The sequence below is a fragment of the Alosa alosa genome, chromosome 21 (genome assembly GCF_017589495.1).
Source record: "Alosa alosa isolate M-15738 ecotype Scorff River chromosome 21, AALO_Geno_1.1, whole genome shotgun sequence".
Taxonomy (NCBI): domain Eukaryota; kingdom Metazoa; phylum Chordata; class Actinopteri; order Clupeiformes; family Clupeidae; genus Alosa; species Alosa alosa.
This window is the reverse complement of record NC_063209.1, coordinates 7147787-7279679: the sequence shown is the minus strand read 5'-3', so window position 1 is coordinate 7279679 and position 131893 is coordinate 7147787. Positions and strand designations below refer to the sequence as shown.

At 43.0% G+C, this 131893-nt stretch overlaps 8 protein-coding genes and 4 long non-coding RNA genes across 17 annotated transcripts; 4 read left to right on the top strand and 8 right to left on the bottom strand.

Moving 5' to 3' along the window:
* Window positions 1-15075: 15075 nt before the first annotated feature.
* Window positions 15076-20520, bottom strand: LOC125286531. 3 transcript variants are annotated; one of them, XM_048231697.1, is made up of 5 exons: window positions 20445-20520; window positions 18066-18134; window positions 16464-17579; window positions 16019-16187; window positions 15076-15698 (listed from the first exon to the last, which is right to left on the bottom strand). In XM_048231697.1, exons 3-5 carry the CDS (start codon window positions 17353-17355, stop codon window positions 15566-15568), a joined length of 1194 nt encoding a protein of 397 aa, XP_048087654.1. In that variant the 5' UTR covers window positions 17356-17579; window positions 18066-18134; window positions 20445-20520; the 3' UTR covers window positions 15076-15565. The 3 variants fall into 3 exon arrangements, 2 of the variants coding, with proteins under 2 accessions (XP_048087654.1, XP_048087655.1); XM_048231698.1 differs by having other exon boundaries at window positions 20337-20503; XR_007192195.1 differs by lacking the exon at window positions 20445-20520 and having other exon boundaries at window positions 18066-19685.
* Window positions 20027-21817, top strand: LOC125286532. The gene is made up of 4 exons (XR_007192196.1): window positions 20027-20048; window positions 21279-21371; window positions 21462-21538; window positions 21643-21817. It is a non-coding gene; the product is annotated as an uncharacterized LOC125286532 (long non-coding RNA).
* Window positions 21818-22291: 474 nt separating this feature from the next.
* LOC125286798 lies at window positions 22292-24354 on the bottom strand. Its single transcript, XR_007192245.1, has 5 exons — window positions 24230-24354; window positions 24055-24080; window positions 23108-23146; window positions 22861-22921; window positions 22292-22717 (listed from the first exon to the last, which is right to left on the bottom strand). It is a non-coding gene; the product is annotated as an uncharacterized LOC125286798 (long non-coding RNA).
* A 13283-nt stretch (window positions 24355-37637) lies between these two features.
* On the bottom strand, window positions 37638-51486 carry vimr2 (vimentin-related 2). Its single transcript, XM_048230893.1, has 10 exons — window positions 51359-51486; window positions 50453-50594; window positions 49990-50148; window positions 49719-49838; window positions 47498-47593; window positions 45227-45367; window positions 44104-44241; window positions 41064-41174; window positions 40819-40943; window positions 37638-38199 (listed from the first exon to the last, which is right to left on the bottom strand). Exons 1-10 carry the CDS (start codon window positions 51457-51459, stop codon window positions 38157-38159), a joined length of 1176 nt encoding a protein of 391 aa, XP_048086850.1. The 5' UTR covers window positions 51460-51486; the 3' UTR covers window positions 37638-38156.
* Window positions 51487-52415: 929 nt separating this feature from the next.
* Window positions 52416-77246, bottom strand: ocrl (OCRL inositol polyphosphate-5-phosphatase). The gene is given in 24 exon segments (XM_048232136.1): window positions 52416-55476; window positions 55722-55833; window positions 56141-56268; window positions 57048-57132; window positions 57885-58004; window positions 61072-61307; window positions 61890-62055; window positions 63362-63472; window positions 63716-63851; window positions 64720-64829; window positions 65254-65365; window positions 66752-66933; window positions 67158-67274; window positions 67807-67921; window positions 68368-68469; window positions 69504-69659; window positions 69851-70033; window positions 70035-70125; window positions 70454-70645; window positions 72152-72265; window positions 72809-72847; window positions 73085-73176; window positions 75783-75862; window positions 76475-77246. Coding segments are annotated over 24 exon segments (2949 nt in total). The 5' UTR covers window positions 76520-77246; the 3' UTR covers window positions 52416-55351.
* Window positions 77247-82456: 5210 nt separating this feature from the next.
* On the top strand, window positions 82457-83641 carry LOC125286704. Its single transcript, XR_007192226.1, has 3 exons — window positions 82457-82485; window positions 82577-82710; window positions 82795-83641. It is a non-coding gene; the product is annotated as an uncharacterized LOC125286704 (long non-coding RNA).
* A 4401-nt stretch (window positions 83642-88042) lies between these two features.
* Window positions 88043-95652, bottom strand: si:ch73-335m24.2 (protein eva-1 homolog C). 2 transcript variants are annotated; one of them, XM_048230680.1, is made up of 7 exons: window positions 95450-95652; window positions 93212-93417; window positions 92702-92825; window positions 92265-92417; window positions 91764-91919; window positions 89076-89219; window positions 88043-88750 (listed from the first exon to the last, which is right to left on the bottom strand). In XM_048230680.1, the coding sequence occupies exons 1-7, from the start codon at window positions 95565-95567 to the stop codon at window positions 88374-88376; spliced, it is 1278 nt and encodes a 425-aa protein (XP_048086637.1). In that variant the 5' UTR covers window positions 95568-95652; the 3' UTR covers window positions 88043-88373. The 2 variants fall into 2 exon arrangements, with proteins under 2 accessions (XP_048086637.1, XP_048086636.1); XM_048230679.1 differs by lacking the exon at window positions 89076-89219 and having other exon boundaries at window positions 91776-91919; window positions 95450-95647.
* A 3275-nt stretch (window positions 95653-98927) lies between these two features.
* On the top strand, window positions 98928-103677 carry clic2 (chloride intracellular channel 2). The gene is made up of 6 exons (XM_048230899.1): window positions 98928-99238; window positions 100705-100814; window positions 101593-101718; window positions 101853-101953; window positions 102180-102361; window positions 102742-103677. The coding sequence occupies exons 1-6, from the start codon at window positions 99185-99187 to the stop codon at window positions 102901-102903; spliced, it is 735 nt and encodes a 244-aa protein (XP_048086856.1). The 5' UTR covers window positions 98928-99184; the 3' UTR covers window positions 102904-103677.
* A 309-nt stretch (window positions 103678-103986) lies between these two features.
* On the bottom strand, window positions 103987-106081 carry urp1 (urotensin-related peptide 1). Its single transcript, XM_048230900.1, has 5 exons — window positions 105808-106081; window positions 104854-104976; window positions 104724-104764; window positions 104487-104592; window positions 103987-104189 (listed from the first exon to the last, which is right to left on the bottom strand). The coding sequence occupies exons 1-5, from the start codon at window positions 105908-105910 to the stop codon at window positions 104158-104160; spliced, it is 405 nt and encodes a 134-aa protein (XP_048086857.1). The 5' UTR covers window positions 105911-106081; the 3' UTR covers window positions 103987-104157.
* A 1320-nt stretch (window positions 106082-107401) lies between these two features.
* Window positions 107402-108400, top strand: LOC125286134. Its single transcript, XR_007192128.1, has 3 exons — window positions 107402-107458; window positions 107646-107719; window positions 108343-108400. It is a non-coding gene; the product is annotated as an uncharacterized LOC125286134 (long non-coding RNA).
* A 1114-nt stretch (window positions 108401-109514) lies between these two features.
* slc24a6a (solute carrier family 24 member 6a) lies at window positions 109515-128122 on the bottom strand. 2 transcript variants are annotated; one of them, XM_048230894.1, is made up of 17 exons: window positions 127567-128122; window positions 125461-125565; window positions 123301-123377; window positions 122876-122950; window positions 122562-122646; window positions 122142-122245; window positions 121914-121988; window positions 121800-121825; window positions 118192-118245; window positions 117781-117923; window positions 117187-117350; window positions 115710-115977; window positions 113212-113378; window positions 112729-112843; window positions 111810-111922; window positions 111590-111655; window positions 109515-111444 (listed from the first exon to the last, which is right to left on the bottom strand). In XM_048230894.1, the coding sequence occupies exons 1-17, from the start codon at window positions 127673-127675 to the stop codon at window positions 111334-111336; spliced, it is 1857 nt and encodes a 618-aa protein (XP_048086851.1). In that variant the 5' UTR covers window positions 127676-128122; the 3' UTR covers window positions 109515-111333. The 2 variants fall into 2 exon arrangements, with proteins under 2 accessions (XP_048086851.1, XP_048086852.1); XM_048230895.1 differs by having other exon boundaries at window positions 117268-117350; window positions 127567-128120.
* Window positions 128123-128210: 88 nt separating this feature from the next.
* On the bottom strand, window positions 128211-131807 carry zdhhc24 (zinc finger DHHC-type containing 24). 2 transcript variants are annotated; one of them, XM_048230898.1, is made up of 4 exons: window positions 131155-131806; window positions 130853-131054; window positions 129995-130272; window positions 128211-129044 (listed from the first exon to the last, which is right to left on the bottom strand). In XM_048230898.1, the coding sequence occupies exons 2-4, from the start codon at window positions 130951-130953 to the stop codon at window positions 128749-128751; spliced, it is 675 nt and encodes a 224-aa protein (XP_048086855.1). In that variant the 5' UTR covers window positions 130954-131054; window positions 131155-131806; the 3' UTR covers window positions 128211-128748. The 2 variants fall into 2 exon arrangements, with proteins under 2 accessions (XP_048086855.1, XP_048086854.1); XM_048230897.1 differs by having other exon boundaries at window positions 130853-131807.
* Window positions 131808-131893: the final 86 nt, after the last annotated feature.

Below are 131893 nucleotides of genomic sequence, written 5' to 3'. Positions count from 1 at the left end.
TAAATGAGGAGATATTTGCTGAATGTCACAAAAAGTGTTACAGAAATTGCTTGGCATCGCTTATTCAATGGCTCTCTACCGAAAACACCTGTAGTTTTGGAGGAGGAACGAAAGCACTCGTTTGATAAATCAGCCAGTAGGCTAGGCCTAGTAGACAAATAACTTTTAGAAATAATCTGTACTGCAAAAACGAATGTTGGTGGGTATTTAAACTATCTAGCGGGTGTTTTAACAGCTGCAAGAAATAGAAGCTTCATGGTCTTTATGTTCTGGTTCGTAAATTATTTTCAGTTGCCCTATAACTTTTCTCTCCAAACTCTTCACTGCACTGTAGGCAATTAACTGACAGTATGATAGGCTATTTATTTTCTGTAGGCTACAATAAACACATTTTTTTTTTCAACTTTTGCAATATTACGCACTTGGCTACTGAACGCAAATCAGCAGGAGAGAGAATGCACGTAGCCTATGCAGCGTGTAGTGCAATGTGTAGGCTATTTGGTTACCAACTAACACTGTTAGCCAATTCACTAACTAAAACAGTGCCATCATATACAACGTTTTATTACACAACAAATACAGAAAGGATGGAGGCAGCAAAAGTAGAGGAGTCATTTCAGATGGGGCAAGAACAAGGTGAATTTGTATGCTTGTCAAAACGTAGTCCTACCCTGCATTAGAGGAGCTGATCATCATACCAAGCACACTCGCTGTTTAAAGTCATACACCACGGTAAACTAAAACTAAAATGTTACAAAGGTGGCAAAAATAATATAGGGTATTATTAGCCATGACATTACTAGGCTATGAATCGTTTTTTTGGGGTTTACAAACTTATTCAAAATCATCCCCCCCTCTGGTTTTTACACAAATTGCACCCTGGTCATAACTACATCTCTGACGTTTATAACAAACAAAACCGTTTCAAATCGGGAGAAAATTGAGCAAGTTATGGTTATTTAAAAAGTATGCACCATTGAAACACAATAGACCTCTCCGGAATAAGTCCCGCCTCCGAAACATCCGTATCCACCCAACTTCCGGTCATCAAATGTCTATGGGAAATAACATGGCGTTTTGAAATGTCGTACCTGTCAAACTCTGTAGGTGACAAAGTAGAAAAAGCTGGTGGGCCGATTGGCCTACACACTTCTGCCGTCTAGTTTCCACTGGATTTTTTGATTGTCGGTGCCGTTAAAGTAGTAAACGATTATTAATGCTAACCGGGAGCTAGTTCCGATGTATGCGGGACGGAGGAGGGCGTAAGATCTTGCTCACAACCAGTCACAACCTAACGTGATGGTCATTTTCACGTGTGATTCACGTGTGATTTCAGTGGTCTATAAAAGTAAATCGTTTGCAAGGTTCGGCCTCTTTTCAACACGACTTAACTTTGGTTTGACTGTGCTGAGAGTTTGTTGGCTGTTATTGAGATATTTGAAAAGGATAGAAATCGCCGACAAAGACACTAAAGATTTGGCGAGATGAGATTTTTTTTTTCCACGAAAAACAGATAATGATAAGCAGAATAGGAATCAGAGTCGTATTGAATCGATAGCTTTATTTTGCATGACCTTTATCAGAACAGTAACATTTTCAGAATGTATTAACAACCTATCAAACATGATGATTTCACGCAGAGTTAGTGCCACCTCCGTAGACAGGCTCTGGTGCCACAAACTCCATTTCGGTGAAGACAAACTATGAAACATTGCCGTTGCTTTGCAACCTTCTCTGGGGGAGTCGCGGCGTCCGAAGCGTGCGTTAACTTAGTGCTTCTTACTGATATATTTCTACTTTAACGGCACCGACAATCAAAAAATCCAGTGGAAACTAGATGGCAGAAGTGTGTAGGCCAATCGGCTCACCATTATTTTCTACTTCGCCACCTACAGATGTTTGACAGGTATATTTCGAAACGCCATGTTATTTCCCATAGACATTCGACGCCCGGAAGTTGGGTGGACACGGCTGTTTCGGAGGCGGGACTTCGGAATTCCGGAGAGGTCTATGTTATAGAGTGGCGAAGTCCCGCCCCTTCCGTTTGCCTCCATCTTTCAAAAAAATTTGAACGGCAGTCTATGGCGAAAAAGAAATTATTTTCTGGTCCCGGTTGACTTGTGCCTTGAATTAACCATATGAAGACATTTTAAAGACAGTTTTTCATGTAAAGACATTTGCAGTTTGTTTCGTAACTATTGAATTACAACATTGTGAAAGATCGTAATTCCAACGACTACAAACCCATCAGTCGCGCTAGTGACGTTAGCTCATTCACAGCCACACTAGATTGTACAAGCATACCAGCAACAGGTCTTAATTGGGCTTTCCTTGCCGAAGAAAATACCATGAGTCAGAGGATTAAACACATCAGGTAAGTTGTATTCGTCCATAGACTGTACATTACATACTGTTAAGTGACATAGCAGGCAGCAAGATGCAACCGTTAACTAGCATAACAGCTCTTATCGTTTCATTACGTTGGTGACGTACATCGTTCGAGACGTAGATGTAGTCGAGATGTAGTCCACTGAGTGGATTCGCACAAAACCAACATAACTTTTGAAGTCTATCGAACAACAGTACTTTCTTGACGTGAAAAATTATCTTTTAAATTCACACACATCATATGTGAAATTCGTGGCACAATTCAAACTGGACCAAAAAATAATTGTTATCTCTCCATTAACTCCCGTTCATAATTTTTTGAAAGATAGGTCCCATGGACCGGAAGTAGAAGGGGCGGGACTTCGCCACTCTATGAGTGAGTGAGCTGACTGTGGCAAGATGGCCTCCAGGTGCAGATGTCGACCTCCATTGGCCAGCAGCGCGGACGTGACATCTAGCCTTTATTATGTATATCCATGTAGGTATATAACTAGACTGTGTGATTAAGTCCCGCCCGCCATACAAATGAATGGCGGAGGCTAGGCTAGTAAATCCGGCCAATTCATAGTCAACGCCATATTGAACACTGGGGTTCGGATAAAGCGCCAGTCGGCTCTGATCATGCGGCATGTCCCAAAGCTGGAAATGATGCATGGACCAACGTCAATTTTTATTGGTTATTCTGTAAAAAGAGAGTCATCCTCCAGTTTAGAGGGTCATGATAATGCACATACCTTGCTTGCCACGTAACAAGAAGAAGAAAAAGTTGCTTGGGTACGCGCGTGGAGTCACCCGTTTGGCTGTAGCCACCAGATAGGTACCCGCCCACCAACATGTACGTGCATGAGAGCCATGGATCACAGAGCTGGTGCCATACTTGAAAATGGCGTATGCTAACATGTCGAAGCTAATCTGCATCTGCACCTGTGTATATCTATGGCCAGAGTAACCTTCTTCTTCTTCAGTGAGATTTTTTGCCAGTTTGCAAACGGAGTGCATTACCACCATCTGTTGCAGTGGCGCCGGCAAGCGTAATCCTATACGCACTATGCGTACAATTTTTTCACGGCTTTATTTGTGAAATCATTCAATATTAGTCTACAACAATAAATAAATAAATTAAAAAAACTTGCGTGACAACTAGCCTATATTTATTGACTCATGTACAATCTGAATATTGGCATTATTCCGAATAAAACCGGAATATGGTGTGCATGGAAACCATAGACTATAAAATATGAAAACGTAGCATTGTCATGACATCATAACGATTGGCCTGTGGCGGTTTTCGGGCATGGCTTTGGATGGGTCAATTCTGGCGCTTAAAAACACAACGTTCCATTCATTCATAGGATAATAGCCTAAATCATTCAGTCATGAAAAGAAAACAACAGCAGCAGCTTATTATTTTTCAGGCGTTTAACCGTAACATTAAAAGACGTACGCCTACTGTTCTTAGCAGTGATGCTGATGCTGACACTGACCGCAGTGAGAGATTCTACTCTACGGTCACGGTCTACACATGTTTAAAATGTTAGCAAATTGTTTGCTTTCCTCTGTAGGATTATTTTAAAAAAAAAATAAAGCCCTGTTTGGAACAGGGATTCAGTTAATGCGTAGAGCAGGTTCTCAACCTTTTTGGGGTTAAGGCATGTCATGACAAGTCGGGTTGGTGCGGGTGTTAGAAGTCCTTGACTGCGTAGGCCTATCATCTAAAAGTTTGGGACAACCAAAACAGCAGTGCAATGTAGCCTATTTAGAGTGTTGTGAGCAAATCCTTATTGTTAGTAGGTTACCATAATTGTGTTTTCCTCTATCGCAAATCGCGACATAAACTTGGTTTATTTTTTCTTCCCTTTTTCGCGGGTTGGGCAGTGAAGTTATAATGCGCATAAGGTATGTTCACCTAATTTGAGCCAGAGCCACTGCTCTGTAAAGGTATTCCTGTCCTTCCCAAACTGCGTTAAAATAGTGTGTTTAGCAACCAGAATTAAAAAAAAAAAAATCCCGGGGGAGAAATCTCCCTCATCCCAGAACTTTTAACACCCCTATATCCCACGTAGCCTACAGTCAGTGTTGTAAAAGTTAGACGCTTCATGCGGTAGGCTATTTGATAATGGATGACATGGGTAGATTGACGTGATTAAGAGGGGCTTTCTGTTCCAGTTTATGTAAAGTTTTTTCTTAGACTCAATAAGGAGAGGCCTACACGTTAGGCTAGCCTACAGTTACCAAAAGCGCAAATTTTGTAAATAAGATCGGGTATCTTTTTTTTTTTTTTTTGGTACTGGGTCACGTATGGTGCATATAGGCCTACTATTAGGGTAGGAAGGTGGGGTTCACCTGAGGTCTTCATAATCAATCTCTTGCTCCTTGTCTTCTTCACCATCTCCATCCATCTCCTTGACTGTTTCCTCCAGAATGTCAGTGAGTGAAGTGGGGAGGATAGGTCCACAAGACCACACTGGTACCTGAATCGGGAGAAAGCGGCATGGGATGTTCCTTTTCTGGTGGACCTAATACAAACTGAATGGGGTTTAACGTTACATGAGACGGATATTGAGAAGGCGTATCGACTAGGCCCACTCCAGGAAAACGCACGCAATCCACGAGGCATAATATTTCGGGTCCAGCACTTCCAAACAAAGTTACACATCCTGAAAGCCGCCAATTCAAGCAGAGCAAACCAGGCAAATGATGAGACGGTGCCAAAGGCCAATAAATACAGAATCATCTCCGACATATCTGTACAACTAAGGAAGAAACGAGATGCATTCTGGCCTCTGAGAGAAAAATTACACGCGCTAAATATTACAACTAAAAAGAGGCATCCAGCTGTTATGTTAGTCTTGATTGGAGATGAAGAACTAAGATTCCCTACTGTATGCGAAGCAAAACGCGAAATGTGCAAACGGTATCCATCGATTAACCTAGGAGATGGGACCGCCTAAGGTCATGAGGCAGCTAAAGTGAGCGAAAAGAAGGGGTTGAACTGAACTTTTCTTTTTTCTTCTTCTACCCTTCTCCCCCTTTGAAGCTGGAAACCCTATTGGAGAACAAAAACTATCTTCTTTCATTGGTAAACATTGGTATTGTATCTCAATTTTCCCCCCCCACCTGGAATACCCAGAGGACTGAACTGATGTCTAATTTTAGTTATAATAAGAACTGTTAATATGTTCCCCTACATTTTTATTATTTCCCTTCTCTCCCTCCCTTCTAGTTTTCTTTCCTGTCGTTTTATTTGAACAGAAACCCTGCTCTTTGTCTCACTCTCTCTTGGTCATGTAGGTGCGTGTGTGTGTGTGTGTGTGTGTGGGGGGCCCAGTGTGTACATGGGTGTGTATGTATGAGTATGAGCCATGGTGTGTGTGTGTGTGAGTATGAGCCGTTGTGTGTGTGTGTGTGTGTGTGTGTGTGGGGGGGGTTGGCCCAGTGTGTACATGGGTGTGTATGTATGAGTATGAGCCATGGTGTGTGTGTGTGAGTATGAGCCGTTGTGTGTGTGTGTGTGTGTGTGTGTGTGTGGGGGGGGGTGGCCCAGTGCGTACATGTGTGTGTATATGTATGAGTAGCCGTGGTGAGTGGATGTATGTGTGAGGGTGGGGGGGGGGGTGTATGAGCATTGTGTGTATGTGTGGATGGGAAACATGTTTACTGAGTGAGTGGGAAGGGGAGGGGCGGGAGGTGTGGAGAGTGGAAAGGAAAGTTAGAGCTGCGGGGGGAGTACTTGCTTTTTGTTTGTCTGTATAAACCCAAATGTGCTATCGTATAAGTAAGGTACCAGGAACATTAAGTCGATACCAGAATGATGTACATTTCTTTTTTTGTGACTCTGTTGATTGTACTTCTGCCAAGTAAGGTCCAGGGAAATAAGCTTTAGGTTGATTTGCTATAATTAATATGTACATTAATTTGGATTATAGAATGTAGAGATCATGGCCCGACGCAAAGGAGGGGGTAATTTAAACCTTAGTAAAGTATGCTCTTTAAGGATGGAGCGTTAGGAGGGTATGGATTTAAGGGTTGTAAGGGGACAGGGGGGGTAGAGTAATAAATGTCTGTGTGTTTGAGCATGAATGGATGTTTATGTGTGTGTCTTTTAATTTATGTGTGTAATTTTCCGCCTTTTTAATTTAGGTTGGGTTCAATTGATAGTAGCTAGGGGAGCATTACCAAGTAAATTCAATAGACTATTACTCTATGGCTCATAAGAATATTGCTCAAAACTTTCCGAATACAATACAAATTGCAACTTGGAATGTAAACGGGTTACAGGAAGGTACAAAAAAGCATAAGGTCCTATACCACTTAGGGAAATTATCCTCTGACATTGTCTTTCTTCAAGAGCTCCATTTTAAAACAGGCCAGATAGAGTATCTTAAGAGGCATTGGGTTGGGGAAGCCTTTGAAGCAACACTTCCAGGAGCAGAGGGGTGGGCATTTTAATAAACAAAAGGCCATCTTTCAAATTAATCTCACAACATCCAGATAAATATGGCCGATACTTAGTAGTTAGGTGCGAATTGTTCGGAGAGATTTATACTCTTATCAATATATATAAACCTCCTATCTCTGATATGTCTTTTCTGAGCAAGATACAGACTGTCTTGGATAGTGCACCAACCGGGGTTATCATATTCGGAGGAGATCTGAACAATATCTTTAGCTCAAAGGACAGTTCAACAACAACTAGAAAGGTACAAGCACCAAATAAACTTCTTAATTTCTTATCTATTAATGATCTTCAGGACGTATGGAGGACATTACATCCTAATACAATAGATTACACACACTTCTCACATGCACAAAATAGCTATAGTCGAATTGATTATTTGTTTATTTCGGGGACTGAATTAGACAGAGTGGTAACAAGTAAAATCCATGATATTGTAATATCTGATCATGCTATAGTGACATGTGTGCTGTCCCCAAAAGAAAACATAATGTTTCACAGGATCTGGAGAATGAACAGGAAGTATTTAATGGACACTGACTTTCTGAAATATGTCAATAACCACATAGATCTATTTATAGAAATGAATGTAAAAAGTGGGGATCCCCAGGACAGACCGGGTATGAACATAGTTTGGGATACTTTTAAGGCATACCTAAGAGGAATTATGATCGGTTATGCGTCAAAAAAGAAAGCAGAATTTGATAAGGAATTAGATAAAGTGAGAGAAGAGATTAAATTACTCCAGAGAGCACATAAGACCCAAACAAATAGTAAAATTGATAAAGAACTACATGAAGCTAAATTAAAACTGGACAGCCTATTAATTAAGAAAGCAGAGGACTTCAAGCTTAATTCTAAAAAAAATTATTATATAGCTGCCAACAAATCAGGCAAACATTTGACCTCTTTAATAAAGAAAGTTTTAAAAAGACAGCCTATAGTTCTAAGAGATGAAACCTCAAACAAAGCCCACACGAGTAATCAGGCCATAAATAATGAATTTAGATCATTTTATGAAAAATTATATACGTCAGAAATAAAAGACCAGGACTCTCTTCCTTTTTTAAATTCAATAAACCTCAAACGTCTTTCTCCTGAGCAAATCGAAAATCTTAACAAGGATATAACCAACATAGAAATACAATCTGCCTTAAAAAACTTTCCACTTAAAAAAGCTCCGGGAATGGACAGCTTTCCTATAGAATTTTATACCAAATTCTGGCCTAAATTTCATTCCTTATTCACAGAAGTAGTTATCGCAGCGCAAAAAAACAATAGCCTCCCTGAAACAATGTACCAAGCGATTATATCGGTCATACCAAAAACACCGTCTGATTATAGGCCAATAAGCTTAATAAACTGTGACAAGAAGATCATTACTAAAATCTTGAATAATAGACTGGTACTAATTCTACCAAGCTTAATCCATTATGACCAAGCTGGTTTTATACAGCATAGGGATTTAAGAACTAATACCAGAACATGCATCTCCCTCACTCAATATGCAAAGAAACACAAAAAAGATTTAACTTTAATGGCTATTGACGCGGAAAAGGCCTTTGATAGACTAGAATGGTCTTACTTGTTTAGGGTGTTGGACGTATACAACTTTCCAGTAAAATTCAGGAATATGATTAGAACCCTGTACAAGTCTCCTAAAGCATATGTACATACAAATGGAATTCTATCAGAACCTTTTTCATTAACTAGAGGCACTGCCCAAGGATGTCCTCTCTCACCATCATTGTTCGCATTGGCAATTGAACCCTTGGCTCAAAAAATTAGAGACAAAAGAGATAAGAGGTATTGAGATAGGTAAAAAACAGTTTAAGATAAGCTTATTTGCGGATGATCTATTACTATATTTAAGCAATGCAATCACCTCAGTTCCACACGTAATGAAAATAATTACAAACTTTTCAGAGATCTCAGGCTATAAAATGAACATGGCAAAAACGGAGCTGTTGGCAATAGATTCTTCCAAAAAGGACTTGGAAAAATTCACAAAATTTCGGATACAGAAAAAATATATAAAATATCTTGGAACTTATATCAGCCATGACAAGACCCAGCTGTATAAAGATAACTATCTTCCACTTGTGAAAGACTTTAAGAAAGATGTTAGGAAGTGGCAAAATTTGAAGATTAATTTAATAGGAAGAATAAACCTCTTCAAGATGATGTGGCTACCGAAATTCTTATTTAAATTTCAAAATATTCCTATAATGCCTCCTAAAACCTTTTTTAAAGAGGTAAATTCGATAATTTCTTCGTTCATTTGGTCAAATAAGGCATGTAGATTGAAAAGGAAAGTTTTGTATCACCCAAGAGCAGAAGGGGGTCTTAATCTCCCTAACTTAGAGTTTTATCATGTAGCAGCTCAGACATTTTATATTGATCGTATAATAAACTAGATGTACCGCATAGCGGTACAAAATATGACCACCGCTCAGTCCTGTACATCCGTTCCACGAAAATAAATCACACTTCAATTTGTCTCCATATTTTACTCCATCCCCCACTCTTGAAACTTTTGTGTATGCTTGTTTGGCATGCCTGAGTGTGTGTGTGCGGCTGCACAGAAAGTAGCCTACTGGTGCTGAAAAGGTGAATAGATTGTAGAATAGCCAAAGAAGATGTAGCATTGTTATAAAACCTTTAAAATCTCTAAACAATAACAAGTAGGGCAGTTAATCAAAGTTCATCCATTGCAACTGGATTGATGAAAGGTCACTTACACCTGTAGGCTACATTGTATTTGGGAAAAGCAAAAGGTATCAGCATAATGTTATTTATTTATTTATTTATTTATTTATTTATTTTTTGTGTATTTATAAACAAAAACATCTCTGTCAGTTCCATGCCGTTTTCAACAGCTATCAAAAACAAAGGTCATTTTTGGATGGATGGATTTTTTGTGAATGTTCCTTTTCTACAAAAGATTTTAGTCATCTTTAGTTCATGTAATACTTTATTGTCAATGCACAAATTAAGTAACAGTAGTCTGAAACGTTATTGTTAATGCACAAATTAAGTAACAGTAGCCTAGTCTGAAACGAAATGCTGTTTTACATCTAACCAGTTGTGCAAATAACTGACATGTCCAAATGGGCCTTGATGAAATGCGTCGCTAGACTGTTCATACACATTTTAACGGGCCAAAGTTGAAGAGCTTTTGTCCGTTATTGTTCGTGCAAATATAGGCTGATTCATGTTCCCTTGCATTGTGTAACTGAGGTCCATGGCTAGTCTGGCTTTCATCAGACCAAGCTCAATCTTTTAAGAAATCAAAAATAAATAGCGGGCAGATCAGGCTGGGTTCACCCAGCCTAGTCCATAGGCACCCGATATTGTTTAATTTTCCGATTGAGATATACACGCTCTGGCTATTCTAAATGCAAAAATGCATCAGGGAGTTATGACAAAACGGTAACTAACAAACTAGATCCTAGTAGAAAGCTGTTAGCTTCCCTAAGCTACAGGTAGGATTATAAGGTAGGCCTATTTACAACATAAATTGTCAATAGGCTATGCTGGCACACAAATAAAATCTCCTTTGAAAACCAATGGCTTACGCCTTACAGTATCAAGCGGACTTAAACTGTCATATCGTGGCGAAAAGTTGTAATAACATTCACGCATCTCCATGAGTCAAGGAAAGCCTTGAATGAAGTAGCCACTTCTAAATGGGACCCACTACACAGTAGCTTAAGGTGTGTTGCTAAAGCAGCCATAATGAAATTAAGGTGTCATTGTTTGGATACTTCACACACACGTGCTTTTTAATTTCACAAGACTACAACTACCAAGCTGTAATCAAAGCACATCGATTCCCCTCTCACACCATGCACGCAAAACAAAATAAACAGGCGTCTCAGTCTCACGATGTCTAGGCAAAACTGTATCAGACCGGGTGTAACGTTGGTAAATCTTCCATTGCACAGAATGATTTTGTAGCACGTGCAATAAATGACAGTCGAAAGATACAAACAGTGCTGCTATCAATTTGCTTGGTATAACCGCATTTATAGTTTTCTACAAATGCAATCAATCAAATGCCTCCATCACTCAACCAACGCTAACGGTAACATTACCTAGGTCCTTATTGATATTACAAGATTAACGCATTCTGCAGTAAAACCAAGCATGTCCGATATACATCCTCAGATTTATTTCAGCTTCAAGAAGAAATGGGAATTACACTTCATGTGAACATCGTCCTATCCTTATTAGATGTTCGCTGCAGTAAATTACAGTCCTTGTAGGAAGCGTCCATTGTTTTTTCCAACCCACTTTTAACTTCCAACAAAATTATGTCTCACTGCAACGATGCGCCATCTAGTGGACAAACGACTACTTCTCGCCAATACTGAAACTGCAGTCATGATGATGATGATGAATATTTATTTTGGCTTTCTTTTAATCCTACTGAATTTGTAATTATGTATCGGACGTTCTAATACCGATAGTATGTGGGTGCCTGTGTGTGTGCATGTGTATATGTGTGCACCGCCATTTACAGGCCAATGAGTGTACAGTCACTAAATGTACACATAACCTAATTTTTTTAGACCCCCCCATGGATGAAATTCTACGAAATTTGGCATACCCCCAGAGAATGCCAGGGTATCAATGACCAAAAATTCAGGGAGTAGATGACGGGAAAAATTCTTGAATTGTGTGCATGTGTGCGTGTACAAATTTATGTTTATGTGTGTGGGTGTGTGTGTGTGTGTGTATGTGCGTGCTTGTGTGTTTGCCTGCGTATGTGTGTTTGTGCATGTGCATGTGCATGCATGCGCATACATATGTCTACTGTGTGAGTATGTGTCATAATTATGATTACTGTAAATGTATGTGTGTGCGTGTGTATCTGTTTATGCACATGTGTGCACATGGAATGGGTTAACATGACCCCTGGAGGCAAACATACGGAAAAAATTGGTCATCCTAGGCCCTACAGTTCTCAAGATATTCACAGAGAACTGTGTCTGCCCCACCCTCTTTTGGGGGGTCCAGTCCAGCGGGGGCTACAGATCAAAACGAAGAATGACGGTTCCATGCTATCCATGTGGGGGTACATGCCCACCAAGTTTAAATGTACCCCGGTCTTTCAGTGTCCCGGGAATCCTTGTTGGTGTACGTCACTAAATGTACACATAAATTATTTTATTGTAAGGCCCCCCATGAACAAAAGTGTCATAATGATCCTACACTTTTAATTTTGTGCAGTTTTGACCTTATCAGCCAGAGATATTGTGATGAAAACACCAAATTTTTTGCTTTTTAATTTTTAACTAGGTGGCGCTATACATGAAATAAGTGGTAATGGGATGGGTTGACATGCCCCCTTAAGACCAACATACATAAAAAAGGTGGACCTCCTAGGCCCTACGGTTCTCGAGATATTCACAGAAAACTGTCTCCGGCCACCTACAGGCCAGTTGGTGTATAGTAACATAAATTAATTTATTGTGTGGCCCCCCATGAACGGAATTCCACGAAACTTGGCGTGCATACAGAGGGTGTCATAATGATCCTACACTTCCAATTTCGTGCAGTTTTGACTATGTTAGGTCACAGATACCTTCAATTACAACACCTCATTTTTACTTTTTGTGTTTAACTAGGTGGCTATACATGAAATGAGTGGTTATGGAATGGGTTGACATGGCCCCTTGAGATCAACATACAAAAAAAAAATGGTCCTCCTAAACCCTACGGTTTTCGAGATATTCACAGAAAACTGTGTCTGCCCTACCCTCCATGTGGGGTTACATGCCCACCAAGTTTCGTGTACCCCGGTCTTTCAGTGTCCCGGGACTCATTGACGGAAATTTGGGCATGCGAAAAAGAAAAAAAACAAAAACATTATTATGACCGCTTCGCTGCGCGGCGGTCATAATAATGACAAGGATATATTATACGAGAGATAAAATAAGCAAGTTTGATAACACATCATCAGATAGATGTTTAAAATGTAACCTGTATGGTGATTCCCTCCTGCATGCCTTTGGGTACTGTAAAGGAATTAAGAAGGTGTGGGAGAGCATAGAGATTTGGTTATCTAAGTATACCAACAGAAAAATCTTATTTTCTCCAAGAATGTGTATTTTTCAGGATATAGAGGGAATAAGATATCCTACTAGCTGGCAGACACTTTTTTCCTCTCTTATCTTTAAAAAACTAATATTGCAAAATTGGAAAAATAAGGAAGCTCCTTCAATAGATAACTGGAAGGCCTTAATGAAGTATTACCTGTGTATTGAAAGATCAATGTCAGAGGACACAAATAAAAAGACACAATTTGATAGCCAATGGAGCCAAATTTATAATGCCCTCTAAAATGTATCTTTAGAACCCCTCTATTTATGTTTTTGTTGTTGTTGTCGCCGTTGTTGTTGTTGTTGTTGTTGTGGGTGAGTGAATGTGGACCATGTGTGGGGTGTATGGGTTAATAGGGGTGGTGGGGTGGGGGAAGGGAGGTGGGTTGGTAGGATTGGGTCGGCATAATCAATAATAAATACTAAAAAGTATTGAAGGAAGCATATTGTGTAAAAGTAGAGATGAAATACTGTTTTGATGAAATTCTGAAACTGTTCCTTTTTTTCATCGAGTTTGTTTTTACCTTTTTTGATGTACTTCCTGGTACCTAATTATGAAGACTCACAGAAATTAATAATAAAAAAAAGCTTTTCAGCAGAAACACAGGACCCGTCAAAACTAATCGTGATTTCACTCGTCCATATATTTTTAAAAGAGGTAAATGGTTTTACAATATTTTAGTCAAGCTTTAGTTGGTTTAGTTATCCTAACTGAACGTATGCAAAATGGAAAGTAGCCCAATGTATTAACTTTGATTTGCTGTGATGCATACTGGACAATAGATACACGTTGTATAGGCCTATATTAAATGATTGTTTAAAATAGTCTACGTTTGAAAAAAATATTTGAGGGAATCGGGGGGAGCCAGTTTAGTAGCCTATGTTTTTGGCAAGTAGCCTACTTGCCAGGTGAAAAACAGTCATCCTCAGCCAGTAGGCTATAGCACAACCAGACCCTTACAAAAAAATAACTGGATTACTTCAAGTGCCAAAATACAGATGTCTGAGCATCAAAACCGCAGTTTTGGAGGAAATATTTGCCGTTCTTATGCAAGAAATGCAGTATTTTGGAGAGCAAAAAACTGCATTGTACAGTATATTAGGCTACTGCACTTTACTGCAGAAATGCAGTATTTTGGACATGAACATACTAGGCCTACTGCACTATAACCTACTGTACTATAACTGCACTGTACTTTGAAAAAACTGCAGTTGTTTTTTGTAATGGGATATGTACAGTAAGCATCAAAAGCAAACAGCCCAGACCAGCTGTGAAGGTGATTTACACACAATTATGTTTCTTTCCCCTAGCTTTTTATGGGGAAAACACTATATTTGCTAACTTCCGTAGACATCCAAAATGGGGTGGGATGATTGTATTGGGAGCACTGGTGTCAGATGTGACTGTAATAAAAATGGTTACATTTTGGGCCTCACACTGTAAAAAAAATTCCGTTGTTTTTACAAAAAAAAACTGGCAGCTGTGGTTGCCAGAATCATTTTGTAAAAAATACAGTACAAATGTAAACAACTTTACAGAAGAACTTGTAATTTTTACTGGTATTCAATGTACAATAACCGATAATTAAATGTAAATTTTTCTGGTATTCAATGTACAATGAACAATACATAAATGTTAATTTTACTGATATTCAATGTGCAATAAACAGTGAATTCATCTAAATCTTACCAGGATTCAATATACAATATGCAATTTTAGGATGTTAAATTTACAAGTTGTTCTGTAATGTTTACATTTGTACTGTATTTTTTACAGGATTATTCTGGCAACCACAGCTGCCAGTTTTCTTCTGTAAAAACAACGGAATTTGTACTGTATTTTTTACGGGATTATTCTGGTAACCACAGCTGCTAGTTTCTTCCTTAAAAACACATACAAATATATTTTACTGTCTTACAGTTTTTAAAGTCAAATAAACACCTAAATACTAAATAAACTATGTATTGCTCAGTGAAAAATGTAAACTGTTTTAGACATTACAATTAGCTTGACCCCCTCTTAGATGAAAATGTAACCCTGTGTACACAGCTTAAGCATTTATAAATGGAAAAGCAATGTATACCTCAAGAACTGTACTGACAAAACACAAACAAACAAATAACTTGCCTCTCCAAGAATTTATTAACCTCAAACCTCATATTCTATCAAATACTGGCACTGAGGATTAACTAGGGCAATGCTACAGCTGCTGAAACAATCAAACAAGTGTACAAGTGACACCCTTGTGAAAAACAATCAATTAAACAAGTGTACAAGTGACACCCTCTTTGCTCTGAAGGTCCCCAGGCAATGCTACAGCTGCTGGGGGTAAAAAAAAAACTATGAAACAAGTGTACATATTGTGTACTCCTCAAAACAAAAAAAGTGTTATTTTCTAACGTACATAATCATCAATACGTACACACGTACACTAATGTACAGAAACAAATACGTACACACGTACACAAACAATCAATACACCCCCATCCCCTGCCTTTGAGGCTGAAAGTGTCTGTGTACTGAAATAAGTACTGAAATAGAACTAACATGGACCCTTGACTTAAAACTACAGTTCCAGGGTTACACAACATAAACAAAATCTTCTGCTGATGCTTACTGTGCATCACGCCACTCGTGATCTGAAAGATCTTGAATCAATGTGATGACTCGGGGGTTCACATGAAGACGGGATGTTTTTGACTTCTCTACTTTAGTGCCCTTCTCAGGGTTAATGGAGAAAAAGCACCTGTGGAAACAAGACAAACAACTATTAATTATTAATAGTTACACTATTGACTACTAATGGCCAGGGGGCTAATCATTTTGGATGTCTCATTTTTGCTCTTTTTTGTTCAAACTCATTGTATCAATAAAATACCCTAATCAAACTTAGTGAACATTTTCTATGTAGTGTATGTTTCCAATATAACAAACATGCGTTGTTAATGGCCATTTTCATGGAGAAATCAAGAGCTTTGTCTAATTTCATAAGGGGAGCGAATAATTCTGACCTTGACTGTAAAGTGAAAATGTTAGATAAACCTAATCAAAACCAAAAAGACACACCTCTGCAGAAACTCCAGTGTTGATGCCAGGCATGCTGGGTAATGTATGTTGAAGCAATAGTAGCTCCCAAACATCAGGCATATGGCAGAAACGAAGGAGGGGATGCTGTCCTGTACAATGTTTCGATCCACACTCAACATGAAGCGCTTTGCAGAATAACAGGATCGTCCTAAGAAAAAATTAACATAAGGGGGACATAATTCAAACTTAATTAAAACAAGACACAAATCAATTTGAGCATTATGTTCAGAAATCAGTGTGTGCAAGGTGTGGGACAGACATATTGGGCCTTTCAAAATCCACTTCGAATAACTTTAAGAGGTTACTGTATCAAAAAACATTGTGCAAGATAAATCTGTGCCAAAACAGAAAAGCAAGAAAGGAAAGGAATAAAGGATAACAGAATGAGAGAGAATGAAAGAAAGATCAATATATTTTAACTTACCACAAACAACAATCGTCGGAGTCAAGGGAAGCTGGTCCATCTGTACTTCCCCTGCCAGGCATGTGTCCTCGACATAAAAGAACATGGCATCTTCCTTTTCATCAAAGTAGGACAGCAGAAGCAACATCATGTCTTTGAGGTCTTCAGAACACCCACTCTGCTCTCCCCTCATCACTTGATACTTTGTTACTGCCTGCAGGAACTTTCTGCTCTTGTGCATACAAACTGTGTTCATGTAGTTGAGGAGCCTTTTCCCCTTCAGCTCCAGATTACGCAAGAAAACTTCTTTCAGCCCAATTCCGGTTAGTTCCTGAAAGTGGACTGCCATACCCAGGTCATCAAACAAAAACGGCCACTCATCAAGGAGGTTCTTGATATTTTGCCCCTGGTTGACTTTTTTGCGCTGCGTGTAAAAGGTCAACTTCATCAGACGTTTGACCTCGTCTGGATTAACATCAGGTTGCTGAGACATCATCTTCAGTTTTTCTTCATGTTCTTGCTGGCTCTCTGGGGTCTCTCCAAGGGGGAGGAATTTTAAATTCCAGTTAGTGCATCCATAGGTGTCTTGGACTGCTGCTCTCTGCTCTACAGGGACTTCGTCTGTGCCATCAGAATCATTGTGATGCTTCCTTTTTCTTATTTTTGGGGTTGTAGATCGCCTCACATTCTCGATCCTATTTTGAAGCTGTTTTACAAGAGAATGGTAGCCTGTCCCAATCACATCTCCCTCTATTACATCTTGCAAAGACTTTATATATGTATATGTATATATATGTATATATATGTATTTTGCCACCATCTTTTTTGCAACTTCTGTGGCGCTCTTTTTATTAATGCAAGACCTATTTTGCATCATCTCAGAGACCACGATTCGGACCATTTCCCGCCTCATTCGTGGATTTGGTCGTTTCCCTCTTTCAAGTGACTGTAAAAGTTCTTCTGGGAACTTATCCCACGGTATCAAAAAAGTATCCACCCAGTCTATATTAGGGCTTTGGCAGTTGTTGGAAGAGGTTGATGATGAACTTCTGGGTGAAGTAGACTCCAAGGACACAGGAGGTCCTTCCGGAGCAACAGCAGATGAGCTGTCCGTTTTGTCCGTTTCAGGAGTAAGCCCTGCAAGCACACACATCAGCCAATTACAAAAAAAACGTTAACGATAACACTTCTCTAGGAAGACAACACTCAATGAAGATGACACACATGAAATTGTAACTTTTTTTTTTTTACATTTTTAACCCATGAACTTGAGATTTTACCAAACAATGAAAGATATGTATTTTAACCTTTTTAACCTTCTATATTATATTCTATATTCAACCTTAATAAATTCCAGTTCTGGATAGCTTGACCAGAAAGCTTGGACCCCTCAGAGTTGACAGCAGATGGCTTTGTGAGAGCATCCGATCCCTTGTACTTCAACTGCTTGATGCGTCGGTTCAACAGTGAATATGTAAACCATTTTTTTCCTTTGATGAAGTACTTCAAGTACAGTGCAACATCATAGGATAAGACACCTTCAAATATGTCATGGCCTAAACAAGGTGGGAGACCAGGCTGGCAAACATGAAATGACTCAAGAGCATTGAAAACAGAGTTTACCTTTATGCCTCTACTGCTTTGTCCGTCTTCAGCTTGTAGCAGTGCAGAATTGTACCTTTCAGGAGTGCGCTGTGGACCACAAACATTTGGATCATTCTCAAACCCGGTTCTTGAGATTTCACAGTATCTGCAAAAGTACTCAGAACGGCTAAAATTTTCAGTGAACCCACCAATACTATGTGACCCCAAATTATCTCCTGCAATACAATATAGACCCCCTTTGACTGTTTCACCACCAACAGTTATTCCATTTTTCTCAAGATGTTTTAAATCCTCTAGCATCTCTGAGAAGACTTTAGCAATTCCAAACTGTTTCAGGTCATTCTCTACACACAATAACACAAGGGACATGTGATCGGTATTGGACCGCACATGTGCAGGCAAATTTGCCACAGAAAGATAGACGGCAAGAACTTTGTGTTTTTTCCTAGCTGAGCCAAGGGGATTTACAACTTCGAAGGCATCCTGATAGAGAATAAGCTTGAGGCATCCTGGATTTTCAATGAAAAACTGGTTGGACTTAAAGTTTTGACCATCACGTATGTCACAAAAGTCTTCTGACTGTGTATCACAAGACTGTTGTAACACTGAATTCTTCCATAGATCTGATTCTAGTAAGCTGTGTAAAGTTTGTGTTACAGGTACGTAGTAAGCAAACCTCTCTGTCATATTTTCATCATTTCCTAATTTGACTTTTTTAGGCTCTATGTATTTAAACATTTTATGGAAAGTCTGAGCCCTCGAGTACGTTGTTCGCAGCGGCCCCTGATGACAGGCAGAAAACAGGTCTGAATCCTTCACACAATCAGAGATTTTAGCAATAGCATCATCAGTTAGGCACGTGTCATTTTTCAAAAGTGCCTGCAGTTTACTTAAAGTGTAATCCTGTCCCAAATCATGCACATTTTGAATCTCTTCAACGATTGTCTGTATAGTTGAAGCTGGAAGAAGGAGCTGCCCTTGCAATTTTAGGTAGAATAAACAGACATTCCTAAGAAAAGTGTCTTTGAAATCCTGTGGCAAATCACTGCTTTCATTTGTTGTAGCATCATTTGAGCTCTGGGGATCTTCACATGCACTGACAGAGGGCTGGGAAAAATTTTCCCGGTACTTCTCACTTATACTATCCACTGAACACATTCTGTGTTTTCGTGACATATGAGCAGTAAATGACGATTTAACAGTGAATGTATTTTCACAACCTGTTACTGGGCATGACACAGGTCGCCCCTCCGCTATATGCTCTTTTAAGTGGGAGATAAGCTCTTTGACTGTGTGAAATTGACACTCACACAGCGAAATAGCACACCTAAAATCTCTAAAAATGGCCCCAGCAGTAACAGAGGGAGTAGGTATGTTGTGAACTCGATAGAAATGACTTTTAAAAGTAGCATAGGCACTAAAAGTCCGCTTGCAGTCTGTGCTAACACATTTGAAAAACGCATGGGGCTCGTTCCTGTGGATTTTACAATGCAGCACATAACCCCTCAAGGTTTGTAATGTTTTGCTGCAGAAATGGCAAGTTAACATTTTTCCTAACCTTCCAAAACCACCACTTCACAACAGCATGAAACGAGCGTGAATTCAATATAAAGTAGCTGCTGCTAGGCTAGGACCTAGAAGCTATCGTAACACCCCCAATTATCACCACTTTTGTTCAGAAATTCTAAAACAACGATGTTTTTTAACACTTCAAAATAACATTTACTAAATGAACCTTACATTTTTCAGTAGCCATAGATGTGTAGATTTGAACAAAATCTGGTTTGGTTCTTAACGGGAGCATTTACTGCCTGAAATATCCGATTTTGTTTACCACGCCGAGTTATAGTGCTGGCCTGATGGGTCGCCTATTTACACCGTTTCAACGGCACATGGACGGTTAGACCGAGAATTCTCGTCGTGAAATTAAAATTCCACTGGAGCTCCAAACGGTTGTGTACACGCAGCCTTACAACACTGTTTACAGCTCCTCGAGTCACGGTAAAATGTCATTTTTGGTACATAGCTAATTTAGATACACCTATGTTGTGCGTGGTTGCGTTTCTATAGGAGTCTGCTGTCTTGGTTTGTATAGAAATGGATATTAAGTGACACATACACGCAAGACGGTGGAAATACGGGACCGGTGGAAATAGGGGGAGTTACGATACATGTAAAACCACCACTTCAGCTTATGTTAGCTGGCTAGTTCTACACGTCAAATTTCAGCTCCCACATGGCAACAACTAAATGGAAAAAAGCGAAATGCAAGAGTTCAGTAAACCCTACCTTACGTTATTACTACGACTGACAATTTCTCTCACAGACATTAAGCTATTTATTTTTTCTTATCGCCCACGTCATGCATTAAAAGTTTAAGAATCAGATTCAGTTTACCTGAACAACAGGCTTTCACAGACTGGGCGCGCGCAGTCAGCTCAGCAGCAGCCTTCAGCCGTTAGGTCAGTGGTCGTCATGGTAACAGCGATATCAGAAACAAACAAACTAGTTCTGCTCGTTCTTCTCAGCAGTGAGTGGACGAGGAATGAGCACAGCTAGTTCGAATTTAAAACACAGCCGTTTGTTTTTGCGGGAATGTCAAATTTAAAATGAAAGGCATCAAAAGCATTTAAAATTAAATCACAATGACACAATCCTGTATTTTAAAAAAAAAAAACAGAGCAATGTAATGGTAGTTAGCTGGTACTAGCTGAGCAGCAGTCATGGGTAAACACTTCTCAACACCCAAGTAGCTGCTGGCCAGTGCTCAAACTCAAGGAGCCTGGGCCGTTCTCGGTTGACAATCCATGGAATAGTGTGTCATTTTGAAACCAAGTTGAGCCACCAGCTATGGTGACATGACAGGCTACACCCTGAATTTGTAATAAAATGTAATATGGTTGGCATAGCCTAAACAAACTGTAGCCTAGCGAGCCTACTGACAAAATGTTTTATTCTAACACTGCTATGATGTTATTTTAACTATATCACATGTTCTTTTGTATTACAGTTTATCTGTGTTTAAACTACAGTAATTTGTAAATTCTCCAAAAAAATATGATATTTTCAACATATTCTTACTGTCAAATCAACAGTTGCATTTGAGTCGGAGATTAACAACATATTAATGTAAATTACACACTATTTCATTGTTTTTGTATTTACAGTTTTTTTATGTCATGATTTTACATAAATTCACAGTTAATTCTACGGACATTTTTTACAGTGCAGATTTCAGGTAGGAGGGCCCCTTAGCAGGATTTTGCTTAGGGCCCCATGGAGGTCTGAACCGGCACTGGTCTCATTTGGTAAACCATGGTTCCGGTGGGCCCTTTTCTAATTTATCACACACACAGCAGTTTCACTATGATATTTCTATTATCGTAAAAAATTTTTAATAATATTTTCCCTTAGGGAGTATGAATGTCATCTATGTCATCTTTGCAGCCTCACCATGTCCCAGATTCCTTGAGCTCCTTCAGGGAACCGAGGTAACAAAACCAGACGTTTGTGTGTGTGTGTGTGTGTGTGTAGGTGCCTGTAAGTGACCCTTAAAGTGACCCTTACAGTATGTACTGTATCTTCTACATACTAGTATGGAAATGAGAGGAGGCATCGCTGCATGGTGTGGGAGCTGCACAGCTGACGAGTGCAAAACGCTGCAGAAGCATCTGTGGATGCGAACTCCCCTCCATCCTGATCAGATGATGGAGAAGTAAATCCTGGACATTTATTTTAAAAATCCAACCATCCCAGCACACTCTATTCAACTGTATGTACTACATTAAATCTTACATTTTATGTTATGCATTTTTAGATTCTGTATGTGTATCTGTGTGTGTGTGTGTATCTGTGTTTGTGTGTGTATATATGTGTGTGTGTTATGAACAGAGAATTGTTGAAAATCATGACATGACCACTCAGGTTGAGGTACAGTAATGGGCAGCCGTGGCCTACTGGTTAGTGCTTCAGACTTGTAACCGGAGGATTGTCGGTTTGAACCCCGACCATTAGGAACGGCTGAAGTGCCCTTGAGCAAGGCACCTAACCCCTCACTGCTCCCCGAGCACCACTGTAGCATGCAGCTCACTGCGTCGGGATTAGTGTGTGCTTCACCTCACTGTGTGCTGAGTGTGTTTCACTAATTCACGGATTGGGATAAATGCAGAGACCAAATTTCCCTCACGAGATCAAAAGAGTATACATACTTATTCTTAGGTTAATGCTCCTGATATTTTATTTAACTTTATTACATAAACACTTGATACTGCAAGTTCACAGCTATAAGTGGACATATCATCATGGTTTTTTATCTTTGCCATCAATGTATGTGTCACCAAATTTTTGAGCTTCTCCTACAAAGGTTGCTCCAAATCCTGCTTTCACTCCTATTTTACCTGCTTCTTTAATAGCAGTTGCTCCTTTAAATCCTGCACCAACTCCTCCAGCAGCACCTCCAAGAATTGCTCCTTTAACTGCCTGTTTAAATATGTTTTCAACTGAACCATTGGGTCCTTCATGGATTGCTCCACTAACTGCTCCTACGCCTCCTCCAGCAACTGCTCCACCAAGTGTTCCACCAATTGTTTGTTTGGCAGCTTTTACTACTGCTGTACCTGCAGCTTTTAACATACGCTTTGCAAGTGGGTGCTCCTTATAGGCCAGATCCTCTGGAGTGGGATATGAGATGAGAACAAGCAGTGGGTGAATACGGGCTCCATACTCTTTTAATACAAATCAAGGTATTCAATAACCAAAATTGTGTTTTGTATATTGTGTGAAAGGTCATACTGTGTGCATATTTCTCTCTCACCTGCTGGGCCTTCATTATCTGCAGATGTTTGCCCAACAAACTGACCAACCACCAGAAAAATCTGAAAAGCGACAGTGCAATGAACATGGTTATATAAACATACATTAATGTGCACAATTTGGCTGTGTTTTGTAGGTACCATGGTTTCATTGTATCCTTAAAACCATTTGGCTCTTAGTCATGTGAAGGTGAGACACAAGCAAATCTTTAAGGAAATAAATCATAGATATAGCTATTCTAGACTTACCACAATGACCAGAGCAAGTTTTTGAGCCATGCTTTTTCACTAAATAGAGAAACAAAACAAAAAATTACAAAACAATTGTGCAAGACAAATGAAAGCACTAGATAAACAGCCATGATGCCCCTCTTACTTGCATTTCAAGCAAATGTCCAAGTGTCTATACCCAGATCATTTACACTGATCAATGCCTTGAGTTGGTGTGGGTGTATTCATCATTAGTTCATGGGTTTGGGCCAAGGCTTTGAATATGTTCACGGAGAGAAAACCAGAAACAAATATAGACACAAGCGGCAATGGCAGGCCGAGCACCTGTGGTGCGGTGCGGGTGCTCGGGCCCTAAATAGTGTGCTAATTTTTACTAAACTGTGCGCTCATACAAAATTAAAATGCAAGCACAATTTAGTAAAACAAGCCCACAATTTAGTAGGATGAGTGAATGACTTAGTAAAACAAGCCCACAATTTAGTAAGATAAGTGAATGACTTAGTAAAATGAGCATAGAATTTACAAATAAATAATATTTTATTGAGATTGAGAAGGAAAAAAGAATGAATTGGAAAGAAAACAAAATTTAACTTAAGGCCTGTTCACACCAAGAACGATAACGATAACGATAACCATAATGATAAAAGCATTGAACAACGATAAACAAAGTATCTCCTTGTGTTAATGAATGTGACGGCTAAAATTCGATGGGTTCTGATTGGCTATTAGCTTTTTATCGTTCTAAAAATCGCTCTGAAAGTAATCCCCAACGATATCATTCTTCATGTCGTTATCATTATAGTTTATGTGTGAACATTCATAATAATGAGAACGATATTTGTTTATAGTTGTTGTTATCGTTCTTGGTGTGAATGGGCCTTTAACCTAAATTACACTGGCTGAGACAATAGAAGGACTATTTCTCAGGAGATTAAATTATGATGTTCAACTGAGCTGGAACCTACCCAGTCCACAGTAGAAGATGTAAGTTCTACAGTGGAAAAAAACACCTGGTTTCAGTATGTTTCAGTGTTAAAAAAACACGTGTGCCTCATTTGAATCCCTATGGACAAGTCTCAGTAAAATATATATTATATAAAAATGTAAACTAGCCAAAGTCTAGCAGACTCAAATACAGACCTGAAGATAGATGGGTTGAGACTCCAGAGGAGGTCTGTCTGATATGTGATTGGTCAACAGGTTGGTCCGTCAGTGGGCTGCTGGATCAGCGGGCTGTCTCTGATAGCAGTCTGTAAGGTGATGCGTCTCAGATGAAGGTCTCGGATGTCTGAGCTCAACAGAAAAGAAATGGCCATCTTTATAGAAGGCCCAGTGGCCACACCTTCTCCAGTGCAGGAGGATTCCACGTGGTCATGGATAGATAGATACTTTATTTATACCCAAGGGGAAATTCAAGGTCTCAGTAGCATACAAACATCACACACAACATGCACTTACAGCAGAAAGGGTAAATATAATATATAACAAAAAACTGCACTGTACAATAGAGACAGTAGAAGATAAGAGAAACTAACAAAACTAAATACTAAATATACTATATAAATTCAATTTTAAAAATCCAGTGTGCTTGAGGATGATCAAGCATGAGATGCTTGCAGTGACAGGGCCAGGACTGGCCTGTAGTTCTGTGTGCATGGTAAGGTGCTCAAGAGAGTGAGTGTCATGGTGAAGGTGCAAAAAGCAGTCCAACAGTAGTCCAACAGTGCAAGAATAAGGTCTGGAGACCAGCATAAATAATATGGACAAATAAGAGAGTAATGTATAATGTAGACAAGGTAATATAAAAACTATGTCAATGCAAGAATAGGTTGAGGTAATAGGGTTACAGCCATTCAGTATTGTAGCAGAAGCCATTGGTCATGTGTGCTACTATAGCATAAAAAAGCCACCAGGCTTCTGTATTCATCCTCCTGCCCATCCCTGACACACCCCACAATTGCAGTATCATCTGAAAACTTCTGCATGTGGCATGACTCCGTATTGTAGCAGAAGTCAGATATGTACAGGGTGAACAGTACTGGAGAGAGCACAGTTCCCTGTGGAGCTCTGGTGCTGCTGATCACAGTGTCAGTGAGACAGTCCTTCAATCTAACAAACTGTGGCCGCTCGGTCAGGTAATCTGTAATCCAGGATACCATAAGTGACCAGGAGCTCCGGACATATCACCAGGGCTACAGGATTCTAATGGGCAGGGGGCCACACTTTCAGGTGCAAGATTTGTATGGGCAGATGGAGTTGATGAGAAGAAAATGTGGCTAGTGAACTGATAAGGCCATCTCTGGGATCATTTGATCATGAAAATGATCTCACACACACACACAGAAACACACGCAGTCAGTTTCATATGACCTGACTTACTTCACACATTTTGCCATCTGCCATATGCCAGGATATGTTGGGGAAGCCATACAATAGTCTGTCTCATTGCAATTCTCTCCTTCAGGCTAGCCAATGAATTGGTTCCCTGACTCATGCCCACGTATAACAAGACAATACTTGTAAGTGTATAAATTATAAATGTCCCGGTTAGAAATATAACTTTGATGTTACTATGAGACTTTGTAGTTTAACTAATTAACTTTCCCAATACAAACCATGACACTGCATTACTGTGAGACTTGGTGGTTTTACTAGATAAAAATCAGGCTGTCAGTTAGCGCCAACCTGTTGAGTACATTCAAATTACAACCGTCTCCTCACTTGCTCTGGCTGTCTGTCAGGTTAGGCTGAACCATGGCCGTGCAGAGACCTTTGAAGGGGAAGGTGCTCAAATTGAAAAATGGGCACATGGAGAAGAACTTTATATGTGAACATAATTGACAGTTCAATGTGTTAAATGATGGCGACCCAAAATTACAACAAACTACTCATACTCAAATCAGACTATATCATTGTGCCCCAAATCTATACATATGTGTGAGTGTGTGTGTGTGGGAGAGAGAGAGAGTGAGAGAGAGAGAGATCAGAGATCCACCTCCATTAGTGGCTTTCTTTCTGCTTTTGCCTCCTGTCTTTATGAGGCATCTTGCACTGCAGAATTCAACATCATGATTTCTAAAAGAAAACAAACACAACATAACTGTGTAAATGGCAACCTGAACTGACATTAATCCATTAATTATTTTAATCAGCTTTATATATGTAGCTCAGATGTTGCTTTGAATCAGAATTATAGGGTTGTTTTTGGCAAAAGCTGATATAACATGCTTAAAGATTCCTTTCTCAAAATATAGGGCTGGGGCCTTATTACAGAAACTTCCTAACGGTCAAATCCTATCTTATCTCAACTTGGGATGGCATTTAGGATTTCTGGCATTACAAAAACATGTTTCTTCCCTACATTTAGGACAACATCTAGGAAGGATTTCCTAGGAATTCTTTATCAAGGTGTCATAATGTAGGAACCACCGATCCAAAGGGAACAGTCAAAAGATGCAATGTCATTAGTCCACCTGTCTCTCAGCTCCTTTTCTTCATGGAGATACTAGTCTGGCTACTCTCAGTGTATCCACATTTCCCTCAGCCACCAGGGCAGTGGGCAAAACATTGTCCAGACGGGATGCCACTACAGTTTTGATATCAAAAGGGGCAGTGGTGGAACTAGAAGCAATAAAACCGTAGTAGTAATGCCAGCCCAACAGCAAAGAGTTGCAGCCGAAATAATGAGTACATCTATACAGCAAAGCTAAATTCATTGTTTCCTTATCAACAGTGTGCTTTATTATCAGTTTGTAAAAGTTACTGGACAAGTATAAGTAATGTAGGCTAAGGAATTCCTGATCAATGTGATCAATTTGGTTGACTTCCTCATGAAGTCAAAGGGTCTGGTCATTCAAGTCTAAGACAATTCATTTGTCTCTGGAACAGAAAAAATGTATATGCAAAATGTGGGCAACCAACTACAATTAAGAAACCTTAATCTCATCGGGGAACGTCATGGCAGTTGAAACAGTATTTGGATATGACAGCATAGCCAGCAGCTAGACCAACAGATACCCTGTCTCTGCTGAATTACTTAAGCTAAGCAGGTGTGGGCCTGGTTAGTACTTGGATGGGAGACCTCCTGGTAGTTGCTGCTGGAAGTGGGGTTGGTGGGCAGCTAGTAGGTGGCAATTTCCCTCTGGCCAGAAATCAAATCCCACTGCCCTAGTGCAGTGACAGGGACACTGGGCTGTAGGAGATCAATATAACTTTGATTCTCTGAACACGAGTCATCGTCTAGTTGGATATCGGCCTCAATGTGCATTCTGCTGTTGAACCCTAAACAATAACTCTGGGTAGAATCCATTTGAAACTGGGTGCCCAAATGGAAAGAGCTTCATTCCAACATGGTTGGGAGTGGGCTAATGCCTTTACAAGAGTGACCTTGGTTCAAATACAATTTCAGTGCAGTTTTAGAAGGGAGTTGTTATACCAACTGACAGAGGCATGTCTGGCCTTATACACATTTGGACTCCAGGCACTTGCTGAAAGCTGGCTGAAAAGGGTCCTGACTGTGTGGGGTCACTTTACAGATGCAGACAGACTCATTTGCCAAACCATGGGTCTGGTGGGCCCTTTTCTAATTTATCTCACACACACACACACACACACACAGCAATTTCACTATGAAATATCAGTTATCATAGACATGTTTCAATAATCTTTTCTCTCAGGGAGTATGAATCTGCATTTACTGTATGCCATATTTTCAGTCTCACCCTGTCCTGTCCTGGAGTTCCTTTAGGGAACCAAGGTAACAAAAGGTAACCATGACGTTTCAAAAGGTTTGTGTGTGGGTATTTCCTGAGGGAGTGAAACTGGAGACTAATTCTGGTTATCTAATGTGATAGACATTGAATGAGCACTCAAACCTTATTACTACATTACTACCCCCCAATTGTTGGCTATGCCTCTTTATTTGATCACACAATTAAGAAATATTTTAATCTGGAACATGTTTAGTTTTTTTCGGAGAGCGGTTTTAAAGTCTACCATTCATTTGTGCCGCAAATGATCAGACGTGTGACAGACGCATGGGCATAGCCTGTAACTTCGCTGCTCCGCGGACTCGCAATCTCATCGGATCGAGGCCCTAACGCTGCAGATAATAGACAGAGAAAGGCAAGCCTATGCTCAGGGCGCAGAACACAGTTGCATGTCCAGTATAGCCATGGTCTGGTGAATATAGCCTACCGAATGCAGATGGCTACAAGCTCACGCTTTGCCTGGTCTAGACTAGTTTCAAAGATTTAGAAGCGGGGCACTTAGCGCTGTAGCCTGACGCAGTCATACCAAAGTCCTTTTAGGCACTCCCTCCACTCGGCGGCCATTTGACAACGCTTTTTGGGCACTCGTCGGGCATCCATTTCGGCATGCGCAAGGCTTCACGACACCAATCTTGCTCCAGCGGCGAGATCACAACACATGATTGGCACGATGTCTTCACAACACACCACATGATTGGCTCAATGTATTCAAATGTCGACGTTTTGCTGAGGAATGGGTGGGATGTGCGTAGACAACGGCCATATTGCCGTGACAAACTAGCCCCATGCATTTCTATGGAGTATTTTTTGAGTGCTGTGTCTCCACATTAGAACGTCTCTGGTCATACTCAATTCTAGTCAGAATATGAGTCTGATTGTTTGGAAGTTTCAGCTCTGTGCTGCATTTGCCACGCCCATTTTCCTTTGACACTCATTTCCCCATTCAGTTCACTGCAGCTCCAAATTAGCCCAATCAGACACAGACTTTGTTCAAGCCACATGGAGGAATCCTTGTTTGTGCTGCTGCAAATGCCTTGTCTCCTGCCTTGTGTGCGTTTTTTAAACTATACTATACCACACACACACACACACACACACACACACCTACTCCTGCTCCTATCCAGACAGTCATACACACACAACCATAACCCAACAACCATAATGTAGCATCAATAAAAAAGGAATTGTGGAATTAAAACCCACAATGGACCCACAATGGCTGCCTTGCACTACTCAACTTGCAGACTTTGCAACTTGTTGTTGTTGTCCTGTTGTCCTGAAAACACTTCTGAACACACTTCTGCTGCTCTTACATAACTTGCACCACTATGCCACTTGCATACTTAGGTCAAACAGAACTACCTCAGCCATTTATTGGCCTGACTTTTGCACTATTATATTGACTGTCTACTGTATGCACAATTGCACAATTTCAACTCAAATTTTTCTGCTCTTATTTTCTTCATTGTATGTGCCTTCTTATTTTTACTTTTTATATTGTTTACTTGAATGTTATGTTTGTCTGTGGACCTAATTGGTAAAATATGTCTTGTCTCCACCGTGGGATAGTAGGAAACGTAATTTCGATCTCTTTGTATGTCTTGACATGTGAAGAAATTGACAATAAAGCAGACTTTGACTTTGACTAAAAGTGACTGGACTGAACTGTTCTCACCGACACCTCCACTGGTATTAAGCCAGCCACCTACACCTCCCTCTCAAACCTCCTTTTCACTGATACTGCTCCATTGGGACATAATTATGGGGCGTGTTTCAACCGATACGGGGGAATGCCTCTACACTTAATTGGATAGACCTAACCAATCAGAGCAACGAAATAGCTTACCGTGAGGTGTAGGAAGAAAACACACAAACCATCCTTCTTCTCCACAAATGCCTTAACATTCTTTTCTGGTCTTTTGTAAAAGTTAGTGCCGTCAATAGCCTACAACACTCATTAGCGAAATCTAAGAGATACATAGTAGGCTATTAGGAAAAAACTGATAGCCTATATTCCTTCCGTTTTTAAAAATAATTTTGTTGAACTCTGATATGCTACAAACATGTTAAACAACTGGGAAAGGCTGTCGCAAATCCCTCGAACAGGTAGTCAATCAGAAGTTGTGTTTCGCGTGTTGTGTTCGGATAAGGTAGAGGCTTTTACCGTTTAGTCTGTGCATCGGGGCAGCCAAGGTCTACGACGATGCAAACTTTAGTGATCAGGCGCGCCTGCAGGTGTACGGCCGTAAGCACTGTGCATACCATCAGGCAACTCAACAACGAGAGAGAAGAGAGAGAATTTCCCCTGTGTGTGTATTCACATCAAGTTAGCCCACCATAACTTCACAACTAGGCAGTTCCCATTAACTGCTCGACAAGCTATTTACAATTTCCTGTAAAGTAAAGTTTGTAAACACATTATCAAAATCTCTTTAATGCACACACCTTTTGTTTGAGCAGGAGAGAGAATAATAGCCCAACACAAAATTAGCAATTAACCAGCAACCAAGTTGTGGGCTAGGTTACTTGTTAATTTCTTTTACTAGGCTAGATGGTTGCCTGTTATCAGCACACAGTGTTAAGCTAATTCACTAACTCAAGACTTCAAGGCTATCATGGATATAAAACATTTTGTGTAAACAACAAAAGGATGGAGGCAAGGAAGCTAGAGGAGTTATTTCTAGCACTAGAGGAGTATTTAGAGGAGTATGAACAAGGTAGGCAAAATTGGTATGCTTGTCAAAACGTTAGCATTACATCTGGATTATAGTGAATAATGTTTACTGATGTTAAAGCGATGAATAAACTGCACACGAAGGTGGGGGTCTCTCTAGATGGGTGTGCGTACCATAGCATTCATTCCTGCTGGCGCGCCTGATAGTGATTGCTGTTGTCGCGGTAAGCTTATGCTCCTTCTGGAACTTGCTATGTTGCTTGATTTTCTGTATTAAATGCAGCCTGTAGCCTAGGCTACTTCGGCAAACCCAGACCAGTTGTGGCATCGGTTTCGCTTTGAATACGCAACAGTGTAGCAGCGAGAGGGAGAGTGTGGGCTATTTAATTCGTAGCATGACAGGCGAACTCCCAATGTGAGTGCACTCTACAGTACGGACCAGTGGCATCTTGTTATTATTATTTTCCCCAGCAATCAGTACAAATAATCATTGGTAAATACAAAAATTAATCAAGATAGATTTGGCCAAAAGTGGGCCCGGGTGGGTTGGGTGCCATTGCGAACTTAGGGGGGGGGTCGCCCGGAGCGACCCCCCCCTAAGTTCGCAATGGCACCCAGGCTAGAAGCTGTATCTTTGGTAGCAACCCAGCCCCCTGGTGAAACAAACTTGTCAAAGACAATAAAAACTGATCATAAAATGTTACGTAAAAAGGAACGATAGTGTTGTAGAAATGTAGCAAGTACAGATAATTGCTGCAAAATGTAACAAAGTAAAAAGTATGCACTATAGATTCTACTTAAGTAAAGCATACGTGAAAATTTAGTATACGTGGAAAATTTAGTAAAGTATATGTGGAAAATTTACTTAAGTACAGTAACAAAGTATTTGTACTTCGTTACATTCCACCGCTGGATTTTAAACGCCCTGTCCTGCGCAGCCTCAAGCAGGACGCTCATTTGTCCTCCTTTTAGGAGTCGAGTTGCACTGAGCCTCTACAACAGGGGTCTCAAACACCCGGCCCGCGGGCCAAATCCGGCCCGCGTCCTGCCCAATTCCGGCCCGCGACGTATGACAAAATAATAATGTAATCCGGCACTTGAGGCTATTAATTCGCGACAAACAACGATACTGATTAAAATAGACGATAGATCCAGGTACGGTGACAAATCTCATTTGTAGGCCTACTCTGCTCCACTATGTGCAAGACATCCAGAGCTTGATTCCAACCCAAAATCGCTGCGCAAAGTTTTCAGGAAATACTTGTATTACACGCGAGAAACACAAAGACGTGCATATATGACGCGGAAGCGATGCAGGCCATAGTGTTGCAGAAATTGAAGCAGAAATAGGCCTACACCAAATGTTGAAAAACGTTCACGTGTGATGAAGTCTTAGGTAAGCTATGTTATTCACCTATTCTAATTCTGAAGGAGAATATCCTTTTGGAGATTATGATCGATCGCCTATGACAGTGATAGTCACGCGGTCGCCTGTGAATGGAGGTGCGTGTATACAACGGTGTCCACTAAGCATACCATGCTTGTTTCGACCCTCTGCCCAACATAGCTTGGAGGTTGCAGTGGTAATCGTGATAGTGTCCGTAATGGATGTGGTACAGACAGCAGGGCTAGTAGAAATAGGGCTCTAAAGAACTACAAAGTCACCCGCAATATGATCTCGAACTTCTGGGTACTGCAGATTACCCGCGATAGGAACTGTTTGACCAGAATACTTTATTGTAGGCCTATATTGTAGTAATCTATTACTAAACCACACCATCTTAGGTGTTTTCCTGTTAATTTGTTATGTGGGTAATATGAAAAAAGGTGCTTGCCATCCAGTGACAAATTACATGGGTAAATGTACCCCCTTCATAAACTTTTGTTTTACTCAAAGATTTTTACATTTAGAGTAGGACTTTATCTCTGACCACTTTCAAGCCATGGCCTTTTGACATTTTGATATAAAAATCCAATGGTGTTGGCAATGGCTTTCTTAACCCTGATGCCTAGTTTGCCAGGTTTAAAAAAGTTATGAGAGGAAATATTTTTATTTGGTGTGAAACACACACACATACCTGTTTTTATGTTTTTCATTTATTTTATAATTTGTATTAATATTTATTTTATCATTATTTTATTTATAAGCTAAGGTTGCTAGCACAGGTGTCTAAAACTAGATAAAAACACTTGCACTTTCTGTTTGCAGTTTTGTGTGGTATTTGAAAAAAAGAACATTGCATTTTCAGAAATAGCCGGCCCTCCAATCAGATGACGTTGGCAGAATTGGCCCCTGCTCTACAATCTTAGCTCGGACGCAGCATAACGTTTCTCAAACTGTAGAGCGAAGACTGCTGGTCAAATTATGCCTGCTTCTGTAACTCATCTGATTATTTGCTGCACAATTTATCAAAGAACAGCGAACTACAGAAAAAGAAAACAAACGTTTTCGCAATCAGAACGTTAAGTTGACGTGTTTGCATCTCCCCAGCGTGTGTTCCTAGCCTAGCCTGTACCTAACAGGGAAGTGAATACCGGTACTCTGATCTGTCTGCAACTTGCTTTCCCAGTCAGTACTTGCTTAAACCGGCATTGGTTCCAGCAGCCATGAGATCAGTGAATAAAAGCGGTCAGCCTGACTCATCTGATGATGTGGAAGATGATGGATGGCTCAGACAGAGCATGTAGGAGTGAGGGCGTGACCCGCCTCAATACTCTCCATCTCTGGATTTGAGCTAGCCAATTACGTCCATTTTGCTGACAAGGTGTGAATGAGGAGTGCAACAGGATGTGAACGTAGACATCAGCTTATGGACATAAACCAGCCAAATCTCTTGGTTCCTGTAGATTCAGCACATGTGATGCTGATTAAGTGAACAAATGAGATAAAGGGGTAACCCTTATGAGCTTTAGCTGAGACCGCCTTCCTGATTAGAAGTGGGAAACCCGCCCTTTCAAAGGTGTGTTCTTTCAGCATTCTTTTCAAGTCTACACTCTTCAAGAGCTGCAAAATGTCCATTTTCAATAATTGTCCATTGTCTCAGTGGTTTCGGGGGTGCTGTTCTTGTGCAGCCCATCCTAAAAAAATAATCTCTAAAAGTTTATCTCACACACAAATTTTGGATATGCTGCAAAACAGCTACAGTAGTGCCCAACCTGAGTTACATTCCTCAGCTATCTTTCACCACTACTGAAATAGGATAAATAAAGAAATAAGTTCTCTATTGCCAAGTCATTTTTAAAACTCACGATGCATCACGCAAAAGAGTTGTTACCTGTCACAGGAGTGAGAGTTCACTTTGTGGTGTGCTTTTGGGACATGTGTGGTATGAAGTGGTCAAGACCTGCCACGACTGTCAGCACCTTCTCAGTTACACACCTCGAAACCCACGAGGATCCTGCAACAGACGCATGGACATTTCTCTCATTCTACTCGACATGCATAGTAGATTCAGGTTAGGAAAATACTCTCCAGGAACTTATAATGATTTCATTAAGGCACCTATGAACTGTGGACTAAGAAAACCTTTCGTTTTTACTTAATGTTTGGTTCTGCTCAAGTTTAGGAGTGGGGAACCTGAAAATAATGAAATTTTACGTTCTTCTGGTTTCCATGCTGAGAGGAAATGAGAGGCCACGCAACAGAGTTCCCCATATGAGGATGGAAATGTTAGAGGGAGAGGGGGAGGGAGAGTGACAGAGAGAGAGAGAGAGAAAACCAAATGAATGAGAGAATGGAGATGCCCACTTCCCTTTGCCCTCAAGCCTTGCCATTCTTCCCCAGGGGCCAGGGGCCCCTGCATTTATTATTTGTTCCCTCCTAGTTAAGGAAATACTTTCTCAATGGGCTCTCTATTTTGTATATTTTTACAGTCTCTATTTTCTTCCGTGATTCCACCCCCCTCCCTTTCCCCTTGTTTATTTGCTGTATAAATACTAGCTTGGTCCCAAGCCTCCAGACACATCATTGAGGAACTTTTAAAAAATGACTCTTCTCTTCATGGAGGACATTGTTTATTTAACCAGTTGCTCAGGTTGAGGATGACAGCCGGGGCGGGACAACCCATCCATAGGTGAAAGCTGAATTGAATCATTCGAGACCGCCTGTTCGCCATTACCTCAATGGCTTAATCGAATTCCTCGGCCCCCAAAACCGAAGATGTGGGTGTGCTGGTAGATGTAGATCTGTTGGCCCAATAGAGCTCATTAAATTGGTCACAGATATCGCAGTGTGTCAGCTCTCTGCCTGGTGGGGAGGACTGCAGCTCGACATTTCCGAATGTCAAATCTAATAGGACGTTTTAATGAGACTCAGGACAAGTGGTTCGCATCAGGGTTAATTTCTTTTTTTTTTTTTTACGCATGGTACTCGAACTGCAACTCAGAATCAGATCAAAGTGTGATTTCCAACTCTCTGCGTGTCTCTTATATCTCTGCGTTGCCACCGGGAAAGGTGAAGTCTGTGCACTCCAGGCTCAGATGTTTCCATGATTGGAATCACATGCATGAGAGCTTTGATGCCAGTTCGAAAACCAACAACGTCAAGATAAGACTTGGCTCTTTTTTTCCCCCCTTCCTTTGTTGTTCCACGGGTGTGAACGTATTCTCCGCCCCTCCCTCCCCCTATTCAAATACTCATCAAGGGCAGTGGGATTAAAAGGCCAGCTATGCCGGCGACCGATGACCCGATCCGACCCGATTTTTTGGGGGGCTTTGATGACTTTGTGTGCCTCCCCGCCAAAAAATTACCCCGGTCTGTAGACAGGGGCTGGAGGGGGTTTGCAGAAGGGGTCTGAGGCTGGAGGGGGGTTTCAGCCGCCCCCTAGTCTCCTAAAAAGTCAGTCGCAGGCTCCAGGGGTTAACAGCTATTACACTGAGCTGTCAAATGCAAACAGAAGGGACCAAGGCTCCTGCATAACAAACAGCAGCACTGTGAAACACGCTTAAGCTCTTTAATCAACATTAATAAGCTATTATATCAGTGATTTGGCAAACCACAGGGCAGCCATTTCCATTTCAATGAGGGTCTGCTCGTTGATGATGACACACACACGCACACACACAAATATATGAAAATGTAAATGAGTTGGTAATTGTTGCTTGTGCATTAGGGATTTTACCATAATGTGAAACTTTTTTTTTTCCTTGTCAAGCCATTAGTGCCATCAGTGAGCAAATGTATTATTCTTTTCTCAATTTGGGATAATCTTCTGAATGGCAAAACAAATAAGTGAGGGAATAAATTAGGGCAGAGAGAGAGAGAGAGAGAGAGAGAGAGAGGGCGACAGAGAAACACAAACGGAGGGAGAAAGACAAACTGAGACGGACAGAAATGTAGACAAACCAGAGGAGAGAAGGGGAGGAGGAGGAGGAGGAGGAGGAGGGAGGAAGAGAGAGGGGAGGGGGCAGAGAGGGGGAGAGAGAACTCAACCCCTCGGCCCATAAATCTTGCCAAGCGCCAGACCTGACCTCTGGGCCTCCCTGCACCTCAGAAGGACTCTGCTTCCTCCTCTGTTCCCCATGGCCAACTGGCTGAGAGGGCCAGATATCAAGCATCAGCCCTGTGGACTTGCCTTGAAGGATATGGGAACCTAGAAGAGTGTGTGTGTGTACGTGTGCGTGTGTGTGTGTGTGTGTGTAGCCGGGGGTTACAGAGAGAGCCACCGAGGTGAGATTGGAGCACTGGGAGGGAGGGAGGGGGTCGGGGGGTCTGGTGCATAAGTCACATAGGTCTGGTCTCTCGGCTGGCCGGCCGGCTGGCTTCTTTCTGTGCGGCTGTGTGAGCATGATTGAGCGCCTGCCTGCTGGAGAACATAAGAAGCCCCACAGACATGGCCGCTTCCTCCTCCTCCTCCTCTTCCTCCTCCTCCAGCTGCTCTGCTTCACGTCCACCGAATTAAAAGAGTCACTTCAGCAACCCGGCAAAACCCCTGACCACCGCTCACCCCCACACATCCCCTCACAGACAGACCACTAGTCCGACTGTTGCGTTTAGATTAAACAGCAGTTCACTGGCTCAGGACGGTGGTGGTGACGGTGGTGGTGGTGGTGGTGGTGAGAGGTCTGCCCGTATAGGATAATCTTATCTGATCCTTTATTAGCGGCCTGTTTCATCTCGGCCTCATGGCTAACAGGCCTTTAATAGCCACATTCATAGCGGTGAGCGCGGCTCAGACGGGAGGTTGACCGTGAAAAACGAGTGAAACGGAATGGTCAAGAGGCACGTAAGGCCACGGCGAGGCCGCTGCTTAACACGCAGAGGGGCCGAGCTAAGAGGGGTTTAGCTCAGGGCACTCAGGGGAGTGGAAGGACATGGCGGTTCATCTGAGGAACCGAGAACGTCTTACTAGAATGTCTTACTAGAACTGGGACAAGGGGGAGAGACCGGTGCCAACCCCTCCGGGGAATCTCAGACTGCTTTATCAGCTTAAGGCCTATTTGAATCGCTCAGATCTGGCTCAATTGAGGTCTCTCTAAATATAACTAGCAAAGGTGTCTTAAGTATACAAAGGAGATGATAATTGTCTTTAAAATAAAGTTGGGAATCTATTTGGGTATCTACGGGGAAAGCCACACTAATCTGCTAAATGAGAGTGCAGTCAACCATAAAGACCTTGGAGAACTTCACAGACACAAATGAAATGACAGACAAACTTAGTGAAAACATGCAAAAGGCCCAGGTTTAATCAAAGTCTTTTTTCTGCCATTTTTCCATATCATGCACACACATAGCAAACAAACAGATATTCTTACTCAGTGACTGAGACTACACACACAAGTGCCACCCAACAAGCAGAACCACCAGTGACTATTGTGTGCAAGTCTGGCGTGTGTATACATGTGTGTGTGTGCGTGTGCTTGTGTGTGTGAGTGTGTGAGAGAGAGGAAAAAAAGAGAGAGAGACAAAGAAGCTAAAGAATGTAACCCACTAGTTGTTATGGCTGGTGTGCGATCTGTAACCCAGAGGCCATGTTATCTGAGGGCGAGAGCTGCTGACTTAGCTGTCGGACAGTGCGAAGGTCAGAGGTTAAGAGCGAGCAATCAGGCGGAGTTGGAGTGAGGGGTGATGAGTGTCAGAGGGTGGATGACACCCACCCAGCCACACACAACACACACACACACACACACACACACACACACACACACACACACACACACACACATACACACACACACACACACACACATTCCCACCCACGTACAGCACAATCAGAGTCTTCTCTCAGGGCATGGGGTCACCTGACAGTGACCTGTTATCAATGGCCCAGTGTGGGGCTTCCCGATGCCATTTATCTGTCAAGACGCTTCTACATCTGGCCAAAAGATTGCGTGTGTGTATACGTGTACGTGTGTGTGTGTGTGTGTGTGTGTGTGTTGGTGGGCTTTGTTCTACTAAGGTTCATCTTAATGGCTGCAATATGTCTGCCTTTTTTATTGATGTCCATTTTTTTCCCCACTTAGTCTGCATCGCATGGGAGAGAGAGAGAGAGAGAGAGAGAGAGTGTGTGTGTGTGTGTGTGTGTGTGTGTGTGTGTGTATGTTTTCCTCCCTCCTTCTGTCACTTCCTCCCCTCGGTCCCCTCTCCTCCATCAGGACCTCGCTCATCCCTCGCTCCGGCGTCCCTTTACAGGCAGAACAAGCGCTCCTCTTCCTCCTCCACCAGGCCCCTGGGAACGACAGAACCACAGAGGTGAGCAGGAAGGAGGAGGAGGAAGAGACAGACAGAAACATCAACAGAGTGTGAGAGAGAGACAAAACACAGCCTTTCAATCTCAGCTGTATTTCAGAGAGGCACTACCGGTCGGGAGGCACAGAGGTAGCAAATAACCCTCCAGGCTCCTATGCCAAGAGATAGGCTGTCTTAAGGGGAGGAATATCAGTGGTGCCTGGTGTCTGTGTGTCTGTGAGACACTGTATTAGGATGTACAAGTGTGTATATGTTTATAAGGGTGTGGGTGTGTGTATGGGGTGTGTATGTGGGCTGTGTGTGTGTGTGTGTGAGTGAGTGAGTGTGTGCATGTGTGTGTGTAAAGTATATGTGTGTGTGTGTGTGTGTGTAAGAAATCTGCATGCTGTATGTGTGTAAAGGATGTGCATGTGTGTGGGTACGTGTGTGATTCTCAGTGGCCTGCTGCCACGTCGTCATTAGGCTCTGTGGTGCAGACAGCCCTCCCAAGCCCAGAGACAGTAAACAACCCTGCCGTTCATTCCTTATTCATGGTTTTAATCACGGATGGCAAAGCAACGGTAATCTGCTAAAAGAGAGAGTGTGAGTGTGTGTGTGTGTGTGTGTGTGTGTGTGTGTGTGTGTGTGTGTGTGTGTCAAGTGGGGTGTAGGGAGTAAAAGTAGTTCCAGACTGTCTGCACCAGAGCATGACTTTGAAAACCGGCTGTTCAGGGACGGCAGCATCGGAGCGGGCGACAGAGCAAAGCTGCCTGAAAGGTCGGAGGGGTTGACAAGGAGCAACCTGGCACGGCCACTGTACCGACGACGACACGCGGAAAAAATAGAGACGGTATAAACAAGCAGGTAGACAGGATGGAGCAGTAGGAAAACAACAAAACAAGGTGAAAACAACAAAGAACTGGGTCATTCCATGTCTCTAACTGCACTCCGGAGCTTAAACTGGTAGAGAGGGACACCAGCACTGCCAATGTCATATGTCCTCTTCCTAACCACTGACAAGGTCATATGTCCTCTTCCTAACCACTGACAAGGTCATGTGTCCTCTTCCTAACCACTGACAAATATTTGTTTCTGTGCTTTTAGCTACAATACCAACGGAACTAAATAAATCTAAATAAAGACAAATGTGAAAAAAAATAACCTTCTCCAAGTGATGAGTGTCCACGTCCAGACCTTGACTGAGGGAAGGCAGGAAACAGATAGTCGTTTGCTGTGAGGTCATCCTAGCAGAGCAGGAATGTTCTAGTTCCCTCAGCAGGGGCTCAGACAGACGCTGTGGCATCCTAGTGCTGCACAGCTTTTTTAATGAAGCATTGTTTAGACGCGGACGTGCGAGTGTGTGTGTGTGTGTGTGGGGGGGGGGGGGGGGGGGGGCGCAGGGGACCTGGATGGCGGATGGGCGGCTTCCTGTGAGCGGCTGAGCACCTCCGCTGGGCCTTCCGGCAAGTGGCCGTCGTCTGCGGACGGCGTTCGAGCCGAGCGCATAGGTATGACAGAAGGGGTTGGAGGGAGGGGTCTAGAAGGGCCCACATGCGTCATATTGCATACCAGCCTGGCAGATGGTGAACGTTCCCCAAACATTACTAGGTAAAAAGACGTCTTCAAGGACACAGGAAATGGCATCATGGTTTCTCTGACTGCCGAGGAGAGGAAGAAAAAAAAAATAGAAGCGGGATCTGTTTCCTGTCTTGACCCTGGCTGGCCTCAGAGCGTTAGAGACTTTATTCTTAGGAATGTCTTAATCTGTGTGGAGGGGGGACTGGGGATTACCCTTTCAAACACACACACACACACAGACACACACACACACACAAACAGACACACACAAACCTCACTGCAGATCAACCCTTCCTGATTCACACAAGGGCAAGATTGGTACTATTATGATATCCGTCAGCTCAGCTCATCTTTCAATTAAAATACACACCCAGGTTGTGGGAGTGATGACCAAATTTATGAACAGCAAGTAATCCTTTAATTTACAGACTTTTTTTCATACAGGTGAAGCGGTTCCTCAATCTTAAAATGGCTGCAATAAGATCTGTAACCATAGCAACATTATTAGCTGTTCCCTACTGTCAGTGCAGAAGCTCAGTGTCACCGTAAAATGTCAGAGTTGTCAGAGACCTCTGAGGAAGTCCAAACCAAAGATCCTTTATCAACCGTCTCTGTCCAAACTGATTTCTATCAGCAGGAGAAGCCCATAAACTATGTATGGGAGAGAGGAGTCACTCTACACACCCCAGTCACGCAATGCAGGGTGGTGTAACCTCTTCAGACAGAGCACTGACTGCACTTCTCAGCCATGCTACTCAACTACACCAAACACATCCCACTCTCCTTCCAGTGGCAAAATATCTACTGTGGAGTGACATGTTGTCTACAGCCTTGACTTATTTAATAATGTATTGCATACATCTGTATATCATGCACTACACCTGACTATATTGACTAGGTCTTATTTGAAGCAAACTGTATTAGTTTTGTATAGAGTTGTAAATGATTTCTATGGGGTCCACTATGTGGACACAATGTTATGAGTCACAATTTCATGTATGTTTTTTTCTGGTTGGCTCCTATCTGTCTCCCAGTGGCGTACCTGTAGGCAGCAATCTCAATGTCCAGGGCCATCTTTTGGCTCAGGAGCTCCTCGTAGTCACTGCAGTGCTCCCTCATCTGGGCCTCAAGGTCAGCCTGAGAGTCCTTCAGGTCGGCCACGCAGTTCTGGAAAGTCAGGTGCAGATAGGTGAGGAACTAACCCAGCGGGCGCACCCAAAAGTGGGACAGATTTGGAAAGGCCAGAGGGGGTAAGTGGAGAGGTGTGTGGAGCTTCTTACTGCTCACCTCCATGTCTTCGATCTCCTGCAGGTAAGCCTCTTTCCTGGCCTCGATCTCGGCCTCCAGCCCCTCGTTCTGCCTCTCCAGTTCGGCAAGCTCATTCTGCAGCTCAGCAATCTATAAACAAACAGGAATCGACCTAAAACACGTCACGCAGAAGACGACAAGCACAGACGAAGCAGACACATTTTGGGCTCTAATTTAAATAGTGGGAAAATGAACTAAAGCATTATAATATGATATAACATGTCATTAAATACCATAAGCAGGATCTTAAACACAGAAGTGGGTGGATCAATGATATCTTTGGTTCATTTTCAAGACTCTTTGCTCATTACACAACTTTGCATTATGCCTGTTATCTAAATTAGGGCCCTTGATTAGAACTCAAAAATGATTGTTACTATGCAAGGGAGTGTTCTACTTCAAAAGCATATTAGTGAGTTCACTTTAAATATAATACATATACATCACATATGCATACAGTATACACCACGTCGCCACCCCAGACATAGTAGTCTGTTGACAGGAGGACAGTCCTCCCCTGACGACAGGTCCAGACAGTAAGTGTCCAGCATTGGCGTGCGCACTGCCCCTGCTGTGAGTAATTACAGCAATCAGGCAGCTTAAACAAGAGCCTGTCAGAGACGGATGGCTGTGGCCGCTGCTGTTTGTCTTTCAGGTAGATCACAGGAGCCTCACAGCGACTTCATTAGCCAGGCGATGATGGCACCCAGACCTGAGTCCATTACCCAGAACCAACACATGACTGACTGAAAATTCACTTACGTAGGTGGTGGATGTCTGGAACCTGCAGGTGTTGCATTTCTATATAATAGGAAACTATCTCAATGGCTGTCTGATCCAGTTATGATAAAGGAGGTCTGCTGTCGTCTAGTTTTAGGAGGCATAATTTGTGTGATTATTTCTTTGTGAGGATGTGATGATATACTGTCGGCTCTCGGTGAAACTGATACACCACTGATGTTCACAAAGTGACAGCCGAGATCCAGCTGAAGAAGTGTCTGAAGAAGTGATTAGTGATCTGAAGAAGTGATTAGTGATCTGAAGAAGTGATTAGTGATCAGTGATCTGAAGAAGTGATTAGTGATCAGTGATCTGAAGAAGTGATTAGTGATGTCTAGCTCCTCCCTGGTGCGATTAATTCATCTGGACAGGTAGGCAGGCCCGAGGAGGCGTCAGTGGGCAGAGGCTAGTCATGTTGCCACACCAGTGGCACCGAGGCCACCCATGCTGCCTTCACCATGGACTGCTGAATTAGCCAAAGCTGTATGACAGCGAGAAACTAGATCTTCGTCATCCATCATGAACAAAGAGTGAGAGGGAGTAATGAGGGACATGGGGATGTAGGACAGAGAGCAAGATGGAGGTAGAGAACAGAAAGAAGTGATGAAGGAAGAGAAGAGAAAGAAGTGATGGAGGTAGAGAAGAGAAAGAAGTTATGGAGGTAGAGAAGAGAAAGAAGTGATGAAGGTAGAGAAGAGAAAGAAGTGGTAGATCATGTGGTAGAAAGGCAGTCAGGTGGTTACAAGTGGATGCCAAGAAAGTTCAGTAGTCAAATGAACAAGAGACTTGAAAGAAGACTGAAGACATAAGAGCGACAGACAGAGATGGAGATGGAGGAGGAGAGAAAGAGAGGGATAGAGAGAGAGAGAGAGGGAGAAGGTAAGAGGGCAGACACAGAGCAGATCTGGGCTGTCCATCAGTGGTGCTCGCGTGCTCCACATTAGGAAAGGGGATCTGGTGTTATGAAAGTGCGGCTGCGGTTTGCGGAGGAGCTGTTTATTTAAAGAGAGGGGGCACGACCACAGCCACCATAATTAGAACCAAACCACTCCCATCTGTTATTGGAAATGGAGAGGTGTCAGCTGTGGTCAAGCGATGATTCCCTCCTCATAAAGAATGTAAACTCAGGTTACGACTTTTTTTTCCCCCTCCCCAGCTCTCGACTCAATCCGCCTTAATCGTTTTAGAGGGTTTCTCGTAAAAAGGGATTCTTGGTGAAACCTCCTTGTCCGCGTCAGCTTGTTCTAGGAGTACTGTGAGCAAAGAAAAGCTCGAGTTGGAGAAGTGCACTGAAAAACAAGAGTTCAGAAGTAGGAGAAGGAGAGGCAGGAGAGTGGGAGAGAGAGAGAGAGAGAGAGAGAGCGCGGATGACAGGTGAGCTTTATTACCGTGTCTCAGTGAGGTTTGGCATCTCAAGTGAGACTCACTGTGAAGGAATGTGTGAAGTTTATGAAGTCGAAAGTGGGGGATAGGGGAGAAAAGAAAGAGATGGAGAGAGTGAGAGAAAAACAGAGGGAGAGAGAGAGAGCATGTGAGTTAGACTGCAAAAGGCATAGTTGATAATGGTAGGCAGCGAGGGAGATAAATGCTGCAGAGCAGACACATCAGCACCCTCATATCTCACTGCCCATATCTCTCCGTGCAAACAGTGGAGATGGAGGGAGGCAAGGAGATACGGAGTGAGGGAAAGAGAGAGAGCAGAGAGAGAAAGAGAGAGAGAGAGATAGGGAGAGATCGACACATGCACCCGGCAACCCACACCTAAACAGTCGGGTCTGCGGGACTTTGTCCGATCCATTTACCGAGCTGTCAGAGGCAGAGCGGGTCTCTGTGCCCTACAGAAGGCTGAAGTGCAGGAGATTGAACAATTGCCCCATTACACCCAATTTAGGCGCTGACGTCTGACGAACTAAACTGCGGTAAAACCATTTTGGACGCGCTTCTCCTCGGAGACGTCATCTGTGTGATTATTATCGCTGAGAAGAGGGGAGAGAAGGGAAGGAAGGAAGACAGCAAATCTCCAGAGAGAGAGAGAGAGATGGTTCCGTCAGTTGGCAGTATTAGTGAAGGAGACTGGCAGGTGTGTGTGAGAGGAAGAGAAGAAGACAGAGAGAGGAGCCTGGTGGGATTAAGAGGGAGGGGAGAGGAGGGGGAAGATGGATGGATGGAGGGAGAGAGAGAGAGAGAGAGATGGAGAGAGAGAGAGTGTTAAGAGCAAAGCCGTGGCCCAGTCACTCACCAGTGCCTTGAGGGCATCCACGTCCGTCACCTTGGAGACGTCTTTCACTCTAGCCCCTGCTGCTTTGGCCCCGGTGGCCCCGTTTCCATTTCCTCCTTCTCCTCCCGCAGTGATGGCCGCTCTCGGGCCGCACTCAAACTGAGAGGACATCAGGAGAGGACGTGCACACAGTGTGGGAGGTACAAACACACACAACGACACACAAACAACACAAACACAAACAACACAAACACAACAATACACACACACACACACACACACACACATATATCAGTTTAAGGCTTGCAAAAGAAGACCCACTTACACAGTATCAAAGAACAGGGTACACACACACATGACTAAATGAATAAATGAGAGATACACAACAGACACCAATTGCCATGGGCACCAAGCACACACAAGCACACTACCACAAACACACACACCAATACACCTACAACACACTCAGTCCCAACGGAGGAGGGCCTGCTTTTTCCACTCCCCTGCCACAGAGGATCCTGGGAAGGCCGCCAAGCGTTCTGATTGCGGCCATGACCTCGGCCTGGGAGCGGCTGGTCCCGGGTCACAAGGATCCTGGAGAGGTCACGTGGGTCAAAGTGCCGGTGCTAGGGGCTGACCTCTGCAGCGCAGGCTCTGTGGAGCAGGACGGCCCAAGGACAATGGTGCTCTGTGACTGGGAGCAGAAACAGCCCACGGCCAGCACAGGGGGGGATGGAGGGGGGACCCGCTGCTAACCTCACCGTACCAACACACACACGTGCATACACACACACACACACACACACACACACATGTGCTCAAATGCACATATATACAGATCAACTCACACACAAACACAGACATACCCTCCATGTCCCCACATATACATACACCCCTGGGGAACCACAGGGTCATGGGGGGTGTGCAGGTTGGCATATTTGTGGCTGTGTTTGCACATTTGTGTGTGTGTGCAGTTGTGGGTCTGTGTGACTGTATATTTATATAGAGCACTTGGCAGGGTTACTGAGGGCCCTGCATAGACCTCCTGATGACCAAAACATCCTGGTGGGTTCTGTGTGTTAGAGACTGGAGCATCTGTGTTTATATATATATATATATGTGTGTGTGTGTGTGTAACCCATACCTGCAGGCTCTCTGCCAGCTGACTGTAGTACTCCTTGATATCCATGATAGCAGGAGTGATGTCGAGGTCTGGGAATTCCAAGGAGACGACGGCATCTTCACCAGGCGCTCCTTTTGCTGGCTCAGTCAGAATCTCCAGCCTCTGCCAACCACACACACCCCACATCACACACGTCAGACCCACTGTCACTTATACTGATTCACGTCCTTAAGCTATCTGGCTTAACACACTAACAAGCCTCATAAAATAGAGCCCGAGAAGGTTTACTTTTTAGAGAAACAGAATTTATTTCAATAGTTTAGTATCTCTGAAACTCTCCCAGGCGTGTTTTAAGAGGCTACAATGAGGTCTAGCTGGATTAACTAAGGAGGATACCATAAAAATTGGCATACCCTTCGGCCAATTACTTTGTGTAAGGAGTGGACAACTGCATCCCTGAGGTGGCTAAACGTTGCAGAAGTTAGCGAGACATGCTAATGTAATTACTCCCTATAACAGTTGTGCATCTTTTGTGCAACAGTTGTTCATTTTTTAAGACCTGCACGTGTATGTGTTTTGCAGATAGCATTACCTGCTGGGTGGGCAACTAACAGAGGAAGCCACCGGTCCACTGTTTTGGAGGAATGAAGTGCTGGTGAAAAGCGCAACCATGTCGAACCCTGCGGCCCGCATAAATAACACGAGACTGCGCCACCTTATCGGGGAAATACGGAGTGTTTGGAAACGCGGGTAATAATAGCAGTTAATAAAACAAAGGCGAACTTCTGTTTTCGTTCCATATTCAGACACGGCTTCCATGGCCTTGAGTTATGGAGCACATCCCAAAGGGAGTGCCTTACATGTGGAACGAGTGAGTGTGTGTCTGCCTGTGTGCATGAGTCTGTGAGTGTGTACGTGTACGTGAATGTGTATGTGTGTGTCTGTGTGTGTGCATGAGTCTGTGTGCGAGAATGTGTGTGTGTGTGTGTGCCTGTGCGCGCCTGTGCATATTGATGTATTTCTGGAATACACACCCTGAGCAGTCAGAATCTCTCCTGCCCTTCTCCCCTCCCCTCCCTCCTCCTCCTACATCAGATATGAGGATGCATGTTTCAGCTCTGGGGAGATGGAGAACAGAGAGGTGGGGGTGGAGGTGCCGCTGCTGCTGCTGTGTGTGTGTGTGTGTGTGTGTGCTGGAGGGGTGAGGGTTGCATTGGGGTGGATTAACTCAGTAGTGCAAACAGGGGTAAAGGAACAGAGAACCAAGGCTGGCACACGCCAGTGTTACACAGAATGTGTGTGTGTGTGTGTGTGTGTCTCCATGTGTGTGGGGAGGGCCAAGTGGGGGCAGAGGCGCAAAGGGCATGAACTGAGATTAGGAACAGAGGGAGTAGGGCCCAAGTGAATGTGATGAATGCTGTTTGGGTAAGGACGGGGGGGGTCTGATTGCGGTCTGTTCTGTGCCCAGCTCCATTGTGTGTGAATTCTCAAATTCTCCAGCATCCCCCTTTTCTTATTGCTCTGACTGTGAAGTAGCACAAGTGCCAAAGCAATTATGCAGAAACAATGCGAGTCTAGTGTTTCAGGCACTGTGGATGATGATCAAAATACTGTCTGGTAGCAAGAGCGCTGACAGAACAGACATTTGGCTTTTTTACATTTTACAATCATATCAGTTTGTAATTGATCTACATTTTAACATATTTGCACAGTGTAACTGGGATTTCAATAGAACTGAATGTGACTGTGACTGATTGAAGGAGATTTTAGAAATTGCAAATGGTTTTCATGTAGATTTAGTAGCTAGAAAGGAGTCCGCAATTACAACATGAAAGTGCTGTGTGTGACCTTGACAAACAGATTAAGGTCAAGAGGAGCAGTATGACTAAGTGATCTTGGTTGAAAAAATCTGGTGATACTGTACATTGGCAAGAGATGACAGAAGAGCCCCTGCACCTCAGTGGAAGATCAGTGAGGGATGCTGGGTAGAGTTTCTAGGTTCACTGAGTGATCACTGGCCAGTCCAACTGAGATACCTTTGAGGGACCGATTAAACTGTCCATCTGCTAAACTACTCAACCAGAAAGCAGAAAGTTACTCTTCCCCTCATCACCATAATCACCAAAGCTCAGGCCCTACAGAGAGAGAGATACAGAGAGAGAGATACAGAGAGAGAGAGAGAGAGAGAGAGTGAAAGAAAGAAAGAGAGAGGGAGAGAGAGTGTGTGTGTGTGTGTGTGTGTGTGTGTGTGTGTAGTCAGATCTAGTTTGTTTATGACTGCAGTTATTTCACCTCCTCGTGCTGCTGCTCCATATTGGCCAGCTGCTCCTCGTAGATGGCAACTTGCTCCCTCAGTGCCAGGCAGTCGGCTGTGATGTCATCAACATCCTATAGGGGGCAGCAGAGAGGGCCGAGACCAGACAAAACAAGGTCTCAAATTCTGCTGTCACACTCAGAGCTCAATTTACCCTGTCCCTCTCTCTCTCTCTCCCTCACACACACACACACACACACACACACACACACACACACTCTCTCTCTCTCTCACACACACACAAAAAATGATCCTAGTATACTGCAACACATCTACAGTACATGAAAAGGACACAAACTCAAACACACACACACACAACTATTCTAGCAGGCTGCCACACATCTACATTATATGAAAAGAACACGATCACACAAACACACACACACACAGATATAATCACTACCCATGCCAGTGAAAGTATAAATGTGTGGGCACACTGGCACTCTACCATACAACACACACACACACACTCTGTCTCATCCCTCTCTCCCTCCCATGGGCAGGTATGCCCACACTGCATTGCGGAGCGGTAGTGGTGGCGGCAGTGGAGATCTTCTGTAACGGTAGAAGGGAGTAATTACATTCAAGCCTCCTCGTCCTGCAGAGCGTTGAGCTAGCGGGAGCTCCAGCTCAGCCAGGCCTTTAGAGTGCCTGATTAACTGCTGATGAATTCAATTACTCAGCGCAGGCGGCATTTGCATCTGAATGTCTAGGCATCCAGGAGGACCAGAGAGGAGGACGAGGAGGAAGAGGAGAAGAGGAGAAGAGAGATAGGTGGAAGAAGGAGCAGCGAAGAGGAGGCTATCAGACTGCTGCTACTCATCATGCATGGATTCCTGATGTGCATCAAGGCACAGCAGCTAGCCTCTGCTCACCTCACCATCCTCACACAAATACACACACACACACCTTTTCTTATCTCTGCACAAATACTAGGCATGACTGGATAGAGTCGGCAAGCCAGGGGAGAGAATTCCCCCTCCCTCTCTGAAGATGACCCACCTCGGCAGTGCTCACGCTATTGGGGCTTTGCGTTGAGCTGGTCTCTGACTCTCCCCCGCTCCCTGGGCAGAGCCGCGGGTGGGCCTGTAACCTAAAACTACACAATCTCAAATCCGCAAAGGCCTCTTTATCGCCCCAAAAGGCTTCCACCGAACACCACAGGTAATCAAGCGTCCATGACATCACGAATTGTGATCCCAGGAACTAGAACGTGCCAGGATTCCGACAGCTTGAGAGCCCCGAAGCCTGGTCTCCAGGGACGTGGGCCTGGAATTTCTGGCCAGAGGTCAACGTTAATAACGGGAGGATGATTTCCGATGAGGCCACCGACCATCTTCGGATCTCCAACAATGGCTCTTTCAACCCCCCAAACCTACTACAGACTACTACAGCTGTGGCTACTTTTTTCCTTTATCCAGTTCTCACTCCTTTCTTTCACACCCCCCACCCTCACACACACACACACACACACACACACACACACACAGATGCACAGACGCACACATACACACACACACACACAGGCTACAGCAGTGGAGTGGGAGCAAAGCTCAAGCGGTAATGGAATCACCATGTCGTCGACACAGCACCCAGACATGAAACTGTGCGACATGAGAGCCGGGCCGGCTGAGCTGAATTAGGTGTCATGCTAACGGCTCTTTTACATCTGGCTGTTTTCACACGCCTGCGGATGTGTTCTGACATGCATGGCTGGCCTGAGTGGGGTTTTCGAGGACGGCTGGGCAGGGCTCTGGTTGCATAGCGGCCAGTTGGCCCCGAGTCTCAGAGACTGGTAATGGAGAGGAGGGGGTTTGGGTTTGTATGTGTGTGTGTGTGTGTGTGTGTGTGTGTTGTTGAGGGGGAGATTTCATCTGCAGAAGAAGCAGCTGTGTTGACACGCTGCCCAAAACCAAAGGCAGTCAAATCCGAGACAGACCTCAGTGCCAGTGGCACCTATGAGCAAAAGCTGAGGGAGAAAAAGTCGCTAGCCAATACTGCCACCTAGTGGACAAATGTGAAAGTTCACCAGATGGACTCGCCTTATTATTGTTATTAAACAAGCTGAACTTTCTATAGAATAGATACAGTAAATGGACAGCTGTAGTAATAAAGGCAGTGATAGAACAATGTTGATGCCAAATCACAGACCCAAAGCTGCAAACATTCAGAAGAGCAAATGAGGATGTGCAGCATTACCACGGCAACATCCTCCTTCTCCAGCTGGATGAGAGAGCGCCGCTCCACCGCCTGGTCATACTCAGCCTGCAGACATGCCAGCTCCTTCTTCAGGTCCTCTGTGTCACGCAGAATCTCCTCCTAAGGGAAACAAAGCCACCAGGCATGAAGGAACACCATATCTGAAAATGCTGAAAAGTACACTAAACCCTAAGGGAAGAGTCTTGCATTGTTCCTCTGTACAGTAGTACTGTAGTAGTGTGTTGGAGGTCTAGAGTCTGCAGTGCGGCACCTTCTCGTGGCGCAGCCTCTCCACCACGGCCTCCAGGCTGTAGTCCGCAGGGCCCCGGGTGGTGATGGCGGTCGACTCCTCCCCCTCCACTCCCATTCGCTCCTTCAGCTCCAGGATCTGCACCTCCAGGGACTCATTCTCCTCCTCCAGACACCGCGCCTGGAACGGAGAAGAGGAGGACATTACTTTTTTTATTATTCGAAAACTTACCTTGAGCTTTTATATGTATTGGTATCATGCCAAGATTTTACAAGAGTATGAAAAGACAAGTCAATTAGTCTAAATGGGGTGGGTGGGGGTGAGGGTGAGGGTGGGGATGGGGATGGGGGTTAAGAGAATCATGCAGGGTTGGTATTGTTGACCTCACTCAAATCCAGCACACACACTTGCTCATGACTTGGTGGGACATTTCATAGCAGGTGTGAGGCCTCATCTCACAAGCCCAGCCTAGCCTCATTCTCACCACGTCGACGAGGACGGCCAGGCGGTCATTGAGGGCTGCGATGAGGGAGCGCTCCTTGGCGAAGCGGATCACGCTCTCTTTGTTCAGCGCACGTGCCGCCGCAAAGTCCGGCTCGGGCCACGGGCAGCCGTTGGCTCCGCCCCTGTGGGTGAGAAGCTTGTTATTGGTCACACAATATTCTGTCGCTGGTGGCCTCAGCAGGGAGGAGTGCTTTGTTGAGGTCATGCAAGATTTGTGAGGGCCCACACCCTACTGCTAAACAAACTCTACCACAGAATGTTCTGGAACTTCTCGTCTGTTCCCACCACTACAAACAGAAGAATTAACTTTTAATGAACTGAGTTGCAAACAAAATAACTGAAACATTTCTTGGTCACTGCAAAATGCAAATATTATGTTGAATTACTGACATTTTGATCTTTTGATGGTGACAGATGTCTAAGTGTGTTCATAAGCTAAATGATGTCAGTTCAAGGTCACCGCCACTATGAGCAATCTTGCTATAACTAGGTGTGTCTTTGGGTCTTTGTAAACAGTACAGCACTATTTTATGACCCTATGTTAGGGTCATAACATATCAGATTAAACAAACAGTTCATAACCCCAGCCTACCTCATTCCTATCCATTATAACTTCTGGAAATGTTGCACCACATAAAGCTGAGAGAGACAAATAAGCAACCAGTGTGAATGCTCATCAGACTGACACCACAATTAATGTTACGCAAAGCCACAGCATCCAATATACACCTGATATCATATGGATAAAACAGCTGGAAACTTCCACACACATCTCACAGACAGGCCTGTCTGCTCCCATCATGTGAACTCATTGGATTCTGAGGCCCCTCGACCAGACTCTACTCCCTGTATCCCCACAAGGGCAGGCTAAGATGCCGGCACTGACCTGGCGGAGGAGAGGACTTGTCCGGCCCCTGCTCCAGCTCCATTCCACTGCTGCTGCTCCTCAAAGAGCCGGCGGTACGAGGACACCCTGACGGCCATCATAGTCCAGTAAGGGAGGCAGGCGTTTCGTGGGGGGAATGGCAGGGACTGGACCGCGGGGCTTTATATGGTGTCGCAGCAGGTCGGGAATCTCACACATACACAAGAAGTGGCCCTCATGGGCCGCTCAGCAGACCAACTATAGGGCAGAGCGTCAGCAGGCGAGGATTTCACAAAGGCTGGAGACAATCCGGTGGGAGCCACAGACGCCCGTTGTTGGTGCCCCGCTCACTAGGAGACTGGGGTCTAGAGCAGTGGTTCTGAAACGTTTTGTCTGGTGACCCCCCAAAAAACATGGGCCAAGTCTCGCAAACCCCCTCTCCCTAACCGGTGGAATTTGGTTTCAAAATATTTCAAGATGGGCATTGGAAGCAGAGGCAGAAAATCTCTTCTCTCATAGAGAGGCTATGTAAACACCAAAGGCATCAATGTCAATGGCAGCCTTTAACTTAAAAACCTTTAGAAAAATGTCTAATCCAGACTGCAAATCATTTTGTGACCCCTCCAATATTTTTGCTGTCCCCCAATTTAACCACTGGTCTAGAGCAGTGTCTGGGTAAGGCGTCGTCACAGAAGGTTTTAAACAACATTACAAACTTACAACAGTGATGCACCAGAACTTCCCTCTACTCTTTTCAATGCCATGCATATCGCCTGTCTAAAGGTCCCTGTCCATTTGCCCTTATCAGGACTAAGAACTTATTATATACAGAATAAAACAGAATCCTGAGAAAAGTACTAGATGATTCAATCATTTCCCTGAATGAACAATCAAACAAAAACTTCCCTGTTCCATCAGAATGTTGTGACAGGTGTACAAAATTGCCGTTTATTATTGCGGTTTAAACTTATTTACATATTGTGCAGTTCCTCATGCCAAAGATTTGCTTTCAGAACCTTCATAGCCATGTCAACAATCAATATTTTGAATGTTGCAGCACATAAGACATACAGACAAATTTACGTTTTCAAATATGTTTTATTTCCATTAAATAAATTAAAAGTACCAAAAATAAGGGAGAAATGAAAATGTGTGCAAGTTTTTGTTTGCATAAGTACCAAAATTATGAGAGGGACCGCTAGAAGAAGAAAAAACTCAGAACAAACGGTTGAAGACAACATTTAAGTCACAGGAGTAAACATTCAGTTCAAAAGTTTCAACCAGCCTAGGTTATGGGGATGGTGGCCTAGCTGTGCCAAAAAGCCTAAAAGCAGGGAAGTCATAGACCACCACACGGTTACTCTCTTCTGTCATACATAATGGATTCCTCTCCTTCCTAAGCATCGTTGGTTTGGCAATGCTGAGCAAGCGTTTAAGGCAGGGAGGGGTGGGGGGGCAGGAGGTGTGAGTCTACTGAGCGGATTTAGTTTTCTGGGAAACAGGAGATTATGAAAGACATGATGATGGGGTGACCTACAATCTGCTGATGTGGTGCTACTGGGTCCAAAAGCTGCCGCTGGGGGGTCGGGGACAGCCACTCGGGGAGGGTCTGGTGTGAAAACCGGTGGCTTTGAGGTCATCGTCCAAATATCCCTCCGGCTTAATGCCAGAGGGAATTCAAGGAAAATATTCAGTTATTCAATCATTCAAGTAAAATGCTGAAATGATGATTATGCTACCAGTTCTCCACCAGTCCCACCAGAAATGTAGCAGCAAAGACATGAATTGTGTAAAAGGCAAGAAAATGCTGCAATGATTTTGAAAAGAAAGTGTTTACAAAGGAAAGGAAGAAGGCAAGAGTGTTCAGAAGGGCATCCAGAGAAGAAAAAAAAGTGGCCCGCCTGACTACATTTCTTAGGAACAAGATCATTGGACAGTCTTTGAAATGGCACAGAGCGAGACCGCGGTCTTTTAATGGATCAACTGCTGCAGCTAGCAACCAAATGTTATATAGGCTGCCCTTTCCTTTCAAAATGAAAGGCAGTCGAAGTAACAGCTTGGAAAATTCTTGCCAACTGATCATCAGCAATGACATTTCAAACATTCAGATGATAAAGATAGCTAACCATTGAACTTCTTTTTGTAGATTTCAAAATGGTCCTGTTCCATGATAAATACCAGTGCGCACTACTTCCGTGGAACAAACTTAGGCTACAGACAACCCTTTTTTTTTTCCACAGAGCTTACAAGAGGAAATGAACTTGCAAAAAAAAAAAAGGAAAAAAAAATACATCCTGCGGTTTCAGCCCCATGAAGTTGCCAGATAGTAGCACGTCATACTAAGAGATATGCCACACCCCCACATATGCCATACATACAGCCATACATAATGAGCATACACACTTAATACACACGTACACATTCACTCTCAAATACACTTAATAAGTAAAAGTCATGGTGGAAGGCTGTAAACACAGATTGGGATTTCTGGAAGTGAGTGTGTACAATATAAGCGATGATGACAACATTAACAGGAAAGAACAGAGAACACGGTCACTCCACCATAGCAGTTTAGACACGACAGCACACTTAATAATCACCCACAAAGAGAGAGAGAGAGAGAGAGAGATCAGACAGTTATGGTACACACATATAACAGTTAAGACATGGGGTAAAAAGGTACAGTTTGAGATCTCTGAGCACAGGCTTGGGGTTTAAGAAAGCAGTCTGGGGACTGTTGTCAGGGCTGTTGAGGGCTCATGGGACCATTGACCAAAGCTGCACAGCTCCAGAGTCCAACCCAGCCGGCCAGTGAGCTGGGCCAGTCAGCCCAGGTTCCGCTGACCTGCCCAGAAGCTTAGGAGCGGTGAAGGGTTTCTCAAACCATGAAAACAAAATTCGAACATGACATGATCGAGAAGTCAGATGAGAAGAGGAACATTTTGTATATATATATATATATATGCATATAAATAACATTCGCTTACACTACACCATGTATCTACACCCTCCCATTAATGCTTCTAGGATAACTCCCACCTACTGTTAACTCCCAAATAACTGCTCTAGCAGTTTCGTCTGTCTCCTCTGCCTCTAGAAAGGTAGTCGATTGTCATAGTCATCCCATGAGAAAACACTTCTTCCCCTCAAGTCTGCCTGGATCCATCCTCCTCTCTGTCCAGGACATGAACGGCATTGAGGGGATGGGTCGTCACAGTGGAGGTTCCCAACGACTCCAGCTCAGGAACCGGGGGAACCTCGGGAACTAGAGGGCGCTGAACTCAACATAATAGTCAGCCTCCAGTCCACTGGTGAGTTCCTCTTCAGTAAAACCTGAATACCATTCTCCTGCTCACCATCTGCTAGGGTGCCACACCCACACAAGGTCCATTGAGCTTCATAAACAGGGGGAAGGCCAGACATGACAACAGTAATGCTTAGCTTGCAGACGGTGGCCCGGAATGGCCAAACTTAGTGTGTTGAAGAGTACTGTTCTGCTGAATGTTTTTGTTTGTTAGTTAGTTTGTTTGGTTTTTGGCATGGACTGCACCACTGTGCAGCATGTTTAAGGTACACGTGGGGGTAGTGGATTGGACACAGAGGAGGAGGGGCGGGGGGAAATGAGGGCCCGTGGGGGAGGCGTCGAGGAAGACCTTAGAGGCACTCGGCCCTCTCTCCCAGTCCTCTCCTCCAGAGCCACTGTGCAAAAAAAGGCAGTTGAGGGGAGGAACGTACACAATCACACACACACACACTGTGATGATGGGCTCAAGGAGATCTCTGTGTGCAAAAAAAAAATCTCTCCTACAACTATAGCAGTGTCTTCTTGATGCATCCAGCCATGGGGCTTACACACACACACATACATACACACACACACGTACACACACACACACACAGACACCTCAACTATTTTGCTCCAGGTCTCAAGTCCACTTGAACTGGTACACCACACAGGGCAGAGCAAGAGTGGGGGGCGTGACCCTTCACTGCTGACCCTTGACCTTTGACCCCTCACTCATCTTCACTTGACATGAGGAAGCCCAGGATGAAGTCGTTGGCCTTCTGCCGCTCCGCTGACGTCTGCCGGCTCACCAGGTTAGGAGGGGGCCGGATCAGAAGACTGGCGAAGAGAGACGCTGGGAAAGACAGAGGGAGGAAACAGAAAAAATAAACAAAACGTTTGGATTGGCCCATACGGTGTCCTGTTTCTGAACATTAAATACCCCTACTGGAAATGTTCTCCGAGAAGATTCGCTCTAATCCATCCTTTTCTGAGGAGTGACTGTTAGAATGAGGCTAAACGCTAGGCTGGCAACTCCAAAGATCAGGCCTGAACTATGAATCAGGCCTGTGTGTGTGTGTGTGTGTAAAAGCAACTGACCTAAGAGGTTGGCGGTGAGGTTATTGTCTATGGAGTGCTTCAGTAGTTCTCGGAGGAAGGCCATCAGGTAGCGGAACACATTGCGGTGAGCCCGGGGAAGCTGAGAGATCAGCTATGAATCAGAGGACACTTACTTAGCATTCACAGAAAGTCAGAGAGTCCTCTCCACTTGGGAACACGACAAAAACTGTCCCAAGTACATTAAATTCAACAAACAGTATGCTAATAGCACACTGGGGGGAATTACTTAATTACCCAACAACAAATGACAACCAAACACATTCTTAATCAAATCATACTGATGAGGAATATCTCATTAACCTTCAAATGATAACCTTTAATAACTTTGTTGCTTTGATAAGACAGCTTATGTATATGAGTGTGCATGGTTTAGGAAGTGGAATGAGTGGAGTGGATACCTGTTTGCACAGGCGGCTGTCGTGCGTGCTGTCCAGGCACCGCTGGTACAGCTCATAACACACCACGGGCTCCGGCAGAGCTTCCAGAAAGATCAGCAGCGCCTCCGCCACCGAGTGATTACAACCAGCTAGTGCACACGCACACCGGTCAAGGAACCAACGCAGGACACAAAATGGACACACTCAAAACATTCACACACTCGCAATAGGGCCCAACAGGCAACACATACAATACATTCACATTAATACACGGATACAGAGCAAGCAACACAAGCAAACACACACACACACACCAGACAACACACAGTCCGCATAGACAGGCACACATACAACTGTGAGGTCATGTGACTGAAACAAACACACACACACACACACACACACACACACACACACACACTGAGCCAGAGCGTAACCAAGGGGATACTCAACGACCCATAAAGGCATGTGAGATAAAGACATGAAAGTGTGAAAGCAAGAGAGCAGCCCAGAGGAAGAGCACACATGGCAGCAGGCACAGGAACAATGGCAGGAGAAACTCACACAAGGGTTGCTTGAGCCTAATTAACGCTGAGCACCACAACAGATACATCACACATACCTCCACTGTTTCAAAAACTGGTCACAAAAACTGCCACAACAAGGAGGGCCACGGGAAGACCCAGGACACACACACACACAGACACCCTGACAGGCTGTCAAAACAAGGCCTCAAGTGTCACAACAGCAAACCGACACAACTGTGGCATAGTGTCAGTGAAGCCCTAGTTGACCTTTCAGTATGTACGAGGGTCAAGAGGGTCACACATAGATAAATACACACACGCATGCACGCACACACGGCGTCATACATAGGTAAATACACGCACACACACACACAGGCATGTAGGAGGTGTTAAAGAGAGGATACGGATGGTGTCTGGAATGCTGGTGTCCAAGCAGTCTATGATGCCCTGCAGCTCCTCCTGTAGGCCTGGAGTCTGGAACAGGTCCTCCTGATGGGGAGATGGATAGAGACAGACACAGTTAGAGAGACAGACAGAGATAGGCAGACAGAACACAGACAGACAGAGGGAGCAGAGATCCTGACAGAGTTCCCACATGTTGTCACATGTCACATTCCCTGAATGTCACTGTCTAAGCAGACAACAACCAACCATGGTATCTTATACACATCCATTTGTGAGGTATATTCACTAGTTCAAACATTTTCTGTCTTTAACTTAAAGTTTACATCACTTATAATCATGATGGCATAGCTCTAGGCCTAACACACCCTTATATAACTATAAAGTTGTTGATGAGCAAGAGGGGATAAATGAGTGCAAACACATCAAGTAGGCTAATGAGAACTACCATGTGAATTAGGAAATACCCAGAATCATCCAATAAAGAACAATACTGCATGGAAAATATTGTGTTTGTTATATACCTTGACACATTTAAAAATGTTACATTTAAAATTCACTGATATGTGATGACTTGGCCCCCCCAAAAAAATAGGAATAGAATAGGAATAGACTTGTTCAAATTCCATTAAATTCCAAGACTCACTGGGACCCACTGGGTTCCTTAAATCACCTTGAGACAGTATCAGTGCTATCTATATAATATTGAACTGGAATGGATATCAGAGGAAAAAAACATGGCACTCAGCTGTGCTCCACTAACCCTCCTCTGGTATGCTGTGTGTGTGTATGTGTGTGTGCATGTGTGTGTGTGTGTGTGTGTGTGTGTGCTGACTGACCTGGTGGCAGGCCTTAGTGAAGAGGTGGTTGACCAGCAGCCACACCTCCTTGGGGATCTTCAGGGGCTTGTCCTCGGTCCCAGCACTGTCCACCAGCAGGAAGTTCATCCTGGACTTTTCCTGATACACAAACACCCACAAATGTGTGAATGAAAGAAAAAACACATTTTACCCCCACACATAAACATCCACCCTGTGGCCATCCTGGCTAAGCATTTACCGGTCAGGCCTCACCTGTTCTCTCCTATAAGCCTGTAATCTAACCTTTAGACTGTGCCTCCGCTTGGGATTTATGGTACACCATGGAATGGGGCAACAGATTTGGAAAATTACTGTGACAGACCAGCTGGTGATCCGAGAAAAATATTTTGATAGTCAAATCAACTCTCACACAAGGGACTACTGTATGTGACCTAAGTGCCGTTGGCTTGGGTGGCTTGGTAGAGGGCCATTTTGTACTGAGAGCTTCGCATTCTTTTGGCCTCTGCAAATGGATGCCAGGGAATTCTGAAGCCGGGCCAAAAATAACCCGCCTGGCAGAGGGGTTACATCGGCACAGTCACACGGATATGGAGAGATCTCTCTAACACACACACTAACCATAACCAAACACACTCACACACACACCATAACTTAACACACTCACACAAACATGAAGAGATCTCTTGCACAAGCGCAATCACACATGCCTGTATACGCGCACCCACACTCACACACACATACACTATAACTAAACACACTCACACAGACATGGAGAGATCGCTATACCACAAGCACACAGGTGCACACACACACACACACACAGACAGAGCGAAATCTTCCTCACAAAAACACACACCCACAACACTCATGTAGACATGGAGTGATCACTCTCTCTCTCTCACACACACACACACACAAAGCAGGGAAGTAAAGTGTGGAAACAGTGATAGCCTGCAGGTCCTGCTTCAGTGACAGGCCACTGATAATGAGAGGGGTGTGTGGGTGATGCTCTGGGCACAGTGTAAGCCTCAGGCTACCGGGGAAGAGTCCCAGAGAGGATAGAGGAGGAGAGGACACACAGTGACAACGCAGATGACTTCTCTGAACTGTTCCAAGAATTCAGCCAAGGCTGGTTCTCATCGTCTCTCACACACACACACACACTACGAGAAAAAATGAGGGCGAGGTGGAAAAAAAAGAGATAAAAAGAGAGAGAAGCAGATAGAAAGGGAGGGAGGGAGAGAGAGAGAGAGAGAGAGAGAGAGAGAGAGAGAGAGAGAGAGAGAGAGAGAGAGAGAGAGAGAGAGAGAGAGAGAGAGATCTGAGCCCTCTTAGTGTAGGTCTCGTCTGAAACGTGATCTTAAAATCACTGCTGTTAAATGATTTATCGTGACAGCTTTAATCTGATTTATCCTTGCTCTGCTCTACAGAGCAAGTCACCTGCTCTGCCCAGCCAAGGAGACAGGATTACTCTGCAGCATAATGAGGGTGAAATCAGAGTCAACACACACACACACACATCTGAGCAGGCCTCCTTGAAACTGTAATTAGCTGTGATTATGTGTGTGCGTGGGTTTGTGCAGCAGTGATGCAAAAAGGGAGTTAATATATCTGTAACATGCACAAGGAAAAAGAGAGAGAGAGAGAGAGAGAGAGAGAGAGAGACGGGGGGTCAGCACAAGGGCATACAGTGTAAGGAAGGGAGAAAGGGTGGTGGATCAGACCCAAAAAGAAACACCAGACTCGCACACGTCCCACACACACACACACACCTGACGGCTGACATATACTCCTCTCTGCTAACTTGCAGCGAACTACTTACTTGTTCATTGTTAACACAAAACCACAAATTATGGACAATCTTTCCACAAGCTATAAAACTGTAGGCCACTTCTTAGGCCCGTTCAATCCACAGAGCATTTGAGCAGCCATAAAACAGACACAGACAGGGACAGAGGGCGCCGTGATGTGGCCGTGAGAGTTGCTAGTCGTTACCTTCTCCGTGAAGCTATCCTCTCCCTGTAGTAAGCAGCCCAGACAGTGATTGGATGGAAACGAGTGGTCAAGGCAAGGAGGCAAGGTCAAGGAGGAAGAGAGAAACAAACAGGGTGAGAAAGAGAGATAGCGAGAGAGAGAGAGAGAGAGAGAGAGAGAGAGAGAGAGAGAGAGAGAGAGAGAGAGGCAGACAGATGACAGAGTACCATTGCATCACCAGTGAAACAAATATATCAGACAGAATTTATAGGGGCCAAGGCAGGAGCATACAAAGAAGCAGGCATCCCATAAAAACTCAGATTCTCACGATGGGAAGCCAAATGTCTCTGTGTGCAGTGTGCTTTGTCAGTGAGGCCAAACCTGACACATTGAGAAAGAGCCTTTTGCATTCCATTTGGGTTGCTCTGGTTTTAATTTGTCCCCTTGTACTGGGAGCTCCATTTATCCTTATAAACAGCAGACCATCTGTATGTTCCTATGAGGCCCCTGTGAGTTGACATTCCTTAGCTAGGCCTCTAGATCCAGTTAAAAAGCGTGAAAGAAGAACAGTGGCAGCAAAACCCCAACCCAGTGAAGCCCCAGTTCAACCCCTAGATGTTCACTCGTGAGGTGAATGAGAATTAGAAATGTAAAAGAGAACCATCTCAGAGAGGGAAAAACCAAATGAAGTTTTTAGTGCAGGCTTAGGTGAAGACAGCTAATATAAAGGCATGCTGTAGAGATCCTGCCATCAAGGAAATCCCTTTGGGAGAGGCCAAGTTACTTCCTCATTCCTTTATTTGCTTGTTTTTTTTAAATACACGTAGGCAAACTGAGATGGATGCCCTGTCAAGGCATGGCCACACCAGAAAGGCATAATGACACAGTGAAAGACAATACCGCACATGTTTAAATTATTGTTGCGTGTAAACACCGAAAGGTGATTTGGGAGTGTTTGACAACAGTGTTTTACAACCTCTTACGGTTAGAGCAACAACATTGCCAAATGTCTACGCAGACACAAGGTCTACGCAAAGCTATGAGTTCACTTAATATCTTTTTCGAAAATATACATATATATTTATACACAAAGTTAGATTTTATTTCATTTTAAATGTGATATATTTAATAAGTATTTTATTTCAAATAAATCTGTGTTGTATGTCAGAACGCTCATCTCTCCCCTATCCATCCTCCTGGCTCCTGGGTCAGGCCAGGGCTCTGGTCTCACCAGGTCGATGAGCTTGGTGACGGGGATCTCACGGATGGGCTTCTTCATGCGACACAGCGTCTCCAGGGAGGTGCCGAAGCAGCTGGGCTGGTAGCTGCCCGAGATGGTGATGAAGTAGTCCTTGCCGCGGTCCAGGTGCAGCACCAGGATGTCCTCGATCTGGTCCTCGCACGAGTTGAGCAGCGTCACCGAGTCCTTGCTCACGTACACCTCCAGGCGGATCTCCATCGACTCGTCTGGGCAGGTGGAAGGAAAATGACCAGATCAATAGAATGTAGCTGATCATACCTGTAGATACAGTATACCTACACAAATCTATACCTACACAAACACAAGACACGATATCATATGGAGGAAAATGCCAAGACTCCCATTGGTGGGTGTAAAATGCAGCCCAGTGCTTCATATACAGCATGTCCAATAGCCAGTCTTTACAGCAGGACAACATCTGATGGATGCAGAGACAGTGCAGTCCAACTGCACCCAAGTCTATAAGTCTTCTGAGCATTCCTCCACACGGCAACTTAATATGAGAGTCAATACACTTAATCTGCACTAATGACCTACGGAAACATGTTAACAGGGCAACTCCCAAATGAGACATTAGTATCTCCACTTAGAGCAACATCTCTAAATGTTACTGAATGTGAAAAGATGACAAGGTTTTTGCTTCAATATTAGGCACTTGATTTCATTCATGGATTAGTACCTAGGTTCATCAATTACACTTATAATCTGAAACTAATTCCTTCTACTCTCTGGGTGAACACCAACATCTCCACCCTTCTCGGTGGGCAGGAAGTGGACTGAGGACTCACTGGGTTCCAGGTAGCCGTCGCAAGGCTCGGCCCTCAGCCAGTTCTTGCAGTACTGCGTGTCGTTGAGTTTGGGGATGAAGGCGAAGTGGCACGGCACCTGGCCGTCGTTGGTGATCTGGAAACACTGGAGCTGGAGCTGCCGGAACTTCACATTCTCAAAGGTGAACTACAGCACACAGGGACGTCAAAGGGTCAAAGGTCAAGGTCAACATTCAGAACAGTTTCATTTCTCACTTTTACTGATTATTATTATTAAAGACCCACTCAGGCAAAGTGTTACACATATCATGAGCAAAAGTAAACATCATGGCTAGTATGTCTGGTTTAGATGGCCAGTGCAATACAGAACAGGCTGTTATTGTTGCGTGCCAACAGATGGAACCCAATCCTGATTTGCGGGGTGGAGTTTTCCAAATCTGGGAAAATAGTTTTCCTGAGGACTTGTCCCAACATTTAGATTTAAAAGATAACCAAATCTGTCTGGAGTCAGGGGCAATCAGCTCCCCACAGAGATGAGGCAGAGGGGGTAGAGATGCACACTAAGCCAAAAGAAACTTATGAATATGTATCTTTCAGGAACTACGATGGGTTTTATGGGTTAATCAATGGCTGGAGTGCATCTTTAAATAAGTATAAGTATATATACTCTTTTGATCCCGTGAGGGAAATTTGGTCTCTGCATTTATCCCAATCTGTGAATTAGTGAAACACACTCAACACACAGTGAAGTGAAGCACACACTAATCCCGGCGCAGTGAGCTGCCTGCAACAACAGCGGCACTCGGGGAGCAGTGAGGGGTTAGGTGCCTTGCTCAAGGGCACTTCAGCCGTACCTACTGGTCGGGGTTCGAACCGGCAACCCTCCGGTTACAAGTCCGAAGCGCTAACCAGTAGGCCATGGCTGCCCCAAATGTTAAGGATAGGTATTTTGCTACAGTGCTAAGTCTTGCAGCACTTGAAAAAACATCTTCATTCTTTCCATGTACTAATAATGACCAATTTCTGAGGTGCGTTTCACAAACATAGGCGAACATTCATAAACGTTTGCAAACAGTTTTTTGTTTGCCTACAGTTTTCCGCAAACATTTGCAAACAGTCTGAGGAGGCAGTTCTCCACTAACATGTTGGGAGTTGGACTGAGAGTCACCGCTGAGATGAACTGTTTACACAAAACCATTCAAATTCATCTGTTCAGACGAACATGTTGCCTGTGAACGTATGCCTCTGTTCAAGGAATTTGAACGCACCTCTGCTATTTTGCAGCACTGATAACAACCTCTGGCCTTAGAAAGAGCCTTTCACATGGAGTGAAATAGCACAGGAAGGCCACTCTGGGACTCTACTCACGATACAAATGGGGAAAAATGGAAACCTGACACCTTATTGATCAAGCTCCACTATGATATCACAGGGGAGGAAAGTGTGGGGACAGAGAATCGATAAGGGTATTGAGCATTTTTCCCTCCACTCACGTCAGTGCGAGTCAGCACTAATGAGGGCAGGAAGTCGTTCTCCATGCGGTCCAGCTTGCGCACCGTGTCCTCGAAGACCTTCTTGTGGCGCTGCTCGTTCACAACCTTCACCTGCGACACAGAAACGGCAGCACACACACACAGGAAATGTTTATGCCCTGACGTACGTCCACAGCTTCAACATGAAACCTGCCAGAGCCACACTCCAGCTCGTGCCAGTAGCAACCCTTAAATGGTCAGCTTCCCAGCCCACAATGCAAAAGATCCAAAAACAACAAGCAGCCATTTCCTGACCAGTGGCAAAAGGTCAACGTTCCAAACGAAGCCGTGCGCGTCCTCTCCTTGGTCTCTTACCCCGATGCTGAAGAGTGCGCTGACCGGCTTGTGGTCGCTGGTCTTCAGCTCCATGTGGCTCCGGTAGTGCAGCTGCTTGACGTTGAGGCCGCGCCACAGCACCCGGTCGCACCAGGCAGGGCAGCGGCACTTCCCACTGCAGAGCGGGAGGAGGGGATACAGGAGGAGGGGGGGTTAGGGTCTCATAGTCCAGGGGTTCATAGCCAACAAGACTAGCTCCGACACATCACGTACATCATCAGCCGCCCAGTTACTCAGTGAGTTGATCGGGACCCTTACGGCCAGGGCACACTACCTCCGTTGCGGGTACAGAACGGCCACATTGTGTTGCGTGTGTATGTTCACACTAGGAGCGGCTCCGATGCGGCTCCGATGCGGCTCTGATGCAGCTGTGCTTATCATCTTTGTACAGAGTTTGCCTTTGATAATGGCCATCACTACACAATGAGCAGCATTAATGAGCTTGAGTGAAGAGCAGAAAGTGGACCAGTTGTTATCAGAGAACAGTCATGTCATTTTGTTTAGAGAGAGAGAGAGAGCAGAAACCTGCAACCTACTGTTGTTCATCTAACCATCTAATCATAGCCATACATTCAGTTTCTGCTACTGTACACATGTACATGTACAGTCTCCACTTTCCCCTTTTAGAACACCAGCGTGACTATCAATGCATGCATATATTTTTGCACAGTGCCTCTTCGAACATGCTTGTCAAATGTGTAAAAAAGGCTCCCCCTCTGTTCTCTAAAATAAAGAACTCGCATTTGCAGATCCGAAATGAAAATCCACACGCAACAGAGCCAATCCGCACAGGCAACGCAGGCAGTGTGTTCCAGCACTTATGTTCTAATGCAATGAGATTTTATGAGAGGATACCACAGGGTAGAGCACTATTTTGGGTATTCTGAGTTCCAAAAGTCATATGGAGTTCCTACTTAAGTCAGTGGTCACTAACTAGCTGCCCATAGGTAAAGACTGCATACGCCAGCAGTCAGCGTCCTCACCTGGAGTCCCAATGATCGGTCTTGGGATCATATTTGTATGTGGGGATGAAGCTGATCTCTCCCTCCATGAAGTCAGTGAACGCCTTCTTTGTCTGCCTCTGGATGTTAAGCTACAGGGAACAACAGCAAGAGGAAGAGGAAGCACAGCGTCACGGCAGGGGAACATCCAGTAGTCTAGAATAGCTGTTCTTGTCTAAACAGTGCAAAGGGGAAACTGTGAGGGATCCCTCTGACAGACAGAGACAAACAGAGGGTTAGGTTTACAAAACAGCCTGCACGAATTGAGGAAATGTCAACAATGCTACTATACACTATGAGTATTACACCACTGTACACGATAGACTCCCATGCAAATGACTTCCTTCCTCTGACAGCCAATTGCAGACTTTACAAAATGATTCAGTGATGTTGATACCAAGGTAGGAGTCTGAGTCATGTGTAGGAGTCTAGGGGTGGAACTAACTCGATGCTAAAACACATACTGCTTTCTCTTTCACTATAATTGGCCTCTACAGCGTCCAGTGCCCTCCTTACCTGGTCATACTCCTGCAGTTTGCGCAGCTCGTTATTGGCGATGAACTTCTTCGCCTCGCTTGCGTCCAGTGAGAACAGACGATAGTTCAGATCCCCCAGCCAGATCACAACACTACAGGCAGGGTGAAGGTGAAAAGTGAGGTCACTCATTATGAGTGGAAGTCATTGTGTGACAAAAGTTGCAAAGCTTATATCTGCAGATCTCAAAAAATAAAAAAGCCTTTCTCCTCCCCATTCCCATACCTCTCTGCCCAGGTTTCAAAGCCATTTAATATTTAAAGAAATATACACGTTTAAACCTTTTAACCTTGACCTCGACTTGCCATCTTATTCTAGACACACGCAGTACACAAACCAAGTTGAAGTAGCTATAAAATTGGTTGAAGTCCTACTGTTAACAGTTAGATGATGTATAGTACAAGGTATAGACATACGTCTTTTTTCACCATCAATCCTGATCAGAGGTGAAAAATATGACCGATAATAGACAGACTCCAGAGCAGAACACAGAAGTTGAACAGAGAAATTGACCAGTGATTGGACCTCCAACTGCTTTGCATGCATCTCCAGGCTTCAACCAGTGCTGCTGTGGCAGCTGAAGCAGCAAGAGACAGCAGGAAGAGAGAACTGTAGAGAGGAGTAGAGGAGGTGGAGTAGGAGGAGGAGGAGGTGGAGGAGGAGGATGAGAGCAACTAGCATGGTGCTGTGGGAGAGCCAGCTTGTGACAGCAAGTGACAGCTGGGATGGGCAGCAAGCGCAGAGACATGTGGCCTCATTTCTGTCAGAGTATCAGCAAGCACTGGATTTAATCCAGAGTGGATGGATATACCACACGTAACAGTATCTTATAAACAGAGATGTCTGCCAAATCCTTTCTCTTTTTGTGTTTTCTTTCTTCTGACATTAGTAATGTCCTAGAGACACACCTGTTCCCTGACCTATCGTTGTGCTGCTGTGAAACAGTACGGGTGAATGCATGTGCCGGTGAACTTACATGAAAAAGTATGTCTGGAGCCCTACACTGTCTATGCTGTCATTAACACTGTGGTGTACAACTTGTCACACAGGAACAGGCGCGCTCAACTCCAAAATTACATTTAAGACCTCTTAGGGTGCAAGTTTGAAAAAGACTGTGAAAACAAAGTTGAAAACAGCCCTCTCACACATCAGCTGTTGCAAAGATCGTTAATGGATCATGTCCTCAAGCGTACACGTTTTGGCCCTAAACCATCACCCACTTGTTGTTGACACTCTGTACAGCACACTGATGCTGGCCCGGGGCGGAAACGTGTACTTTTGAGGACATGATCCAATAACGATCTTTCCAAGAGCTAATGCATGAGTTTTTCAACTTTGTATAACTTGTCAACAGCAATTTCACTAACATTATAGTTGATGACATTCCTTAATGTCCAGTGCCTTAAAACCAACATCTTATGTGTGACGTTCTGTGTGGTTTGTGGAGTGGACGGTAGGCTGGGGGTTGTTTGCCACTTACTCGTGCTTGACAATGCTGAGGGGAGGGTAGTCCAGCAGGTGGAAGCTCATGCGTGCGCAGATGTCCTTGTAGTCCTGGTTCCGTCGCTCAAAGTCGTCCACGTGGGCCGCCAGGTGGGAGTTGACGAAGCAGAAGCTGGTGTTGTGGAACACGAAGCGCACGGCCACGCCGCCCTTGTTACCCTGCGCCGAGGGGGGGGGGGGACACGGACACAGACACAGTGTTCACACACTTCCAGCACAACAACACGGTCAAATCATTTTCCATCACAACACGGGGCCAAAAATATGCCACAGAATGAGCAGGCCCTCTTAGGAGGGTAGACCAAGTATATTTAGGAGCGAACAAAGGAGCAAAAATACACAGGGACAGAATTGCGCTTCCTCTTTGGCCGACTCACGCATACCATTTTTCCCATGATGCCCGTGCCCACGGTCTCCGCCGCCACATCTCTGATGTGGTGCTTGTGTTCCTTGTTGACAAACACCACCAGCATCATGCCAACTAGACGAATCATGCGCACCTGAGGGAACACAGAGAACATTAGCGGAAGCTGAAGCATAGCTTGTGTGCCCTGGCATGCACTTTGCATGCTTAATGACTATATTAAAAAGCACAACTGAAACTGTTCCAAAGTCTAAGTGATTGTTTTTGATACAACTCTTATAAGATGTTAAGGCCAAACTACTCAGACCACCTCATTCTTGGAATACCCGCACTGATGCACCATCCCTTAGGCCTTTTCAACCACGATCACTGGATTAATGTAACATCAACACAGGACAGAGACCACAACATTCCTCTCGTCTATGCAGCATGATTCAGTTCCAAGTTAAACTGTTAACTGAGGCACTGAGCATTTGGCCAAAGACCTCATCAAAGCAACACCAAAGGAGTGAAAATGCAACACAAAAAAAGCCAAGTCATCTGCTATAACTTTTGGAAACACATGTTGGACTCTTTTTTTTAAACCAGATGCTATTTTGGGTATGTACTTTGGGTAATACTTTGGGATACTCAGTAGCGGTTCTGCGGATTCAGAGGGAGTGGCTTACCCGTTTGTACTTGGCCTTGGGGTGCAGGCTCCTCTCCACCACGTCCACCCACTGCTGCTCCTTAGAGGACTCCAGGTAGAAGAAGGCCTCCGTGCTCAGGTCAAGCTCCTGGAATCTGCCGGGTCCATCACACAACCATTATTACGCTTCTGATTCACATCAACATTGGCTTTAACTTGCACGTTTCCCCACCTACATTAGCTTCTCTGGTCTTTCGGAAACCATTAACTCTGAGAGTCATGTACCGGTAATGTGAAATCAGCTTAAGTGCACAGTCATCACTGCCGTTTTTATAAAATTGTCAGCTGCCATTCAGGGATTAAAGACATGCCTTAATTACAAACAGCTTCAGGAAATTAAGATGGATTTTAATGTCACATTCATATGAAAAAGGTTTAAATATGGATCTTTTTTTTTTTAATTATCCCATTTTGTTTCAAAACCATTATTACGGCTTGTTCTGGCCTGGTCCCTGGCCATCACCCAGAGGTTAATGACATCATTAAAAAGCTCCCTGGGAGATGTTTTAATCCCTCATTACTGCGTGCCGGGTTTACGTACCCCAGGGCGTAGACATCAGGTGGGTCAGGGTCACAGCACAGCCAGGCCTCCAGGCTACTGTCTGGAGACTGGCCGTTCACATTCCACGTCCCCGTGAAGAACCTGGGGGCAGGAGGACCAGCAACGTCACGGGAACAGCCACTTACAGACATGCACGACACAGCGATTCTATTGTTGTGGTGAACGGTTGGTGGGGGTTACCTGCCTGCTACATTCATATGATGAGTATTACAAAACACTAATAAGCACTGCACTATCATGTTCTGTGATACTGATTCTCAAAAACACTGTATCGATTTCTGATCTGGGCAAATATCAATTCCTTTGCTCAGATTACACAAAACATAGTGGCATGACGTTGGAAGTGACCGCGACGGTGATGATGCAAAAGCAGATCCAACTTATCTGACGGAATCAGTTTCTAACAGTATTGCAAAACATTGAATAGTCATGATGACACATACTGCATCACCAGATTCTTGCCAATACACAACCCTAAGTCATAATAACATCACTTAGTGTTTAAGGGTCATTTAGTAAGTAAAAGTAGTGCAGCACCAAGTGCTAACCACACCGCTAATGCATCTCAGATCAATAATAATGAGACCATCAGTAAGGTCAGTGCTGAGGGTACCGACATAGCGAGCTTGCCCCAAAGGCTATCGCTATATGCTATTTCGTCTGTAAATGCATATTCCATTATCATCCAAAAATAGACCCTAGGATGTTCTTAGACCGGAGTTGTTCTTTAATATTTATATAACCAACAGATCATTCTGAGATGTTACCATGAAACTAATGGCTTAGAGATATTACAGAGATAGAGATATATATAGAGATGGCTCAACTGAAAGAGGAACTGGTAGAGTATTGAACTAACCATACTAAAGTTATGGTTCTAATGCCACACTGAGAACACATTCTGATGTATCTGACTGTAAAGTCCTGGGTTTTAATGTCACACACTGAGAACACATACTGATGTATCTGACTGTATCTGTACCATAACTCAATGATTATGGATTTAATGGATACAAATCTGGCAAATGTAAATGTGTGGTGGTGTGGTGTGGTGTGGTGTGGTGTGGTGTGGTGTGGTGTAGTGTGGTGTGGTGTGGTGTGCATGCCTTCCTCACCTGAAGTTCTTGAGGTCCACGTACTCCTTCTCCTTCTTGGCCATGCGGTGGCGGATGATGCCCTCCCTCTGGCCCTGGCTCAGCAGGGCCTGCCGCATGGTGTTGCTGGACGGGCTGTCCGTCCACGTGGAGTTCTTGTCCACCACCGTTCGGAATCTGCCACCATACAACAAAGCGCTTTAAAACGCTTAAAAGCGCTTTTAACAGAGAATTTTGATCTTACTACACTGTGGTTTCAGTTGCATCTGGGGGACAATAATATGCTGACGCATCTGACAGCAGAAGTACAAGACGCAGCCACAAGTACAAGAAGCAGCCACATCCTCCAGCGGTGAGGTTTTACTCACTCGCTTCTCACAGGCGTCATGTTCTGCACGACGGGGCCTCGGTCTCGGGGCGGAGGGGTGGCGGGCAGCGGCGTCGAGGGGGTATAGGAGCCCTTACGGGGCGGCAGCGGGGGGCCGGAGCCGTTCCCTGGGTGGGGGTGGGGCGACGGCGTTGGTGGTGGTGCTGGTGCTGCTGCTGCTGCTACGGTTCTGCTGGTTCTTCTTCTCCTCCACCTTCAGCGCGTGGTTGAAATTGTCCTCGAAGCCAAAGTCGTTGGCCAGCGAGAGAGCTGGGTCTGCATGGGGAGCCAAACGGAGAGAGAGGGAGGAAGAGATGGAGATCATAAATCACACAGGCACACACTGCACCACGCATACATCACCATAGCATAGCATAGCACAGCACGTCTGGCTTCACTGCTGCATTTGGTCCAATTTAAGCTCCTCTGCAGAACTCCAATGTCGAAAGGTTACAAATGGGCACCAGACTGTTCTACATGCAAAAGCAATTAAGGAGAAACAGCTCTGATAGGAGGGCGATTGCAGCACATTCATCAGTGAACCAGCGGTGCCGTGACGTGCGAGAAAAAATAAGCAGTCAGGGACAAACGGTCTCCACCACACCTGAGTTGGTCTGCTTCCCTAACGAGTTGCTCTTAGGGTTGGGAGGCACGGAGTTCCGGGCGAGGTTGGCGACAGGGGGGGCAGCGTTGACCGATCTGGAGACGCCTCTCTGCGGGGCGACGGGGACAGACGCCTTCCGAGGGGGAGGGACAACAGCTTCCTGGGCTTTGGGAACATCGGTTTTGGACTCCGCTGTAGAAAAATAAAGTCGGTAATAAATCAATGAAGTACTTTTTTTTATTCCACAGGTTAACTGCCATATGGAGGGCATGATGCTAATAAAAGCTGAAGACAAACAAAATGGATGCCAAGTAAACAGACAGTGGGGGAGGATAGGCTCTGCATCCAAAGTAATATCTCAACTACATCCCATGTCTAGCCAAGACTCCCAAATGAAAAGTACTAGCCTACAACATTAGCATTCAGGTAGCGGAACAGGGCAAATCTGTCTACGGAATAGTGGAAGCACTCAAAAGCAATTTTCATTATAATCTAGACTGCATGTAGGCAATGTGTCTGAGCTCGCCTGTCTGCCGAGTACCTATTAATCTGTCCTCTATTCACCAGGCTGACTCATGAATACAGCACACAGAGACAAATGCAGTTTGTTGAGTCAGATATGTTATACACACACACACACACACACACAGACACAGACAAAGACACACACAATGAGATAAGCAACAAGCACATCCCCTATATCTGATGCAGATGATAAAAAGCAGTCACCATCTTACACCATGCGTGGTTACATAAGCAAATAAGCCCTGTTCCCCACCCAGTCCCTGCTCCACTGCTTAACTACTGCCAGGCCCCTTCCACACAGCAGGCAGCCCGCCTTAGGGAGGAAATGCTTGGGAAGCCGGCCACAATGACTGGGAAGGGAGCGGGCGGCGTGGGCGGGCCAGTGGAGGACAGAGTCTGCTGCGTCTGAGTGACCTCATTCCCACTGGCCTGCCCATTCACTATTCAACTATTAAAAGCAGCCCGTGAGTACGGTGAACAACCAGGAACCAGTGTGACAGGTTTGTGATGAGGGCCCATCAGCAAATTTTGAGTCCTCAGGACAAGCAAGAGTGTTATGACTCCCGCTGTCATTAGTAAGACAGGGTTTATCACATGGCGTGTGTAACCTAACAGCAAAGCTACACCAGGCGTGTAACTGAAGCGTTCCGTTCACAACGCGTAAAATCCATTTTAGATTTTAGATAGTCTATTTTTTTTTTTCGTACGCGCCATCACGTCTGGTGTAGCTACTTCCATTGATTACAGTGGAAGCTAATTGTTGCAGCAGACGCAATGCGAACGGAACGCTTCAGTTAAGTGCCTGGTGTAGCTCAGCCCCAAAACTGGACTTGCATTTTTGACAAGTGTTTCGTGCCCTCTCACAAACCACTAAAAGAATGAGCTGGGAAAAAGCTATGCTCTGCTACAAACTTGCTGTCAAATCCATGCTTCCCTGACCTCCAGAGAGGCGTCGCAGACAAATTCCTTAAGTGGGCACAGGAAATCTGCTGGCAATGACCAACTCTCTGGGTAAATAAGTAATGAAAGATGTAAATAAATAATGGATGAAATGGGCAACTGAGAGAGACAGAGAGACAGAGAGAGAGAGAGCGAGAGAGAGAGAGAGAGAGAGAGAGAGAGGTGGACATTCGTACAGACACAAAGGAGAGATGATGTTGTGATGGCACTCACCGTGCTGTTTGGCCCTCTTCACCTGCGAGATGAAGCTCTGACTGCGCTCGTCATCCTGTAGCTCCAGCAGCAGCTCAGAGATCCGCTCACCCCTCAGACGCACGCGAAACGAGGCTACAGGAGTTAACACACACGTACGCATACACGCACACACACACGCATACACACACACACACACACACAGACAGAATAATTAACATACAAACAAAAGCATATTGTGCCTTAGGAGGCATATGAACAATAACTTCTGCAACCTCTCAAAGCCCAAAGCATATGAGTATTGCCTGCAGACTACCTGCCATAGAGATCATCTGAAATTTAGAAACCATCTCATATCAATAATAGCCATCTTTTTCTGAGGTAATCTCAAACTGGGAAGAGCCTCGTTATCAGTGTATAACAGTGGCACTGATGACATTGTCCAATCTGGTGGAGAAAGCATGCTTTTCATCACAGCACCGCCACGGAGTGGTTTCAGCTTATTGCCTTGCAACAGTCCTCGGTCTACCGCTTGGTCTTACAACAAACAACATCCAAAAAGCTTTGGACCCAATGTTATAGAGGGTTTAAAAACACAAACACAATGTTGGAGAGGGTTTTAAAAATAAAACAGCAAAAAGCTATGTGTTTAAATAATTTTGGAGGTGTAATCCTTACCGTTTAGTGGGATATCTATTAGAAGAGCCTCCTCGGCCTCTGAAAGGAGAGAATGAAAGAGAAGGTTAGAAAAAAAGGCACAAAGGTCATGTTTGAAGAGCGGCAAAAACCAGGAAGCCTTTACTATAGGCTTTGTTTATTTTTAAATACAGCACAGCGGAAGGACAGAGAGGGAAGAACAAATGCTAGACAGTAGACTCCTTGGGTACAAAGTACACAAAACAATGTTAATTAATTTGAAAACAACAATAATAACAACAACAACAACAAACTTACCTCGTACTATGTTAAAATGACTATTGATGGGTATATACAGGTCAGGCTGAGGACTTGTCACAACTGAATCAGGATTTGCCAAAACTCCCAACCTGTTAAAATAATACAGCCATCACTCTCAATTCAGTTATCAGTCCTGAGGGGTACTTCACAAAACCTAGATAAGGGATTCAAAAAAGGAAAACTTTACTTGAAGTTCATTGTTAATCTATATCAAAAGTGGTTGTTTACTTTGTGTCAATGACGCTATTTTCTGCCTCTTTTTAATTCCAACCATGGGTTCTTTGGAGGAGAAACAAGAACGCGCAAGTATCCTGAATTACTTACACCTGGCTTGACATAGTCGCTCCTACTCATCCTGAATTGGGGTTAATGAAACGTGTTCAGCTAGGATGACCAGACGACGCTATGTCAAGCCTCGCTTGATCACTTATCTCGAATTTCACTGTGCAGGTTTAGGTATTTTTGGCGAGTGTAGAGCTCCCTATAGAGTCGCGATGTATTTATATGTTACTCTGCTATTGTAAATAGCAAACTTCTTGCGACTTATCCCCCCTGTACACAATGCACATGCTTTTGTTGTGGAGGTGAAGGATTAACAACAGGCACAGTAATGTTTCATGATTCTCACAAGATTTGGCAGGGCACAGTCTTGGAAGTTGCATGGTTGGTTTTCTCGGTAGGGATTCGCTACATCTATGCTGTATAGCTATGCTAGGTGAACGGTTCGCCTATTACAAGTTTGTTTACCATCAAATTGGCTTCGTAAAGGTGAAAATCTTGCATAGTGTGCCTTTAATTCTGCCTTTGTGAAATACCCCTCTGGGCGTACACCTCCTTTGCAACAACAACAACATAAATAAAAGTGTTACATCACAGGAATGATTTCAAACAAACTAGGCTAACTACAAGACTAGTCCTTCTGTCTCCTTAAGATTTTGCATGCACGGCATTTTGATAACCCAGAACTTTTCCAAGTTTTCAAACGCAAGGCGAGGCATCCAGAAAACGCCCCACACACCTGCTCTTAACTACTAATGAGAAAGACCAGGAGCTCTACAGATAAGACAAAGTGTTTGGTTTACTACTTGAGTGGATAAAGCTGATGGTGGGTCCTCCCTCTTTACTTTCATTTTTCTTAATGTACACTCAATTCAGTCCCTAGAGTTTATGCGGAAGTAAATATTACCAATCCAGATAATAATTTTAAACTGGGACTTAAACTTTGATTTAGCCCTAATCCTCAGAAAAAGAACTATAACCTGCCTAAGTGTTTGTACTGATTAGCCATGTGCTAAAAAGCCCTGCCAATATCTCAAATGGTCCGTATTGACAGCAGGGACCCTGTGATCTGTAGATACAGCGATTTCTCAGAATTCACACCCGACACTTCTCAAAAAGTGTGAGCTGTTGCTTTTCTCATGTATGGTCAAATGAAATGTCATCACATCAGCAAAACTGCGACACAGTACTATGGGGAAGACACGCTATTGAAACAGTATGACAAGGTCAGAGCTGGAAATGGAGTCACGGATGAAGTGTGCAGTCAGTGTAGCGTAAAACTATGGGATTAACAGAGTTACATTTCACCCTCAAGCAGTGAGAGCACAGCGGGACCCTGGCATCAGATTTAGCACAGCATGTCCATACTTCAAACTCTGACTGGAGAAGAAGTGATTAGGCACATGTTGCAGCAGATTTTGAATCTTGTAAACCTGCTTGTTTCTCTCAAGGCCACAGAAGCCCAGGAGCAAAGCTGCCCGTCTGGCCCTCGGCTTGTGTTTGATTCTGGGTCAAGCGGCAGTGCTTCAGGTCAGCCTTCACCCTCATATGCTAACTGGAGTCATGCTCTTCTGCCGCAGTTACGCAATACTCGGGACAAGTGTGTTGTCCTTTATATTCCTCTTTTTAATTTCCCCTCACACTATTCCATCCTATCAGGGCGTTCATGCAAAGCAGCATAAATAGCAGCAAGAGGTTTGAGTTGGCTTGAAAGTAATTGAGCTCGATCAGGTGCATTATACAATTTCTCTGGAGCTGATGATTCAGAGGACAGAAAAGTGAAAGTTGCAACCTCTTGCACTAGTCTTTCCTATACCTATTCCTTCCCTATGCTATATAAATGTAACGTGCTGTTATTGTTGTGTGTGTGTGTGGGGGGTACTCTTCCAGCTGACAGCACAGCGTAGTTTGTACATTGTTAACACAGTTAAATGACTGCTGCTCTCATGTGAGTCCTGTTAGCCGTCAGCACAAGAAGGCGGTATGCAAGACCTAATGGGCGGCATGCTGGCTGGCCTGACACACACTCACACACTCAAATAGCATAAACACATACTATGAGTAACGGTGAAAACATCACAGCAGCAGGGTCTAGGAATGCTATGGCATGACAATCATTGTCAAACACAATGCCAAAAAGTTGCACCACTATGTCTGCAGTCCATGTTATGCAACAACCAGACAGATATAATCCATGCAGTAGTGACCGTTTGTTGACACATCACATAATCGTCATCATACAATTATCATGACTGTGAAAAGTACTTCTATTTAATAATGACATTTAATTTACTATATGCCACCTTATTTACAGATTTTCAAAAAGATCAATATAGCATGCTGAAAAACAGTTGATTTCTATTAACAACGCATACCTTTATCAATCAAAATACAAAATACAAATAAATTCACTTACTCAAACTCCCCAGAGCGCTCGATGAGAGAGAGAAGTCTTGGTTCCTTCTGTCCAGCCCGATGTTCCACACCTTTTACCGTCTGGACATCTCAGTCAAGAAATGAGGTTATACAGATGTACCCACAAATTACAAAAAATCGCGAAGTCGGGGCTTCTCATCAAAGTATAGAAAGAAAAAAAACGTCATCTGAACACTAATTGACCTGGAATGATAACAGGGGCTAAATGTACGTCGGTGTGACGATCACTAGGATACAGAAATGATTGGTTAGTATCAACTGTAAGCAAATTGCTTAGATGATCTTCCCGAAAACCCAACCTAGCAGGCAACGAAGTTACAGAACTATCAGCTGGATGTCGTTGATGGTGTACTTTGCACGCTAACGTTAAGTTACCAAATTACTTCACTGTGCAGATGTCTTTCTCATCACAACACTGCAGTCAAATAACGTCAGTATGGTTTGGAGAAATTCCTTGAGGACCATAGCCAGTCATTCACATCAGAATAAAAATGAAGTTGCTTTAATTGGGTAAAAGCTGCTAGCTAGCTATTTAAACATCCTAGCACCTCAAATCATGTAACGTTAACGTTAGCCTACGAACCACCGCACACACAGATATGGCTGGGTGGTGTTAGCAAGATAGCTATCTGGTGATAACTACCTATGATGATAAAACTTTCAAAAGGATACGGCCACACATTTATCCTGACTTAGTCCCAAAGACGACTCCATCATTAAATTGTAATGTCCTTTCCTCCGGTCAGTGTTTCTCCAGATGTTTTTTTCGTGTAAACCCCTTGAAGTCCCCACCCCTACACCGGCGGCCTTCCGGAGAGATTTCTTCACATCCAAGTTAGGTTAGCCAGCGTTAGCGTTGCGAATTGAAATTGGTTTGGCCCGAAACGATGCGGTGAAATATTGTGCTTTTCAGAGAAAAACGTTAATCTGTTGTCAGATACGTAGCCAGTTGCGAGGTAGCATCTAACGTTAACTTTGCTGGCTAGCTAAATGTAGCTTGCCGAGATGTCTTGCCAGCCAGCTATCGATAGTTGGCTAGCTAGCTAGAACTAGATAACGACCAGCTAGCTAACGTTGCCATAAGTGATTCAGCCCTGTGGGACCAGGACGACAGCTAACGTTACGTTAGCTAAATTGGTGGACAACTGCCATTAATGACTGGCTATATTTTCTGACCATCTGGACATTCTTCCCACTATATTTAGCACCGTTTCTTCAATGTCAAGATATCCACGTCGCTAGTTGGGTAGCTAGCTGCAGCCAACTAAGTTAGCCTGGCTAGTGGCTACGGAACATAGATCATTCCACCGGGTCTCAACTTGCATTCGCGCATGTTTAATCGAAATGTTGCTTCTCAAGTCTGCGCACACATTGCGCATGTGCCCCATAGATAACTCACTGAGGGCCTGTCCACACGGAGACGCTTTTTAGGTTAAACGCAGAGGTTTTACTTCGTCTTGGCCGAGCGTTCAAACGAATCCTGTAAACGCACTGCCCGAAACCGCACTTTTCTGAACCTGGTCCCAGAGTGGAGAAATCTGAAACCGTAGCCCGTTTGAGTTCGTTTAGAAAGCGAAACCGCACATCCTGCTTGCGTATCGATGATGTCATCGCCACACCTCAGCTGCCCTGGACTTGCACTTATAGTATTGCCTAACAATACTAGTTTTCATACATGACATTACCTACGATTACACTCCGTTAAGATAAATATCACAACTGATGCTGCGCAGCGCCGATAGCTTATGACTTGGTGGACTGAACACTGTTTTTCCCGGTGTTTTTTTATGCATTCTTGCTACTGTCAGTGACGCGAGAGAACTTTAAGTTATTAGGAAAGTGCGGTGTAAGTTTAGGCTACATTAATTTGTGCGTAGTGCCAGTGTCATTCATTTATTTTACATGTCTTACAACATATATACATGCATTCACAGTCGAGTGAAATCAGATATAGGCATACAAAGACGCTTAGAACTCACGTTAAGCCGATGGTAGCACACTGAATGCGAATGCACGATTTGATGCAGGCAAAAGTATTGACTGTTACTAACGAAGGTTTTATAGCAATATTATAAATGTGGCGACAGAATAGCCTAGAACTTGGGTAAGCCTTGCGTTTAGTAGCCTAATTGCGGTGATGGCCAAAACTAATGTGAATCACGGACTATCCTACAACCAAAGAAAGTAAAGGTGATTAGTAGGCCTACCTGCGTTAACCAAATAAAGGACGGGACTGCACCCTTCACAAACCGTAAAATAAAGTTTATTAGTTTTACAGTTGACTACAGTTGACAGTTCACCATCAGTCCACACAAACAAATCTGGTTTCCTTGCACTAGCCATTTCGCCGTAGCCTATTCTGTCTGTTTTTAAAGCGCAAGTTTTGCAAGTTTTGGTGAATTTCTGTAAAGACACAGTGCCACCTATAGGCCTGGGGTAAGAAGTAACGTGTTGAGTCGTGTTGAGATGGATCCGTTTGGACGCAAATATTCTTGATACGGTTCCAGGGAAGACGGAGGAAAAAAAGATCGGTTTGGTACTTGTGGACTAGGCCTGATTCTTGAGATAAGGGACAAAAGTACTTTTGAAAAGTGACAAACAAAAAGTCGATACTACATTAATTTGAATTGGATATCATCATAAACATAGATCTCATCTATCATGCCTGAAAAGCAACGGGTTTTTTTATTAACCACTTTTTATAAAAATTGACATTTACTGACTTAGTAACTTGTCATTTGTCAACTCCGTCTGACACATGAAAATATGTTTTTTTTGTGTGTTTGATCAATTCAACAACACTGTAAAGTCTTTAAGTGTAGAAATGGTGTGCCTTAGCAAGGTTAAGTGATAAATTGCATTGTATACACTTTTAATATCATTTTACATTGTTTTAGTGCAGCAGATTAATGGCATATTTCAAGAGAATCGTTCAAATTGGTAGCCTGACGAGCCAGACCCACATTAAAATGTAGGGTCTGGGCACTCACCGTTCGCAGTTCTCAGTCCGAGGGGCGGGATAATCAGTTGTCTTTCAAATTCCCTCTGCACTCAATAGGACAGCGGCAGCACTATGAGTCCCATGCGTTTCCCACCAGCAGAGCTAGTTGGGTAGTTCAAAGGTTTGCCAACTTAATAAAAGCTTAACTCGTGTCACACTGTTCGCCAACAGCAACATCCATCTTATTTGTTTTCAAGTAGCAGGGAATTCAAGCCAAACCGTTGCAACTCTGCCATCAATCATTATGTTAAGCCCACCTAACGACTCTATACACGATTTCATTGGCCTGATTGAGTTTCGATTTCTGGAGCTCACAAGCCAACGGAGAGTTGCTAGACTAGCCCTGCCAGCAAATGTAATTTGCTGCCGCTAGGGCGCGTCTAGATTTCTAGGCTATCAAATTGGTATAGAAGCATGAAATTTGGCACAGATACTCTCTAAGGGTCACTTTTTGGCAAAAAGACGCTGGCCACCCAAAAATTCAACATGGCGGCCATTTTTTCAAGATGGCCGCTATTTCTGTCAAATGTCATTATGTCAATCGTTCAAACAGTGATAGGCATAACATTTTGTTGTGCTTACATGTGCTTGTCCCTCAAAAATTCAAGATGGCAACCATTTTTCAAGATGGCCGCCATTTCTCTTGAATCCTTACATCAATTTTTCAAATGGTGATGCTAGATGTAGTTAGATAGCCGCACCTGAATTGACAGGTTGTGCCAGCACGGAAGAGCCGAGCCAAGGGTAAGCGGGGTAATACATGACTTGTTCATGTATGCTTACCTGGATGATGTACAGATCACACAGGACTTAAATGGCACTGAATGAATATTCTGGCTGTAGGTGACCCGAACCTAGTTGTATCCCATACTTGAATGTGTACTATGTCTATGATTGAGGTGGTAAAAGGATAACCCCTCGGCCTTAATCAGACAACAATCCCCCAAAATGGCAAATGAAAATCCTATGTCAGCCAAGAGATCAACTGATTGAATGAAATGTTGTCTTTGTCAGACAGACACAAAGAAACCCCTCTTATCACCACCTACCCATCATGTTTCTCAACATGATGGCTATAAAATGATTGCCACCAACATTCCACTCTTTCACAATAGTGACCTGGAGATCCTTGAGAAGTTTGGAGTGTGGCTGCAAATCAGAGTGCCGTGGAGGATGCAAATGTTTTAGATTGGGTTTCACTTGCACAGAACTGTGCAATTGCATATGTGAATAAAAAAGTAAGTTTGCAGTGGGCAAGAGCCGATTTCCTGATTCTGGACCATGATGTATATGAACACCTTCCTGTATGTTGCCCCCAATATAACACTTGCTGACTGCCAAGCAGGGAGGCATTGGCTACCATTTTTAACAGTCTTTATTATGACTCGACAGGGCACAATCTCACAAGCTCAGGCTGGACACTCTAACCACAAGGCCTTTGAGCTGGTAAAAATGTGAATTTATGTTATTTTTTCAATCCTTCCTTTTAACTCAGTCCCAACAGAGTACACTATTAAAGCAACACTCACTTTGAAAAATGCCTTGAATTTTTGCAATTGCCTTTTTCTAAAAGTGTGGCCGTTACAGAATATTTTTGCTAACATGCATGTGTGCATCAGTGTACATACTACCGAAATGACGGCCATCTTGGAAAAGGTCTCCATCTTGAATTTTTTATTGGCCATCCAAAAAGTGGCCTTAACAGAATATTTGTGGCATATTTTATGTATCACTTTTTGGAAACAGTGGCAATGAACATAGGACAGGAATGGCAGCCATCTTGAAAAATGGTTTCAATCCTGAATTTTTGAGTGACACATACCTTTTCCCAAAAGAGTGTTCCTTAAAGAGTATTTCTGCCTAATTTTATGCTTGCATCACCATTTGAACAATTGAAATGATTAATATTCGACAGGAATGGTGGCCATCTTTAAAAATGGCGGCCATCTTGAATTTTTGAGGGACAAGCATTTTTTTCCCATTAACATTTCCTTTAGAGAGTATTTGTATCAAATTATATGCTTAGATCACTGTTTGAATAATTGATATAATAAGCATTGAATAGCAATGGCGGCAATCTTGAAAAATGGCCGCCATATTGAATTTTTGAGTGGCCAGCGCCTTTTTCCAAAATAATGGCCCTTAATGGCCAAATTTCATGCTTCTGTACCAAAGTGAACGATTTTTTACTAATCTGCTGCAGTATTTTGGAATAAGTAAGGGATAATGTATAGAACGCCGGTCATTATGGGGAAAATAAGTCCCGACAGGGCGAACCGGACCCCGACACGTCAGCAGGGAAGGGACTTATTTTCCCCATAATGACCGGCGTTCTATACATTATCCCTTACTTATTCCAAAATAGTGCAGCAGATTAGTAAACTTGGGCATTGGACAAGAGGTGTTGAACATGCCTACGCTCTATGAAGTCCATAACATCAGGGGCTATGGCATAGAGCTCCCTGGTCTGGCTTGCTTGGAGGGGACAAGCTGTCCCCGTCAGTTTCAAAATCTTTCACTGGACAGAAACAGACATCCCTCCTCCTAGCCTAGTCGCCTGCTGTAGTTTTACTGGTCACCTTGCTATTTTATAGTTGTATCAGGTAGCTTAGTTGACTTTACATTTAGGCGGTGGGCCGAAGCCGCGTATCTGTTCAATTTTGAAAAATGAGAGATGGATTACTTGTTTTTTTACAATTCAGTAGGATACATTTGTTATTAGCAATATGCCACTTGTTGCCACTGGCGTTAGGTAGGCAGAAACGTGAAATATTAGTTTTAATAACTCTTGGTGGTACAGGCGAACGCTGTGGTCGCCAATGTCAATCTACCAATAGCATAGTACAATACTGACATACGAATATTACAAGCCAATCAGATTTGGCTATACGAATCAGCTGTTGGACAACAACACACGAACATTTTTAGCCACCGACATGGCTACCAGAGTATGGACATCGCCGAAGAGGATTGATTTTGTGGAGGTAAGTATCTTTAATATATTATATATGTATCTTGCTATATAGCATGTTGATTTAAGTAGTCAGCGATGGTCAAATGTGTTTTGTCAATGTAACGGCAATCTTAGTTAATTGTCAATTGCCGTTATATTCTTGGTAGACGCTATAGGCTAATGCTTGTCGCTAGCTTTTGTCGAGCTAAAACTGTCTTTAGGTAGCACTACATTTTATTTGAACAACTCCTTGTACAAAACGGCTGTGATAAAGTTAGAATGCAGTTGTTGTTAACACGGAACGAATCATTTTTTCTACAGTACCTGTTAACTTACTTAAAATTGGCAGGCTGTATTGACAAGATAGCTATTTAATTGGCACATGTGCGGTATGTGTGGTAGAACTGTTGACGTAAGTGACAGTCGTTAAGTAAATCTTATGTGTTGTGCGTTGTCCCTTTACCAGACAGGGTCTCTTCTCCAAAATCATTGTTGTCCCAGAACAAAGTCACAGGCACTTCAGCACAGATGGATTCTGAGATGTAAGTTTCTCCTTTCTCCATTTGCAGATTAGCCAGGGCAGTATCATGCTCAAGGACCAGGGAATTGGATGAACAGTGGCCAAGACCATTCAACATTCCAATGAGTTGTGCTGAGCCAGACATATGTCTAACTGCCATGGCAAGTGCACATTGCTTTGGCATGAGCCATCGTGCTTTTGTTGCCAAGGTAATGATGTCCTGACAGGAAGACAATATTTTCCTGCTATCCTCAAAACTGACCCTAACATGCTCGTTTGCTGGTTCTGATGTAATTCCAGATGCCCATGCAATGAAATTGAACAGCTGGTGAGGCACTACCTCAAAGGCCCTCTCCAGGGTGAGGTCACTTGCAGTGGGAGGCCATGGAAGTTTTTCAGACGATTTGGCAGCGTTTTGGAGGATCTCTTTGAGGGTAAGTGCAGCATGATATAAAAAAGCGATAATCATCTGTGATCTCTGTGGTGGCATTGTCAGGCTCCTCTCTCTCCATCTCCAGGTTCATATCTCCATCACTATCCTCAGATGAGGATGAAGAGGACATGGCGATATCCTGGAGAATCTCCTCAGGAGATATATTGTCTACATAAACAAGGTATGTTTTGGAGGCTTTGTGGAATTTTAGAAAAGGATGGGACTTATGAAGCCTCTGTTTCAACAGGTGATCCTTATACGCTCCTATGTCTTCTCCCTCTGTTTCTTTCACAGTGTCTTTGAAAAGGGTATTGAGCCTTGCCAAGCGAAACACCTCTCGCCTTTTTATAAGCCTCTCCTCAATGACTGTCTCACAAAATGTTTTGTAGCCAATTTCATAGAGCCTGCTCTCTGTATTCTTTGTTTTTAAGTACAGGTACCTAGTGTAATCCCTGAAACAAGTGAAGTGGTAACGTGCTTCGCTGGCAACCAAGTCCCTGTCTCTAATATGAAGGAGGAGAGCCTCATCTTTTCTGCCTTCAGCGGCAAGAACCAGTTTCCCAGCATGCAGTGTTTCACACAACGAAAGTTTCTCCTTTAACCTTTTCTTGCTGTGTTTTTCCTGCTTGTATTTGTTACTTCTGCAGATAATGCACTGCACAGGTAGTAGGTGTGGTGCTCGTTGTGATGTAGAAATACCACTGGTGTGTGACCTTAGAGCCCGAGTTTTTGATGGACCTTCCTCACCATCCTCTAGCTCTGCCTCTACCTCTATCCCTACACATTAAACAGAAGACAACAGATTTAGGTTGTGTAGCCTACTCTCAACAATAGTGCATTAATTGACAGATACTAGCTGTTGGATCAAATTGTGTGGGCAGTGCTTATGGGAAACTAAAATAGTGTTCCTCTTCATTTTAACATAATCCACTGCAGAATAAGCATGCGTCCCTGTCATATTAACACAAAGGCTGCAGGCAGGTGTGAATGTAGGTACTGTATTTGTATTCCTCCCTATCATTCAAATTGAACACAAACTGGTTCCTTAAAATGTCCCCTAATAGACTTGCCACTAATTGTCATTTATTTTCTCATTTACAGGGCAAGTTGAATTCAACATTGAAGTTAACACTACATTCATTTTAATGTTTCATCTTTTGATACCAACCTTTTGTTGCATTTTCTTGCAATAAAGCTTCCTTCTCTCTCCTCTTTTGTGCTCTTTGTATCTTAGTTTTATTTGTGAAATGGCAGTAGCAATCTCTGTGGTAGCCACCGTTGTCTGGTATAGCAGTTGATTCCTGGCTGTTCAAATTAAACCTCTGCACTGCCTCTTCTGCAACAACACTCTCTCTACAGGCAAGGTCTTTCCAAAGAAACACTGACTGAATGAATTTGTCCCAACTTATAGCTGTAAATGGGCTTATTGGTCCATCAACGTCCACTACATGCATGCATCAGTTCATGGCTGCAGGTGATGCAGGTACCATGTGCCCGAAGAGGCTATTTCCTGGCTTTTTCATGACGTGATAGATGTATACAACTCGCATGAAATACAAATTCCAAGATGTATGAAAAACTTTTATTAGTGTTTGCAAAGAAACAGAACAACCATCATACATTATGCTGTAAACGTTACTTCTACACCCATACTGGATTTAAGTTGCATACTCGTTTCATTTTATATCAAGTTGAGTAAAGAGTTCAAAAGCCTAAAAATTATCCAAATAAAAAGGCCAAATATTTCACGTTTCACGTTGGACACAGGGGTTTGTTTACAGTTTTGGGCGGGTCAAGCCACACCGGCGTAATTCCAAGAACGCGATTGGATGACAAGGAACAAACGTCATGCATTTAGGACCCAAAATATAGCGGTCTTGTCTATTTTCCTGGAAAATAATGTGGAATAAAGTTATCGATAAAAAAAATATGTTCATTAGCTGTAAGTGGCAACAATTTTTATCTAACGTGAATATACACGTAGAATGTATCCATAAAATCTTGCCGCCTCCACTGTGAAAAAAAGTTCAGAAACACAAAATCGCCCCTCGGCCCACGGCCTAATTCTCCTATGTGGGCATAACACTTCAGCCATTTGGAACAGAAGAACACACCAGAATAGGCCTGTTTAGTAAGCAGGATTTGATGGCTGCATTGCAATTCAATGCGGAAGTAGCCTAATCCAAGTATTCAGAATACGTTACTCAGATTGAATACGTTACAAAATACATAATTGGGCATGTATTCTGTATTCTGTAACAGAATACTTTTTGAAAGTATCCTTCCCAACACTGCCTATATCTCATGAGTCCCATGCACTTTCCCACCAGTGGAGCTAGTTGGCTAGTTGATCAAACTTTTGCCAACTTAAAAAAAAAGCTTAACTCCAGTCGCAATTCAACCACTGTTTTCCAGCAACAGCACCCATCTTGTTTGTTTTCAAGTAGCAAGGAATTCACATGGAACCGTCGCAACTATGTCATCATTATGTTAAGCCCGCCCACCGACTCTACACACGATATGATTGGCCTGATTGAAGTTTGATTTTTCCAGCTCTCAAGCCAACAGAGAGTTGCTAGACTACCCTGGCTGCAAATTACATTTGCTGCTGCTAGGGTACGTCTAGATTTCTAGGCTACCCTCCTCCCATATTTAGGGTGAAAATTGGCAGTAGGACCACAAGGATGCAAAAACTCAACTTTCTCATCTTGTTTTATATCTACATCAATGGACTTTCCTAACCACCACTGCCAGCCAATCCCCTGTCTCAATACTGTTGATAATTATATCAACAGTAGTATGCCCAGGATCTTTCAATGGCTCCTCTTCCATTTCATCCACCAAATCTTACATTTCATCGACCAAATCCCCTGCTTCTCCCAACTCGTCTTCCATCTCCTCCATCAACATGGCCAATGGACGGCTCTTCCTGGCCCTTGCATCAGTCTGCTGCTCCTCTGAGCAGTCTCTCAAAGAGTAGCTGGGGGAAAGGATTGGCAATCCAATGGCTCACTGCAAGAGCATGATAGTTGTCTGTACCTAACACCAAACTGGCGAAGCCTATGAAGAAGCCGAGACTTCTTTAGAACCTTGCCTGATACACTGCAAAAAATGAAATCTAACCAAGTGCTATTAATCATAATAAGATAAAAAAAAATCTATTTGGTATTGTTTCTAGTATGAAAAGACTTACCTGGTAGCCTGGAAAAACCAGACCCTGATAATCTATAGATTAAGGGTCTGACAAAGAACAATGGCCCAACTCGAGGGGCGGCAACAAGCATGCATTTAAAAAATCTCACTGAACGCAATTGGATAACGCTAGACCATGTTTACTCTGAATGATTTCGGACTTTGACACAATCGGATAACACTACGATCAATATGTACTGTCCTCCAACGTTGCAGCGCTGTCTTCATCAGTTTAGCTGGTTCCCCGGAATGTTGGGGTAAAAGTAACGTGCGTCATTGCTCTTTGCCAGAGTGTCTTGCAGAGACAATTCCATTGTGCTCTTGCAAGAACTCTGGATTTCCAGGGTACTTACCTAGCGCTCTCTTGAAAGATCACTTATTTTAAGGAGTGTTATCAAGACAAATTTACTTAATGCACTGGCAGACAAATTGGCTTGCTTTTAGGACAAATTTGCCTAACGCACTGGAAGAAAATTTTCTTATTTTCAGGATGAGATGTCTTAAAATAAGTCAAACATTTCTTAAATTAAGTCAAATGATTTCATGAGAAAGCGCTAGGTAAGTCTCTTTATACTGAAAACAATACAAACTAGTTTTTTATCTTAAGATAATAAGATTATCTGATATAAGATGAATAATCTTGGTTAGATTTTATTAGATTTGCAGTGTAAATTGTCTGTGACCTGATTTTTTTTAGCGGCTCGTTTCTGTGCCACATGAGTTGTATAATTCCTTCTCAGCTCTTGTGGAAAAGAAGATATGCCTTTTTGCTCTGGGTCCTAATTCTCCTTCTTGTTTTACTTTTTTGTTTTGGACCCTGTCCTTCCATCTCTGTCTCTCCTTTTCTAACTGCTCTTTACTGTCTAACTGTCCCTACTGCTTTCTGGGTCACTGTTAATTCTTTCTCTCCCTTTTCTCTGGTACTGTTTCTTTGTTTTTGCTCCTACACTGACAATTTTTTTCTAGCCATGTCTGCCTAGAGTACAGATAAAAACTACTTATGTACGTATATGTAAAATACTTTTTATGAGTTATTATTATAAGTTATTTGGCATTTGGGTATATTAAGATGTTTTAAGTCAATAAACATGGATACTTAGATCATATTATCATGTTATGTAGTTGTTATACATTACTTAATGAGTATTTGGGTTGGGAGCACTTTTCCACTCCGTCAGCTTACATGTCAACACCGTCAGACAAAATATCTGACAGAGTTGACGTCTGACGGAGTTGACAAAACAACATGTTTTTTTTTTAACTTAATCATGTAGATGGTAGCCGTTTTGATTGTCCTCAGTTGCCAGCTGCCACTAAACTAAACCAAAATACCAACTTTTATTTCAAACTTCTTGATTGAATTCAGCTCTACTTTGAAGACAGTGTTGACACATTAAAGCTGTGACCACTGGGATTTCAACTTGTTTGCTGAATATTTTTTTTTTTTTAAACACTTACGAGACCATGTGTTGGACTGCTGCATCCATCAACAGAAAGACGTTAAAGGGGGTCCTCAGGGTTAAAGCTGACCAAAATATGCCTGATTTATTTCGAATTTGAAAAATATCTGACGGAGTTGACATGAATTGAGGACAGATTTTGAAAGGCTGTTGTTAATGTATAAAATAATGCAATGTTTACTTTAAGTATTTTGTGATATTTTATTAAGCCATCCATTTAACCTCATAATCATATTTGTGCATTTTGGGCATTTTAAAACACTTTATTTTTGCAGTTTGATACTGTAACCTCTGCGGAGGTCGAGTTCATTTGCATGGGCTTTCACAGTACAGTGCTGGTATTTCATGAAATTACTATGAAATAATATAAATATAGCCAAAACAAAGAGTCTAAACATACACAAGCCAACTTTTAAAGCCTTTTTATATGAAATAATGTATTGTTTTTTAAGGGAAATTGCAACACTTTGATGGGGAACATGTTTTGTCCCTTATCTCAAGAATCAGTGAACTACAAAAGTATGTACTGTAGCCTAATGTAAATTAACAGATTTGATGACGTTCCGGTCATTTTATATCTTTTAAGAGTCGTTTCTATTTTAAGCATTTTTCTTTGGTCACTCAGACACATAGGCCTACACAGTGGTTCCCTCAAAGAATGATCTGAGAAAGCCAATGTTAAAAAATATTTTTTATTAACTTGAATAAACTGTACCATAAAGAAAATTCATAAAGACAGAATGATAATACGGTTAATTATATGCCTACTTACACTTTATAGGCTAGGCTATTTAAACCTACTGGGATTTTCACATTCCTATCATTTTACAGTTTGAACAATTAATATTGCAACTCTCAAATCATTATGGATGTAGTTATCCTAGGCAGTTTTAGTGTGTGGGTGTCACTGAATATATTCACATGACCTAACCCCACAACACCCATTCCTTTACATATCCACACCCACTTTCCTCTAATGTTACAGTAACAAGAAATTCATGGGGCAGTTTTGTTATGTAGAGGAGGATTTTATGTTGTGTATGGCATAAGGACTAGAGTCCCGGTGAGGCCACATATCCCCATTGGTGAGCTCCTTCCCTCTCTCATCACCCCTCTCCACCATCTCCACAGTCATGATCATGTCTGGGCCAAACATGTCCGCCATGCGGTACGACTGGGTGAGCCGACGGAAGGAGGCGTCGGAGATGTCGTCGTCCTCAAAGTTGCTGTTGCCTCGGCGACGCGTGGCTTTAATCTCGTCTCCCAGTTCAGTGAACAGCTCCTTGGCATCTCGCACGAGTGTGGATTTCAGACCAAACAAACATAGCAGGAACACCAAGCCAGCACAGATCCCTGAGACAAAATACAGGGCTACTGTCTCTGGAACACCTGTGGAGTGAAAGGTCCAGGGTGAAAAGGAGGACAGATGGGCCTATCTGAATTGGTGCCCTGGAATAAAGGTGAAGTGACATTAAAAATAACTAACAGGGATAAAATTGACCGACAATTTTAGAAAAGTCACAGTTTGAACAGCGGTGAGCTGACAATAACTCTGATAGCATTAAAAAATGATCAGATGCAGAGCACTTTGTTGTACTGTTTAAAATTGTGCAGAAGACACATAAGGGATTTAAGATTTAGATAATCTTAGAATACTTGCTAGATAGACTGGCTAGATAGGTTCTCATAGCCAAACAGCCACTGAACCACATACCCTGAATTTGGGAAAAGATTTCCAGAGAGTTGGTGAAAATGTTTTGTGGCCTGGACACGCCGGGGCCTGTGTACCAGCCGCCTGTGTACGAGAGGTTCATCTGTTGGCTTATTCCCTCTAATCCATGCATAGAGTCATATATAACTACAGTTGAAATTCATTAGCCCAATTGTCACCATAGATCAATCAGTAAATTGATACCAAACATGTACTTATATCAAATCATTATACTGTAGATGTAATTAACCGGGAGGATAGGGAGCTGTTTAATGGAAGTGATAGGTCCAGTGTTGGGCAAGTTACTTCAAAATCGTAATGTATTATGTATTACTTATTACTGTCATTTCAAAGTAATTTGTTACATTATAATATTACTGTCTCTGAATTGTAAGGCATTACACTTACACTACTATTGCATTACCATTCTACATAATGAACTTGAGCTTCCAATGGAGCTTAATGACTGAAGGCTTAACAACAGTAGAATGCAATAGGCGCAGTGCTCATGATGCAATACAAGGAACAATCATAGTCAGAATTTTGTTAAAAACCGAAAAGAAAAAAAAAAGTCTGGTAAATTGTGATAGAAATACTGTAACTTAAGCCTACTCATTAAAATCAATAGAGAGCCTACTATATTGTAAATCAAAGCTTAAAGGAACCGTATGTAAGATTGTGGCTAAAACTGGTACTACAATCACTTTCAAATTACTGTAGAGCGGTAGCCTAGAAATCTAGACGCACCCTAGCGGCAGCTGCCAGGGCTAGTCTAGCAACTCTCCGTTGGCTTGTGAGCTGGAAAAATTAAACTTCTATCAGGCCAATCAAATCGTTAGGCAGGCTTAACATAATGATTGATGGCAGAGTTGCAGCGGTTTGGCTTGAATTCCCTGCTACTTGAAAACAAAGATGGATCTTGCTGTTGGTGAACAGCTTGACACGAGTTAAGCTTTTTTTAAGTTGGCAAAAGTTAGAACTAGCCAACTAGCTCCGCTGGTGGGAAAACGCATGGGACTCGTTCTAGCACTGTCCTATTGCGTGCAGAGGGAATTTTAAAGACAACCGATTATCCCGCCCCTCGGACTGAGCACTGTGAACGGTGAGTGCCCAGACCCTACATTTTAATGTGGGTCTGGCTCGTCAGGCTAGTAGAGCAGTGTATCCCCTTGCCCTCCCCACTGACTGGCAGTGTTGGCAACCGGATGCCGAAACACTACTGACTTTGTGATTAGTAAATAGGTGGAGGGTGGCGCATTAGGCCAAAACACAAAATGACAACATCATCAGTTGAGGGCTGCAACTTCACTTTTTAAATGACAATATCCTGGCCAGACTACTGTTGTCAGTGATATAAGTATTTGAAATGAACATGATTTCTTAATGTCTAGTGATATATCAGGGCAATTTTAGGATTAATTGAAATACATTTTTTACATACGGTTCCTTTAATAAAGACATGTCAAGATGGTGGCCTGCTGGCCATTTCGGTGCCTTAAGTGAGTGGCTTTGAGTGAGTGACATTTAAATGATAACTCAAACACCTAAAGTAAAATAAAAAGGCCTATTATTTACAGACCATTAATTTCTAAAGAAATGCTTTTTTACTTATAAATGGTGCACTGTCACTTTAAGAGCAGTGATCTTTACGTTGTCATAATGCCCTTTTGCCAGCTCTTGTTTACAAGCCTTATTTGTTTGAGTTACATTGACAGCACAATATTAACAATAATATGCACAATGTTAAGTTGTTTTAAGCAGCCTTCATTGCTTTGGAAATGGAAGTATGCAATTATGTTGCTTCATATCAGGTATCAAACTTGCATGTAACATCGTGTTAGTGCATTTTGACATTGTAAACGTTATTGATGAAGAGTGAAACGCAGTTTGCAGTAAAGCTACTATTCATTGGTTACATTTGGGTGCCCCCTCTGTCCTTTGGTGCCCAAAGCAAAGTGTGTGATGCGCGTGCGGTGGGAGCTGTGGCACTGCCAAGCTACACAATCTTTTTTTCTGCATTTCTATCCCTTTATTCTCTTTAATTCAAGTTCACAGCACAAAGCTGACATGCACAACAGCATAGTTTGTGTTTTATCAAGAATCAAAAAGATTAGCGTGGCACTACTTTAGATGTTTCATTAATTTACTTGTGCTATTTCGCGAGGCATAGAAAGATCTTTCGGTTTCGCACACAAAGTGCACTAACTATTATGTTCTTCATAGCCTTGTCTCTGACAAGCTGAAAATAATGAGCGTAGGCTTATGTCCATCCCGCAAATAGAGTGCGCCTGCGAGTCTGCTGCAGCCACAGGTATCTTCAACCAGTATCAGGAGATAACGTTCTACTATTTCTACTACGTTCTTACTATTTATTCTCGCGTGGTGTTTGCGAATATGTATCAAAACCAAACACCACTTAATTTCGGGTTAAATGCATTGTAACGCGCGTTACTGAAGTTTGTACAGAGTAAAATATTACCCATTTTTTGTAATGCCTTACATGACCACGTTACCGCAAACAGCAATACAGTAATTACATTACTTTTGTAACGCTACACCCAACACTGAATACAAAGTTCATACAGTGATGTCACCAGCTGAAATATCTTGTTCCCCTAGAGCCGCCATTTGAATTAAATGGGTAAATTTAAATTGTTCTGGTACAATGATGAAGTATTCAGTCTGATTCACTTCCTCTCTCACCACATGTGTAGGACACTCGCAGATGCTTCCTGGTTCCAGGGAAACAGGGGTCACCAAAATTCTGAATGTCTGCCAGGACCGAGCAGTTGGCTTTGCCATGACAACGACGAGATACTCTCCTCAGGGCAGTGGATGAGAAACACTCTGGAATACAATCATACGTACATTTGCACTGGCCCAATGACTGTGAGTCTGATCTGTAGCTTTTGCTATTTATATTGTATCTGCAGACAAACAAAAACTTATTTTTGCACAGTTAACTACTCATAAACATTTGTAATGGGTGGAGTGTTATTGAATAAGTGCAGTATCGTATCACTCCACAAGATGGCAGTATTGCTATTTAGCAGCAGACCCATGTCGGCCTTGACGTCGTTTTCCTGTGGGCAGTTAACTACTCATAAACATTTGTAATGGGTGGAGTGTTATTGAATAAGTGCAGTATAGTATCACTCCACAAGATGGCAGTATTGCTATTTAGCAGCAGACCCATGTCGGCCTTGACGTCGTTTTCCTGTGGGCAGTCGTGGTTCCAGTGCAGCTGGTGGCCAAACGTAGCAGAGTAGATGGCAAGGACTGTGTCGTTCTTACACGCCAGGCGCAACCTCTCGTTCTCACATACCATTTTAGTCCTGTGATGCTCTTTCAAGCAAGGACACAAAAAAACATTTTAGCATTCCCATGGATACAAAGCCCAAAGCTGCTGTTTACTGAGCGACTCAGAACTTATTCCAGACATAATGATCTATTTGTTTGGATACCACATTTTAACCACAATGTCATGCTGGCGTAAAGCCAATCATTATGGGAAAAAAACTTACGCTGGGTGCGCTTGTCACAGCAACCCATGATGACGAATAACTGCATATTATGTAATGGTCATAGAGTGATGAAGAGACATCTTAGTTTGTTGTGTCCCAACTAACCTGGGCGGCACTTGTATGACACAAGCATGTACTTGCTGGTCTCAGGGCAGGGGTCTTGTCCAAACACTTGGCTGATGACTGGTATATGACAACTCCTTTGCTCCTGGCACTCTGACGTCACTTTCTTCAAACACACAAGAGAGGGAGGGTTAGATTGGCATTAGATAGGATTTAGATGGCCAGTCTGTGTACAGATTTGGTAAAGTGATGTATTCATTCAGGTCATTACTCATGACTTTCATTACGCACATAGATTGACATAGATTAATTTAATCCTTGTGACAACTAATATAGATTTGAAACTAATACTCATATGACAGCATTTTTTAGCATGACTTTACTCATGGACATTAGTGTGAAGTTAGATTTAGACTATTAGACAGTAAGTAGACATTTGTTGTTGTTATTAGAGTAGTTAATCAGACCTCATGATAAATAACATTTGTGGTGTCTGATACAGGTTTATCTACTGTTTTCTAAAAGGCATGTTGATACCAAAGGGAAAAGTACCTGAACGGCCACAGGGGACATGCACTCAGTGTTCTCCTCCAGCGTGACGTTTGGGTTTGTGGTTGGACACAAGTACTGGCTCGGCACACGGCGTCCGTAGAAAGCAGAGAGGATGGCAATGGTGGTTTTGGAGGGACATCTGATTTCGAGAGTGTCTCCATCGCACGCATGTGCAGTGTGGTTCCTGAGAATTTTGTGCAGGTAGACTGAGGGAACATTAAAGAACATGTTCATGTTAAAAAATATAACCAAACATGTCCAAAACTTGACCTATAGTGGAAAACATAGGCTGACCAGCTAAAAACAGGTTCAGCATGTTTTGGATGTTGTAGTCAAGGATATTAAGCATTGCTATCTATCACCTATGTAATACTATGCAATCAACATGAATTGCTGACATCAGACCTTTGCTCAAACAAATATACCTCCATATCTAATCTTTTAGGTGGAGCTCAACAATTGCAAAGCCACTTCCCAAGTACTACTTTGTCTGTCATGACAAAACAATTAATATACTGTACATCAAACTGCGAGTTATTATGGATATTTTAATCAGTTAATATGAAGATGACAAACCAAGAGGCAAGACAAGATAAAACAGTGCTATAAATGCTAAAACAGAGTGGTTAGCATTTCAGCACAAAAACAACCTTGTGTTATTATTACCAGGTCAGCTATTCTATATGAAACACCAATCTTATTGCTGGGACTGACTTCCTCAGTGCAAAATAACAAACAGCTGGCGAGCTTACACCTGGACCTTCCTGTTTCCTGCTCTGTTAGACCCTGTGGCAGAACTCAAAGCGCAGCAGTGGATTCAAACCTGAGGCTCTCTTTTCTCTGCCCTGTAGTGATTGTCTGTATAGTAAACAGTAAGTGTATGTGATATGTGTGAGGCCATGTTTAAAGGCCTGGTTGCTGGCTCCAGGCCCCCGTCTCTGTCAGAGCTGGCCTGCTTTCCATCCCAGCCTGGCACATGCTGCGAGACTCCAGGGAGGCAGTACCAGGCACAGTCACACAATGTGCTATTCTTAGCTGAAGACTCCCTCTCTCTCTGTTGAAGTATATTGTTTGGGTCAACTGCGGGGTATCAGGGTCAGAGCCACCACTGCGTTTGAGATTAGTGTGTCACTAAATGAGAAATGCCACCCCTGGGTATTCCAAATGTGTGCAGTTCCCATTTAGTGCAGCATTGTTTAAAAAAGCCACTCCCTGGCTTGTCTCAGATTACCGGTTAAAATATTAATTTGACATTAACAGTGATGCAAGAGAGAACCTTCTATTACCTGGCAGTTCACTGATATGCATGTGGTAACAAACATTTATTAAAAACTTTATTTTGATAACAAATCTCTCAAGAAAAAAACATTAAACCAAACAACATCATCTGCACATCATTCATGCAGAATCACTGAAATTAAGATTATTCAGTTACTATTTATATAGGTTTTAATGTTGAAATAAAGGTGACAAAAGTATAAGTATAAATACTTTTTTGATCCCGAGAGGGAAATTTGGTCTCTGCATTTAACCCAATCAGTGAATTAGTGAAACACAAACAGCACACAGTGTACACACAGTGAGGTGAAGCACACACTAATCCCGGCGCAGTGAGCTGCCTGCTACAACGGCGGCGCTCGGGGAGCAGTGAGGGGTTAGGTGCCTTGCTCAAGGGCACTTCAGCCGTGCCTACTGGTCGGGGCTCAAACCAGCAACCCTCCGGTTACAAGTCCAGTGGGCCACGGCTGCCACAAAAGACTCCAAACAACCAGGAACTGAGACTTTATGCCATCCTTATCCAGGCCATTTTCATGAATGAGTCCAACCCCAATCTGTGGTTGTATTGCCTTGCCTTGGAGAGGTTTGGGTTAACTCAGCTGACTGTTCCCCTTCCTAAACTGCGTTGGAAACAATGAGGAGTGGGCAGAGTGATAACACACGCACACACACACACACACAGCTCCTTTAACCCTGACACACGTCTTTCAGCGTGACACTGTGCAGCTGTTTGGTACAGGATGTGCAAGCGATAAATTGCAGAAAAGCCCTCACACGCTCATGCCTCTTTCATGCAAAAACACACACATGCATACAGTAGACTCCTATCACTCTTTTTACATTTGATGACTCTCATTATAATGAAGCCCATCTGGCTGACGCGTACATTTCAGCCCTCATATTTTTGTCCCTCCAACACTCAAAAAAACAAAACAAAGGCAGGTCAAGCGGTTAACTCACCGGTGAAATCCGGTGCGGCCTGAGCCGTGTGTGTGAGCGCGCCCAGGGCCAGGAGGACACAGGAGGCCAGGACGCGTGGTGACCTGCTGAAGCCCCACGGAGGACGCGTGGTGCCCATCTTGCAGAAGGATGCCAGAGAGGTGCCTGCTCTGCCAAGGGGGTTGTTTACTGCGCATGGTCCTCTGGCCGTGAAGGGTGGTGAGGAGAGGAGGGAGGTGGTGTATGTGGGGCTGTGTGGGTGAGGGGGTGTCAATACTGCTATTGTGTGGATGCTCCTCTTCTCTTGTTGTCACGGTAATAGAGGCAGATGGGACAGACAGCTGTGTCATCTATCTTGATGACACTGAGCTAGGCCTTACTGGTAGCATTTTGGCTACTCTGCTACCACAACATAAAATGGAGGACTAAGATGTGAGCACAGCTGGAGCTGACTCTTAAACGCATCCGTGCCGGATCAAGGCCAGACCCGTCCCAAAATGATCTAGGATGAGAGGCTATGCTAACACTGATGTTTGGCTGCAGCTACACTGTAGAAAGGGAGCCATGTCGAGTGTTTCTGTGAGCACATTTGGACCGTGATGCCAGTATCAATAGTGACCCTTCCTGCTCGATTCCCGGACAGGGTCCTGTGGACAGGGCAGATAAAGAGGAGACTTCCAGGGTGAGCTCCAACCGCCCTGGCCTTTTGAGGCTGCCCCATCTCCACCAGATAAACGCTTCCTTCCTCGATGGGATGGAAAAGGTGGAGGGTCAGTGGCAAGGTGCAGATTTCCAGCATGTCTGTTTTTCCAAAGAAACACTTTGTATTTCTCCCCCTCTCTGTATTTCACACAGCAAGCACGTTTGAAAACAGTGCTTTTGCTTAATCTTATCTTCATTAGTTTCTACCAAATATATTTGCAGTCAATAGTTTTTGACACAGAGTTGTGTTGCTGTAGCAACCAAACAGTGAAAGGATAAACAATCCTGGGCTTGGTGTGTCATAGCCCATGTCTCGGTGAGGTCAATACCCCCCCCCCCACCCCCTCTCCAACCCCACCCCCTGACCACTGCACACTTATGATGTGTGAGATCCCATCTAATCTGCCTTTCCCCGTTTGGCCGGCGCAGGTACAATACATTCATCCGGTCCGTTTGATGACTAAAAGAGATGATTGTGAAATTCTGAATGGCCCTCCACCACCCTCTTTATTGCCCTCTGAGTGTGAGGAGGCAGACACTCCTCCGCTGGGCAGTGCTGTGACAGAAAGGAATGTGCACATTACTAGGGCTGGGATACCCAAGCTGTCTACTCAGCCACTTCTTGGTCAGATAAGCAAAGACATTTTCCCTCGTCTCACCCCTAACATGTTTGCTTTACTCTGGTGTGGCTATTATCTCGTCCAGGAGCGGTGTTTGTGCCCCACACTGACCCACCGCTGGAATGCCACTCTTCCCATGCTAGCTCATGTTATCACATGGCCCAGTGACATGACTCAGACCGCCACCATTTAAGAGCTGATTAGAAAGTGTCCAGTCTGACGTGAGGGGAGAGTGAGAGGTGGCCCACTGTGCTGTGGTGGTTGTGGTCACTGGCTCCACACTTTGACTGCCTATCTGCCAGCCGGACTGCCTGCCTGACTCAGAGTCCCAGGAGGCTTTGAGAGGGTGGGGGCGGCTGCCCTGCCGGGCTTCCTGTGCACGCCGGAGTGTTGTGTGCCTAATTTCCAGGATTTGTCCGGGTTTCCATTTCAAGCTTTTGTTCTCTTGCCTCCCCCACCGCCCCCCCAGCCCCCCTCACCGGCCCCGTCCTCGTTCCTCCTCCTCCAGTTGGGGAAACTCCCAGTCCGTCTCACAAGGACACATGAGATCTGACAGCACTGATGTTTCTATTCCCCACAGACTCCTCTCTCCTCCGTCTCTCAGGACTTCACTTTCTTCTCCAACAGAGCTCCCCTTTATCTGATCTTTGTTCATTCGCCTTTTGAACAAACTAATGCTGTGCTACCCTCCTCCCAAAGATGGTTTCCCATAAAAGCCATAATTTCTCAGAAATTGTGGGGGGAAACTCCAACACCCGCCAGCTCTGGTGTGTGTATGTGATGCAAATCTTTGAAAGCAAGGGAAAAAGAAAGACGTTTAAAAAGGAGAAATGAAACTGCTCTGTGAGACCCATTAAAGCTATCAGAATGACTAATGTTGTAATTTTGTTTCTGCATTCTCGGGTGAACCGTCTTGATGTTTGTGTGTTGTGAAATTTCTGAAGCAAGTCCAAGTGTTTCACAAGTTTACAGTCTGGCCGCCTCAACCATTCATTATGTCAATTGCCCATGTCAAGGTCAAGGTTCTCAACAAGAACCTCATGCAGAGCACACCCTCCCTGTTCAAACCAAACAAGGTCACAGGCATCCTAATGCACACTGACATTCCACAATGAGAAACTCCTTCAGTCAATGAAGGACTGGGCAGGTCTTAGAAACATGACTGATTAAGCATCAAGAAAGGCCATGTCCTCACTTATTCAGTACTATATATGGGACCAGAAGGACCTTTTCAATTACGTATGATTGCACAAACACACACATAGATACACACAAACACTGACACACACATAGATACACACACACACAAACACACACACACACACACACACAAAAACACACACACACACACACACACACACTCAAACACTCCTCCCATCCTACTCCCACTCCCCCCATCGTACATCTCTGCTCAAAGGGATCTCCAATCCAAGCTGGAATCCGGGAGTTCCCACCTCCAGCATGACTAATCACTGACTCCACTCACTAAAATGCACAAGCAGTGAAATTATGCGTTTCCACCTATTTTATACAGTATATGGTTTCCACAGAAATAGAGTGGACAAAAAAAAGAAAAAAAAGTTACCAAAAAAAAATCAATCTTGTGGAGTTGCTGTGCAGTACAATGTGACGTTCTTCTATTTTAATATTTGGAAATAGTGAGGAGGAAAAATACTCCCCTTATTTTCAACAGCAAAAAAAAAAAAAAAAAAAAACGGATGGAATTAATGACTAAACTCAAAGGAGTCCTTTATGGAAAGCTACATGTGTAGGCCTACCTTGTCCTCTAAAATCGTAAAGGGAAGGGCGTGTGTTTCTAACATGTGCCCCCCCCCTTCCTCATACCCCCCACCCCCCCAAATTGAATGAAGGCAGGAAAGGAGGTACATTGTGACGGAGCATAGTGAAAGCTTTGTGAGTGTAGCCCAGTGGCAGTTTCACAGAGGAGTTCGATCCGCAAACAAGGGGCTCCGTGGCTATTAACACGTCCCCTTTTTCCTGTGCCCCTCGTGCGTATCAATGCGGGGTATGTGTCACCACAGTGTTTTCGTCATGTTTCAGGAGGTAAAAATTGCTGCTATTTTGAGCTCTGATTCTGGCAGGGTGTTTATATGAGAGCACACACCCCACGCCCATCCTCGGGGGCCCCTCCCTCTCCTCCTCAGACTTTTTAAAAAGTGTGCTCAGGGAGTGATAGTCATACAGGAGCCAAGCAGACTCGCGTCAACCCTCTCAAAAAACAAAGCTTTTCTTTTTCACTGTCCTCAGACGCTCTGACGTTTTGCGCATTAGCGGACAGACACATATTTATACGGCTCGGGAAGGAGTTGGCAGTTTATTGGTGCTTTGTACTTGTGCTCTCTGACACTGCTGTGCTTGCTCAGAGGACTGGACTTACACTACTGACGACTAATCATCATCCCCTGAGGACAACATGGCACAGAGGCAAAACTCCAACAAAGACCCCAGCATCGAACTCTTCATTAAGGTCTGTTTCTGATTTCCTTTTTTTTTCAAGTATTTCAGTGGAAGTTCAGTGGAAGAAGAGCATCCGCACACAGTCTCTTAGGATATCTAACTTCAACAACTTTGTGACATGACTCTCAGCTACTTTTTGATCTTTTGATTTTCATTTGTATGGACCACAAGATTTGTCTGTCAGATTGTTTTCAAGTCCGGAGGAGGGAAAACATAAGAAGACTATGGATTAAAAATATTTCCTTTTCCGTTTTTTTTTGGCATGATAATAATGTTAAGTATGGTGACTGCATCCTTTTAAGGCTTTAAGGCTTTAAAACTTAACTTAACTTAAAAAGGGCCTTTTTGAGGTTGTGATATTTGGTCCACATTTGGTGCACAACCAATCAGAGCTGGTTGTGACAGAGGGCAGAGATCATTGTGGGCATCGTGTGTGAATCTTAAGTTTATGCCCATGTCATGGGTGTCGGTGCCATGGTTACGTAAACCCAGCGTGTCGTGCTAGGGAGCTGCTGATGAGCATGTGTAACTGTTCTCGATGACGTCGACCTTTATCAATAAACATACAGCAGGCAGCAACATGCATCTTATCTTCACACACACGCACACACACACACACACACACACACACACACACACGCACACACACACACACACACACTCACACACACTCTCTCACACACACTGAAGCTTTATAGCGACAGAACAGGGACACCCCTCGCCCAAAGCCTGTGACGGACACACCCACAGCAACTCACACAAACACTCACGCACGCTTTAGACCTCATCAGCCTTAGCGCTGGCTCTCAAACGGAGACATCAAAACCAGATCTGAAAAAAAATTACTGTTTTGATGTCTCCATTTGAGGCCAGCGCTGAGGCTGATGAGGTCTCAAGTCTCAAAGGTATTTTCTTTCCCCTCTGTGTCCTGTGTGCACCCCTTTCCGTCCCTTTGTGTGGCAACGGAGCAAGAGTTCTGTACTGGCCCCATTCGCTACATTTGAAGCGTCTGCAGTTGTTTGTTTGTGTCGTTGGCAGTGGCGCTCTTATCAAAGCAGTCCGTCACGTGGGGCAGGTGTGTGGTCAGAGGAGTGACAGCACTGCTAATATCCGCTATCTCTCCCGCTAGGACAATGCATGCTCTTCCTCTCCTTAAAATAACCCAACCACCTTCCCCCCACACAGCATGATGTGTGTGTGTGTGTGTGTGTGTGTGTGTGTGTGTGTGTGTGTGTGTGTGTGTGTGTGTATGTGTGTGTGTGTCAGCTACCAAAATCTTATATTACCCAAGATCATATGATTAGCAAACATTAAAAAGATAAAAATCATGTGCTCTCGAATATGGGTGCGAGTGTCTTTTGCTGTGTCAATGTGCATCTTGTGAATTCACATAATGTCTTAAACTATGTATGTGTCCTTTAAGGCATGCTGTGTCTGGGTGTGTGGTTGCTAACCGTAGGTTGTGTGTGCTTGCAGGCGGGCCACGATGGAGAGAATGTGGGCAACTGCCCCTTCTGTCAAAGACTCTTCATGGTGCTTTGGCTGAAAGGAGTCAAGTTTACCGTGACCACCGTCGACATGAAGAAGTAAGCAAGCCCTGTTCCCAAAAAACACTTTGAAATCCCAAATGTTCCTTTGTTTGAGAAACAAGTCCAATCTTTATTGACGCAGGAGACCAACTTGGAATGGAAATTATTTTATCTACGATTTTTGTCCTCATTTTTTATGGATTTGTTTCGCCCAAACTTAACCTCTCTTGCTTAACTGGGAGGGGCGCACCCAAAAGCTCGCCACAAAATCGACAAACAGTCCCATGGCACTCTAAGCAAACAGTTGAATAATCAAGTCATTCTTTTAAGAGAAGAATTGGTTTTGGTCATTACTTACAGGGCAAATAAATTCAGGACGCTTTGAACAAAGGCCAAAAAAATTAAGCGTTCAGATAAACACTGGGCGGCATCCACCCTTTTCACATATCTAGCCTCTCCCACAGGCTTGTGATTACTTAATGAGTAAGTGTGCTTTTAGAGTCATCAATCAGGCCTTCAGGCCACTTGTGTGCAAAAAATAAGCACACAGAGTTCAGTGCCCGCTGGCCAAGGAAAGAGCTGTCGTGTCTAAGGTCCACTCCCTGGTAGTCTATCAACACATTTAATCCATTTCTCTCTCTCATACACACACACACACACACACACACACTAAAAAAAACACACACAAACACACATACACACACACTCAAAAAACACACACACACACACACACACACACACACACACACACACACACACACAAACAAACACACTAAAAAAAACACACACAAAAACACACACTAACTCTCACTCTTGCCTTTTGTGTGGTCTTCAGGAAGCCAGAGGAGCTGAAGGCATTAGCCCCTGGGACCAACCCCCCTTTCCTGCTCTACAACGGCACACTGAAAACAGACTTCATCAAGATCGAAGAGTTTCTGGAGCAGACCCTTGCCCCTCCAACGTGAGTAGAAGCAATTGTTGAGCTCGAATGTACTTTCGGTAGAGCTGCATAGGGGAAGGTTGACCATAGTCATGATTTATAGATTTATAGATTAATAGATTTATTTTTTTTTCGGCTTCTCTTTTGCACCTCAGGTACCCACATCTCAGTCCCCTCAACAAGGAGTCCTTTGATGTTGGAGCAGACATCTTTGCCAAGTTCTCTGCTTATATAAAAAACAGTCCCACTAACGCCTGTAAGTAAAGTTTAAGGGTTATTTGTTGTTATGCTGTCACATATAGAGTATGAAGGCTATTCATGTGTGGTTTGCCTTTGCACGTCAACTGTTAAATACCTCAGATAAGGCTTAGGATACAAAACAGCATGACCACAGAATATTTTTTTCCTTAAAATTGTTTAAATATTTGACAAAAAAGCCATGATAAATCTCATACATTAAGCAAATGTTTATCCTATTGCAGTTCAGGAGAAGAACCTGCTGCGTGAGTTTAAACGTCTGGATGACTTCCTCAACAATCCCCTGCCTGAAGAGATTGACCACAACTCCAGGGAAAACATCATCGTCTCCAAGAGGAAGTACCTGGACGGCAACCGCCTGACATTGGCCGACTGCAACCTGCTGCCCAAACTACACATCATCAAGGTGAGACACTATTCCAGGTCTCCATAAAAGTCTGTAGAGTTGACTAAGTGTCAGAAAGGTGAAAATGGGTGGAATTAAATTCCATTAAAGAACTTGGAATATCTTAATACAAGGAATATTTTACAATAAATTAATACAATAAATATTTCCCTCACGGGATCAAAAGAGTATATATATATATATATATATATATATATATATATATATATATATATATATATATATATATATATATATATATATATATATATATATATATATATATATTGATTTGGAACCTAAAGTGAATGTTTTTAAATGGCTTTCTGTAAGTTTGGGTCAGTGTTTCAAATGTTTCCATCTGAGCAGTAAAACATAGTTTTCTTTTTATTATTTTAAAGGTGGCAGCTAAGAAGTACTGTGGCTTTGAGATCCCAACCCAGTTCACAGGCGTCTGGCGCTACCTGAGGAACGCCTATGAGAGAGAGGAGTTCACGCAGACTTGCCCTGCTGACATTGAGATCGAGAAGGCCTATCTGAGTGTGTCCACCAAAAGGCAGTAAACCCTCACCAGTCTTCCCCCGATTCACACACTGTTACTAAAGAGAGCTTTGCCATTGGCTTTGCCACAAGTGTACATATGTTTTTATGCTACATTTATATAAGGGTGCCCATGTGAAAGTCTTATAGGTTTAAAAAGAGAATAGTGGTCTGGAAAATTTGTCAAAAAAAACAAAATATTCCTAGACAAAATTTCAGAACCTTCAGCTTTCAATAGAATGTTTTCTGCACTGCATTAAGGGAAAAAAAATAATCCGCAGGTATTTCAGCAAATGTGGAATGGCTGCAACTGACTGTTCGTGTGTAGTATATATCAGCAAAGAATATAGACAAATGCAAATGATACTCAATACTGCAAACCCCAAAGAATGGCCAAGTGTGCAATTGACTGTATATCCACTTTAGAATTTTGTTAATATTGTAAATAAGTGTTAATACTTTTGTATGAGACTAAATGTGCTTGCATGTTTATTTTATTTAATCTTGTCAACTGTGTGATTGAAATGCATTGAATGGGATGACTTTTAGAATTACAAGGTTGTGATAGGTATAGCAGTACATTATTTCCGCATCAACACAGTTCACAGTGTTTTATTCAACGAATAAGACAAGCGTTCAAACCATACTTAGGACGGAATGTTAACTACCAAAAATAACAGGGTTTGCACATAAATGGTTGTACTGTGATACTGTTGAAATCATCTGATATAGTATGACCTAGATTGAAATATTTCAGCTTTAAATGTAAAAAAAAATAAAAGATTCTAAAGATATGATCTTTGTGTCTGTGGGAGTGACAGAAACACAGAAAACGCCCTACTGCGGATACTTAAAACACTTTTATGAGACATGCTCAAACTGTTAGCTACCTCATAAACTGTAATTATACGTCTGTTAAAGAGTTGTTATCTGTATGATATCTAAATGCTATATCAAACGTCATTCACCTACAGTGAAAAATAAGGACACTCATCATGATGACATGGCCGTTTTGTTCAACACAGGGCTCTTCTCACACACACAGCACATCTTTTCACCCATATAACAAGAGGATTCTTTTTTATTGCACCGATGCTAGATTGCTCTCAAGTTCATTAAAAATATATCCTTTATTTATGACAGCTTTTGAACACTATAAAACAGTCATTGTGTTAAGGACGTCTGATAGTTATTTGATGGCTACGGCAAGTGATGAGCATATGATGGATGATTTTATACAGACGAGCTCAGAGGTTTCCCTCTCCACTGAACTCCCATCAGTTTGTGACGCAGTACTTCCAGAAACAAGCTGCATGTGAGACAGGAGGAGAGGGAAGGGGGGGGGGGCAGTAGAAGAAAGGGAAATATATGAAATTGTGTTACAAAATACTCAACACAGTATCTGAAGGATGAGACCTCACACTGTTTATTCTCATGTCTCCTAGCACCAAGACACAGTACTTCAATTGTGCAATACATAAAAAATACCATGGTCAAAAATGTGAAAGGACTATGCTTATTGTAAGTGGTAACTAGTGAGAGTTGTATTTGCAATGCATTTTATATCAAAAGACATTTAAGAGGATTTGTGCAGGATCTGACTCACCTCTTTTATTATTTTTTGGCAAGCTCTGGTCAGACCGTGTGAATCCCTGGGAGCGAAGTTTGTTTGCTGCCGCAAGCTTCATCACCACTTCCTTTAGGCCATCCACCTGAAGTTACAACAAGACCGTTCCTAACTTTGAAATCGTATCACTGTGGCACCACTTCAACAGTTCATTGTTGTGCGTAAAGACCGATTATGAAGCTGGTCATGATAGAACTTTACGAAAGAGGATCTTACCATGTTGCTGATTTTCTCTTGTTCCAAAGATTGTTTCTCACCTGCAAAATGAGGACAAAATAGTGACAATGAAAAATGTTGATCATGACATTGGAATGGCCTCTTACACCTATCTAAACCACACGCTCACCTTTCCCCAGACTCTCTCTGCCCTGGTCCAGAAGTAGGGGGTAGATGCTTTTGACTCCTCTCGACTCGCCTGCATCTCTGCTCTGGCTCTCCTCCACCTCCTCCACCAGTTTCCCCAGCAGGTCTGAGAGGACGGGACACAATGGCATCAATAAAGCCGCCCACCTCTGCTTTCTTTAGAGCTCACTGGCTGCACCACCCTCTGCTTTCTTTAGAGCTCACTGGCTGCACCACCCGTGATAAAAAATGAGCAAACAATCTGCATGCAGGATAACACTGAAGCCATTAAAAGCGTTAAATGGCAGAGTAGCAGTCTCCTAAATAGACTGAACTCGCAGCAGGCTGTCGTGGGAGTGGGCTAAGACATAACACGTACAAGAGAACATTGATTAAGATTTAACAGTTAAAAGCTGCAAGCTGCCAAAGAGGCTCAACATAAGCCAAGAAATCTAGCTGCGAGACCTAAAACACTGCCTGACAGTCCAGGTATTTGTTCTGTACAATTTTATCTTAATGCTAATTGAGTTGTGGGTGTGGGAATTTTCTAAGTTATCAAAGCCTCACATTGTACCCTGATCTCTGTTGAATGATTTCTCTCCATGAGCTATACACAGAGGTGTTAGGCAGCTGGCTATCCTCCCCACATACATTCAAGACATTCCTTTCATTATCCGGCATTAATGTTATCACCCCTTCAAGTATGAGACTCACAGTCTTACAGTTTAGACAATTTAAAGGAGCAGGAGACTTCTGATCCAACTTTTTCAGCTACACCACTACAGAAACCACATAACTACAGAAATGATTGAAATCCTAATCATGTCAATATTTTAACACTGTCTGTAGAATGTTTTAAATTTCATAAATCATGAAATATATATCTCTTAATACCTATACACACAAAAATACAGAATTATCAAGGTAAACGAGTATGAAAGAATCAGTAACAGCTTACCCTCTTGAGCTTCCAGTGGTGTATCTGAGTAAAGTGGAAAGGCGTTACTACTCCATGTGGAGCACATCACAGCCAGGAAGGACAACACCGCGACAGAGATCATGATGAGAGCACCTCAGGTTCCAAACTACCTTTCCGTCCGAAACAGGACTTGACTTTTATATCTGCCGAGGCCATCTGTCCCAATGCGATCAATACATTTCATGTCACCCCATCCCGGCATTAATGGTTTTGACACGATGAGTCCCCCGTCATGGACGCAATTCAGGTTGCACTGCCAATTCATGGGCTCCCTATCTCTGCTTGCACAGAGAGACACCTAACAAATGTTTACTCTTCAAAGCCAGTCAGTGGCTGGTCAGCTAAATTTTTCATGTCTGACACCATTTTTTCCCCCATCCATTGACTTTGGGTCTGCCGTCACACATAAAGACTCGTGGCTGTGTCGAAAAAGAACCGTCTCCTGGGCAGCACAGGGCTAATTGAGGTTTGGGGGACCAGGCCCTAAAACCAAAGCCTTTTGTCTTTGCCTGTTATCTCATGCATGATGCGTTTGATGTCCCCTTGGTTTGTGTGGTGATTTTTCTGTACATTACACCAGGCCTACTAGAGCAGACTAAGACCACACAAATCAGCCAACAGATCAGCAAACAAAACAAAATCATAGTATTATTTGTGGTTACTGAACGCAGAGATCACTATCAGAATCAGAATCAGCTTTATTGCAGGTTTGCATAAACAAACAAGGAATTTGACTCCGGAATTTGACTATCTAATAGATAAGTGATGACATTTAAAAAACAAATTGCTCAAATAGCACAAAATACACCAAGAACATGTGGTAAACACCCATGACCCTGTTTATAAGGGTTTTTTAGACTGGTGGGGAATGTTGTCAACTGTTCATCAAAGGTGAAGGATGCTTAATAAGAAGGAGAGGGTGCTTCACCAAACTCCAGAGTGTCGTGCCGTGATGGATCAGGCTGTCTGTGGGCGTCTGAGACTGCAGCTGAAAAGGGCGCATCACTCTGCAGTTTCTCATCTGTGCAGGCTGTGATAGAGCACGGAGAGAATCTGCAGAGGATGACGCACACAGGGGGAACATAGAGGGAATATCTCCTCCAAATCTGAAAGAATATTCTCTACTTCAGTGGTTTTCTTCTTACAGAATATACTCAATGCATATGAATGGTTAGAAAACTATGTGTTGCAATGCTATGTAATATGAGCAATAATGCATGTCTGGTTATGCCAGATCTGAGGCCATACTTTTTCAAAGTAACTGTCTGTCTGAATCTATTGGTGAGATAGTCAGACAACCAAAATTATGTTTTTTGATCCCTTTGATCCTCAACCCCACATGTTAAGAAGGTACATTTCCAAATCTAATTCTCACCAAAGCTAGATTTTAAGTGAAGGTGGTTATTTTTTGATACGGCCAATTTTTTATTGCTGATGTGATTCAGTTCAGTCGGCCTATCTGTCTGATAATGTGTTTACACCTGATAAAAATCAATCACCTTAAAATCAATTACCCCATTCAGACAGCACACCACACTCTAAAAAATGATTCAGATGTTAGTAGATAAAACTTAAAATGAAGAACATTTTCGACATAAAAAAATTAAGTTTGCTACTTGTACATGTATAGGTGAGTTGACAACTTATTTTAAGGAGTTTGTAATACTGAAAAAGAAAGAAAGCTGTCTCAACTTATTCATATATGGATTTTCAACACACAGTCTTGCTTTCACCTAACAATAGAAAGTATTAAGTTACTGAAACTTGTAAATCTCGTGACCAAACTTATAAAGCTGATAACACAACTAAACGTTCAGAACCTTCCAGACCACGCCTGAGAAGTAACAGAAATTATGGCACAGGATCCTGTAGCCTGCATCGAACATCACAGGTACGTGCAAAGTAGTCTAGCCTACTATTTTTGTGTTTGTTCAAACAACGGCACACAGTGCATCAAAATCTTTGTCACGTGACACTCAAATGAAATTAACGCTACAGCTTGCCCTTTTGCTAATTTGAATATTTGAAAAGATGGATTTTAGCTATCTACAGACAGTAGCTATCGTGTCTTCAAGCTAGCTGCTGCTTGCACGATAATTAAACCATTTGAAAAGATGACTTTGGTAGCTGGCGCCTTCAAAGTTACCTGCAGCCTGCCCTTTGATCATTTGGAGTTAGTAAAGGTAAATTTAGCTGTCTGGTGTCTTCAAATTTCACCGTGGCAGCTGTATTCCGACTTAACATTTTAGCATTGCTAGTTCTAACACTGCACGTTTGAGGATCATATTTGGTCGCCCTAGTTAAGCCTAACATTGTCACTATTTATGAAGGTTTGTGGGCCATTTGACATTCTTAGCTTAACCTGAACATAGGCCTAATAGGTAGGCCAACATTTATTTATTTTTGAAGTTTGAGAAATATTATGTGTCAATCCCTGCAAACCATGTAGATTTTGTTCATTTTGTTGTTTGTCTTGAGGTAAATATTCTAACATTGTGCCTTTCTTTTATACAGATAAATGACGAATTCAGACGGATCTCTACATTCATTCATTGCACAACTGGACCAGTTGCCATTGCTTTAAAAATAAACAATGCTTTCAGAAAATTTAAATTGCTGTGTGCTTTTATTCTGACAGAAGTGAAGTAAGTTACTATAACTTAAAGATCCATGCAAATTGTTACCTTAATTTTTTTAAGTCATTTCAACTCAAGTTGTTTTTTGAGTAAATATTGTGAGACTTTTATAGTGAGAAGAACTCAATTAGTTTAGCACAATCAACCTGATTTGTCCTCTAAAAGCTTAATTAAGTTGAACCAACTTAATTATATTAATTTGATCATATAATATAATTCAGTTGTTCTAACTATATAAGTCTCACAATATTTACTCAAAAACGGCTTGAGTTGAAATTACTTAAAAAGATCCATGCAAATTGTTACCTCAATTTTTTTAAGTTGAGCCAGTGTATTATTTTTTAGAGTGCAGAAAACAATTAATCAGTTAGTGTCCAGATTCACCACATCCACAACTAGATACTGTCCTGCTTTAGTTTAAGAAAAACTATGCAGAGGGAATGTGTTGGTTCTAATTCTCTTATTGTATTGGTTATTTTTCGATACAGCCTTTTTAATTAATGGTGTGATTTATTTCACTATCTGTCTGTGTCTGTTCAGTATGTATGATGTTGTGTCTGCGGTTCTGTTCAGTGCCAGCATGGCTTTACTTAACTCCATGGCAACATAGGACTACAAGACTTCATGTTATGCTTTTCATAATGTTCTCCTCATTACTTAGGATATAACTTACATCTAATAGTTCTATAGGCTAGCCTTCTTCACATCTTTTCTCTACAATTACCATTAGACATTGATGTTGCAAACCACGTTTAGATAAAAGTGTGTCATCACATAACCTACTCACTTATTTGGAATGGTAAAAAGAAGCTGACAAGCCCCCTTTCAGCCTCTTTGGTACCGGACTGTAATCCAAACTAAAAGTAATCAACAGTTGTCAGGGGTACGCCAGTCTTTTGTCGCAAACCATCAACAGAGCTGAAAATGTGAAACTCTCAGCAGCATTTTTTGACATTTCAAACAATATTTTCCCTTTTGATTTCAATTTCATTTATCTTAACATAAAATCTCCTAACATTCAAAGCCCATGAAGACAATCAGACATTTATTGCACAGACAAGGTTTATTGCACTCAACATACAAACAATTTTTTTTGTTGATTTCGAAGCATTAGGATGTCCTTGTAGTAAGGGTGCCATGCCTCTGGATCACCAAGTAAAGAAAAAAAAAAAAACTCAACACATTAACTAAATTATAACACAATTTTATGGCCCCATAAGTCATGATCTCTTGTGAAACACTTAATTCTCTCTCAAATACACAAGAAGCAGCTAATCAAACCCCTGTCTCGGGACTCTCCACCATGAAATGGTGAATATGTACCTTACAAATAAATGGATATTTTTACAACTGAGCTACAGGGTTCACAATGTCCACTCATAAATTGTGATTTAATTTAACTCATGACTAACTCATATCAGTGCAGGGAATAAACCATTAGACTGGTGATTCAACTAAGGTAAGAAGGCAATTTCACAGCACAGTTCTGACCCTGTTTCAACATAATACTGTTAGTCTGTAAACAACAGGGTGATTAAGAAACAACAAGGATTAATTTTCTTTTCCCTATCCAATTTCCACCAAAGCAATGTAGAAATAACATCAAAAAACAAACAAACAGAACACTGAATGTTTTTGGTATTCCTATCAAATACTTAATAATTAGATGAATCTATTGTCACAATACTGGGAATACATACTGATGTGTCTAAAGTGCCCAAGAAATGTCAATGTCTAAAGACAATGGAAATGTATACAAACATGAATTCATACTAAAATTACAAATGGTATAGGCAATAATCCAAATATTTGTGATAATAATTCACTAAGGACAGGTACTGGGCCAATACACTCTCAGCTAATAGAAAACCATTTTTTCTATCCTTTTTGCCCCCCTTGACTAAACATAAACTCAAATAAATAAACATGTATCGCCATAAAATCAGAAAACCCCATTCAGACAGCACACTGGAAAACTGGCATCACTTAGTGTTTAGATTCACCACATCTACAACTAAATACTGTCTCGCTTCAGTTTAAGAAAAGCTACGCAGAGGGGTTGTGTTGGTTACGTTAAGGTCAGGGTAAGCAATATGTCAGATAATAATAAAATATACAGGCATACTGTGCTTTGATTTTTGTAAACACACAGTGTGTCCTGTGCACAGTAATTTAATTAAACCTGCCACACAGGATAAACTTCAAAGAAACGCAACCTCAAACAATTGCATTTATATTTGTCTAAAATATAATTATATGTATTGGGCAGTTATGTTTTGCTCTGTACAACACCATTAAGCTACCACAGTAAATAAAAACACTAATATAAACAAAAATGGTCTATTCCAATTAAGTCTTTACACTTTCATAAAGACGCAGTCCTTCAAGTCACCAGTCCATATCACAGAAGTAGGCCACCTATGCTTTGGATGATTTCCTGTTTATCCAAAATGAGGAACAAATAAATAACCTGTTTAGTGTTTTCATCAGTGTCATGATTCAGTAATGTCGTTTCGTCCATTAATATCATTTCAATTTCTAATGTTCCAGATCAATAAAAATACAAATGAAACAAATGTCTACCATAAATGGCTGAAGTAGTGTCATTTCTTTACATGGAAAAATCAACAGAATAGTTTTGTTTAAGAGAGAAGCTGCAAGTGATCCCGCATAAGAAGTTTGGTGTAAATCAAATAAATGAGGAATTCAGACTAAATCTGAATAATCTATTCTTAATTCCACTCACATCTGAGGTCATGCTGGAGTAGCATGTTTCTCACATATATCAGGATATTTGAAAGACTATAGACCAAAGAGAGAGGAAGTGTGCAAGTGAGGAATCGGATTTTGGGAACCGAAAGTGTGATGGCTAAATCTTCTCAAAGCAGATGGAGCAGAGGAGGAAGATGGCGTAGAGGAACATCAGGCCCAGGCCCAGGCGTCGGTCCAGTTTCCAGTGGTTCAGATGCACACAGAGAACCTGCAGCCAGAGAAAGACAACAGGGTAAAGGAACAAGGACAAGGAACGGCTAAACCTGCCTCTTCATTCAGAGTTAAACCAGTAACAATGGAGCCGACAGAGATGTTAATGCACTGACTACGGTAACAAGGAAGCTCATACTTACAGTGAGAAACACAGAAGCCAGGAGTAAAATGACAGAGTACACCAGCCCCTTACTGTTAATATACACCTGGTGGAAACATGAAAAAGCAACTTAATCAAAGGCCTGAATCTTTAGGTGGAGGTAAATATAACAAGACACACAGGGATGCTCTCATGGGTTGTAAGGTTAGGAGAGGAGAGGTGAGAGGGGGAGAGAAGGGAAAAGAAGGAACTCCACTTACAACAGAGCCATAGTTCACCACCAGAGTGCGCAGGAACCATGGGAAACCGAGTCCCAGAAGGATGTCAAAAATGTTACTGCCAATGGAGTTGGATACGGCCATGTCCCCCATACCTGAGTACAGGACACATTCAGGACTCATTGTGCAGCTACAGCTTGGCTGCAATAGGCAAATACTGCTCTGGCATCCCAATTAATCCTCATCCTCAATAATTTGTATTTTAGTATATTTAGTATATTCTTTATCTTCTACTGTCCTTATTGCTTAGTTGTGTTTTTTTATATTATATACTTTTAATTACTTTTTCTGCTGTTAGTGAATGTGCGTGTGTATGTTGTCTGTATGCTACTGTGACCTTGAATTTCCCCTAGGGATCAATAAAGTATCTATCTATCTATTACTATGGATAGCCCTTTTTAACTAGTCGATGCATACTTTTGTCCTCAAATCTGTTGGTGAATCAGAGTTAACAAATTAAGGTGGCATGATTCCAATGAACTCACAGAGATATGTAACAGGCCTTTTGCAGTTCATTAGACAGACAGCCTACTGTATCTTTAACAGAGTGTCTACAGTGAGCTATCCAAGTACTGTGCTGCCTTTCTATAAATGTCTCAGACGGATAAGTAGAGCTGCTGTGCTGATTTAATCTTTTGGTGTTTGATGGTAAGAGTACATCACTAAATGTTGTCCTGATTAATTAAGTCTAATGCTATGCCCTCAAGTGCTAAATTGGACGGAAAATCTATTACTAATGAACAAGAAATTGAAAAGGGATCACAATATGACACAGCCCATACCAATGCTGAGGCGGGAAGAAACTGGAAAAGGATTGTGTGTGTGTGTGTGTGTGTGTGTGTGTGTGTGTGTGTGTGTGTGTGTGTGTGTGTGTGTGTGTGCATGATGAAAGTTACAACACCTTGTCGGGCAACTATGAGACTGGCGATGCAGTCAGGAACGCTTGTGCCTGCCGCCAAGAACGAGATCCCCATGACAACCACAGGAATATTCAGCGTGAAGCTGATAATGGTGACCTGAGGACACACACAGACGAGAGCAGGTCACTCAGACCGCAACACAACTCGAGTCACCATCACTCCCAAACAACACCGCATGCGTTTCTTTTCCTCCCCAATACACAATAAGTCTGACTTACACACTGCTTCTATCATTGCAGACATTTGCCAAGCATGTATTTTGAGATGAGCCAAATACTGTAGGTCTCTTCTCCACACATGTGGTTACTGTGCAGATGTTTAAAAATGTAGCATTTTAAAATATGCATGAGCCCCTCGGCGTAATATAGATGTTTTTTTAGGGGGCTGCACTAGCCTGTCCAGTCTAATGGAAAATGCAGTGACCTTGTAATGTACGAATGTCCATATGAATGTCGGGGCCTCACCATCCAGACCATGAGGTAGGAGAAAATGGCTATCCAGAGGGTGGAGGCCACAAAGGTGACCATGAACCAGCGCTCCCAGCGCGGGAGCACACAGTTAGGCACAGTGCAGTAGAGCAGGAAGCTCAGGGGCCAGGAGAGGAGCCACTTCACCCGCTCGCAGCGCCCCTCTGTGGACAGAAACGGTAATCACATCAGTCTGGAGTCGATACTCAAAGACAGTCCTTTTTGAAGAGCACTGTGTCAATTGTGTCAAAGATGCCTTTGATATCAACACGCTGTATTAAAGGGAAACTTGGCAGGATTTCCCCCCTCTGCTGGAGAAATTGTGCATTATGCTATTTCAAACTGTGGGAAAAGGTAACGATAAAGCACCTGGATTTGTTTACAAGCTAGCGAACGGTTAGCATAAGTTTGGCAGAACTATGTGGATGTTTCAAGGTAAGAAACACGATTTAAAACGAGTTTATTGTTTCTCACTTCTCTTTCCGGGACGGTAGTCTCAATGTTGCAAGGTTGGTTTTCCGCCTGGGGACGCTAGGCGCAGTGGGGAAAGTCACCATTTTCACCGGAACAGGTCATTTAACCATCCAAATGATTTCTAAACAGGTTTATTACGTTGAAATAGTTGCCAAGTTACCCTTTAACATGCTGTATAGTATCAGCTGCCATATGACATTATTCATTTCGAGACTCAAATAGAGAATTACTTTTTCAAATCTAATAGTTCCTTAGACCTAACTTCCATTAAAGCTGAATAGGTCAATTTAGGCTCAATTAGATCTTTCTCATAAGATGCGTCCCCTGTTACGACGATATTTATAGACAGTGCTGGTAGATATTACATTGTTTAATACTTTCTAACCAAATGTGCTATTGTGATGTGATTCTAACTAAATGTGCTATTGACCTAAACTTTGAACAACTATAACCCTGCCATACCTAATCCTGAAATGTCTGTTTTCATTGAAAATTACATTTGCTCTGGAAATGATATGTGAAGAAGGCCTCGTGGTCAGTCCACGCCTGGCATACTGAACCCCCCTCAACCCCCTTGTCAAGATGGTCACCACATTCATTTGTGGTCCCTTAAATCCATTTCTATTCAGAAGCTGTTGTAATGGCATACAGGCACATAAGAAAGCAAACTCTTAAGGAAAAGGAATTAAGCTGATTTGCTTGCCTCCATTTTTTCAGAAGTGCTTTAAAAAAAACAAGAATTACTATTGTGGCTCTCTGCCACCACAGGCACAGCCATCAGTAGATTGAGAGGGGAAAGGATTGAAAAGGCAAATCATAGTTACTGAACCACAGCCAAATATCTACATAAAGCTTGCTGTTGGTGCAGTTCCTTGAAATTAAGAGATTGGATTTACCCATCTATCAGTAAAGCTAGTCAGATATTGTCCTTATAAATAACATCTTTCACTGATTACATGTATTTTGTGGCCAGTAATAAAGCTCCATCATTGAACCATCTCCATTCAACATTCTTTCAATCATTAAAGCTCCTTGTCTGCTAGTCCTCTACTTGAGACTTGAGAGCTCTTCTGATGGGACAAGAAATGGACTCTGGAATCAATCATTATCTAATTTCCTGAGTAGTAGTAGTAGTAGGCCTAGTACTAGTAGTCATTTTAAGTAATTTTAGTTCAATGCCATATCATCATCTATGTCTATCATGGCAAAAAGGTATAATAAAACAATACAAGCACAAACAAATAAAATGTCATAGTGTCAAGTACTTTGACATTAAAATCACTGTCTTGTGGTACTCAGATCTTAATAAGGTAAAAGAAATAAATTTGCCTTATTCTCACGGCAGCCATTGTAAACCAAAACAAAGCTATGGGGTACACTGACTATATCAAACGCGTTCTCACCACCTACTGGCGAATGCATAACACAACAATCCTCTGGTTTGTGTACCCCATAGCTTCACTGGAGAACACTTCACTGACAAGGGCATACTACAATATTGACATGATGGGAGTTCTTGACCCTTTAATATAAAATGAAGGGTAAGCCTTAAATGTCCATACACCACCTTTGAACATGTCTTGTTTGAAAAGAAAATAATAGTCTGTTATTGACAGTAGGGTTAATTTCACATAAGAACATTCATCCCATTCCGTTTGCCACTTATTAGAGATATAGGAGGTCGATACAGGTCTGAGGTCTGAGGTAGGGATTTGACATTCAGGGATTTCTTCATTGAGGGCTCTCTTGGCAGCAATGTCTGCTTGCTCGTTACCAGAAAGGTCAACGTGGCCTAGGACCCAACAGCAAAACAATACTCGAATTCTGACTTTTTAAAAGTTCCAGTTCGTCTGAAATGCAGACAATCATTGGATGATCAGTCTTTAAAAAATTCAGTGCCTGAATAATTTCCTGAAAGGGCCAGCTATTAATATTTATCAGCAAGGTTAAAAAGGACAAGAGCACTCATTTACGAATAAGTTAACATATAAAAAGCCCCATGTTTAAGCTATTAGCCCCACCTGGCAGGGTCAAGGGCCGGAACGGCTGTGCTTTCTCCTCTTCCTCCTCCTCCTCCTCATCATCTTTGGGCTGCGCGTCGACCACATTCAGGGCCCCCTCTGGCCCCCCACCGTCTTCTCCCTTCTCTCGGGGATCCTCCAGGGGCGTCCGCTCGCTCTCCAGGGTGGTCCCGTTCTCCACTGCCCAGGGAACCCCCTCCGCCCCGGGGCCATCGCAGCCCGGAGTGTCCCCGACTCCACCACTGCTGTTCCTGATCAACCTCTGCCTCTGTCAGACCAGCATGGACAGACATCAGACAAGAGAGAGAGAGTAGGAGACAGACAGAGGCAGAGATCAAGGAGTAAAGAGAAGAGGGTCGTGTGCATAAAGAGTAACAAGAGGTGGTCGAGTGAGAAAGGACCGCATCTGTAAACAGTCAGGATGAAGAGGGAGTAAACAGTCAGGATGAAGAGGGAGTAAACAAAAACATGGGAGGAAGCACAGAGGAAACAAAAATGGCCTACTTCTCTGGGCACCAAACCCCCGTGCGGAGCAAGCGCTGGGAACTTGCATGCAGTAAAGCATGACAGAGCAGCTCAGACAGCAGCGGCATGGAGCTCATGGGACATGAAACCGCACGGCAAACAGCGCAATACAGTGAGCACGACACGAGAACATGCCCCCCCTAAACACAGGCAAGGGAAGACCAGCACGAGAACATGCCCCCCTGAACACAGGCAAGGGAGGACCAGCACGAGAACATGCCCCCCTGAACACAGGCAAGGGAGGACCAGCACGAGAACATGCCCCCCTGAACACAGGCAAGGGAGGACCAGCACGAGAACATGCCCCCCTGAGCACAGGCAAGGGAGGACCAGCACGAGAACATGCCCCCCTGAGCACAGGCAAGGGAGGACCTGCACGTCCCTCTGTTCCCACTAGTTTCCATGACAGCAGTACGCAGAGGAGGGCTGGGGTGACGGGTACCAACTACAGTCAAGCAGCATTTATTCATTCACTCACTCATCCATCATTTTCATTCATTCATACCTCCAACCAAGCACCATTTTCATTCACCATTCATCCCCCTCCCTCCATCAATTCATCATTTTCATTCATTCATCTATCTATCCATGCATTCATTCGTTCATTATTTTCATTCTGCATTCAGGATGGCATGAGGAGAGGTGATCTTTCAATGGCCTGTTTCTCTCCATATGGCTATATGTGGCTTTTGATCTGCAGGAGACAGACAGCCAGACCCAGACAGCAGGAGTCCACGGCTCTCCTCCCTTTCACCATCCCAGACACCACCATCCCTCGAACACCACCTTCTCCCTGTCTTTGATCCTCAAAACAGACTACACCTCCGAGGCATCATTAGACAGGAGAGAACTCTTCAAACGCGGCTGGACCAGGTAAAGCTGAGAGCGCTCGGACAGGGGCGGTGGGGTTTTGCAATGGAATAGCGAGCGAGCGCGAGCCGCTAGCCGTTACCTCGGTGATGAGCATGCGTCCGGCCATGCTGAGGCGCGTGCGGGGGGAGAAGTGTGGCGTGATCATGATACGGAGGCTTGCCTCAGAAAAGGAGAAGGTGTGCGGGTGTTGGCTCAGCATCTCGTCCACCATCACCACCGGAGACTCCTTCACTGGGCTCTGGCCTGAGAGAGAGAGAGAGAGAGAGAGAGAAAGTAAGAAATAGAAGTAAAGAGAATGAACAAGGAAGAAATTCAAGAAGAAGAAAGATGAACTGGCATTCGCAAGAGGGGAAATGGAAGGTAGAAAGTTTGGAAGGTTTTTTGCAGGTGAATTGCTAGATCAGTGCACAAACGTACAAGCCAAACTCAGCGTCAAGTCATGTCAGAGAGGAATAGTTCAGTCTGCAAAACCAAGAAAACAGTGGAAATGAAGACACCCTGCAGGAAGCCTCACTGTTTGATTCTTTCTTCACTTTTTTGTACTTCTCTCTTTCGTATCGTTTTGTAGCCTGCCATTCTCACACACACCCACACACCCACACCCACACACACACACACACACACACACACACACACACACACACACACAGCAAGCAGAGGGGTAATGACTGACCTTTCTTGAGCAGAATCATGGAGGTGTCGCTGTGTGGGCCTGCCTCTCCCACTGCACCGTCTCTGCGCAGGCTGCTGAGCAGGCACGGCTGCCCCGGACCCCCACAATGCTGCTCCACCCAGGCCCAGATCTGACTGTTAAACCTGCACCATCACACACAATCACACACACACACACACACACACACACACACACACAAAAACACAAACGCACACACAACCACACATCCACACACACAGGATCACAGACAGACAGGAACGTTTACAAAATTGGAAAAGACACATTATGAAACCAATACCTTTCATCTAAATGAATATGAATATCATTTTGGATCAATTAGGTCATGCAGGTATAAAGTTAGAAAAGAAAAACAACTATGTTCTCAAATGCAGTATAGAAAGGTTCACTCACTTCATAATAAGGATATAGATCCCATACATAGAAATAAGGAGAAGAGTCTCCCACCTGCAAAAGTTTTGAAAAATAAAGGACATCGTCAAACTATTGGGTCCTCCATTGGTAACATAGTTGTAACTGACCATGCCCCTATAGAGTTTGTCTTATCTAGCAGAGAAGGAGTGAAACCTTCACTTAGGTGGCGTCTAAACAACTCACTATTACAAGGGTTATTGTGAATATATAAGAATAATAATGAATGACTTTTGGGTTTTCAATGAAGGTTCTACAGATGACGTTGGAATAAACTGGGATGCTTTTAAGGCTTATGTAAGGGGTCGTCTTATTCAGTATAGCTCCTCGATCAAAAAAGCTCAGAGGGATACAATGTTGAAATTAGAACAGGACATAAGGTACTTGAGAGACAACACACACAGCATCCTGAGAGGGAAATATGGAATAAATTAATTAAGCTTAAATTTGAGCTGAACAGCTTATTGCAGAAAAAAGTTGAATATGCAATGTTCTGCTTGAATCAGAAATATTTTGAACAAGGTGAGAGAAGAGGCAAAATGTTGGCACATAGGGTTAGACAGATACAATCTAGTAATTTAATTCCCTCTATATTTGATAATAATAATAATAATAATAATAATAATAAGTTGACCACCAATAAAAAGGAAATTAATGATGTTTTTACTAAATTCTATGAAGAGCTATATACCTCTAATGGGACGGTCGAGGAACTGAGGCTGTCAGATTTCTTTTCATCTATTAAAACTCCTAGACTGACTGACGTTCAAAGAAATTTACTGGAGGGAGAGATCACATTAACGGAAGTTAGGCAGGCAATTAATACTCTTAGGTTGGGTAAGGCTCCTGGCAATGATGGATTTCCATCAGATTTCTACCTGTCTTTTGTGGACGATCTGGCTCCAAGACTATTAGCAGTCTATCAAGATGCCTTACAGAAGGGTAGGTTGCCACCTAGTATGAGGTCAGCAGTGATTACATTACTACATAAGAAAGGGAAAGACCCACAATATTGTGGAAATTATCGTCCAATTTCGTTAATTAATGTAGATGAAAAAAGTATTTCTAAGATACTTGCTGCTAGACTTGAGAAGGTGCTTCCCAGTTTGGTGCATAGGGACCAGGTTGGATTTGATAAAAGTAGATGCTCAGCTGACAATCTACGCAGGATATTACATATTTTTTGGAAGAGCAGAAATAACTTAGATCCTGTTGTTGCCTTCTCCCTAGATGCGGAGAAGGCGTTTGACAAAGTTGAGTACGCCTTTCTGTTTTATACATTGAAGAGGGTTGGCTTTGGTCCGTCCTTTTTTGGGTAATTGGGTAAAATTGGGTAAAAATGAATTTATTCTTATTGGGCAGAATTAATCTGGTTAAAGGGCATTTCCACGGAAAATTGACTTTTTGTCACATCCATAATGCTAGTGAAATGCCTTGGCATTTGTATGATGTGAATGATAATTCATTTTTTCTCATGTACATTCTTCAGCCAAAAATAGCAAATGCTCAAATTCCATGTAATCATTTACGTCATACCATACCATCACATTTGATTGGCGTTATGGATTTTCCATGGAACTGCCCTTAAAATGATTATTTCCCCCAAGATCCAGTATATTTTGTATATGCTACCCTTTAACATTTCAGCAAAACTTGTTTATGCTTTATAATACAGTTGTAGAGGGTTATGTGTGGGCAGGCAAAAAGCCAGCTTTCAATCGGTCCAAATTATATGCTGCTAAAGATAGTGGTGGTTTAGCATTGTCTAAGGTGGACTGGTATCATTATGCATTTTCTCTCTCCCAGTTACATAAGATAAATAACTCTCCTGAGCAGAGACCGTCATGGGTGAAAGTCGAGGAGGAGCTTGTGGCTCCTACATCTTTAGAGGCCTTTCTCACTCAGACAGGAAGGCCGGTACCCTTTAAAGATCCAGTTTTGGCTTTTGTACAAGAGACTTGGTTGAGATCTTACCAATTCATTAATACCGATCCTTATCTTACCGCTAAAGCCTCCATTTGGTGGAATAAAAAAACTATTAATAGGTAAGAAACCATTTATGTGGGATGCGTGGGTCAGCTCCGGAATTAATCAGCTCGGGGATCTATTTGGTCAAAATGGTATGAAATCATTCATTGAAATCAGACAGGAATTTAATCTTAATCAAAGGGAATTTTGGAGATTTTTACAGGTTAGACAATGTATCAAAGCTATGTTACACACTACCTTGAATTTCCCCTTGGGGATCAATAAAGTATCTATCTGTCTATCTATCTATCTATCTATCTATCTATCTACCCCAGACCCTCCATCTAGTATCCAGGAACTATTCCTAATAGCTGGCAATAATAGTAGTAGAGCATCTAAATTTTATGAGATCATCAGAGAGGTGCAATCGCCCAATTTGGAGGGGCTGAGACTATGCTGGGTGGAAGACTTGGGAACTCAGATTCCAGAAGATGGCTGGAAGAAGCTTGTTGCTTCCTGATACACTTGTTTGCGGGAAACACAGTCGCAGCTTATCCAATATAAATTACTCCACAGAAGTTATTGGACCCCTAGTAAACTGAAATTAGTAGACAGGGACACCTGTTGGAAATGTCAGAAAGAAGCTGGGACTTTAGTTCATATGCTATATGACTGTGGAAAAAATGATCGCCTGTGGAATGGGATTATTACTCTCTTGAATGGTCTTTTTCAACTTAATCTCTTGAAGTCTCCAGCTTTATGTATCTTGGGTCTGTTACCAGATAACATTAATCTAACTGAAAGACAGAGGCTATGGGTACGACTTGCAACCATAACAAGATGTAGGATAATATTGAGGCATTGGAAGTCATCTGAGTTTTGTAGTTTTAAGGAATGGATTGAGCTAATGACCAAAATGGCTTTATATGAGCGGGTAACTTTCAGCGTCAGGGGGAGAGAAGATATCTTTAATCAGGTCTGGGGCCCCTTTCTGAATTATTTAGAGGATATGTCTGCTTATATAGATAACTGATACTGGTATTATATTGGATGTAACTGTTTGATATACTCAGAGGTCTATGTTAATGTAAGTTTGTAGGCACTTTGTTCTTGTTTGTGTGTTTTTTTTTTTTTTTGTGTGTGTTGTTTCTATGCTTTATCAAAAAAAAGACAGGGAACTGACTGTATGTTTGTAATTTTCACCTGATGTCTATTCTCTGTATGTTCTGCTGTCTGCCAAAAACATTAATATAAAAAAAAGAAAAATAAAGGACATCTTGCACTACAAAATATCAGTCAACACCTACCATAGACCATCAGAAAATAGATCATTACACACTCTTGACTTGCAAGTGGTGATTGGTGATTAAAGTAGATGGAAACAATTTATATATTCACATTTGGTACATTTCTACATGATTCTGGTTCAGAACTCTTCCCTTGATCAGGAAAATTCACTTTTTTCAATTCGCAAAACACTGTAGATGAAAACATATACATATGCACGTTTTCTTCAGCCAGCTTTTCATGAATATGTGTAGAATATACAAATAGGCTGAAAGGAAGCCCAGCTATTATCATTGTCTGGAAGATACAGTCATAAAAAAAATGGCAACACTTACCAGATTACCTTCTCATCATATATTATCTGCAATAAGAAGTTATACATTACTCTTAACCCATTTAGGAAATATTTAATCTAAAAAGAAACATTTTAATATCCCAAGATGTCTCACCAGAATCAAGGCCAGCACTGAGAAAATGTAATAGATGGAATCCCGGAAGAGTGGCCACCAGGTGAGACAGATGGTCTGTTGGGACAACGAGTCTGAAAGTAACACCACTAGCACTTTGCATTGAGTCAAGGCATGCTGTAAAGAAAGTATATTAGCCTACATATGCAGTGTATTAAACGTTCACGTTATTCACGTTCAAAACATCTACGAGTAGAAAACGCTCATTACCTGTCCAGCAAAGATCCCACATACTCCAATGATGACCAAGATGTTGAAGACGGCAGAGCCCACAATGGTACTCACCCCCACATCCCCTTTAGTGATGAACACACCTAAGGACAGGACAGGGCAGAGCACAGCGTCACTGCAGCCCAGCTGGCTGCCCGAGGGTCTCCCTCCTCTTGTAGATTTTACATAGAATTCCAGAAGTCCACTTTTACACAGAGCCAGTTCACTTCAGGAAGGTGACCCCTTCCTTTTTACTTCATGATACATGTAAGCAGGCTACATAATTATGTAAGATGTAATAACACGTTAGCTACAACTCTATATTTATTTATGGTAACAAATCAAATATATGTATTTGAATGTATTTATTGACTTTTGACATGTAATACATCAACTCAAATCTGGAATTAGCGCACCAACCAATCAGAGATGTGAAGAGCTCAGGGGCGGAGCTTCCTGCAGCCATGAAGGTGGCTCCTGCCACATCCTCACTGAGGTGCAAATTCTGAGACAGGAACAGGGTGTGGAGAGTTAGTCATGACAGCAGCCATTTAACTTCATGAGACCAGGGGGATGATGAGAGAGAGGGGTGGGGGGAGAGAGAGAGAGAGAGAGAGAGAGAGAGAGAATGTCACCCCATGGGGAGGAGAGGGAGATTAGTGAATATGTCATAAGTACGTCATATGTTTGCAAATATTTGATGAAGGGTAGAGGTGTTGAAATTGAGATCTCACCTCTGAGATTTTCTCCAGAGAAGGAACAAAATAAACATCACAGACGATTGCTAGGGCATAGAACATGTAGACAACCTGTGAAACAAACAGGGAATATGGTCAGCTAGGCATGACAGTCAGTGAACAGTTACACATATACACCCAGGTTATGCACATTTCATTTGTGATACCAGTTATCAGTAAACATGTATCCAGTAATGCTATGGATTTGTATATGGTCCACATTCCATTAGTATGCTGGCCTTGCCCTGTCATCAAAGTATTTTATACAATTCAACATGCACCAGTTTTGCTGGTGCAAAGATGCTTTATAATATTTCACTACACAGTACATTTATTTGGCGACACTGTTCACACACACTAATGACTTTTCACACTAATGGGTTCATAATTCATTCATATTGTTTGGGTTGTGTACCACTCACACAGAGAGCATGCAGCAGCAGTGCCCCATGCCTCCTCTGCTCCTTGGTGAAGACATCCTCAGGGAACTCATGGATGGCTGAGAGAGAGAGAGAGGGGGAGGGAGATAGGAGATGGGGGGAGGGAGAGAGATCAGGAGAAAGTGAGAATCGGAAGAGAAAGGAAAGATGAGTACCACATTAGAGACCATTAGCTACAACCACAGTAAGAGAGCACAGGCCACAAGAACGGCTGCAAGAGAGCTTTAGGAAAATTGGGAGAGTGTGATTGTAGGTTCTAAATTCTGCCTTTCAGCACCTGCAGTTTGGACTCTTACAGACGTTAGCCAGTTCTCCTAAAATTACACGCCCGTTGAGAGCTGTTCTGGGTCAGAGAAAATTAGACCGGGAAGTAATCTTAAAATACTCTCACACGTCCACCCCAGACTCCCAGACTCAAGTCATAAAGAAGATTTTATCTTCTCCTGTCAACAGATCTTTATCTACAATCACCTATAAAGGCTCATAATACATTTTGCTCACAATAAGAACACCTTAAGAGGCCATCCATCATCACTATCTTTTGTGCCTCGTTAAATAACTGCCTGCATTTTTCCACAATGTCTGAAAAAAAGCGCTTTATCCCTCAAGACCCCCCCACCACTCGACCCCATCCCCCACATACTCTACATGGACCAATTTCCCTGGACCTCCGGTCTGCCTGTCAGTGTGATTCCACTGTAGGCTAACGATCTTCCGCTAAGGGTTTCTGACAAGTCAGTCTGATGTGGTTGTTGCCATGGTGACCCTCGCTCTTTATCCCAGTCAGGTCCTCGTCTGGCCAAGGAGGTTCTGGGCAGCTTCAAGGAGTTGGCACAGGGGTGTGGAGAGGGCACCAAGAGGAGAGCAGGCACTGGACAACACTGAAACTATGTACGTTTGGTCCCCTTCAGCAGCTCCACAACAAGTCATGTGAAATGAGAACGCCATGTTTTTGTGTAGATGCTGGAGAATGCGATGCAGTGAGCTGTATGAAACCACAACAGGCAGAGAATTTGCCGTATATTCGTTTTGTTGGGGACAATCAGCCACTGTGCTGCTGTGGAGCTCAAGTCGGAGGAGAGGCACTTGTCCTCTCAGTATGTCCTCTTTGCTCTGCTTTGGTATAGAGGTTTTTTGTTGAGTGCGGACACTACGGTGCCGACTGACTTGGGCCAGTCTTCGAGCCAATTTAAAACACTCCTCTGAGCTCAGCGAGGCAGGCAAGACTGTCTCCAGTATGAAACTACAGCAGGGGGCTGTGCCAAAAGAGGTGTTCAATACAGAAGGGCCCACTGGAAAACCAATTTCACCTCCAGATTAGTTTGAGAGAAAAAGCCTCTCAATAGATGGGGGAATAACAGCCGTGCCACAGAACAATGTCAGAACATATCACTGACAAAGGGAAAGAAATATATATTACTGTTGGTGCCCAGTGTGACAACCTTATGTCATTCCAGCAGACATTCCGGAACCTAAAATTCAGCAGCTAAAGAAAAAACTAGAAGAATTTTTGTAATATAATAATAATTCATGGAGAAAAAACACATGTAAAAGTACTCTTTTTTTGGCACATTGCCAAATGGAACCCATGGTATTTCACTATACCACTCTTTGGATAACCCAGTGTGGACTACATCTGATTCTCTGTGCAGATTGTGGCTGTTCTGCAAAGCCTGCCTTCCACTCATTGTGTCATCTTAGCCAATCATCACAGCCGAGGATCAGAGGACAACAGCACCATAATCTATCTGCCAACATCACTGACCAAATCAAGGCTTTCAAACACTGAGAGAGAGTGGATAAGAGAAAGCGAGCGAGAGAGAGAACGAGAGAGAAGTAGTAGATATGCACTGATTACGAGCCAGATCAGCAAAGGGGTAAAAAGGGAGGGAATGACGTATTTCTCTAAAGTGCAACGCTTTGAATGCTCAAAACAGACTTCCCTCTGTTCCGAAATTAAGCATTCTGTTGCCTAGGAACACGGGCCTCAAAGGCGCTTGACTGTGTGGAAGCCAGCTGTCTGGTTTCTTTTACAAAATAACCGAAGAGGGATGGAAAAATAGATAGATTGAGAGAAATGAACGTGGAGACGTATAAATTGTTGTGTCAGAAGAAGACTGGGGTAGAAAAGAGAATCCAAACCTGATCTCGGTGTGGCGCTGGTCTGGTTCTCCACCCCGCTCTCCTCTGCAAGGCTCCTACTAGACCAGCCAGGGTCGGCACCCTCAGTGGAGGGGTCTGAGAACTCTGAAGAAAAGTGGTGAGAAACGGCTATGATACCTACTGCTGATAAACCTGCACATTTAAAATGGAATAGGAATAGGATAACTGTATACACATAGGCATATAACAATATTTGATAGCCGTTGAAATAGTGATCGTTAGACATCAATCTCAAGTGTGAAGGAGTTTACGGAGTTAAACACACTTTACAGCATGAACTTGTGTCACCTCTCAACACATTGTTTGAGTCAAATCTTTATACAGCCTCTCGCTTTGGGTTCCCATGACAACCCTCTCTAAATCCATTGATGTAATGGAGGGAGGGAAGTTGGAACCAGAACAACTTGCTAAAATGGCCCCTCATTTGCATATGTAAACGAATAGCATCCCAAAAATAGCCTCAATTGGCTGACAGCTTACTGATTAACATGTCTGTCTGGATACACGTCTTACTTTTCATCCAATCAAACTGCTGGAATAGAGTATGGCAATCAGCTGTTCTTGACAGAGAGAACACTTGTGGAAACCACATGATGAAATGCATTGAAATGTAACTTGAAGTTCGGGTGTAAGCATGTATTATTATAATGTCATGAAGAGCTTAATTTATGCATGCAGTATATTAACTGACCCAATAATGACTACTTGGCTGAAAACCATTAATATGCAAATATACTGTATCCAGGCCAGAAACATGGCACATTTACTGTTTGGGTTTAATTTTAAGGGACACCCTTCTATTTTTTTCCACTAAATTAATTTGATTAAACTTTATTTCTGCATCTCCCACAGGACTTCAGTACTCTTCAACAATTTAGTGAGAATGATGGAGAAGTGCTTCAAGGTGATGAGAAGAATGTTACTTTTATTGCAGACATCTGTTTTTATTATCATTGTCAGATTGATCATCCAGTGAGGAGTCACACAGCTATTTTTATTGCTTGCATAATATATATTTCAAGCAATTTCTGCTAATGAATGTTCAGCTTTTTATCCCATCTTTTGTCTTATGTGTTTTCAAGGGAAATCCAATGAATAAAAAATAGCCTACATCATTCCAATGGAATAAGATAATTTTATATACAGCACAAAAATCAGGTGTTGTGAGAAGAACTACTGAGAATTGAAATGCCTAAATATACACTCATTCTGCCACATAATATTTTCAATCTTAGCCAATGGCCAATCTAAAGATTTAGGCAACTTATCCATCACTACACAAGGGCCAAGCATGGACAGGGTCCTTAAACATTCCAGTGTCCACAGAACACTCTTTACAGATAAGGGCTCTTGTTACAATACCTTTATCACTGTTCTCAGCAGCGCCACTACTCTGTTTTAAGACCAACCCAAAGAGTGTCACTGGTACTTTATTAACGAGTTCATTTAAAGTGAGTCCTTCTATGTGACAGTTATGTTGCTGAACTGTATGAAAGGAGAACTTTCAGGTTTTGGTGAGTCACAGGTGTGTAATCTCAACTGCGAAGGTGTTATTGCATTATCAGTGGTTGCAGTGACTAAAGTTGTATGCACATCAAGGACAGGTAATGAATGGAATTATTTGAGAGCAGATGATTCTCTTAGAATAGGCTAGTCTCACAAAACCTATGCATTGTCAGTCTGTTAAAGAGCTTGTGTTTTGTAATAAGGTAATGCCGTGGAAATTACTTAATTGAGCAGAGAAAAGAAAGAGAAGAAAGAAACAGTAACCTGAACTGAAACGTGGTGTTTTAAACATAGCACCCAAAGTCCCAGTCTGTCTAGGACAAGAAAACAATAGCAGGCACCATCTCAGAGGTCCTGTCAATTGTTTTATGGTCACTCTCAACATGTCAAGTTATAAAAGCAGGCTGCCACCAGTGGTGACGTTGCTATTGATGTGTGGGTGGGCGCATGGATCTTGCACCACGCAGTGCAATAGACTGAATTTCTAATCAAACTAATACAAAAAAGGTTTTGATGTGAAATGATTGATGATCAAATTTAACAGCACAACTGAAGTCATTACCAGTATTAAAAACGCACCTGTTACTTGAAGTATTTGGGCAAGCCAGGTGAAGGCGATCAATCCAGCCCCACAGACACAGACTCGTCCTAAGTGCCGCCTTCGTCTGGCTCCAAACGCTGCCTTCATCACGCCGCCGGCGCAAACGCTTCTCAGAACATGTCGGTCTCAGCGACTGCCTTGTTTTCCTTGTCTACTCAACCTAAAGCTTTCCTCCAGATCCTCCGGTAGATCAACTTGTTTATGTCTTCAACCACGTCTGTCGCCTCAGCATCATCTGCTCCGCTTCTATAATCTCATTCGCAACGCAGCATATTTGCAGATGTGTAGGCTACTCCTATTCATGCGTGTTACCAGGGTAAAGTGCTTCAACCGTGTTGTGGAATAAAATGAAACGCAAAAGACAGTAGATGCCGTCCGCCTCCCAGTCCTTCGCGATTCTGTTCACACACACTCCCTCAGACCACTATTTTCCCCACTAACCCTATTCTCTTCCAACACGTCTCCGCCTCAGAGGGTGTTTCCCGTGCGTTCCCGATACCTCGTTCAGTTAAACAGCAGCGCGTGGGTGCGAAAGGGGACTGGGCTATCGGTATGCTCAAGTCGTGCGTTACACACAGCTAGCAATCACAGAAGCTGAACACCTAAACACGTCACGACCAAATCCATACTGATTTCTGTTTATTTGTGACTAGATTCAAAATGATATTCAAATATTGAACCCATTCATGCATTAAAAAAATTGACAAGGAGTGGACAAAAATATAAACAAAAAGTGCTCAGAAGTATTCATTAAAGAATGTAAACAAACAGAAACCGTATACCAAAAGTGAACATGCTTAAAGCCCTGCCCTGACAATTAGGATACAAAATAAATCAAGAAACATTAAGGACAATCCTTCCCAGACAGGCCCAAATACATTTAAGACCACAGTGCAATTGTCATAATGGCACCTAGTTAAAATTGTATGTATAAATCACTGAAGATATAGAGCTGCACATTTCCTTTCCAAAAAACCGAGGCAGATTTGGCAAATAATACCTTAAATAGGTTATGAGTGTACACTTCGCTGAATTTAAACAGTTTTTTTTTTCTTTAGTGCTGGTTGTTGAGAAAGGGGTAAAAAAAAAACTCCATCAGCTGCATTCACCAGTTTACCCCCACACCTCCACTTCAACCCTCTCATGAAGAACATCTCCCATTATCCCCTAACTGGTTCCAGTGGCCCGGTGACTTTGAAATTAATGCCATCTCCAGGAAGTGGAGAGGGGATGAGCGGGCAGAGCCAGCACAGGTACCACCGGGTGCCCAGGCACTCCCTAATGTTGCCCACAATTCCAAGGCTGTAGGGCCGGCGACTGGAGTGCCACTCTCGCGTGGTCTGGCCCCTCAGCATCAGCGCAACATGGAAGAACAGGAAGCCGGCCACCAGCAGGAAGCCCACCACACAGGTGTCAGCGATGAAGGCAAAGGCAAAGGCCCGCGCTGTCACCTGACCTGGAAGGAAATAGGAAGTAGTGTTTTTTAAATTTTGTTTTTAAAATGCATCTTGGGTGATCACATCACAAGCGGTCAGTTCCAAATACAAGTGTAAACAATCACCAAGATGCATTGTAAAACCACTTGACGCATTTGACCTTTTGTAGTGTAAACACTAATGCGTTCTGATGTGTCCCGCAAAATCTAAATACAGGCAGTCAGCAACATCTCTGGCTGTACACCTTAAATACATGTATAAACCATGTGTACATGTATAAACCATCCATATGTCTTGGATGACCACTTGTGATTGGATCACCCAAGACGCATTCTAAAAACAAATGTAAACATAAATAATCTAGCTGCGGCTTTCCTGCACTTCCCTGCTCTCCACATTATCACTACCAGAACACATGGCGTTGTGATGCCCTGGACAACACTCTTATTCACTTCTGAACTTCGTGGGGGCTATGACATATGGAAATTCATCCTGGGCCCATTGCATAATACTGATAACCAAAGGTTATGAAATGTATATTGCTCTAGCACCTTTGATGATAACAAATCACATAAAACACACATGGGTGGGTGACACAAGTGGCAGCATCCCATACCACATACAAGTCGTCAGTGACAAGGACCCAGGTTCAGGTCTGGCCTGAGCTAATTTTTCAATCCCACTCCTCTCTTCTACTCATTTCCTGTCTACTCTCCACTGTCCTATCAATAAGGGCTTAACAAAAAAAATCCCCAAAAAGAAATGTCAAAAAAAAAGAAAGAAAACACACAGTACATCTGGGGCCAGTTACCTGTTAATGGCTCTCCATTAGCCCATACCATATACTATCCCCAACTGTGTATGTGTAAGTAGTGAGTGCTACAGATTCAGTACTACAGACTGCCATCATCATTATGGTCTTGATACTGAATCTAGGCTTTAAGCACAACATATTCTGCTGGTCACCCACCTGAGACGAGCATGATCCAGGGCACTAAGAGGAGCATGATGCTGTGAAAGGTGACCCCCTCCTTTAGGATGACGATGAAAACTTCGGCGTTCATCACCACAGCATACAGCAGGCCGGACCACATGAAGAGCAGGCAGCTAAAAAAGTAGCGATAGTTCCGGAAGCCCACACACTGGCCGAAAAACACACAGTGATGGTCACGACGTAGGACACAGACATTGCAGTCATAGCAATGTGAACATCTTGGAGGCGTGTGTGTCTCACAGGCATAGCAGAACCTGTTGGTGATTAGAGGTGAGATTATTTGACAAGAAAAGACCAGGCAAATACAAGACATACCACTACAGCGGAACATTTGGGTTCCTCACAACCTAGCCTACTTAATGTAAGTATACCGCTATCATTTGATTCTGTGAGGGAAATTTTGTCTCTGCATTTATCCCACTCCGTGAATTAGTGAAACACAATCAGCACACAGTAAACACACAGTGAGGTGAAGCACACACTAATCCCGGCGCAGTGAGCTGCCTGCAACAACAGCGGCGCTCAGGGAGCAGTGAGGGGTTAGGTGCCTTGCTCAAGGGCACTTCAGCCGTGCCTACTGGTCGGGGTTCGAACCGGCAACCCTCCGGTCACAAGTCCGAAGAACCAGAAGGCCACGGCTGCCCACATAATGGACATCTGGACAAGCAAGCCCTAGTGCACCTGTCAGTGACATGAGGAAATTCCCTCCATAATCATCATAACTCAAAACCAAAAGTAGGCATTATACAGTTTCCTGTCCAAAAATACCGTGACAACAGATAAAGAATTGAGTTTCTACCCAACTGTCAACAGGATTAATACAATTCTGGTTACCTCCAGCCTTGTCCCATGGCCTCTCCACCAAGGAATACTCCACGAATGCTTGGGTTTGCATTCACGAACAACCATGCGTTCCAAGTTATGTTGCCAAGCATGAAATACTGACAAAAAAGATGTATCGACTTCCATATTGTAGACCACTGAGTTTTCTTCTCATCAGGTTGAAGTGGAGCTTCCACAATGACTAGGTAGCTTACTTCCGCAGTGATGGAAAAGACAAGCACCGTGTTTAACACGATGGGCATATATTTACAAAACATTTCCATTTGACACCAAAGTCTAGTGCCCAGGCTTACCATGTTTATTCTGTTCAAACTGTCTGTCAAATAGACAAATGATATATAAAGCTATAAAGCACGTGCGTGGACGCTGGTGACCTAAGTTACTAGCTAGTGAGCTTGTAAACGGGACAAACGGGATTTTAAATGACAGGTATTGATTTCGAAATATTTCAGACTAACCGGTTCCGTTCCTTGCATTAAACTCGTATTAAAATCATACTTGCCACACTTGGAGTATAATTTCCGACGATTTTATAAGGCACTTATGGCTTGATTAAAAGAATAACAGCTACTATTAGTTGCCTTGACACCACACAACTTCCTGGTTCCTCCTACTACTACTACATAGATATATTTACTGTCAGTATATATATCTATGCTACTACTACAGCAGCTGGCTTGGCTAGGTGACGTTATTTGTTACGTTAGCCATCTAGCATTCTCCAGCTAGCGCGAAACCTACTAATCACACTTAGCAAATAACATTATTACAATACTGATGACATAGACTGACAAGGCTATTTACTGTGCTTTCCGCTGACATTAAAAGTACCAAACGACAAGCAAAGAAAGAAGTTGCGATTTAAGAAACTAAATTGATATTTTAGCAGTAAAGCAGCATTGTATAATTTCTTTAGGAACCTTGGTGTCACACTGTGAATGGTTCTCCTTTGAATGATGATGGGATTTTAAGTTCCGGCATTCAATATTGACCCTATGCAATATCCCAAATCTCGTTGAATTTAAAATGATT

Bases quoted from the DNA above. Each gene is read 5' to 3' on its own strand.
- LOC125286531 (XM_048231697.1), bottom strand. From the start codon at position 17,355: ATGAGGCGGGAAATGGTCCGAATCGTGGTCTCTGAGATGATGCAAAAT. The intron at 16,188-16,463 runs GTAAGTTAAAAT...ATTTTTTCTTAG, and splicing joins TCCGACGATTGTTGTTTGTG to GACGATCCTGTTATTCTGCA. The intron at 15,699-16,018 runs GTGTGTCTTTTT...TTGTTTCCACAG, and splicing joins ACACTGGAGTTTCTGCAGAG to GTGCTTTTTCTCCATTAACC.
- vimr2 (XM_048230893.1), bottom strand. From the start codon at position 51,459: ATGATGGCCGTCAGGGTGTCCTCGTACCGCCGGCTCTTTGAGGAGCAG. The intron at 50,595-51,358 runs GTCAGTGCCGGC...TCTCACCCACAG, and splicing joins CAAGTCCTCTCCTCCGCCAG to GGGCGGAGCCAACGGCTGCC. The intron at 40,944-41,063 runs GTGAGCAGTAAG...CTGACTTTCCAG, and splicing joins AGGAGATCGAAGACATGGAG to AACTGCGTGGCCGACCTGAA.
- si:ch73-335m24.2 (XM_048230680.1), bottom strand. From the start codon at position 95,567: ATGGGCACCACGCGTCCTCCGTGGGGCTTCAGCAGGTCACCACGCGTC. The intron at 92,826-93,211 runs GTACTTTTCCCT...GTGTGTTTGAAG, and splicing joins TGTCCCCTGTGGCCGTTCAG to AAAGTGACGTCAGAGTGCCA. The intron at 92,418-92,701 runs GTTAGTTGGGAC...CTTGCTTGAAAG, and splicing joins GTCATACAAGTGCCGCCCAG to AGCATCACAGGACTAAAATG.
- clic2 (XM_048230899.1), top strand. From the start codon at position 99,185: ATGGCACAGAGGCAAAACTCCAACAAAGACCCCAGCATCGAACTCTTC. The intron at 100,815-101,592 runs GTAAGCAAGCCC...TGTGGTCTTCAG, and splicing joins ACCACCGTCGACATGAAGAA to GAAGCCAGAGGAGCTGAAGG. The intron at 102,362-102,741 runs GTGAGACACTAT...ATTATTTTAAAG, and splicing joins CCAAACTACACATCATCAAG to GTGGCAGCTAAGAAGTACTG.
- urp1 (XM_048230900.1), bottom strand. From the start codon at position 105,910: ATGATCTCTGTCGCGGTGTTGTCCTTCCTGGCTGTGATGTGCTCCACA. The intron at 104,977-105,807 runs GTAAGCTGTTAC...CCGTCCTCTCAG, and splicing joins ACCACTGGAAGCTCAAGAGG to ACCTGCTGGGGAAACTGGTG. The intron at 104,593-104,723 runs GTAAGATCCTCT...TTGTAACTTCAG, and splicing joins AAGAGAAAATCAGCAACATG to GTGGATGGCCTAAAGGAAGT.
- slc24a6a (XM_048230894.1), bottom strand. From the start codon at position 127,675: ATGAAGGCAGCGTTTGGAGCCAGACGAAGGCGGCACTTAGGACGAGTC. The intron at 113,379-115,709 runs GTGGGGCTAATA...TTCTGTCCACAG, and splicing joins CCGGCCCTTGACCCTGCCAG to AGGGGCGCTGCGAGCGGGTG. The intron at 111,656-111,809 runs GTAAGTGGAGTT...TGTTTCCACCAG, and splicing joins TGGTGAACTATGGCTCTGTT to GTGTATATTAACAGTAAGGG.
- zdhhc24 (XM_048230897.1), bottom strand. From the start codon at position 131,157: ATGGTAAGCCTGGGCACTAGACTTTGGTGTCAAATGGAAATGTTTTGT. The intron at 130,273-130,852 runs GTAACCAGAATT...AATCACCAACAG, and splicing joins GCCATGGGACAAGGCTGGAG to GTTCTGCTATGCCTGTGAGA. The intron at 129,045-129,994 runs GTGGGTGACCAG...ATTTCCTTCCAG, and splicing joins CTGGATCATGCTCGTCTCAG to GTCAGGTGACAGCGCGGGCC.